This window comes from Protomyctophum parallelum (assembly GCF_964188405.1).
Source record: "Protomyctophum parallelum genome assembly, chromosome: 13".
Taxonomy (NCBI): Eukaryota; Metazoa; Chordata; class Actinopteri; order Myctophiformes; family Myctophidae; genus Protomyctophum; species Protomyctophum parallelum.
The window spans coordinates 35,982,292-36,126,470 of NC_139708.1; the positions used below are offsets into that span (position 1 = coordinate 35,982,292).

Genomic DNA, 144,179 nt, shown 5'->3' on the forward strand with positions numbered 1-144,179 from the left:
CATTCCTTTCCGACACATTGCCTGGCTATAATAGCAGTAGTAAGGTCACAATTTCTCCATGCAATTAGCAATAGCCTGTATAACAATAACCCTGAATGTTTATCAGACAAATAAACAAACATAACTTGTTCAATGTTCAGGTTCTGTATGATAGATACGGTATCAAACAGCAACACATTGAAGGAATTAAGAATACGCTGTGTACAGTACTTTGAGTTGTTGCTTTAATGATAAGCCAAGCCATATTCTTTTAGAATTACATCAGCTGTTGTTTTCACTCTACTGAAGTAATTATTCACGCTGCCTTCATTTAATGTAATAATGGCTTCATTATTCAGAATTATTTGCTGCAAAAGCACATTTATTTCATGTCACTGAATGCCACACCAGATATGAACGGTTTTCACTAAACATAATTTTGTTGTGCTGTAACTGCATACTGTACACTGTGTATACACCCATTCCAGACTAGCATTCATTTCTTGTTGCATAATGACCTAACCAGCAAATGCTCAAAATATACAGTACTGTGACTGTCAATGGCTAACTGCATGTGTAACTGTTAAATTGATCAGTTAGGCGACTGTAGGCCTACAGTAAATTATGTGACGGACATCTTTAAGAATCGTTTTCAATTCATTATTTTGATTATTTTGTTTATTTTTCTAGTTTTTTGTTTAGTTTTTTACATTATCAGCAGGACTGATAAAGTGCCTTGATTTTAACAAATGAATTAGTGCTCTGTCTGCAGACTGAGGACTGCGGACCAATGAACAAAACTTGTTCTCATCAAAATAAAAGTGATACTTACTGATGTGAGTTAGAGAGCTTTTGAAATGTATCACATTTGGTTTATTTTCATTTATAGTTTTTTTTAATATATAAGTCTGCAAATAAAGTATAGGCAAGATATTATTTTTTAATTTTTTAACACAGGCTATAGGTGCACTGTATAAGGATTCTAATGATTGGTAAAACGTTCCATTCACTCCATATTCAGGCTGCACCAGATTAGGTCCCTGTTGACAAAATCTAAGGCTAAGGCTAAGGCAAAATGGTTTCCTCTTATCTAACCTGGTTCTTATTATTGTACATATACGTATAGTGAATAAAGTTGGTCAATGTAGGATCTATCTTTGAGGAAACCATTTTGTTAATATATGAGTATATGTGTATTTTCTCTAGATGGAACGTAAGCCTGCCGTTGAGTATAGAGGAATATGTTGTAGACTGTACAAACAAGACTGATCCATCTATAATTAAGAGGCACCCTTGGGTCATCATGTTTAAAAATAGGGATTATAATGGATCTGAACCACACCGTGAGTGACAAATAAAGCCCTTTTGATTCTTGGTTGCTGACTGACTGCCTGCCTGACTGACTGACTGATTAATTGATTCTTCATCCATGAAGTAAAGGATTCTAAGCATAAGGTAGCCTAATCATTGGAAGTTATCCCCCTTCTTTTAAGTGCTTCCCTGGAGAGCCTGTGCGCCAGCTGATGCACAAATACCAATGATGCATAAAAAGGACAATGGCAGGATGTCCTTGCTAGGATTACAGTCCTTGCCTTGGAATATGCATGCAAACACCTGAGATTATAATTTTTTTAAATCCACCTTCCAAGTCACCTGATTTGCCCCACTTGCCATGTGAAGGCACACAGTAAAATCCTCAGTTAATTTAACTCTGAAGAGGGTACAAATTAAACCAAATGGACCATTTGATTCCATTTGTTGAGTTAAATGAACACTAAGGATTTTACTGTGCACTGTTTCTGGTTCATGCAAATCAAGAGAAATCATTCTGCACCTCACTGCTGAACCAGGCTGACTGATCTGAGTCTACATCACTGAATTATTAAGGCTTACTTCCTTGTCATTAACTTGGGAAAAGTGCATAGTGCTTTACAACACTATGCCCTAATGACATGTCACATTACCGTCTAATGTGCGGCAGAGAGACATTATGAGAGACTGAAGACAGTGGCATATTTGCCCTAATACCAAGTAGTTTAGCCTTCAATTGAAATGAGCCGTCAAATAACTGACACATAATCAATGCACACAACTGTGTGTGGCAGATTGTAAAATACTCTCTCACTACAAATAGTCAATACAAATATGCATTTTATGTGAGCAATAAATGGCTATTGATTCTGTAAACGTTATCGGCATAATATTCATGATATAATACCAGTTAGTCACTTTTTGACCCAGGATTTGATCACACTCAAGATCTATTCTGTGACTACTTAGCCACTGGTTCCAAAACACTGGGTCTTCATTTGTGGGTCGTGGACACATTTTTATGGGTCCCTCTATTTTTAGTTTACACATTGATTCTATGATTTCCTCAGTCATTTCGAGAAGAAATCAAAGAAATGTCATACATTTCAAAACAAATGTTAGAGAAGTAGTGAAAATAGTGTCTGCTATTTTCATTTGGGTCCTGGGGAGAGATTTCTCTTCTGGGTCAGGCTAAAAGGTTTGGGAACCACTGCAATATAGGGTGCGCAATATGATGCAGTTTCACAATAAAGCCATATGGGGCCTATTCTTCAGAGGCTCGCAATTTGTGTATTTCAGGTTTCTCATATAAAAAAATCTTATGAAATTGTGCAAGCAACCATGGAGAGCATGAGTTGAAATTTTCGTGATGGGACATCTCTCCTATCTTCTCTTTCTGTTTCTCTCTCTCTCTCTCTTTCTTTCTCTCTCAAACACGCAGAAGCATGAGCAAGGACTACTGTATATGCAGAATTGAACACGCCTCTGTCAGACAAGCTAATCTGATTTGACACATGGCTCGCAAAACAGGTGTGTGTGTGTGTGTGTGTGTGTGTGCGCGCGCGCGTGTGTGCGTGCAAACAAGTGACACCTGCAGCCACCAAAATGGTACCAAGATGCCCACTTTCACTATGTGATGAAGTAGCGAGGGTCATGTTCTTACTCTTGGTCCTGACTTCCTATACTTCCTAGCCGGATCTCTTTCTTTCTTTTGCCTTCCATATCTGCCTGTGCATCTTCTTCGTTCCACCTCTCCATCTCTTCTGTCTTTCCCTGTCTCAGTATCTTTTTAATCCTGTCCCTGAAATCAATTATTCAGTCCTCCTGCTGAGTAGGCAGACACACTGATTATATAGGAGAGAGAGAGAGAGAGAGAGAGAGAGAGAAGTAAAAAAGGAGAAAGAAACAATGAGGCAATTTTAAACGGAAAGGATGGAAGGAAACTTTCACTAGACAATGGGCTGAGATGTGAGGTCTCTCAATTTTTTTCTGTTTCTGTGTGTGCGCATGCGTGCGTGTGTGTGACATGATGCAAAAGTGAACCAATAACTGATCTAATAACTGCATGTGATACCAGCCAACACCTCCTGCTATGTAAATTGTGTTAATTATTATTATAGTATTATTTATAAGACCATCCACTAAGCATGTGTTTTATCACTCACTCACTCTGGGCTCAGTAAGACATTATTAAATGTAGCCTTTTTTGTGCTTGCTTTTCTTTATAGGCTTACCCATTAGGGCCTCGCCTCGTATCTATCTTTACAGACAGAATTTATGATTAAAGGACTGTGTGGGCACTGTTCACCCATTATTGTTAATAAGTTAGCAAAGCATAAAATATAAAAAGCAAGATGCTCCATTTTTCCTTTAGCCAGTACAGCTGGCAGTGCACATTGTATAGTGTCTCCAACTCTTTTCACAGACATATAGTTTCAGAACAGAATTCCAGTAGGGATTCAAATAAACGTAAGATTTCAAAGTCCCATGCAGTCCATACCCGACTGCCGCCAAACCCTGCACATCACATGCCTACAGGCCTGCATCATTTGATACAGCACATTACTGTAAACCTTCTTACCCACATAAACAATACAATATCAGTTGTACCAGCTCAGGTCGGTAGTGCCTCAGTAGGTAGAGCAGCCTTGTGGTGCCTTGCATGGTTTCCTCTGCTATATCTGAGTAAGAAGTACAGTAAGTGCGCATGCACGTTCTCCAAAGGCCAAAAGCAGTATGGACCCCTTTTGTGTCACAGCGTTAGCTGGAGGCTTCTGCTGACAGCTGCCTTTCATCAGCGGTGGTGCCGGTAGCCTCCGGACAGAATTTCTGCACTGTTAATATTGCAATATAGTGTTCTTGGACAGTCGTTTGCCTCTACCTAGTCTCTTGAGACAGACTAAAAGAGGGCAATGTTTTTCTTTTATTTCTTGCTGATGGGTTCTCAGATTGACCTCTATAGGCTACCTACGCAGTGCCCACAGAAAAACGCCATAATATTTTACAAACATAAAATGGGTCTATAGGAAAGCACCGTTTACTATTTAGTATACTGTCAGCATACTGTTACGGCGATGCCAGCGTTAGTGGTTAAGTGGTTAAGGAGTTCTGTTAGAGAAACAGGGAAGATAAACTTCTGAAGATGTGTGTTGTATATTGTGTTGAGGTTATTATGCTGCTGCACTGCTGCAGTGTTTGTCTGGGGAGTATTGCACGGGAATTTGATTTGAGTCTCTGTCAGGATGTTATGATATTGCCTGTGTAAAACACAGTGTTCTGTACTGCTGCAGTTATTGCACGTATACCTGTTGGTTTGGATGGCTAAACGTCCGTGGTCGGGGGACCCAGGGACCCTTGGCATTCGGGGAAATTGCGCCGTACTAGGTTTGATGCCCTGAAAAGGGCTCCTGGGACCCTCCATTGGCTGTTGATTTTGTTAAATTTAGGTTGAAAATATGAAGAAAAACACGAATATGTCACGCACACGCGCTATGGGGGCCCTGCAAATATTACCGACCCAGGGGCCCTCGTGGGGATTAATCCGTCCCTGGTGGGAGGTAATGGCAGGGCACAATGGGGCAATGATTTCTGCTTGCCTCTGCTCCACTGGAGTAAAACAAATTTTGTACTGAATGCGATCCTTCTAGTTGCTCAAAACCTTATTGTATAGTCAGTTATTAGTCAATATTTATGGGTATAAATTCAATAGATTCAAAATGACAGTTGCAATTCGAGAAAACCTCATTTAACACAGGCTAAATTAATCCCCAAATGCATTTATTGTATTGAATAGATATTCTAATCTAGACAGTTGGATTGACTGCTTGCTGGCCACCACTTGAGAACATGAAGGCGCTTATTGAAATGTTTAATCTGATTGACGGAGAAGAACATTTCCTGGCTGGAGTGGAGACTTGCACTTGGAATAATAAAACCTTGCTTGTTAAAAATGTCACTCTTTTACACCTACAGTATGAACCTTTGGTTTGACAAATGGAGTGACGTTGCTGTACACACTACAGTACTTCAATAATATAATGAACAAGCAAACAAGTAAATTTGAAATATTCACATTAACTGAACTTTATTTTATTGAAATACTTCAGATTAATTTTCTTTTTCTTTTATCTTTTCTTAGTCACACATTGTGACAGGTTGTGAGCTTCGCCTATAATGACATGCCCAAAATAGGGATGCCAAGTTTTTAAAGACTGGGGGTCTGGGACACATCAACTGCATAACTGCCAATACCAATGTTGTAAAAATAAAAGTAAAATAATGTCCGATACATCGCCCAGATCTAAATATCTGTCAGGCTCTATTGAAGAATGCTCCGGAACTCTGTCATTCCTCCATTTTATTAGTGCACATCAAAGTAATACACGTTTCCATAATTATTTTTTGTTTGAGTACAACATATAATGAAGCCTGTTTATGAGGCACTCTACTTCTTGGCATGCAGGAACTTCCAGCGAGTCAGAGGGCCCGTCTTGGCGATATACTTGACGCCACAGCCATCGGGAACCACACGCTTCTGGGCCATCATCTCGTCGAAGTCGGACGCGTTGAACTTGGTGAAGCCGTACTTCTTGGAGATGTGGATCTTCTGGCGTCCGGGGAACTTGAACTTGGCCCTGCGCAGGGCCTCGATCACGTGCTCCCGGTTCTGCGTCTTGGTGCGCACGGACATGATCACTTGACCGATGCGCACGCGGGCCACTGTGCCCAGGGGCTTCCCGAAGGCGCCGCGCATGCCCGTCTGGAGCCTGTCAGCACCGGCGCACGACAACATCTTGTTGATGCGGACGACGTGGAAGGGGTGTACGCGAATGCGGATGTGGAATCCGTCCTTGCCGCAGGTCTTCACCATGTACTTGTTGGCACAGATGCGCGCCGCCTCCAGCGCCTCCGACGACAGCTGCTCGTACTCGTCGGAGACCATGTGGCCGCATAGCGGGAACTCCTCCACATGGGCCTTCTTCCGGCCCAGGTCGAAGATCCGGATCTTGGGGTCGGGGACCCCCCGGCAGAAGCGGGACTTGGGGTAAGGCTTGTTCTTGCAGTACCTGTAGCATCGGGCTGGTCGGCGACCCATGACTAAGATTTATGGTACTCACTCAAGAGGAGCAAGACAGATTGTTTGATGTAAATTCAGTTCTTATTTAGTTTATATAATGGTGTTTGGGTAATGCTGATGCTGAAGTCCTTTGCCCATATATGGAGATCGCTGATGTCATCAGTATCTGTGAAAAACGAGGAACAGGACACGTTCTTTAGTGTTGCTTGGCTCGGTCAGCAGCGGTTTATTAGACTCAATATATCAACATTCATTTGCATATATCAAAATAACAACAGACATCTTACTTCACAATAGCTTAAAAAATACAAAATACAATAAACCAAATAAATCAAAAATAAACTGTATCTTTCATAAAACCAAAAATAAAGTTTGACATAATATCCAATCTTTAGTGTTGTAGTCGAGACCACCTAAAGCGAGACCAAGACAAGACCAAGACCTAGGAGGGTCGAGACCAGGACGAGACCACCGCGAGTCTAGGGGGGCCGAGACCAAGACAGAGACCGCTGCAAGGCGAGACCGAGTTAAGACCAAGACCTGGTTTATTTTTTTCTTATTTGATATAGGCACAGAAAACAATCTTGATCTGAAACACTACAAATAGATTTTACTGACTTTGGAAAAGCTCAAAATTAGGTATAGGCCTACTACAGGATGATTTATTCAAATATTTATTTTAAATATCAATGAATGAACAACAATGAGGCATGCACATCAGAGCCCATTGGGAGAAACTTTTTTTGTGTTAATTAACTATACAAAATCTATAAGGCCAAACCTTATTAGAAAATTTTGAATAGTATGAAAGCAGGTGCTGCCAAATAAGTAATTACCCTCATGCCAGTCAGTTGCGCAAATATAAAGGTCGTATCAATTAGCGGAGCAGCTTCTCACTGACTGCAGCACAATGAACAGCTCTTCTTAAAGTTTACTTACTTTAATAATATGACATAGTGTTGGATCTCCAGACAAACAAACCTTGGATTATAATTATTGGATGATAATTCTTCAAACAACCACCACGAGCCACAAGGTAAGAAACTAGTTATTCATTGTTCAAACAGTCGCACCCAGCAGCGGGTGTTCTTCATCGCGTCGCATTAACACTGCATTAAGACATGGTAGTATAATATTGGTGCAACATGGAAATATGTAATTAAATAGTTAATCTCAATTAAAAGGGGAGAGAGAGAGAGAGCTTAAAGCCCCGTTCCCATTTCAAATAATAAAAAAGGCTGTCTAGCGCGAGGCCTCGCAAGCCGCACTATACCTAAAAAGTCAGGCTGTGTAACTCTCCGCCATCCGGCCGACACTTTATTTATGCCAGCCTGATATCATTTCATACAAAACGTTACTAAACATGTCACTGACAGTTCACAGTAGTTTCAACATCATTAGGAATGTTTAGATATGGTTTTTATACCTGTGAAAAACGAGGAACAGGACACGTTCTTTACTGTTGCTCCATAGAGTATTAAAAGGAGCTTAGCTCGGTCAGCAGCGGTTTATTACTGACTGCGCATGCGTGGGACCGAGACTACAGGCAGTTCCTCTATGATTCGCAGCAGCGCCATCTATTGACTAGGAAGTCTAATAAGATGTGGCATCTCATAAAAAAAAAGGTTTAGAGAGAGAGAGAGAGACAGACAGACAGACAGACAGACAGACAAGGAGAGGGAGGACAGCCCTCTGTGATTGACCAGTATAGTGTAAGACAGTGGTTCCTAAACTTTTTCATGTCAAGGACCCCCAAATTGACAGTAATTAGTCTGCGGACCCCCATTTGGATATATACTGCGGTGCCCCTGGGGCCTCTACAGTGGTGCCCAGTGCCCACTGGCCTACTTGGAACGATGCAAGTTGGAAATGCATGCCCCACCCAGATATTTTGTCTGTGTCCCTTATATGCTCATATATGGAGTTATATGGAGTTATCTGTCAGGCATGCCCAAATATGGAGTCTATACGTTAGAATGATGTCAGAACAGGCCAGCTCACCGTGACACACGGTCTATGACTGAACCCATGGGTACAGACAAATTTACATATAGCGCCCAAGCCCAAGTCCTGATGTCACTCATGGTTCACGGAAGTAATTTCTCTATGAAGAATAACATTGGGTCATGTTACAAAAATAAACAAACTGTCCTAGAGATATTGTCGGGGAGGTGGCTCTGTATCGTTTACGACAGTCATATTATATTATATTTGATACAGTCTGTTTCTAGTGAAAATGAGTCTGAGTGCAACCACACTAATAATGTGTAAAAAGAAAAACATTTATTTACACTCATAGTTCTGTCAAACTGAAACAAGTCAATGAAACTATTTATGAAAACTATGAAAAAGTTTCATCTGCAACACTATCTATTATTACAATTGAGAGAATTTCACACCCACATAAGGTGCGGAAGTCTGAGGGCGTGAAGTCCACGGGTTCATCTACTTTTTATTTGCATTATAATCCCCATAGAGGGATTTTAGATCGCCTCATAAGAACTGTGTTTGAAAAATACACAAATCATCCTGGCCGTTTCACATATGGATATGGATATTAAGAATCACTGATTCGCTAATGTTAGGCTACTACTTACTGCTGCTGAATTGGTTACATTTTCACTAGAAACAGACTGTATCAAATATAATATAATATGACTGTCTTAAACGATACAGAGCCACCTCCCCGACAATATCGCCAGGACAGTTTGTTTATTTTTGGACCAAAATTCCTATATGAGAGTGAGACTATAACATGACCCAATGTTATTCTCCATAGAGAAATTACTTCTGTGAACCATGAGTGACATCAGGACTTGGGCGCTCTATGTAAATTCGTCTGTACCCATGGGTTCAGTCATAGAGACATAGACGGTATACCGTGTGTCACGGAGAGCTGGCCTGTTCTGACATCATTCTGACGTGTGCATATAGACTCCATATTTGGGCATGCCTGACAAATAACTCCATATACAGTATGAGCATATAAGGGACACGGACAAAATATCTGGGTGGGGCATGCATTTCCAACTTGCATCGTTCCAAGTAGGCCAGTGGGCACCACTGTAGAGGCCCCAGGGGCACCGCAGTATATTTTCAAATGGGGGTCCGCAGACTAATTACTGTCAATTTGGGGGTCCTTGACATGAAAAAGTTTAGGAACCATTGTCTTACACTATACTGGTCAATCACAGAGGGCTGTCCTACAACTGCGGTGATGCTCCCTCTCCTTGTATTTCCCTGCCTCGCTCTGCCATCCTTGCTCTACTTCTCTCTCTCTCTCTCTCTCTCTCTCTCTCTCTCTCTCTCTCTCTCATTCACATAACAATAAAGTGGAACAATTAACATGGATGTCCTGATGTCATCAGTAGGCCTATATGTAAGTGTAGAGGGTTCAGAAATAGCCTCTATTATAGTTTGTCACTAAAACATACACCCCCCATTTTTTAAGATGTATTAGAACTATTCTAACATTATTGACACTTTTTTATGAGATGCCACATCTTATTAGACTTCCTAGTCAATAGATGGCGCTGCTGTGAATCATAGAGGAACTGCCTATAGTCTCGGTCCCACGCATGCGCAGTCAGTAATAAACCGCTGCTCCTCTTCCTTTTCCTGCTGCTGAGCTACACTAAAGAACGTGTCCTGCTCCTCGTTTTTCACAGGTATAAAAACCATATCTAAACATTCCTAATGATGTTGAAACTACTGTGAACTGTCAGTGACATGTTTAGTAACGTTTTGAGTGTACTCGAAGTGAGTTTGGACCAGTAGTTTTATTGTTTTGATCGAGTTGAATAATGGCTGCTGCCAGGTAGTTTTACACTGTTACCACACAGACAGCACACGTGGTGCGCGTGCCTTTCTGAATGAAAACGTGTTATTTTGAATGTGTATTTAAGCTAATGGTGTGAATGAAGAAGAGTATTAGATTTAGGAAATGTATTGTTATGATAAATGGAATCTGAGTGTTCTGACTACAGTATTAATTTTGTATGTTGAGTTAGCTCTGAAACATGACGCAACTGCAGCCTGTTTTACGCAATCGCTACATTTAGTCCAAACGTGTATATAAACATTCCGATTTCAAATATAAAGTCCTCGCCACATGTGCCACGGGTTTTAGAAATTTGCTGGTAGTACTGGTACAGCGATTAGCATTGCTGCATCCCGCGTTGTTATTTTTATCCGAGCTCCCCGGCTACTTTTCTCAAACGGGGTTCGTTTGTGAAATTCACAGTTGCACACCGGGAGCGCACTCGCCTATTAGTCTGTATTGGCAGGGCGGTCAGCGTACCTATATCGAACACACCGAGTGCCACCTCCTCCCGACCGATAGGGGCGCGGAGTTGAAAGCAATGGCAGCTCGGATAAAAATGCTTTTTATTAAACAACGCGGGATGCAGCAATGCTAATCTCTCTACCAGCAAAATTCTTACACCCGTGGCACATGTGGCGAGTACTTTATATTTGGAATCTGAATGTTTATGTACACCTTTACAATGGAAATGTAGCGATCGCAAAACAGGCTGCAGTTGCGCTGTCATGTGAACCATGGCTAGTTGAGAGTAAGAATACAGATTAGATATTATGTCAAACGGGTTATTATTGTGCACTTTATTTTTGGTTTTATGAAGGATACAGTTTATTTTTGATTTATTTGGTTTATTGTATTTTGTATTTTTGAAGCTATTGTGAAGTAGCCTGTGCACCATTTCATTTCGGTATATGATCCGAGATAGACCTAGAATGCCTGTGATCATTTAATTATACTTCGTAAATTTTCATGTATCAGAGGCATAGAACGGTCCCACTTACTTTATGGTCGGGTTCCATATTGTCGGCCTAAATGTGATAAATGCTCCGTTTGTACTCACCCATTAAATAATTCCAAAGACGTGGAGTGAACTATGGTCCTCTAGTTTTATATCCATGTGAAAGTTCTGGCACAAAACGTGTATTTAGTCAATTATCTCCACTTTTTCAAGAGATGCACACGGACATCTTTCTCTCCGGGCGAGGGGGGGGCGGAATGATCGATGAACTGATTTTACAAATACGTCCTGTTTACCACAGACGTCATCACCAATTGACCAGGGAAACACAAAAGTTTGCAGTCACACAATTGGCAGGTGGTGTGATTAATTACCCAGCACCTATCGCAAAGCACCTGCCAATTGTGTGACTGCAAACTTTTGTGTTTCCCATGTCAATTGGTGATGACGTCTGCGGTAAACAGGACTATTTGTAAAATCAGTTCATCGATTGTTCCGGCCCCCCTCACCCGGAGAGAAAGATGTCCGTGTGCATCTCTTGAAAAAGTGGAGATAATTGACTAAATACACGTTTTGTGCCAGAACTTTCACATGGATATAAAACTAGAGGACCATAGTTCACTCCACGTCTTTGGAATTATTTAATGGGTGAGTACAAACGGAGCATTTATCACATTTATGCCGCACATTAAAGTTAAAGTTCTACCACAATTCAAGGAGGGTGTACTATGGCTCTTGCATGTGAAATACTGTACATACTGTATGTAACAACAAGAGCCGTTCTAGGGCTAGATCCGAGAGGGAGCGGATGATATGGTTACGTCATGTTGTAGTATTGTTTTGTAGTCGCCAGACAGGAACAACAGGCGGCGGCAACTTCCTTTTCCCTCTCAAAAGTTACAGGCTACGAGAGCTTTTATTAAGAGGGAAAAATAAGTTGTTGCCGCCTGTTGTTCCTGTCTGGCGACTACAAAACAATACTACAACATGACATAAACATATCATCCGCTCAAGCCCGGATCATACAGACTTTTGAAACAGATACCAGGCTTTCCTCCGAGGTGGTGGAAAGCCTGGTGAGGCGAGGTTAATTGTGAAGTAAGATGTCTGTTATTATTTTGATATATGCAAATGAATGTTGATATATTGAGTCAGTAATAAACCGCTGCTGACCGAGCCAAGCAACACTAAAGAACGTGTCCTGTTCCTCGTTTTTCACAGATCATTAGTCATGGGTCGTCGACCAGCCCGCTGCTACAGGTACTGCAAGAACAAGCCTTACCCCAAGTCCCGCTTCTGCCGGGGGGTCCCCGACCCCAAGATCCGGATCTTCGACCTGGGCCGGAAGAAGGCCCATGTGGAGGAGTTCCCGCTATGCGGCCACATGGTCTCCGACGAGTACGAGCAGCTGTCGTCGGAGGCGCTGGAGGCGGCGCGCATCTGTGCCAACAAGTACATGGTGAAGACCTGCGGCAAGGACGGATTCCACATCCGCATTCGCGTACACCCCTTCCACGTCGTCCGCATCAACAAGATGTTGTCGTGCGCCGGTGCTGACAGGCTCCAGACGGGGATGCGCGGCGCCTTCGGAAAGCCCCTGGGCACGGTGGCCCGCGTGCGCATCGGTCAAGTGATCATGTCCGTGCGCACCAAGACGCAGAACCGGGAGCATGTGATCGAGGCCCTACGTAGGGCCAAGTTCAAGTTCCCCGGACGCCAGAAGATCCACATCTCCAAGAAGTACGGCTTCACCAAGTTCAACGCGTCCGACTTCGACGCGATGATGGCCGAGAAGCGTGTGGTTCCCGACGGCTGCGGTGTCAAGTATATCGCCAAGACGGGCCCTCTGACTCGCTGGAAGTTCCTCCATACCAAGAAGTAGAGTGCCTCATAAACAGGCTTCAGTATATGTTTTACTCAAACAAAAAATAATTATGGAAACATGTATTACTTTGGCTTGATAATTATGCACAAATAAAATGGAGGAATGACAAGATTTCTGGAGCATTCTTCAATAGAGCCTGACAGATATGTAGATCTGGGCGATGTATCGGACATTATTTTACTTTTATTTTTACAACATTGGTATTGGCAGTTATGCAGTTGATGTGTCCCAGACCCCCAGTCTTTAAAAACTTGGCATCCTTATGGGCATGTCATTATAGGCGAAGCCTTTAAAAATAAAAATAAAAAATGTAGATGTATAAAGCTCACAACCTGTCACAATGTGTGACTAGTCTTTGCTATTAATATGTTGGATTTGTATTACTAACTTTAAAATAGAAAGTAGAGGTCCTGATGCCAAAAATACTTTTGTTACCAATGTTTCGACAAACAAGTTGCCTTCTTCAGGGTATCTTCAGGGTTTGTGTTACTAAACACTTAAACACGCAATACTTTAGTAAATGACCTTTTCCTCTGTACTTTGGAATAACTCGTCTCAAAACCTCTGTATTTACAGTATTTGTATGTTTTTCTATGAGGACCCCAGGAAGACTATAACTGGTTGCCATGGCACCATCTAATGGAGATCCTTAAAGAAATCGAATAAAATCAGTGTCCTGTCTAAAAATAAACAAAATATAGTAAAGTCGAAGCTGTCTGAAGCGCATTTTCAACATTTGGTGGCCAAACAAAATCAGAAGTGAAGAACTCTGGAGGAAAGGGAGTCAGGAACCAGTGGAGAAACAGATCCTAAGGAGAAAGTGGGGATGGATTGGCCACCCTGAGGAAACCGGCAGCTACTACAACGTGCCCCGCACTGACTTGGAACCCCCAGGGGAAGCGGAAGAGAGGGCGGCCTAGGAACACCTGGAGGCTGGACACTGAGGCGGAGCTGAAGAGACGGAATCAGCTGGGGAGAGGCGGAAAGGAAAGCCCAAAACCGTGTTGGATGGAGAAGAGTCGTTGATGGCCTATGCTCCACTGGGAGCGACGGGCCTAAGTAAGTAATAGTAAAGTCGAACCAATGAAGTATTAAGAGCTTGTGATGATGAAATAACTCCAGTGGTTCCATTGGAAGGCAGGTTCCTCTCCATTTCATTAAACGTGGGGGACATACATGGTTTCCACCTGCCAGCATCGTGTACTAATAGAAGCACCATTTCTTGGTATTTCATCATTCACGCTGTCCTCGTGTTGGTACTGTACGTTCTCTAGATGTGCCCCCGAGCCTCTCAACATTAATACCCCCTAAAACTTATGAATCACTCGGTGTGGATGCCACTCCCCTCTGTGAAAACGCTTTAACCCTGAGGAATAATTCACACACAGTCACCTAGGTGTCCTCAGAGGAACCTCTGGGGAGATTTTCCCACCCAACGAGGAAGAGTTTGGTCTTACATATCGTTGCTGTACAGTACAGGCAGAAAACCTTGTATGTCCAAAACCAGAGGGAAAGAAAAGGTGTTCCAATGGATCCAGTGTACAGGCTCTATTTATAAAAGGCACTGACAGGCTACTACTTATACTAACTATACTTTTAGCCTGGCTTCCCTGTTTTGTATATATTTCCCCCCCCTATTTAAAAAAGAATGTCGATCAGCCATTTTCACTACTACTGTCATGATGCTGTCAAACAAAAATAAGACTATCTATAAAAATAATTGTGCGCGTGTGTGAGAGAGAGAGACAGGTGAAAGAGCCCCTTCCTTAATAAATAGGGGCCTTGGACCTGTGTCCTGATCTGTGCAGGACATAGTGCACTGTGCAAATGAGAATCTACCTCTGTAATTACTCGCACAGTTGATTGTCTGGTGGCAACAGTGTCACTGAAGCCTCATTCATACTACTGTCGTATGAGGGTGTCGCTCATCAAATATAGCCAATCTACAAGCTCACAACGTGCCCCAACACCATGACATTATGAACTTGTAGATCTGCTGGCGAGCGACACCATCATATGACAGTATAAATTAAGCATTACAGATGACAGATTGAGGAGTGTAATCTGCCGGAAGATGACGGATTATGTCCTGCAATATTTCTGTTACGTTTCTACCTACTGTGAATCAATTTGAAACGCAGTTTAAGCTCACTAAAGCCTGATTTCTACTTAGTTGTGCGTTAGAGTTGTGCACCGAAAATAGCAGATTTACATCGGCTATTTTCGGTGCTCAACACAAAGCATGGTACAAAACAGGCATAAGATGTACGTACACGTGCACGTGTGCAGTCACACAAACATGAGTGTGATGTTAACGCACATCCAGAGTTCCAGACTATAGAGCAAACAGTGGTGGAGTGTTGACAGAGTAACACACACGCAGCCACAAGCTCAAGAGTGGTGGTCTGGAGGTTAAAGGGATTTTATGTAGTGACAGCATCCATCCGTCATCTATCACTAAAACAACAAATAATGGCCTGCCGTCAAACCTATACAGTATGGCTGTGGCAGTAGAGGCGTGGAGAGTTGGTGTACAGTATTTCTCCTTTTTTCTAGCATGGCTGCCTGTATCCATTCCACTTTTGACTGCAACAAATATAGCGTAAAAGCAATATGCATTATGTTCTCCGCTCTATACTATGGTGTCTGCTGGGGAAACTGGATGACAGGGTCACAACGAAAACTATGTTTCAAGATTTGTAAAGTGACAAACACATAATACATTTTTTTTTAGGTTTTCTGAGCTCATAATGGTTCACACTTAAATATGGTGCCAGAGAGTCATGCAACAAATCAGAAGGGGTTAGGGGAACACGGGTTAAATAAGACCAGTCAGTCCCTGTGATATGAGAGGTCGGGATCACGGTCATGTGGTGTCTCAAGTTCAAATACAAGAGGAGTGACTATAAGGCCTCATAAGAGGCTCTGGTCATCTAGACACTTAAATGGATCTGAGAAATACAGCAGTATACAATTGTGAAATATAGAACCATACAACATCGAAATCTATACATAATTCAATACAATCAATATAGAAAAACAATATTCATAGATATATGTGGATTAAATCCATGTCCTGAACGTAGACCTGAATGCCCCTCTAGTTATAATGGAATAAGCCTAGAGTATATACTGTATACAGTAGGTAGTACACCTGCAGGTGAAAAGGGGAAGGTGGCCATCACAATTAGGGTTAAAAAAGGGGTTTACAAAAAAATAATGGAAAAGTTCAGTTATAAGTACAGAAATATTTTAATTGTATTTTATTACAAAAAAGATTTGAGGTCAAAATCTAATTTAAGGCCAAGAGGAGATAGTGTTTTTAAGTACTGAATCCAAAAAGCTTCGCGTTTTAGCAGAAGCTGATGAATCCTCTTCTAGGTACAGACACTTTTTCTATGCCTATGTAGTGTAGTAGAGAGGATACAGGGTGGTTGGCTTCCACAAAATGGGCGGCAACGGGGTATGTAATATTCTTACACTGAATAGTGCTCTGCTATGTGTACTTTTAGTTCACGAGAAGTCTTACCTACATACAGTACGCCTTGCCACACGGGCATGTCAGTAGATAAATAACAGCCCTGGTTGTGCAGGTAATAATGCCTCTGATGGGGATATTTTTTACCAGAATGAGGATGCTTCAATTTTGCGGCAGGAGCCGCATTTATAGTTGCCGTTAGGAATAGGAGCCAATACACGTTGAGTGGGGGTTGGGACAGGGGGTAAATCAGACCAAGTGATTTCTAAGATCCTGACCTGGTGGAGAAGATGGTTGACTGAGTCTTGTTTTGTAATTAAAATATTTTGGCCAATTATTTGGGGGCCCACTCATGTGGTATCTCACATCATGTCAGGCTACACCGTACTCCTACTGACGGCCCTGCAGTTTCCTTTCCACTCTCAACCGTAGCTACGGTATGTGTCCTCATGTACTCTGCATCAGACAGACAGCACCAGACCGTCCTGTATTTAATGGAAATGGCTTGTGGCCATTACCGATCTCACTGATGGGACTGCGGGTCCCTTCCCACACTCGACTGTGGCTGGATGTCCTTAACTGATCTACATCAGACGCCATATTACGGGGTAATTGCTTTCACTGACACTTTGATGTCCCTTGTTGTGTTTTAATTATTATTAATGTAGATGCCAGTTGGGGCTGTATTATCAAAGGTATATTAAAAAAGTAATATAAAGATGGATTTTTGTACCTTTTCTGTTTTGTATGTGTCGATGGAGTTCACATTAATAGACCCCCAGGTGTGGTTAGAATATTCAAATATGTCCCAGTGTATTTTTGGTTTCTTCCTGAAATCTGAAAGCCTTTGAGCCCAATCGAAACTAGAAATGCACTCTGTCGAGGTGCCAACTTGCGCCTTGCCTACTTGTACTGCAAGTACAAGTAGTTAGTAACTAATGTCTTAGTAACTAATACTAATGTCTATTACAATTGCTGTTCTAAATCCTAATTGGTATCTCCTCCCCACTCTGCACTCTTTTCTGTTTCTGTGTCTGTTTCTCTGTCTCTCTCTCTCCCTCTCTCCGTCTCTTTGTGTGTCTGTCTCTCTGTGTCACATTGCAGTAAATCTCCTGTTGTAAATCCACCCCTCTCACTCCCTATACTCCCTTCACTCCATCACTCATTCTCAGTAACTCAACCTTTCAGTTCATCACCTTCACCTCGTGTGTATGTGTGTGTGTGTGTGTGTGTGTGTGTGTGTGTGTGTGAGCAGTGTCCTGCTCCCAGGTGACTTAACCTCCATAAATGATTGAACAAGCTCAAAGTGAAAAATGGAGAGAGAGAGAGTGATGTACGGAATGAGAGGTGTGATTTGAACCTATAGTATTTCTCTCTGTTTCTCCCGCACTCCCTATTTCCCTTCCTAGCTCTCTCATCCCCTCACTCATTCGATAATACAGTATATATCCCACTCGATGTGGGATCTACGTTAAAAGGTTCACGTGGATGTAAAACATACCAACAACAGTCTATGAACCTGTTCACTTGCTCTTGGGGGGAATGTGCTTCAGCTTTGGGGCTTAAGATATCACTACATCAAATGCAGCCGCGTCTCGTGTCCAACACAGATCAGCTACCCCGGGAGAAATCAAGCACCGCTGCATTGCCTCGCCTCAGAGCCCCCTCCCCTGACCCCCCTCCCCCCCCCCCCCCCTATACATCCAACTCTCATCATCCCAGGAGAGGCCCTCTGAAACCGGGGGTGGGGGGGCTAGCAACTGTGTGTGAACCCACCGACCCCCTTCCCGATGCAGCATTTGTAAGATTGGCTGCAGAAATGATGTACAGTATAAACTACTATAGGAAGAGGCCTTGATGTGATATACGCATTACATAAGCACACCATGCTGTTTGTCCCTCTGGGGATGCCCCTGTGCAGTGGTGATTACAGTCTGGCTGCCAACTTGCTAATGGGGGACCATTTAAAACAAAGGCGGCTTGCTGCATTTCGCTACTAACAGAAATTTGCGTGCACAGGGGGCGAAGGGCTGCCAAAGTAGGCTATATATATTTTGTTGTTTTTCTGGTTTTTTCGCCCCCTCTTTTCGAAGTTAGACTGGGTTTGCTTTAAACAGACTGGGCCACGGCCCGGGTGGCCCAATGGATCCTACGGCGGTGACGTATACACACACGTGCACGTACGTACACGTACATACTAAATAAATGGCTCCTGAGTTAATTGCTTACATTACATATACCGGTAGTCACTTATAGTCAAGTGAGAAACGAGCTGTCTGCTGCATGTTAAGCATGCACGGCACATGGACAAGTGTTCATGCAGTGCTCTTTTTAAAGCACATACCCATGCACACACACACACGCAGTTGCGCACACGTACACACACGTGACACACACCCACGCACACACGTACTTACTACTTACACATTCCCACACACTTTCTCATGCACCTGCACGGAAGCAAAGGTAAAAATGTATCGTGGCCGATTTTTCAGGGGAACCATGAAAACCACGCCCACTGCTATTCCCTATAGGCAACTACCATGCATGAATGCACATGTGCACACGCGCATGCACGCACACACACACACACACACACACACACACACAGTCACACAGTCACACACAGAAAGACACTACTGGTGTGAAACAACAATTCAACACAGACACACAGTCATTGTTGGTATCTCATGAAATGCAACAGCGCTATCTTCTGTCCTGCAGGAGGACTGCAGGACTGCAGTAAGTGGATTCTGTGAACAAGTAGTAGGTCTCCTTTTCTCCTTCCCACCTGTATGGGCAACAATCTGCTGATTCATCTGAACCAATGAACACACACACACGCGCACGTGCGTGTGTGCGTGCGTGCATGCATGGTTCCGATTAATCTGTGTCTGTGTGTGTTCCACCATATTATTAAAGATTGAATACAAACGTATACTATCTGTCCGGTGTCCACTACAAGGCGGTGATAGTGAGCCTGCATGGGGTTGCTGCCATGCACATTCCTCCACCCACCCCCATGTCTGTCTCCCATATCTCCCTGCCCAGTGCACTGGTGTTTCAGATCTTCCTCCCCCTCTCTCTCTGCGTTTTTGCCCTAGCTATTCTCACTCCACGGCCTCCTCTCATCTCCACCTCCCTCCATCCTTAATTCTCGTTTACCACCCTTTCTCTCCACGTCACTCCATTCTGCTCCCCATATTCTCTGAGGCTCTCCCTCCTGTTCATCCCCTCCTTCTCTGAGGCTCTCCCTCCTGTTCATCCCCTCCTTCTCTTTCCCCATTCCACCCCTCCCCCTCCCAATATCAGCTGCATTTCTTTCCCTCCTACTCTCCTTTTCCGACCTATACCATTGTTCTCCATCAACCACCACTGACATATACCCCCCAGTCTCTCCCTTGCTCCTCTCTCTCTCTCTCTCTCTCTCTCTCTCTCTCTCTCTCTCTCTCTCTCTCTCTCTCTCTCTCTCTCTCTCACTCACTCTCTCTCTCTCTCCCTATTTCTCTCTGATGTCATAATTAACTGCAGTGTGGGCTCTGGCGCTTGCTCACGCACGCAAGCACACACACACACCGGTGGTGGGTGGGGAAAGACAAACTAAGTAAATGACATGAAGAGGAGTAACATACATATACACATTATTCTATGCTCAAATGACACGCATATAGTGTTGATCTGATTCTGAACTATGGTGGGGATATTTTGGTCTTGGCAAGGCCGTCATCCATGCCTCCGTAAGGAGGGGAATCGGCAAACTGATTCCAGCACCGGCGTTGATAATGATATGACTCATACTGTGTTTCGCAGGCATGGTGCAAAGGTCCCTGCACACACAGGCAACACAACAGGCAGAGATGAGCAGACTGGCGTCACACTGACGAAAGAAAAGACGAGATAAACTGAGCATGATATTGTTCTAAGAAAAGGATGGGCAATTTTCAGTTTGTGTGACAAAGTTGGTGAGAAGGAGAGAAAGAGAAAACTATAGGATGTGTGAACTGAAGGCATTTTGGGGCAGTGAGCAAAATAATCTAGATGGAGAAAGGGACGTACTGTAGACATGCAGACAGCAAGATGTTAAGTGATTAGCATTCTATGGAACTGGCTGCTGAGTCAGGAAGTTGTGCACTCAGTCTTCACGCAGCACGCTATACAGGCACACACACACACACACACACACACACACACACACACACACACACACACACACACACACACACACACACACACATTTCTTGCAAACACCAACTCAGTCTCATCAGGGACTATTGTATGATGAGGACCGATTTCTGATTGAATGAGTGTGCAAAGATGTTTTTCCAGGCAATTTCTATGTCTGCCGACGTCAAATGCTTCAGTTTTGCTTGATATGATTCACTGCATTGTTTTTTGTGTCTTTTGTATGGAATTGTTTCCCTGTATCAATGTGCTTAACATTTGCATTTTGCATGAAACTAATGAGGAATTATTTACTGCCTTCCTATTGTGCTCATTTGGGTCATGGTCATGACTAAGTGGACCACAGTTTAATTCAAAGTGACTTGGCAATCAAGCACACACACACACACACACACACACACACACACACACACACACACACACACACACACACACACACACACACGCACACACACACTGGAACTCAACTCATTTATTTTGAGAACAGGAGATTGAAATCCAATATCCCGTGGGGCAGACTTTCCAGCTGTAGCATCAAAGCAGCCGTTCCGGTTCCAGTCATGCATGAATCCCCTCAAAGATGAGTAGCTCATCATTGACTCTAAAATCTAATTTGGCTGCTTTCATACCTAAACTAACCTAAGCGATCACACGGTATAGTCTAGTTTGTGTGTATGTGTGTGTGTGTGTGTGTGTGTGTGTGTGTGTGTGTGTGTGTGTGTCGTGTGTTAATTAAAGGATGAAAATAAAAATAAAAGATTAATCTGAAGAAGCAAAAATGAGAATATTCACAATAATATCTGAAGAATAAAAAAAGGAGAATATACAAACATTATTTTTCCAGGTGCCCAGTCGTCCAGGTGCCAAGTTGTCACTATAGGTATAGGTTAGGTACCCACTCGTCCAGGTGCCCAGTTGTCCAGGTGCCCAGTTGCCTACTCGTCTAGGTGCCCACTAATCTAGGTGCCCAGTTGTCCAGGTGCCACTGCCTATACCCCCCTACTCGTCCAGGTGCCCACTTGCACCCGGATTAGCGACTGTGCTGGCATCTGGACTCAGTCTGATTGATGGTCGAGTGAATGTGTGCCATCTAGTGGACAAACGCATTATGGTCTGATTTTCAGCCAGCCGCGCAGCCACGCCATACATGTGACATCATGATTAATTTAATTTAGGGTGTCAGAGCTTGCTCAACAAGCACAACCAGTAACACAAAAAATAGCACCAATATAAGAGACCCTGACGTTTGACCTGTCCGGAACCTATTGCTAATTGTTTACCCTATTTCAATCCGACATCGTTTCTATTATAGAGTAGGCCTAGGGCCTCTATCACCTAGGCAACACAACAACCATCAACCATGGAATAATAAATGCCAGATTGCAGGGATAGAGTTCGATTCAATGTGAATCAGCAGATAAATGGGCATGGCTCATGGCTGCATGCTGGCATATGGCACTGCAGGCACAGTAATAGCCATGGTTCACATGACGCTCGTACTTCTCAATGACAGTCATGTTTCAGGCCTAGCACAGTAAAGGATATGAACAGCAGCCAGAACTGGATGGCTAATTTAATAATAATAATTATACATGACTTTGGTGGTGTCTTGGTTTTATAGCCCGCTTGCACTGCTGCTCGTGTTTGCTTGTTGTGAATGAAAGTATGCCCGGAGTTGAATGAATGGAAAATGTAAACGCATCATGCCATCGTAATTCCCACGTCATTGAGCTGCTCCACTGCGGAAGGATATTTGTATGGAAACGTAGTTCCGGGATCTGGAACTACTTCCCGGCTTGGAAAACACTATGGGGGCGCCGCGTAAGGATACCACAGAGCTATGCAGAGCTACACGTCGCTACTAGCAGGTGCATATGACGCAAAACAGTGAGAACCCAGCAGCGAAAATAGGACGGGGAAGATGCGATAGGAAATTGTAATTTACCTTTATTTATCGGTAAAGAAGCCAAACATACCACATCTCGATACAGTACCACGATGATACGGTAAGTGTGCTAGCATGCTATCGCACAATATGCAATTATGCATTCAATATTCAACCATGGTTGCTAGCAAATGTTAGCATAATGTGGCTAACAGCTGATTGTCAATATGGTCTGTGATGTTGATGCTTAAACACGACAACATCGCAAGTATTTGTAGGATATTTGGTATTAAATCAAACCTCGTGATTTTGTAACGGAATGCTTTATACCATTCACTGCTTTTTCTCGCCGAGTCACAATTCTCCCAGAAAATGGCACCATTCGCATACAAAATTAGGTCTTCCCTGACAACACTTACGTGTCATTACAAATGTATACCATAGGCTTTTTGGTAAAAGACTATGGTATGTCAATTTCCTTGTATACACACATGCATATCATAGTCAGACTTTGATTGATTGATTGAAATATTTATTAATAGTTTGTAGAATTTACAGTACATTTTAAGCACAAACTCAATACAAAGACTGTCAACTGTGAGTGGACGACCCAATTAAGCATTACACTTGTTTACAACAGGGTCCACATTGTTCAATTCATCAAAACTGATGATCAAGACTGCTGTGCTTGCTTTTAAAAGTTCGTTGTATTGCTTTTAAAGAGGTTGTCTTATCTCTGTGTGTGTGTGTACCATTACTGTAAAACTGTAGGACGGTGTGTGTGTGTGTGTGTGTGTGTGTGTGTGTGTGTGTGTGTGTGTGTGTGTGTGTGTGTGTGTGTGTGTGTGTGTGTGTGTGTGTGTGTGTGTGTGTGTGTGTGTGTGTGTGTGTGTGTGTGTGTGTGTGTGTGTGTGTGTGTGTGTGTGTGTGTGTGTGTGTACCATTACTGTGGAAGACGGGGAAGATGTGTGTGTGTGTTGGGGGAGGTGTGGGGCATGGATGGATGCATAATGAGGAATACAATTGCCATGGCAATTATAGCCCAAATATTTGCAAGCCTGTACCACACCCTGTCTGTATGCTCCCAAGTGCCAGATAATTAATCACCTGTTGCAGCTTCCAAAGTTGGAACTGTTGCAGCTTACTGATGCCAAACTGTTAGTAGACTATCACTATAGTATGCAGCGTAATGCTGATAGAAAGCCAAATGTAGGTGGTTTGAATTGTGAAAGCTTTGTCATTTTGGGAAGCTGTGTGTGTGTGTGTGTGTGTGTGTGTGTGTGTGTGTGTGTGTGTGTGTGTGTGTGTGTGTGTGTGTGTGTGTGTGTGTGTGTGTGTGTGTGTGTGTGTGTGTGTGTGTGTGTGTGTGTGTGTGTGTGTGTGTGTGTGTGTGTGTGTGTGTGTGTGTGTGTGTGTGTGTGTGTGTGTGTGTGTGTGTGTGTCCGTTAAGGTGTTATATTGGTCATTATTCAGGGAAAGTCCCTCAGTTCTGGATGCAGAGTTTTCTCTGGGGGACGAGAGGGTAAATGGTGCATTTATATAGCGCCTTTATCCAAGGCGCTTTACAGAGATTGTGCATTACATTCACCAATTCACACACACACATGGCAGCGGAAACCATGCAAGGCACCAACCAGCACTTAGGGATTCAGTGTCTTGCTCAAGGACACTTCTTCGACACTAACTCTGGGGGAGCCCGGGTTCGAACTGGTAACCTTGCGGTTACAATCCGGTCACTCTTCTACCCCTAAGCCACTGCTGCTGGTAAACATTGTGCGGGCTATCTGAAGGAACAGCTGGCTTGGGTCTGGTTAGGGAGCAAATTTGTGTTTTGTTTATGCACACGGATAAATACACTCTGGAGAATCTTGACACCATAACCCTGTTCCCATTTTATCATAAATAGTGACTGACTGTGTCAAGGAGGAAATGTCACACAAATTAATGTCCACCTGCCTACACACTGGGATGTCTTGAGCTTTGTTTAATGGCAGCAGGCGGCAGGGTGTTGGCCAGCATGTGCAAACATGGGTCACCCGAGTCTCACCTGAGCTGCGGACCAAACCCTCTTTGTGGTCATGCAACAAGGAGGTGGGCAGTTTTCCTTATCGTAAAAACACACGGCCTGCCACAAAGTCAACACGCGGTGCTTGATTCGTAAGTGTCCTGTCGTGGGTTTTTGACACAGTGGCCCCATTTAGAGTGGTTCCTTCTTACACTGTATCTCTATTGTTTGTTTGTTTTGTAGATTTATATTTGCTCCTTGCTTTAAATTATGGTATGTCAATTTCCTTGTATACACACACATATCATAGTCAGACTGCTGTGCTTGCTTTTCAAAGATCGTTGTATTGCTTTTAAAGAGGTTGTCTTGTGTGTGTGTGTGTGTGTGTGTGTGTGCGCGTGTACCATTACTGTATAACTGTGTTTGTGGTTTGAGGATAATCCTTGATGTCTTCTTTGTGGCACTTTCTCTTGGGCACAAAGACTTGTCCTCATGTGGGAATTTGTTTTGGAGAACGTCTTCTAGGTGAAGAGCTGTCTTCACCGAGTCTTTTGGACAACAGCGCAGCCATTTGCAGCAGTGTTGTGTCAGAATGTCAAGATAATTTGTGGGATCACGGTTCAGGATGGTTTCTGTCATCTTGACTACCTTGGCAGTTGATTACGCTGTTGGCTTTTTACGCCTCAGAATCTGCGTTCACCCCACTGGCTTCACAGAGGCAGAGCTGTGAGCCCGAGATGGCTGGCAATCCTCCAAGCCTCAAATTGATTTCCCATCTCTCTTCAAAGTCCTAAATTCCTCTTCAGAGATGCCGCAAGCCTGCTGCTGGAATGAATCCCTCCTAGGCGAGTCTGTCCGCCTGCTAGCGAGCTGCATTGGCGTGCTAAGATTATTATAATGCCATTGTGGCTGTGTGTGTGTGTGTGTGTGTGTGTGTGTGTGATTTATCAGTCGGTGCACAGCATGCCTTGCTAACAGTGTCCCCTGTTGCTGTATTGTGAGCTTTTCTTGACAATGCTGCACTCCTGCTGTTGTATTCTGTTGATGGGAAGGGGGAGGCAGGTGCATGGTCTGAGAATGTTTTGCTGTGACATTGTTGCCATGGAGATGGAAATACATGAATGGATGGAGTTTATTTGATGATTAAACCTAACCTATATAACACTGCACTGCAGTCAATACATGTATGAATCACAGTGAGGAAGAAAGGATGGAAATACAATAAAGCCCAAGCCAAGGGCTTGGTTATTTCGATTGTCTAGTCCAGTGGTTCCCAAACATTTTAGCTTGAGACCCAAAAGAGAAATTAGACGTTTGCCCTGGACCCAAACTAGCAAAATAGCCGTTCTACAAGCACACAATGGCCCCTTTTCCAACCGGTTGGTTCCCAATGGGAACTGGTTGAGTTATTTTTGGTTCTTAGTCCATGAGCCAGAGCTCCACAATTGGATTATTTATTGTATTACAAATTTTACATGTTTAAATATTCAAATGAGGCATGTAGGAAAATATGCGAAATAATAGAAAATTTGAAAAAGCTACTACTGTGGAAGGGTTATGTTTTAATTTACTTTTATTGATCCTATAAACAATTTAATATAGGTATAGTTCTTCCCACCAATTTTGGAGCTCTGGCTCATGGACTAAGAACCAAAAAGAAACTAGACCATGAATTGTCACCCCTTGTATCATGCATGTTGACCCTCTAGTCCATAGTATGTTCCATGCATCTGCATATCCATTACTGTATATTCATTATTCACACTGTGACGCATGTTTGTGTGTCCCTTTTCCCACTGCCATTCTCTCTTCATTACTAGCATGCATGCGTCATGTTGCCCTGCCAGAGACCTTGTAAATGTATTGCTGGCAACTAAAGTACGTAGGATGATAGGATCACTTCTGAGATTTCCGCCTTGTACAACATTTAACCCATTCTGGGCGGGAACCCCTTTTGGTGTTTTAAACATTATGTTGTAATTTAGCTATTGAAAAATAGCATCTACAAGCTCATAGCTACAAGCTAAGAGCTTGTAGGTCTGCTATTTTTGAAAAAGAAAAAGAAAATATTTATTTCAGAAAACTGGAGGATTTTTGAGGTCAGGCCTATTTATGGGTTAAAGAGGAGGACACACTTTGATGAATGTAATTTATGTGCACTCGTGGCCATGTTGTACCATCCAGCTAATAGAGCCTGTTTGCTTGCTCAGGGGATAATATGAAAATTCATGTCACATCCTGTGTCTAGGTCAGGGGTTCTCAACCCGTGGGTTCGCCAAATTATTCCGGGGGGTCCCCAATTTCCTTCTTTCTTTGGCAACTGAACACATGTTTACATACTGTAGTAGTACACATGCATGCACACACTTTCCTTAATGATTATATCTGGTTTCAGTATTTATTTGTGATGTAATTTCGCTATTCAGGTTATTGTAGCGGTCAATTTGTATTGGGGGTGGGGAGGGGGGCGGGGCGGAGGTCGCGAGACACGGCATTTCCGGGGGTCCCCAGCCAAAAAATGTTGAGAACCCCTGGTCTAGGTGACCGTGAGACATGATGACCTTGACACGATGTCTCAATAGAAGAGCAGGGGCACAAAATACAACCACCACAGTTGTAAAGTTATAAGTAAGCCCAGTAAATTATTTAAAATGTCCATGGCAGAAGACAAACCAACTCATGTTGAAGCTGTGTGTTCACTGTGTTGGGAAGTGGCTTAGATCAGATGTTTTGATTAGCTAACCATCCATGAGAAACACTTGTCTGTTTGTCCAACCTCTAAGTCTAAGACAACCCAATGATTGTTGCCTCGAGTTCTTTCCACAACAAGGAACCTGTTATTCACTTGACTTCCACTCGTCCGGCAAGACACCAAATGCACATTGAATACTGGTGAGCAGTCCTACCAGCTTTAACCCATGAAGACATGGGAACGCATCTGTGTCACCTTATAGCTTTTAACCACTGTCTATAACCATTATTTTAAACTTTAGCTGTTGAAAAATAGCAGATATACAAGCTCATAGTTAATAACGCAGTCTGAAGTGAGACTTTTCAAAATGATTCAAGGGATCTTTGCACTGCAGGTGTTCTGCAATTGGAAACCTACACGGATAAGGATCAAGTTTGGGGTTTTAAGCTTCTGTCAGTCACTTGTATTTGGACTTTACCCCACAAATGTCCCTGGGCTACTTCCGTGAGCCGTGTCATGAGTTGAGTCTGGAAGAGCTGAGACAAAGAATTGTTTGTGTTCATGCGTTACATGAGACAATCTAAAAATAGGCCTAAAGGCATACTAAATCCTTTATTAGTTTAACCTAGATCTAATCAGGTAAACAGAACAAACAAGAAAATGGAGCATTCGGTAGAAATAAAAATGCAGCCTAATGAAACTGAAAAATGTGTTAACCAGAATAATATTTTCCTCCTAATTCCATCTGTTTACTGGTCTAATAACATTTTTTCTTTCTAGTGATGTTTAGTTTCTATTTTATAAGCCACATTTCATCTGATATACGTAGATATGCACGCACGCGCACACACACACACACAAACGCACACTCACACACGCACACACAAGCACAGGCAAAGTTAAGTGAAACAGTTGGCCTACTGCTCCTGTGCAGACTCTTCCCTCATTATCTTTCGAGGCATTCTCTCCGTCTTGTCCTGACTGAGTTCATACAGTAGCTACACCATGTCTTATCTGCAGAAACGCAATTCTTGCGGAGCGTTCTTTTTGTGTTTTTAATTCATTTTCCGGGTATTCCGGCATTAAGTGAGGGATAATTAATATCTGCAGAACGGATGACATGCAATCAGCGACGTGTTGAGCAGGACTCAACAAAGTTTTCCAATGTTTCCGAGTTTCCCCCTCATCCACTCTTTTCTGTCTCTACAGAGAGGCTGCTATCTGTTGACCTCCTTACTCCAGAGCGGCCACTCTCTCTCTGCACAGCCGCTGTTCACTCTGCCTCCCACCAGCATGTCAGGTAAAGACTCTGAGGCTACAGTCTGTGTCTTTTTATACAATACCATTCCTGCTAATGATCAGTTGTGTTTGCTTCCAAAATCCACATCAAAGTTGTATTGCATAAAATGGGATATATATTTTTACGGCATGGTCCTGCTGGAGTCTAGCCGTCTATAACAATGGGAGTGTCAGTCTGTGTCCTATGAGCTCAGCTGTGCACACTGCCTAACTAGAAAGATTATAAGCACAGCTCGGGTCACAGATCCACAGATAATATACTACGTCTCTGAAGAGTTCAATATCGGTGAAAGAATGCCAGCATTTACGGAAGTGTCCTTCAGGTACTTTTATTTAGATAAGGCGAAATAACCAACGTGTTTCAACCGAAGCCTTCCTCGGAGTGATTAACATGATGATTATCATGCTGAGGAAGGCGGAAAATGGTTTACCCGTATTATATGAAGAAAAGTACCTGAATGCACACAAACGCGAGTGTTTGCTGCTGGCATTCTGTTGCTGACTGGTTTGCTTTACGTTTTCTAATTATTGAAATATTTAACTTAACGTAATAATGTATAATGGATGTCAATTGACCGCTGAATTTTGAGTCATGCGTCCGATGACTGATGTCACAAGCTGGAGAGGCAAATTGGAGCCACACCATAACGATGTGGATCCCCAGATCCACATGATTAAGTTTTTATGTAATTGTTTCTAATAAACCTGAAGTAAAAACGGTTGTATGCACAGTTGAGTAAAGTCCTCTCTTTTTCCACCTCTTCTGAATTTACACGGCTTTGCTCTTTAAGTGAAAATCCACCTTACAAAAGAGAATTTTGACCTCTGTGTTCCTCCTACTTTGTGTGTGTATACTGTGTATCACTTCTGTGTATACCGTACTACCTCTCAATTCTCATTGGCCGTTGCTGTTCCAGGTAGCTACACTCCGGCCCCTGGGGGCCCCTTCTCAGCCCTCACACCCAGCATGTGGCCCCAGGACATCTTGGCCAAGTACCACCAGGTGAGGCTGGGTTTTCTTTTGACGTTTAACACATTTGATCCCGTTGACCGGTATACTCGTCCTGACGAGTAGGCTCGTCTTGAGACATGCAGCAAAGGTCGTCATGAATGGGACTCGGAACACGAGACGTGCTGTCAGGCCATCGACCTTTTTCAGCAGGGCTTTTATCATGCAACACCGCTTTATGTGGCCCGATCATAGGACTATTTGAAAGTGGGATCTCTTTTGTGCGTCTTCTCTCTTGTCCTACAGAAGGATCCCGAGGAGGAACCAGAATTCCATTATGACGAATTTGGCTTCAAAGTGGGCAGTGACGGTAAAACACGCACACAATGTTTTCAGTTTCTCAGGAACTTTTTTACATTACAACATTACTACTACTTTGTACTACTAGGACTAAGACTAAAAATATGTTAAAAAAAAATAAAAAAATAAAGTTTGATGAAAAATGTATAATAATTTATTATAATAATTATATAATAATATAATAAATTAATAATTTACATTTGGGGGATATCTTTCACAATAATGAATAAAACATGTTCTAGACATTCTAATCACAAAAAAACATATATTACAATTATTGTACCTACTTTTATTAGGGTAAAGGTCAAAAGTCTTAGGTTAAATTTTTTTTTTAAATCGCACACAGTCCAGACATTTTTAATTTGTGTGAATTTCAGCCTCTGTGGGGGGTATTTTTATGAAAATATCATGACCAATAAAATTGAAATGGCATTGCAATGAACATCACTGATGACGTTTAGGTGAAAAAAGAACAGAAAAAAAAAAAAAAACTTAGTAATTAATTAAAATAAAATTGTTGCTAAAAAGCAACGCTGGGTCTTAGAGGGCTAAGAGGATAGAGCACCACAGAAGTATGTTGTTGGTTACACGAAAAGTGATTAAATAAATTTCCCACCATGGTTAATATTATCTTTCAAGTTAAGGGTTTAATAAACCCGGTACGATTTGGCATGTGTGTGTGAATAATGTGTTGCATGTGACCCGGACGAGTCCCTTGGCTGAAATTCAACTGAGCCATTTCTCAAGATGGCTCTTGCTGATAGACATCATGTGTGTTCAACAAGGACAGCGATACACTACCTACCTACTGCCTGCTCGCGGTGTGACAGTGCTTTAAAGCAGTGGTTTTCAACCCTTTTCATATCAAGGTCCATTATTTATTCAGCATTTGAGCCACGGACCATCATTTGATGACATTTAGCCTCAGACCCAAGAAGACTAAAGAATATTTTGTTGGCTAAGATTTTGTCCACAATTCCATGCTGTGTATGTTGGTATCATTAGGAGAGATACCAGGCAAAGGTTGATCAAAATAGAAATTATATTACATTCTCTAATTGTGTAGCCTTCTTGTAAATTAAGTAATGCAGATGTTTAACAATAATTTAACTTTTTCTTTTTTTGTGTGGATTTCACCATTGTTTATTATGGAGGGATAGACGGTAAGCTGACAGGGAATGGGGGGGTGACATGCAGTAAGGGCCGTCAGGATCAGGAGTCGAACCCGCGGCACCTGCTGAGCCATGGACCAGGCCACAATAATTTAACTCTTGAGGACGTACACATTTTATGCTCTCAAGAGTTAAATATCGAATAAAGGTCCATTTGAAAACCACTGATTTAGAACACTTTCCCAAACAGTGGGTCAGGAACCATTTGTGGGTCGCAGACACATTTTTATGGGTCCTTAATTTCTTGTTTGCTACGTTTTCGTTTTTATGAATTAATACGAAATTAAATTATTTTTTCTAAATAATTTCTTGAATAAGGACAGGAAAATAGAAGAAATTGCATGAATTAGAAAACTTTAGAAAAAATTAAGAAGTAGTGAAGATATACAAGCTCACAACGTGTCACTTCACGCCGCATTGTAAGCTTGTAGATTTATTTTGGGTCATGGGCTAAAAAGTTTGGGAACCACTGTTTTAGAACAGTGATTCTCAACTTGTGAGGATATTGCAAGTGGGCCCCAAAATAATTGGCCAAACATTAAGATTTCAATGATAATATAATATTCATATAAAAACAAACATGTAAAACAATGTCATAGTATTTTTGATAAATGTATTTCCTACTATTTTCATTGTGATGCCGATAAATAGTCACAAAAGTATAGTACTGTTTCCATTGATCCAAGCTGGAATGAAATCTATCATTTGTCATTAAATAAACATGCTCTGAAAATGCACCCAAATCAAAATCTTAGAGTTAATTTTATTATCTTGGGTATTATTGTCTGACAGCTGATCACTGGCTTCGATATGTTCTATTTTAGATTTATGACTGCAGCTGTTGGTGTGTATACTCAACTGTTATTAAATCAATCAATTAAATAAATGTTATTCACTTGGGAAAAGATTATCCTTCTTGCAAACTCAAAATCCTTTATTTTGATATTGCTTTAAAACTGACTTTCATCAGTTTCAACTCGGCTCAGGTGGGTACATTTTATAGGGTCCAAAAATATATTTATCTCCCCCCATACATACTATACAGTACATTATCTTTCTTATGTTTAGGTTATGTCAATATGAGCTTGAACTCTTTCCCATGTGTGCGTCCATCAGGTTGTGAATCAAAGGCAAACGGCTCGCCGCAGCGCGAGGACCCCCAGCAGCGTCTGCGCTGGCAGGCCCACCTGGAGTTCACCCACAACCACGCCGTGGGCGACCTCACCTGGGAGCTCATCTCGCCCCTCCTGCCGCGCTCGGACCGCCTGCACTCGCTGGTGCTCGGTGGCATACCGCACAGCATGAGGCCGCAGGTGCGTTCTTTCAGACTATTGTTGATTTTGTCGACTAAGTCTATGACGACCTTTTTTCACTGACAAACTGAATAAGAACTAAGCTATGACTAAAACTAAGACTACATATAGGCCTACTGATAATTCTGTCAACAAATAGAAACTAGACTAACATTTTAGGGAGGTACTAGTGGAAAAGAGATCCAGTAGAACTAAAGGACAAGTCATTTTATGCTTTGTTGCATGCTGAAAATAGCAGATGTACAAGCTCACAATGCGTCGCAGCACGACCGGCTATTTTCAATATGCAACCAAGTCTAAAATCAGCCATTACGAAGCCATCATGGGCCGCCAAACATTTTAATTTTATTCCAAAGACTATGACTAAACAAAAATCAAAATTTGCTGCCAAAATCAACACCGATTCAGACACAGCAGGATGGAGCTGATTGGTAGGGCAAGGCCCTTTTTGTATTTTGCCACAAAGAACACGGACTCATTTCTTCTTTTACATTTGGTTGGACCACTTATTGTTGTCCTGACTCCCTGCTAGTTATTGATCCATCTGTCTTATTGTTGTCCCTGCTAGTTATTGATCCATCTGTCTTATTGTTGTCCCTGCTAGTTATTGATCCATCTGTCTTATTGTTGTCCCTGCTAGCTATGGATGCGCCTGTCTGGGGCTCTGCAGAAGAAAAGAACCTCTGAGATCTCTTACAGAGAGATCATCAAGAACAGCTCCAACGATGACACCACGACAGCCAAACAGGTCTCGCACACACACGCACGTGTGCACACGCACGCACACACACACACACACACACACACACACAGTCACACACAGCTTATATAAAGAGCAGTAGCAGAAACTCACAAGCTGACTTTGACATTCGTGGTTCCAGTAAACATTTCCGTGTTAACAGCAAGCTTCTTCACCATTCTGAGAAGTCGCTGTTGCACTTGGGATTGTAGGTAATGCAGTACGTCTTTATGACATTGTGATAAACCATGTTTTCCTTCAAACTTGGTTGATCTCATACAGACTTGTGACTTTTATGGTGTATATACCGGTACCATGATTTCCCAATAGCATAGCTCTTGGTAAATGTACCATGGATGGTTAGAACATTATGTCTAAATATCCAAATCCTCTTAAACAGAATATGAGGTCTATTGCAAATTAGCTACATAATTAACTTATGAGTCAGATGGAATTTGCATGAGGCCTACCATTAATTAGTGGTATTTATTATGCTGATAGGAGCTGATTTGCCAGACTTCCGACTTTGCCAGGTCTCCCTAGACGTGTGCGAGGCTCTACATAAGCCACATGGATTCCACAATCCTCCACAAACACAATCCTGTAGTTTAACCACTTAAACCCTCTATTCTTAGTAAAACACTCTACTTGGACAGCTTTTTTCTCTCTACACCAAATTTCTGCACCAAAGATAGCCGATCTACAAGCTTTGTTTTGTACATCGGCTATGTTTGGCTAATGTTCCCCCAGAATATGGATGTTGGGGTTCAAGCGATTAAATGTGGGCTGCAGCCCAGTAAATAATATCTAGTCAATCTCATTCTCCTCAATGAGAGATGGATGGTAGTAATGAAACTAAAATGTCTGCTGGAAAGAGGTACGAGATAAAGAGCTAGCCTGCACATATTTCTATTAGTAATACAAGCCCAGATCTCTTTAAGCCACAGTTAATTAAAATGCCATTGGAAACACTCTGGAAATTAGATCTGCAATATGAAGGAGCTGAGATTAATGCATAGGCACGCAATAATACTAGAGTGGTAAAATAGTAATAAAAATGTAAAAAAAAAGAAAACGCAATTTTATTGTGTTGATTAAAATGACAATTCTTTATTGACAAAAGCAGTGTGTGCTTCTTTGATACATTTCTGTGACACAAAACTGCGGCTCTCACATTCCATATGAGAGCCTAACAAATCAACGCTGGCCAAACAATACACCAGATTTTCCACAAGAGGACAACTCTTGCAGAATTAAGTGCCTTCTGGACAGGTGGTGAACCTGGGTTACACCATGTTTCTCATAGGCTGCCCACTTGAATGTGGTCAGACTAAAATATCAGTTCACGTTGCCTTTATGTTGTATACTCGTTCATGAAAATCAGCGGGTAGCACCCTATTATGGATATAACTGTATTGACCTCATTTGACATTACATTGTCATGTGTCATTTTCGTAGTTTTAGTAGATGGCCCCAGTGATTATTAGGAGTTCTCCTTTTCTCTTCTTCCTCTGTGTATATTTCTGTGTATATATATATATGAAACACTTATCTCCCTTTCCTAGCTGGTGCCTGCAGTTGTCAAAATCCTGATGTTTTTGTTTGTTCTGTCGCTGTATCCCTCCTCAGATAGAGAAGGACCTGCTGCGGACGATGCCGTCCAATGCGTGTTTCTGCAGCATGACCAGTGTGGGCGTGCCCAGGTTGAGGCGTGTCCTCAGAGGCCTGGCGTGGCTCTATCCAGACATAGGCTACTGCCAGGGGACTGGCATGGTGAGGACTGACCCCACACACACACACACACACACACACACACACACACACACACACACACACATCTTAATGGCTACTGGCATGGTGAGGACTGACCACAAGGCATGTAACGGTATATCCATATTAATCCTGACGATATGAATCGATTTTATTGAAATTTTAAAAATCGATTTTCCAAAGAAAAATAAATGTATGAGTGATGTGAAATGTGAGTTTTAGTCATATTCCATCATATTCAAGTGCTTTTGGAGAGAAATGAGAATCACTTTCAGTAGTAGAGCACTGTAGAGGGGAGCTGTGTGTGACTGTGCCCAGGTGATGTCGTTGATGCTCATCAAGGAAGGCAATTATGTTTTTATACTGTCAAAAGTAATGCTGCTTCTTTTGCACTGTAGTTAAATAAAAAATGTGAAAAAAGCTCTAGGGGGAAGATAAATTAAAAAAATAGATTATTTTTGTTTAACATATTGTGAAAAATCGTGTCGTGATACGAATCGTATCGTGAGTTGAGTGAATCGTTACATGCCTACTGACCACCACACAAAATCCTAACGGGCCTTGTCACAGCCTTCTCAAACGGCATCCTGTCATTCTGTGCAGAGAACACAACATGGGACATGACGCTTCCCAGTGCATCCTATGTATCTAGGCGATCCAAAAATATATATCTTTAAATGCATATATTTGTTTTATGTAGGCTGGAGACACGGAACTGGAACACATTGGACAGTGTTATCACAATAGAATGATAGGGTTTCGGGTATAAAAACATATATTTTTTTAAATAATTGCCAATTTTACACATTTACTGTACACCGGGAACCACTATACATAACTATACTTTTTAAACTGGGAACCCCTTTTGGGGTTGTTTCTATGTGCAGTATATATCAACAATGTTTTTGTAATTTTTTTTATTAATATTTGAAGTTTACATTGCCAAAGCAAAAAGTGGAACAATACAATCGAAACAAAATGTATGTACACTGTACAATTGAAAGTGAGAATCTCCAATCGAATCAATTTCTATGTACCAAGGTCACTCGATGCAGGTGCAGGTATACACACAATGATTAGTAGTCTTTTTAAAGGTAGTTGTGTTCCATTTCATGTCCTCCTATCACAGCAGCTCACGAATCTTGCAAGGTTTTTTTGTCATGTTTTCTCTCTCTCTCTCTCTCACTCTCTCACTCTCTCTCTCTCACTCTCACTCTCTCACTCTCACACACAGGTGGTGTCATGCCTGCTTCTCTTCTTGGAGGAGGAGGATGTGATGTGGATGATGTGCGCGCTGATTGAAGACCTCCTGCCCCCCTCGTACTTCTCGTCCACCCTGCTGGGCGTGCAGACGGACCAGAGGGTCCTGCGCCAGCTCATCGTGCAGTACCTGCCCGCCCTGGACGGTCTCCTGCAGGAGCACGACATCGGTAAGGGGCCAGGGTTTTATTTTTATGCGTTTATACATTCAGGACACTTTTATGATTAAACTGGGAGAAAAATATATTCTATTTTATTATTATACATTATCAAAGTGTAATAAAGAATCAAATGGATCGACAACACAATCAATCTGGATTATTATACATTAGCAAAGTGTAATAAAGGATGCAATTAATATACAAATAAAATGCAACTAATCTTTAATCAAAAGCTGTTCTTAAAACATAAACTGTGAAACTTGGAAAATTGAAAGACCGTTTGCAAGCACGATCTCCTTTGGCAGCTGGTCAGCCTAGACTGCAAAAACTCTGTTAACCTTGGTGTTGGTGACAGCTATATGGGTCACGTGGTGTTGTGTGCTACTAGCCTACGTCACTCATAGAAAGTCAGCTGTTCGCAAAGCGGCATTTTCATGAATGGAAGGAGAGAGGGGGTGAATGGGGAAGGTCCGACTTTGTTGACCGCAAATCGCTTTTACTATGCTGTCATTGCTGTGATTCACTGTGGTAAACTTTCTAAACTTTAATAAACCTAACTAAAGCAGTACCCTGGCCTGGAGCAGTGATTCTCATATGACAACGACTGAAGCAGCGAGTCTGACAGTGGAAACATTTCCCCGCTTTAGCCTCTCGGCGTCATACGCTATAGACGCCTTACACTTGGTCTTGATTTCGGATCGGCCATTGGATTTCTTCTTGAAGTGAAGAACCTTAGGCTGCGGGAGATGTCGTATATGACGTCTCATAATACCATATTATGGTATCACCTTCATAACCTGCCTATATAATACCATATTATGGTATTATGTATTTGGGAGAAAGACCATCTTAGTTATAGGCAGGTTATGAAGGTGATACGTTTAGGATTGAGTTTAAATAAGGGGCCAGCCTAAAGGAAGTAGACATTTGCTGACATTGGCTTCATTTTGGCATGCAGGGCACTCAACCACAAGCTCTGTAGCACACAGTGGGGCTCCTAATGTGTATATTAGATGATCATTGTCTTGGTTGAGGCCATTATTATCCAATCAAATTACACTGATGGGGGATTGGTGTAATAATCACCTGTGTTTGCCTGCAGTTAAAAGCCTGCATATCCCCGTTACATGATTGGATACCACTGGTAAGAACCTTTAGATGTGTAGGCAGGGGTGAATGATTACTGGCATACAGACCGACCGCAGACGGAGAGATGAGCTTGAGGTGAAATTAGGGTACAGGATATTTACTCAGCCTGGCTTTTTCAGGAGATCACAGCTTGCTATAATATTCCGCTCACGTCTCTCTCTCTCTCTCTCTCCTACAGTATATGCTTCCACAGAACTGTCCCTGATCACGTCTCTCTCTCTCCTATATGCTTCCACAGAACTGTCCCTGATCACGTCTCTCTCTCTCCTATATGCTTCCACAGAACTGTCCCTGATCACGCTGCACTGGTTCCTGACGTCGTTTGCCAGCGTGGTGGACATCCGCCTGCTGCTGAGGATCTGGGACCTGCTGTTCTACCAGGGCTCCCTGGTACTCTTCCAGGTCACTCTGGGCATGCTCAAGATCAAGGTGTGCTTGCAATAACGCCGCCCGCCACGCACTTAGGGCTGTCACCACTATACATTTATGTTGACCATTAATTGTCACACAAATAATTGCGATAAACCGTTTCCGTCCATCCGACGTGTCCACACGTCCTAGGGAATCAAACCGACGGATGCATTGGACGTGTGTACACGTCTTAGCGCATCCTCAATGATATCAGGCGAGGGGAGAATATTCTGGAAATAAAATTCAGTCGGACTCTCGGCCACCGTGCTAAATCACTGACACATTTAATGTTTAATATTGTTTTCTTTCCATTTTTCAAAATGGTGGAAACGCGCCACAAAGTCAAATGTTGTAGATCTGCTATTTCTATTAAATAGTGTTTTAATAAAACGGCAACCCTTGAAGTGCACTACAGCTGACCTGATGGAGACCTGTGCTCTGAGGAGAACTTTATCTATTTGAGTTTGTAACAGCACTGTCCCTCTGTTTTTCCTCTGCCTCTTTGTGCACCTCTTTTTTGCTCATTATTTCACGTTGGGACCTTACTACTCAGCATTTCATTGTTGTTTTCGCAAGAATACAGTAACACAGTTTGGAACCGCTCACGACACGAGTAGATAAAGGAGCCGAAAGTAATTTCCCTAGAGAGGCTAGGCTGCAAAGCTTTCTAAAAATACTCTATAACATGTATATGTTATTCAATGTAACCATCCCAAGTAACCCCCTTCCCTGCCTCCACTCAGGAAGACGAGCTGGTATCTTCTGAGAACTCTGCGTCCATCTTCAACACGCTGTCGGACCTGCCCGGCCAGCTGAGAGACGGGCCTGCAGTGCTGGGTGAAGCCATGAGGCTGGCAGGCTCGCTGTCCCAGGACACACTGGAGGCTCACCGCCACAAGCACCTGGCCTACATCCTCAACGAGCAGGCGCAGCTCAGCAACGGCAACAACGGGACCATCAACGCCAACCTCAACAAGGTACAGTCGCTGTTGTCGACAGGACGCCGGAGGTCTTGGAACTCCAACTATTCTCGTTTGTGAGCTTAAAGATTTCCCATTTCTGAAAAGATTTGGGGCCCTATTTTCACCATGCTATACCCCTTATCCCTAAACTTGAAAAGTCAAGCCATCATTTGTGCAATTTCCTCAGTTTAGAAGATTATACAAAATTCTTCTTTGTGTTCTTGTTCAAGGACTGTATTTAGGGCATATATGTTCTATATTCCAGGTTGCCATTGTGCATAATGTTTTGCATTTGCCCTGGCTGGTAGAAAAAACAAGCCTAAAAACCATAAATGAAGACGTATTTCTGAAACATGTTCAATGAATACATGTGTCACGTGCGCAGGTGGTCAGGAGACAGTCCCTGCGAAGGAAGTCCACCCTCAGCTCCCTGCTGTGGGGCGAGGATGAGGCCGAGGCCCTCAAGTCCAAGAACATCAAACAGACGGAGCTGGTGGCCGCCCTCCGGGAGGCCATCAGCAGCACCGCTGAGCACTTCCACTGTCTGGACCCGCGCCATTGCAACACCGTGAGTCCAATCATGCCGCACACACACCTTTCTTAGGTATATAGGGCTTAAATGGAGCCCTATGTACTTGAACAAAAAGCATAGAACGCATCACATCACAATGTGTCTAGTCTTTTTTTTTTACACATTTTTGAGTGGTGCAACCACTCCAAAGAACGGCAATGTCTGTGTTCACCTGCCATGAGCACCAGTATATGACTATTGGTACCAGTAGGGGCACTGTTCGGAGAGAGAGAGCTAGTATTAGAGGGGGGGGGGGGGGGGGGGAGAGGGGAGTTGCACCACTCAGTTCACACGGGTGTGATTTCATTTTATTTCCCCCAAAAAGGGAACATTGGTGTTCATGCATTCTTTTTTATTTTCAGTTTTTTATTGTGGTATTATCAAACATATCAGAAAGTCTACATTTGACAAAATTGAGAATGCATGTATTTTACAAAAGCAGTGATAAAGCATACGGATTGTCAATTGGCAAGGTCTTCACATCGGTATCGGCCGATGTTGGGCTTAAAATGCAATATCGGTATCGAATCGATTATCGGTTTCAGCAGATATTTTATTTTATAATAATTATGTTAAAAATAATAAAATAGCCTGAAAGGGCTTTTTGTGATGATGATGAAGATGAAGGCTGCGAATTCTATCAGTGTTTTTTTGGGGGAAGCTTTCAAAAGAGTCATCATTATCAAATGCAGAGGAATGTATTGCCACCGGCCTCTACACACACACACCATCACTCAGCTGCCCAGCAGATAGCTTGTTGCATAGTTGCATCTAACAGCCTAACAGGCTTTTTATTATTTTTTACGGTTGGAGTTTATGCTCCGTCTCCTAGGAGTTGGAAGCAATCAGTGAGTCATTCTAATGCAGCAGAGAGTGCAAGGCGGAATGGAGTCGGCCGTATATAATGGCCCAGTTGAGCCCCACAGCCTCCCTCAGCTGTTTGTTACTGTATATGTATGAATTCATTAGAGTGTGTCCATCCTGCAGTTTAGCCACTCTGACGTACGTGTAGTTAACCCCCATGTCATCATGGGTTTATGACTAGAACTCCGTTTGAATCCCTGGACCAGTTGGGAATGGCCTTACTGTATGTAAGCCATTAAACTCTACAAATTAGCCCCAGTGGAGGTGCTCACTGGCTCTAAATAAATCTATTTAATCTAAATAAATCTATGCTATGAATTATAAATCATACTTTCCTTATGCCTAACCCCACTGTCACTTGGGTTATGATTTACCAAATAGTTTTCTTAAATATGCTGTTCAGCTACAGTCTGCTGCATTTATTAGTTTTTCCAAATAAAGCCGTTTTTATTTGCCCTTTTCTAAAGTGAATTTGAGTACCGGTACTCAGAAAAGCGCTGTATAGACTGAGGCCTGCCTAGCAGTCCGGGCACCTACTGTAGGCTCCTAATGCAGAGTGACAGTGCATCGTAGGGTCCAGGCACCTACTGTAGGCTCCTAATACAGCCTGACAGTGCATCGTAGGGTCCGGGCACCTACTGTAGGCTCCTAATGCAGCGTGACAGTGCATCGTAGGGTCCAGGCACCTACTGTAGGCTCCTAATGCAGCCTGACAGTGCATCGTAGGGTCCAGGCACCTACTGTAGGCTCCTAATGCAGCGTGACAGTGCATCGTAGGGTCCAGGCACCTACTGTAGGCTCCTAATGCAGCGTGACAGTGCATCGTAGGGTCCAGGCACCTACTGTAGGCTCCTAATGCAGCGTGACAGTGCATCGTAGGGTCCGGACACCTACTGTAGGCTCCTAATGCAGAGTGACAGTGCATCGTAGGGTCCAGGCACCTACTGTAGGCTCCTAATACAGCCTGACAGTGCATTGTGGGGTCCGGACACCTACTGTAGGCTCCTAATGCAGCGTGACAGTGCATCGTAGGGTCCGGACACCTACTGTAGGCTCCTAATGCAGCGTGACAGTGCATCGTAGGGTCCGGGCACCTACTGTAGGCTCCTAATGCAGCCTGACCCGTTCCTGATAACCTTTGCTGTATGTCACTCCCCTGGCTCTCCCTGCTCATTTGCTCTCCGTCTCCTCCTACTCTTTAAGGCTAAAAACCCCCCAGAAAAGCGCTATATAAATTGTATACATGTATTATAATACTATTATTATTATTCCACTAATAATTAAGTCTTTATTGATGATCAATGTGTCTCAGGAGCAGCTGACTCCTGACTACTCCATGGAGAGCCACCAGCGGGACCACGAGAACTTCCTGGTGGTGTCGCGTAACCGACGGCGACGGGCCAAGGCCCTGCTGGACTTCGAACGCCATGACGACGATGAGCTGGGCTTCAGGAAGAATGACATCATCACAGTGAGTCACAGCTCATTCAACAGGGACTAGCCAAATTCCAATACCCAAATTCTCAGCCACTCGCTGGTGTTACGGTGACCTGCTGAAATATGTGAGACAATCGTGTAGACATCACATAATGTCAGTGCCCGAATGTAAATCGTTACAGTTGCAGCTGAGTTACAGGTACGTGAAGCAGGGTGGGAATTTCACGGCGGCCATGGCCGTCGTTGCACCTCTCTTTGGCCGTGTGCCCCTCGAAAAATGATATGCCCAGACCAGGGCTTGACACTTAGCATTTTTCCAAGTAGCACGTGTGCGACAAAAAATCTAGTAGCACACAAATTATTTTAGGAGCACGATGAAAAGTTATCAAATGTGTTTTTGAGGGGCGCTAGCCCCTCCTATGTATACCGGTATACATAGCTTTAGTCCCCACACATCTCATGATTTGCCATTGACAATGAAAGGGGAATTCAGGTCAAATGTCCACTAAATCTTGTCCCCACACGTCTCAATATTTGCCATTGGCAATGAACGGAGAAATTTGGTCAAAATTCCACTAAATATGACGTAAATTAAACATCAAAACATTAAATGCCATTGACATTGAAAGGAAAATGTCATATGTACGTCATATGCAAACGAGCAAATCAGCTATTAAACCAATCACAGCTAGGTATTCTGATGTACGAGATGATTCATGATGATGTATGATGATAAGAGTGTCCCTCACTTCACCCAGGTGTGATTTTTCTTTAATAAAGTGATATGAGGTAGGGACGGGCAATATGGCAAAATATTATATCACTATCTTTTCAGCAATTATCAAAATATTGATATTCATCAGGATATCATTTTTATGTTTGTTTTATATAATCTATATAACCAATTTGTTTTATGCTGATAGACAATTTGGTTTTTTATGCAGATAGATAGATAGATAGATATATTAATTAAATTAAATTATTATCTATATATCTATGTTAATTTCTCATGGATTCATGGATGGATAGACAGACTATCCGTTTTATCCTGCTGTTCTATCATGTGATATTCGATGCAGGGCAAGATGCTCGATTGTGAATTAAATTGTAACATTCTCCTTGGCTTTGACTGCTTCAGACAGAACATCTGACACACAGCTACAGTAGACTGTTAATTTACTAAACTGGTAATTTACTCGGCTGCCTACCGTTGCTCGTTAAGCAGGTCACACAATGGATGGACCACTGATATTTATCCAGCCAGGTCGGTGATTACTTATATCATTCATGCTGTACAACACATGCTTTTGTAAGCGACGCTAAGGATTGTTTTGATCGATAATCTGTCATGTGTGTGCGAGCGTGCACTCTTTATTTGTGCGTGCAGCCGTGCACAGTGTTTCTCCCGCGTTTGGTTAAAAGTTGGCGTTCGAACTTTACAAATAAGTTTAGTATTCAACGTGTCGGGGACGCTATCATGCTGCGTTCACTCTGACGCTCTGTGCTGCCTGCGAGGAAACAACAGACACAGCACATGAGCACAGAGTGCTAAAAGGGGGAGGGCCGAGGGCGGTGCGGTGGAAGCAAGGGGAACAGATCTTCAAGCTAAAATGCATCGAGCCTCGACACGTTGTTAGCTTGTAGATCTGCTCTTTTTGGCGAACGACACCGCCATACTACAAATATAAATGTAGGTATAGAACTGAAACTAATAGAATGTTTATTGCGGGATCAGAGCCTTAATTGTCTTTATCACGATTGAACGGTCAAATTCTACAACTCGCACTGTGCTATTTTTAGTAGCATATGCGACTACCTAGTCGCACTGTCGAGACGGCCATGGTGCCCATGTGCCCCGACCGGCGCCCACAGCAGTTCATTTTACCAGTGTTTCTCTGCGCAATTGTCCAGTCATTACGGTAACCTTCCCCAAACGTCTCGCGCAGACTTGTATTGTATGTATTGTAGTTGTGCCGGATGGCGCAGTGCTTCAAGATTATCACACAGAGCCCGTGTGTTAAGAGTAAGACCAACGTGACTCGTCTACATGGATATAAACTCACAAAACAACACCATGCAACAGCATAGACTGCAGGAGTCCTCCACCATTTACCACGCTATCGTCTGCTACGTTAGTTGACAGAGTAAATTGTTTAAACAGCCAACGCTGGCCACGGCTAATATCGCTAGCCAAACGCTAGCCAAGCACCAGAGCGCTCTCACTGTACACCACGCGTCGGCGGCGTCGCTCGATTAATAATCATTCATTTCTGTATCAATGCGAACATAACATGGTAAATGTTCATAAGCACACAATTGTACAAATGCTTTTTACACTTTGTGTTGAGTTGAGTCCTCAGTCCTGCAGCCCCACAATGGAGAGATCTCATCTGTCACTAACCTCTGCAATGCCATATGCCAGTCTAGCCTTAAAATCTACATTTATATGTTATTCAATATATTACGTTTAGGACAAAATATAGGCTTTTCTAAAGCAATGTAAGTACATTTTATTTATAAAGCACCTTTCGAAACAAAGTTACACAGTATAAACAATAGAAGCAAATTTAAAAATAAACAAGGCAGAACAGAAACATAGGGCTATAAAAATGAATGTAGGCTGTATGTCATTGTATTTTCTGTGAATTAACTCACAGTTTAACCCAGTGATCCTCAGCCATTTTAATTTGAAGGACCCCCAAATTAAATGTATATGAATTAGCCTAGGGCATATATGTCAAACTCAAGGCCCGGGTGCCAAATCAGGCCCGTGAATGAATTATCTTTGGCCCGCGGGATGATATTTAATTAGTATTAAAACTGGTATATTGCACGGACCACCATAATACTACAAGTCCCACAATGCACTGCGAGTGCATTGTCACGTATCGAGGGCCCACAATCGCAAGCATGCATCTTCTCTTCACTATTGATCAGCAGTGAAAGTTGTGGTCAACTTTCAGCTACCCCTCTCCCCAAAAATGGCACGTGGCTTGAAACACAGTCTGGCCCTCGACTTGTATCAATTTATTTATTTTGGCCCACTGTGTATTTGAGTTTGACATCCCTAGCCTAGGGTGACAGGGTCCTAGGCCATTTCATTATGATTTTCATCTCTGGACTGGGACCCCATGTTACAGACATGTTTACAATATTTTACAACAGTAGCTACTTATATTTTGTTATTTATTTAAGAAGCACTGTTCTGAAGTCCACAAGATGGTCACATATTTCGGCAGATCACCAATTTCATCATAACATCGCTGTAGCTGTACAGGTTCAATGGAATGTCCACGCATCATACAGATGTCTCATTTGGTTTTTATTTTGCCTTGAAACTCCTCCAGACAGTCACCAAGACACCGTGAAAACTATAATAAAGAAATAAAGACATTTTGTTCAGGTTTTTGAGTCCATACACAAGGAAGCAGAGTCCTTAGTTAGAGAGAGTCCACACATGTGAGTCCAACTTGTCAATAAGTCTGCAGTTCCACATTTACAGAATTATACAACACACCACAATAAAGAAGAACACATAATAAAGAATATATGTACCGTGTGCGCCTTTGAACCATGTGCAGATGAACTATAATTGTCTGTCTCTCTGACGTTCCCAAAAACATTGACTTCTCTCCAGGAACTCAGTTCAACCTCTGACCCTTACTGATAGGTGACGTCATGTGAATGATGTGACACTTTGATCATGTGACTCCCTTGCTTAGGGTGCATTTTTTACCTTTTGATATAACCTTTTTAACATTCTTATGTTTAATAGTATTTATCCATAATGAAATAAACGCAAAATATGCATGAACATACACAAGCAAAACCATACAATATAATTTATATTTATAACTGAAAAACCCTGTCTCTTGTTCTGAGACAGTTACACTCCCACCAATTACGGCAATTTAGGGTTTACATAATAAATTCAGTAATTACTTGAACACTCCTTGCTTCGTGAAAAATGGACCAAAACAATCCATTCCACAGTATGTGAACGGTGGCGAGGGATCCACTCGTTCTGCAGGCAGATCTGACATCCTTTGCCCTTCAGTTGGCCGGCGAGCTTTCCTGCATGTGACACATTGTTTAATGTGGTTTGCCACAACTTTGCTGCCATTAACAATCCAGTAGCCATTTGCCCTCATTTCATTCATGGTTTGTCCTCTGCCTTGGTGCTGAGTTTTGTTATGATAGTAAGCCATTATCAAACGTGTGACCACACCATCCTTTGGCAAGATTACTGGGTGCTTTGTGTCCAGTGGTGAGGAAGCATTTCTCAAACGCCCTCCCACCCTGAGAACACCATCTATCAACACAGGATCCAATTGATACAATGAGTGGTTGTGCGGTAGTTTACCTTGACTCAGTGCTTGCATTTCTTCTTTAAATGCTTGCCTTTGTGCCAACTTCACAAGCACAATACTGGCTCGTCTTCTATCTTCCACATTTATGGGTCCTATTACCTTGTCTTTTTCCGCTAGGCGCTGGATACGAGCAACAACATTCAGCGTTGTGTGCCAGTTTGAAAACCGTCCAATCCGTCCCAACAGATCGTTGTCTTCTACCACGTCAGTTAGAAGTACATGTGTCAATTTGACCTCAGGGTCACCCATCAGAAGCTCTGGAGTTATCTTGGGTGTTGAAAGCTCTCTTTCCCACAGGAAACGGGGTCCTGTGAGCCAGTTTGAATGAGTTAACTCTGACACCTTGAGGCCTCTGGAGGCATGATCTGCAGGATTTTGATTGGTGTCTATATAGTACCACTGTGTTGGGTCGGTTGTTTCTCTGATTCTTTGAACTCGATTGGCCACAAAGACATGGAACCTCCGGGCATCATTGTTGATGTAGCCTAAGACTACTTGAGAGTCGGTCCAGAAATACTCTTGGTCAATTTTGAGCTCAAGCTCCTCCTTCAGCATGCTACCGACTGTTGACGAGACCACTGCAGCCGTCAACTCCAACCTTGGTATCGTGGCAACCTTTGTGGGTGCAACTCTGGCCTTGCCTATTACAAAGGAACAATGCACCTTTTCTTCACCCACCACTCGAAGATAAGAGCACTGCCCATATCCTTGGGTACTTGCATCAGAAAAGTGATGTAATTCAGTTTTTTGAATCTTTCCCAGGTTTCCAGGTACAAAACATCTAGCAATCTTAAGGTTTTGTAGATTTTCTAGATCATTAAGCCAGCTTTCCCATCGTGGCTGCAATTCTTCTGGCAGTGGTTCGTCCCATCCAATGCCCCTTTGACACATTTCCTGTAATATTTTCTTTCCCTGTAATAGGAAGGGGGATAAGAATCCTAGTGGGTCAAATACAGAGGCCACAGTAGAGAGTATTCCGCGTCGTGTTGATGGTTTCTCGTCCAGGGATACCTTGAAGGAGAATGTGTCACTGTTCACACTCCATTTTACTCCCAACACTGTCTGTATTAGGAGCTCATCATGACTGAGATCCACATCTCGAACTCCACTGGCTCTTTCACTGTCAGGTATTGTCTCCAAAACCTCTCTGTTATTGGATATGAATTTGTGGAGATGTAATCTCCCCCTTTCACACACAGAGTGTGCTCCCTTCACCAGCTCAATGGCTGTATTCACATGTTCCACACTGATGAGCCCATCATCAACATAGAAATTATTTTTGATGAAGTTGGCCGCAGCGGGATAGTCATTCTCACTTTGACTTGCGAGGTATTTTAGTCCATAATTGGCGCAGCCAGGGGACGATGCCGCTCCGAAAAGATGGACTTTCATACGATACTCCTTTGGCTCTGACTCCGTATCTCCGTTCTCCCACCACATAAACCGCAAGTAATCTCTGTCTTCTTGATTTACATGGAATCTGTGGAACATTTTTTCCACATCACACATAACTGCAATTGGGTGCTTACGGAAACGGCAGAGCACACCTGTCAGTCCATTAGTGAGATCAGGTCCACTCAGTAGGTGATCATTCAGAGCTGTGCCCTTATATTTGGCTGAACAGTCAAACACAACTCTAATTTTCTCAGGTTTTTTCGGGTGATATACCCCTTGGTGTGGAATATACCACACATGACCTTCTTCAGGTGAGTCTTCAGCTCTCTCTGCATCACCATCTTTGAAGACTCCCTCCATGAATTTGTTATAGTCATCCTTGAATTTGGGATTTTTCTCAAATTTTCTTTTAAGGTGTTTCAGTCGCACCAAAGCCAGTGGCTTGTTGTTTGGCAGTTGTGGGCGTGTCTTAAAGGGAAGGGGCATTTCTAAATGCCCGTCACAGTTTTGGTGAATTCCTCCTTTCATGGTCTGTAGGAATTGTATGTCATCTTGTGATATGCTCTTTTCCCTCGGATTTGTGTCTTTGAAATCCATTTCCAGGGCTCTGATGACAGCAGCTGGTGTCAATGGTGGAAGTTCTTTGACGGATATCCGATGACACAGACCAGTCACATCTGTTGACTTTACTTTCTGTGGTATGCTACCAACGACGCTCCAGCCCAAATCAGTCTTGATAGCGTATGGCTCGTAGTCACCTCCTGTGATGACTCGTCGTGGCGCTAATGCTTTAGAGCAGTCATAGCCTATTAGGAGGCCCACTTCGCACTCCATTTTCTGTGGTATTTCACTTGCTATGGCACTCAAATGCTCCCACCTTCTGGCTGTGTCTGGAGTGGGAATGTGTGAACGTTCGAGTGGGATAAAATCCCTGGCGTAGGCAGGTGGCAAGTCAATATAGCTCTGCATAGAAAATCCTCTAACTCTCAGCCCACTAACTCTGTCACTATTCACGATGGAGTCTTTTCCCATCATAGTAGTAAGTTTTAACTTGACTGGTTCCATAGCTGCCCCCATCTTCTCACACACTTCCTGGTCCACAAATGTGTGGCTGCTCTGGGTGTCCAATAGGGCATACACTAGGGTCTCCCTCTCAGGGTTGATGATCGAGGAAAGCCATACAGGCACTATCATGGATGTGCTCCCACCATCGCTTCCGTTTACACAGCAAGAAAGGGAAGATGTGCTTTCTTCTACTTGCACAACATGTGAAGATGATTTGTCAGGACGGTCTTCATGGAGGGGTGTTGGATGATATTTCTTACATATGTTGCAAGTAGCCTTTTTCTTGCATTCTCTCGATTTGTGCCCTCTCCTTAGACAGCCGAAACATAGGTTATTGTCAAAGACAAACTTTTTCTTGTCTTCAACAGACTTGTCACAGAACATCTTGCATTTGTAAATGAAGTGGTTCTCTCCACAACATGTACATTTGACTGTGTTTGAGGATGCTGAGGGACGTTTTACTTCCTCATCTCCGGAAGCTTCCTCTGAACTGCTCCCTTCTGCACTGCATGTTTTTGGCTTGTCTCTGGGACTTAAATTTGTGACGAACACATTTGCCTTTTGGCGCGTAGTGTCTCTAGATTGCCTCTCTTCAGTATGCTTCAGTGCATGTAAAGAGGACACTGGATTGCACGCTATGTATGCTTCTTGTGCAATAAACTCTGCAAATTCTTTAAGATTCGGGTACTCTTCGTTCTCTTTCAGGCGTTTTGAGACTATACGATTCCAACGAGATGTCACCCAGTCAGGAAGTTTATGAAGCATCTCTTGATTCTTTCCACAGTCATTCAACACCTGAAGCCCTTTCACGTGTGGCATGGCATTGCTGCAAGCTTTAAGAAAATCACCAAACTGTCTTAGTTTAATTGGCTCTCGTGAACCAATCCTTGGCCAGTTCTTCAGTTTATCTGTGAAGGCACGCTGGATTATGAAGGGGTGACCATAACGTTCATTCAATGCCTCCCATGCTTGGTCGTAGGCTTCATCATCCTTTCTGAAAAAGCTTCCTTCCAACACAGAACGTGCCTCTCCACTGACATATTTTTGCAAGTAAAAGAGCCTGTCTGCTGTGTTTGTGCAGCGGCGTTCAATTAGTGCCTTGAAGCTCATGCTCCACTCTAAGAAGTTCAGTGGGTCGCCTGTGAAGATGGAGGGCTCAGGTGCAGGCAGTCTGGTAAGCACCATTGTGTCATGAAGGGCTTGAACCAGTGATGCTTCATTGTTCGTACTGTTCGACTGTACGTCCTTGCATGTTCTTTCACTTTTTATTTCTTTCTTGCTTGCAATTTGTATTTCTTTCTTATTTTCACTTTTTATTTCCCTCTTTCCAGCTACTGGCTGAGGAACGACCACGTTACTGCGAACTGATCTCTCATCACAGCTCTCACTTGAGTCCGCTTCGGAATATGCCTTAAGCTTTGCTGTTAGTACTTGAACATCCCTCTGATTTTCTAGCCTTTTAAGCTCTGCTGCCATAGTTTGTTGCTGTGCTTCCATATCTGCTGCCATAGCTCGTTGCTGTGCTGCCATCTCTCGCTGTTGTGCTGCCATAGCTTGTTTTTGTGCACCAATAACATCCTCCATCTTCATTTCTGCTTGTTTTGCAGCCAATTCTGCTGCACAATCTGCAATTTTTGCTGAGGCACTTGGGTGTTCTGATCCATGTTTTGAGTGTTGCCTCCCAACAGTAGATTTATTTGATGTAGTCTCTATTAAGGACTGGGCATATTCTTTGTCAAACACAGCATTGAGTCTTTCCATTTCTGCCTCTGCATTAAATTCCAATGCCACTTCTTTCTGACGTAATTTCAATATCTCCATCAGGTCACTTGTTAGGTACACACAGCCATCTATTTTTCTCCTAATCTCAGTAGAAGGTGCTGACTGCGCTCGTATATTATTATACGCATCTTTCAATTGTTTTTCTGACACTTCAACATGGTCAATCATTTCAGTCAAGTCACTGTCAGAGCACTCGTATTTCAGACCTGCACGTGCAGTTCTCACATATCCTTTCCAACGTTCATACAGAAAGTTGAATTTATCCTCCATTTTGGAAATCTCTTGTTGTTTCAGCTCCTGCATTTTTGGAGTTAAAGTTTTCACTCTAGATGATTTCCTTATTTCGGCTTGTTTTGATGTAAGGGTCTCTTCTGAGACTTGGAGTATTTGTAGTTTAGCATGAATTTCACCAATTAGTGTTTCCAGGCTTTCTCTTTCTTCGTCGTCAGATTCTGTTTCAAGTTGTTCTTTTAGTTTGTCATATTCTTTCTGAAGAGACTCAATTTCTTTCTCATCTTCTTGAGGTTTTCCACCAGGGGCAGACATAATTATGTTGTATAACCTGCTGTATAGTATACCATGAACTTATAGTAAGGGTACACAGAAACTCTCAAGTGCAATTAATACAAATCAAACGCAAAACTGTATACATTACTGATATTAAACCTTGTAAGCCTATATGCGCTCTGGATACAACTTTGAATTGTCAATGTTAATGAACTGTCAAAAACACATACAAAATAGAAGGTATATGCATAGCAATACAACACAAATAACTTGCTATTATTATTATATATTGACCCTTTTGTTTGTTATTTTTCTTTGTCAATTGTTCTATTCTTGATCTATTTTCCACTGCCAAACCTTGACGTCTGGGATGATGACGCAATCTTGCACTCTCTCCGCTTTGGTAGTGTAGCGATGACGCGCACACAAGTCTCTTGTAGAACTGTAGTGTACACTGATCCACACTACCCTCTACTGGTGACACCGCGCCACTGCAGCTTCCGTGGTTCAAAGCAGACTGTCAGTTCTTTCGTCAGTTCTTTCGTTCTTCTCTCTGCGTCCGCGAGACAGCGACCCTTGGGAATAATGTTCCAGATCTGTCGGTCTCTTTTACCGCAATGTTGGCGTGCCGTTTTACATTCTGTCAATGTCTCTGGGACCACGCTGTCGCTGACATGCCGTTCTCTCTGGGGACCACGCTGACATGCCGTTCTCTCTGGGGACCACGCTGGGCGTTGCGTTTTCACTGTAGCTGTACAGGTTCAATGGAATGTCCACGCATCATACAGATGTCTCATTTGGTTTTTATTTTGCCTTGAAACTCCTCCAGACAGTCACCAAGACACCGTGAAAACTATAATAAAGAAATAAAGACATTTTGTTCAGGTTTTTGAGTCCATACACAAGGAAGCAGAGTCCTTAGTTAGAGAGAGTCCACACATGTGAGTCCAACTTGTCAATAAGTCTGCAGTTCCACATTTACAGAATTATACAACACACCACAATAAAGAAGAACACATAATAAAGAATATATGTACCGTGTGCGCCTTTGAACCATGTGCAGATGAACTATAATTGTCTGTCTCTCTGACGTTCCCAAAAACATTGACTTCTCTCCAGGAACTCAGTTCAACCTCTGACCCTTACTGATAGGTGACGTCATGTGAATGATGTGACACTTTGATCATGTGACTCCCTTGCTTAGGGTGCATTTTTTACCTTTTGATATAACCTTTTTAACATTCTTATGTTTAATAGTATTTATCCATAATGAAATAAACGCAAAATATGCATGAACATACACAAGCAAAACCATACAATATAATTTATATTTATAACTGAAAAACCCTGTCTCTTGTTCTGAGACAGTTACAATCGCCATGCTGGAGTGATTGAGTGTGAGTGAGCGAGCGAGTGGCCGAGATTTTGGGTATTTTCACACACACACACACACACACACACACACACACACACACACACACACACACACCCTTCTTTAACTCAAAATCTTAAATGTCTTTCTTGTGTTGTTCTATTTCAGCTCATCTCACAGAAGGATGAACACTGCTGGGTGGGAGAGCTCAATGGCCTTAGAGGTGACAATCGTCCCAATGACCAAACACACATGCCACTGGTTCTCCAACATTAGTTTTATTATTATTTCAGGGACGTCACCCCATTACTCTGAGAGTGTACAAACGGACCAGTTTGTACACTCTCAGAGTTACTGATCTGTTCCCTCAAGGAACCCGGAGGGTCCCTGAACCAACTTGGACCACTGATCATTTAACACGGCTCATTATAAATGTGTGTAATCTTCTTGTGTGACCACAGGTTGGTTTCCAGCCAAGTTTGTGGAGATCCTCGATGAAAGGAGCAAAGAGGTATGTGAAGGGGGGGGGGGGGGGGGGGGGGGGGGAGGGGAAAGTATTGGAACGTTCGATCTAGGCAGTTTGGCCCATGTGTAGATGAAGCCCTGGGTATTGAATTTGATGATTGATTGGAACCAAATGGAAGCTTACACGTCTGTATCTACAGCGTCCATTTAGTTCCATTTACGGTATACACTTTGAGTTTTAACTGTGTAGATTGGGGTCCTAGTCGTGTGTAAAAAAGGGGGGTAAATCAGTGAGGAGTGCTCTTGGTTTGGTTTGTTTAAAGTGCTTTAAACAAACATTAAAAGTCCATAGACTTGGATGCCACTCTATTCATTAAAAGTGCTCTAAACAGACATTTAGCTAGCGCCCCTCAAAAAAGTATCAAATGAGGGTTTGTGGCCTAATGGTTCGCTCCACCATGGGTAATTACTGATTGGTCCACTTTGTATCCAGTACTCGCTGGCAGGTGATGACTCTGTGACAGAGGCAGTTAATGACCTGGCCAGAGGAACCTTGTGTCCTGCCCTCAAGGCCATCTTCCTGCACGGCCTCAAGAAGCCCTCCATCCTGGGGGGGCCCTGCCACCCCTGGCTCTTCATCGAGGAGGTAAGATTAATGGAGCCCCCCATTCCACAAGGGCAGGTTCTAGCTGCAAAGAACCTGGTCAATACAATGACAGAAAACCTTTAAGATGGCACACTAATGAAAGTTTAATATACTTAAAGGCAGTATGAACTGAAACGGTTAAGATGGCACACTAATGAAAGTTTAATATACCGTAATTTCCGGACTATAAGCCGCACCTGAATATAAGCCGCACCAGCCAAATTTAGGGAAAATCCCATATACAAGCCGCACCGGACTATAAGCCGCAGCTACGTTAGCTCAGAGCCTGAGATGGCTCTGCGTTAGCTGTAAAAATCCATAGATTAGCCGCACCGTTGTATAAGCCGCAGGGTTCAAATCATGGGTAAAAAGCCGCGGCTTATAGTCCGGAAATTACGGTACTTAAAGGCAGGGTAAGTGCTATTGTTTTGCTTTATAGAGGTTTGAAAATCCTCCTTTCAACTGGTTTGCACTGAGATTATATTTGCAATTCCATAGTTGGAACGGTGGGGCGTTGCTATAGGAACCGGACCAATGTTAAAAGCTTCCGTAGGCCTCAACCATTATATAGACAGAGTATACGTTAGGGTACGTATATACGGACCCCCTAGCGTTAAAAAAAGAGTTAAAGCTCTATATTCCTATAGTAATCATTGTTGTGTTTGTTCAGTAACGGGTCTCTCCACCTCTTTAATTTCACTTGTTTATCCTGTATGAGTTCTCTATATTGATTCAATTGGTATCCTGACCCGAAAATGTCAAGGTTCTGTTTATTACAGCTGCAGAGACAGGGAGACCCCTGTTAATGAACACACACCGAGGGAGTCAATGATTACTACTTTAACAAAAAGAAAATCTACCCAATGTTTTGTTAGTGTTATACTATACCATTTCATACATGCATAATATTATACTCAAACTTCAATCAGCTAGAAATAACCCTGCACAAGGTTACCATATGGAACATACAGAAAATGCCATCGTTAACACATGTCTAGTAACATTTTTCTGCTCTTCCAATAAAGAAGAATCATTTGGATCAACGTGTATTGTTGTACTTTCTGCTCTTCTCTCAGGCGGCCAGCAGGGAAGTGGAGAGAGACTTCAACTCTGTGTACTCCAGACTGGTGCTGTGTAAAACCTACAGGTAACCTGACACCCGCTCTGACTGCATACACTCCAGATGGATTTACACCGCATAACAGAAATCAACGAGGTGCTCAGTGGAGGTGCAAAAAGCAGATATAAAATCAGGGTACTTTATTAAAGTTGAAAACTTGTTTAGACTTTAACAAGTCTTCACCAGGAAGCCTCGTTTGAGTCGAAACAACACAAGATTTTGTATGCGCCCTCTCCTCTTTTTTTTCTTTTTTTTAACCTTTGAGTGCTTGGATCGCCTCTCTTTCTTGTGGATTTACACTTGGTTGCACACCTTGTCGCACACCGAAAATAGCAAATCTGCAAGCTGAACGCATCACACTGAGCTTGTAGATCATTTCTCTGCTCTCCGCCTGTCATAATGAATGAATCCATCTGTGCTCTTTCTGCAGGTTAGATGAAGATGGGAAGGTGCTGACACCAGAGGAGTTACTCTACAGAGTGAGTATTGGTTAAAAGCTTACATTACTTAATCTGTCAACTCTGTACGCGTTGTATTATAAAATAATCAGGTTTAATGGACATGCCGACTGAGCTTTTATTCAAGTCTGGGACACAAGGACCATGCAAGTAATTGTGTATTCACTGTTAGCCTGTGATTGAGCGCCCTCTGTCTGCCCTGGTTAGGCAGTGCAGTCTGTGAATATGAGTCACGACTCGGCACACGCCCAGATGGACGTCAAGTTCCGCTCACTCATCTGCGTGGGCCTCAAGTGAGTACACACACACACACACACACACACACACACACACACACACACACACACACACACACACTTGAATGCTGTCCTTTGAATCTACCAAGTAAATTATTCAGCATATCATTCAAATGCAAAGGTCCAACATGCATTACAAATTGGTACAGAGTGTTTCTCCACACAGCCTGGCTACATACTGTATTGACCCGTTTCACTGGCAGGCTGTATTTAAACACAGCTTACGGTAATAAACATTAATTGTGTGCTGCGCTTCAGTTAGGTGTTTTCTGAATGCCAGCTGCACAGTTAAAATGACATCTGGCACCCACAACGCACTATATGAAACAGACTCACGGCTAATCATAATGTTATTACCTTCAGCTGTGTTTGCCCATCTAAATGTCAGCCATGAAAAGAGTTTGTTAGGGTCAGAATTGAACAGAAAGTAGAAGTTTGCAGAAACAATCTAGAACCAAAACACTGTCTGTTCTTAACCTCATAGCTGGAGTTGAACCAACAAGTGATCAATATGCCGTTTGTCAATGTGTAAATGATGCACTGAAGAGACCCCACCACACCACCACCACCCATGGAGGAACTAATTTGCTTAGAAAATAAGGCACACTGTTCTCTCCCCAGTGTTGATTTTGTCGACTAGAACTATGCCAAACAAATGTTTGTCAACTACCTTTTTTCACCGACAAACTGAATAAAAACTAAGCTATGATGACTAAAACTAAGACACAACTAAAGCACAACTTAGCTGTGTTGGACGTGGAGTGGATGGCAGAGTCAGATTGTCGGATACTGGACACAAAACAACCCTCTGTATCTAAAATAAATGTATTCCAGGCAGCACGTGTTTCTCTTCCATAAGGCAAGATCTAGGGCATAATGGATTATGGATAATAGATCTCTTAAAGGGAATGGCACCTGGCAGACTGATTGGTTTAACCACACCTACGTATGCATAATGTAATTGGTAGCGGAGGTGTTTTAAGGATTTAGGTGGTGGCACAAGACAATTCTAAATCCCAAAATGAAAGAGATAGGGCTCGTGGCGCGAGATGGAGCCCTATGTCTAAAAACTAACAAACTGTGCTGTCAAACTCATCACTGTTCTCTCCCTCTGCTGCCTCGTGCACCTCAATCCCACCCCACAGTGAGCAGGTGCTCCACCTGTGGCTGGAGGTGCTCTGCTCCAGCATGGTGTCCGTGGAGAAGTGGTATCACCCCTGGTCCTTCCTGCGCAGTCCAGGCTGGGTGCAGATCAAGTGTGAGCTCAGGTAATATAGTATGCACATACTGTAAATAAGCTATAAAATGAAGAAGAAGCTGCTGCGGGTCACTGAAGAAGAAGGGAATTTAAATTACCAACCTTTCACCTTTGGTAATGTTTACCATAGATAAGCCAAAATGACAGTGAAAGTAATAAGTCCATCAATATGTAAATTTTGAGTTTATCAAGTGTAGTGTAGTGTAGTCGTATACTGAGGTGTGCCCAATGTTACAGGTTTGAATCGGGCTCAATGACATTTGTTTGCATATCATTGTCCAACGTCTAGGTTACTCACATTCCGTCAGTTACAACATAAGAGGTTAAAACAATCTATGTCCGCTGTGTCCTCAGGGTCCTGTCCAAGTTCGCCTTCAGTCTATCCCAAGACTGTGAGCTGCCTGACAAGAAGGAGGTGAGCCCAGATGATCTATTCTAAACTAAAACGCACGCACACACACACACACACACACACACACACACACATGCGCACACACGCGCACTCACACACACACTATACAAAGCATGAATGAACGTGTGGCTCTACTGTTTCAGAGGTGTGCTGCACTGAAAGCAGAGGTTGTGGACGTGCTGGTTGAACATCACCTGTTTAGTTGGGATCTCTAGGTGAACTGGTCACAGGTCAGACTGTACATGTAGATGGCATCTAATGCTGCCTCATTACATTAGTCACTACCTTTTATTAGTCGCCCTATTTTATACCAGTGTTTCCCAAACATGTCCTTTATCCCATTTTAAATTTAAATCTTTACTAATAAATTTATGTTTTCACTGAGAAAAATATTTTGAAATTGTCCATTTTTGTTTTTCAAAAGCAGTGAAAATCGTATTGTACTGTAGATTTGAGCTCTTTTTGAAATGGTGCTTAAGTGATGAATTCATAGTGCATTTTTGTACGTTTTGGTCCCGGAGAGACACCACATTTCTCTTTTGGGTCTCGAGCTGAAGATGTTTGGGAACCCCTGAACCTATACAGTAGCTGCCCTCCCATCTACAGCAAATCACTTCGCTGAAAATAGCTGTTCTACACCGTCAATAGGCAGACATCTGATCGTCTGACAATGCAAAGACTAGTTTAGCTCCCAGAGTGGGTGTGACAGTATTTTTCCCTCTGTTTGTTGTCCCTTTCCTTACCAAGTAGTTGGTTGTCATGACAACCCACCCCTCCCTTCTATTTTGGATAACCAGGTACCTCATGTTCTCTTAACACCTCTTTACTCTTTTGTTTCCCTTCTAGGAGAAGGAGCAGAGGCCGTTGAAGGAGGGGGTGCAGGACATGCTGGTGAAGCATCACCTCTTCAGCTGGGACATTGACGGCTAGGCACACACACACACGCACGCACGCACACACACACACACACACACACACACACACACACACACACACACACACATGCACACACAGTACATGCAGACAAATATACCTCCATCCCTAATCCCTAATGCTCATATCCGTAAAACCCTTGCCACTTCGTTGCCTACAGTGACTTCACTGCATCACTGTAGGTCTACATGCCATTCTACAGATGTGTGGTCAGCCTGAGAAAGTAGCGCCACCTGCAGCATAGATTTAAGCACTGTATTGCAGCTACTGTCAAAAGGTATTTATTTTTTACCATGATCATTTATTCATTCTAAGCTGGCAGGGATTTCTTTTTGGGTTGCTACTTTTAACATTAGCCAGTGACTTGGACCACATTGGAAATTACAATACCTCTGAGTTTTTCTTTGCAATGTTCCTCTAGTTTGCATGCACTGCTGTATGCACTTTGGAGTTTGGTTTCACTTGGAGCCAGTGTGCAAGTCTTCACTATACACTACAGTAACAACGATACAACGTCGTTTGTTCCATGGGAATGCAGCATTCTGCAGTCAATCAGGAAGCATTTCTTTTCAGTAGGAACTAACTACTAAGGGCTGTCGGCCTTCCATGCACAATCATGTGTGCATGACATGTGCAATGAAGGATCGAGCAGTATAGGTCATTTTCTTGAACTGCCTTTGTCTACATGTAGCTGAAAGTAGGGCACAGAGTCTGCGTCCGGAGACACTTTGGCCTTTGACATAGTCCTAAATTCCACGTTGACCCATGAATTTCCAAATGTAGTAGAACAGAACATTCCAAACCATGGAGCAAGTGTATACACCTCCAAGATGTTCTCAATGTTAAAGAGGGAACGACACACTGTCCCACTGGAGTGTTGCTATGTTTTATTGTCAACACACATGCCAAGTAAAAGCCTTTCCCTAGTTGTATTGGTATGTGTGTGTTCAATGACAATTGAGCAATGGTAGTAAACACTACTGTACAGTATGTATGACATTTATGTACTGAAAATGCCACAGCCACCACTTGAGTGTTCTGAGAAGATCTCCTTTTTGTCATTAAGTCTCAAAGAAATGTTACATTAATGTATGTTTTTAGTACATATGGAGAGTACATATCCTGAGTGTACTCTCTTATGCAAACAAGAACACTATTTGTATTTTCCCCCCAGAAGTTGTCTTAGCAGAGGTCCTAGGAAAAATGAAGGCAGATTAATGTGTGGTATAACAACATATCAACATTTGTAGTACTGCACTCTGAGCTACAGCAAATCCAAATGAGCCTTTATGTATTTTGCTTTATAATTTATGAGCAAATACGGCATTATGCAAATTTGGAAATTCGGATTTCGAGTAATTCTACATTCCTCTGCGTTCTTGGACGTCCCTGTTTTGACATGGATTTTCAGACAGACAGGATTGTTCCCTCTCACATCTAGCTACCTACAGTAAAACTGAGTTTCTGGGTGTTTCACGAACTACCTTTTTTCCACACTAATTTTGCGACTATTCTATGCCGCAATAACCTTGATTAATATCTAGCGGTATTGAAATGTTTTAATTTGCTGAAAAGACATTTCTAAAGATCAGAGGTCTTTTTTTTGGCTCATTGCGTTAGCTACCAATCTGAGATCATGCAGTTGGAAAATGCGTTTATTACTCCACCAGCGGCCAAGCTTGACACAAGATACTTTGGGTGTGCCATCGAAAGGTTAGCAACAAATTACCATGACATTTCCAAAGGTTTCTTTTCGTGTATATATTTTATATAACTTTTCAACGGTAGGAAAATGCATTTGTTAATTTAGTTTTGTTTTTTACTATGTAAGTATAAATCAGATTATATCAATTGTCAGAAAATGTCAGTTGAAAGATTATATTGATCTCTATTCACAAGGTGAAAAAAGGTGTTTATCCAACCAACAAATGTCACTTGTCACTCCTGTTCATGTACTATTATGGAAAGATTGAGGAAAGTGCTATATTTCTGGACCTAAAGAATCACATTGTATGTACAGTATACTGTATTGAACTACTATAAAGATTATGAATTTATTGACAGAGAAATGTTCCCTTTGTCCATTATTATTTTACGAACGTCTGCTTTCACACTGGCAAAGAAATGCATGCGCTACTTGAATTATTCAGATCTGGCAATTAGAATCTCCATTCAACATTTCTAAAGCAACATTTCAAGAGAAGTAGCGCCCATTGAGATGAAAGACAAAGCAATAGGTAAAGTCAATAAAGCCTGTTTATTCATGGAGAACATTTCAGAGGCATAGTGTATTGAACATGTAAACAACAACGGCCCATAACAGATGCTGGGGAACTAGATATTCAAACGGCACTGCAAAATACTGCATGTATTAACAATCATGAGTAACTGCTGGAGGAACATCGTCATGTGCTGTATTCTGTATTCTGTGTTAGAATGTCAAATACCGTCACAATGATGTTCTGTAACCGGAGAGGAAGTGATGCTTTAAGCTAGAGGAGATGCATGTTGGGAATATAAGAGCACAAGTGAGTCAAGTCGGAAGATGGATCACTTGGAAGGCCATCCTGGAGATGTATTATGGTGAATAAATAATTATAAAATCTAATAGCTTATATTTTCACATCTACACTTGTTTAAACCACTATATGTGCCTTCTGCTACATTCGCTGTGATTGTTTCTTTACACACTTTACACTTTACACACGGGTCTATATTTTCCTTCTCCCGTTCAGAACACAACTATTTTACATAATGCAGTATATAAATATTACGTGGACCTGTTTTGCATTGCCGAGGCCAAGGGAATGTATGGTTGGGGAACTGGGTCCACTTATAGCTGCTCAGATGGGTCCACGACCCTCAATGGATATCATCCTCCTTCACTGCCAATTGGCTTAGAGACACGTGGGATCATGCTGTGGCCTCCATTCCAAACCAAAGACTAATACCCTCTTCCCTTTGTTCTTGTTAAATGGGTGGAGTACTATAGTAAAATCAAATGATGTAAATTATTGTCAGTAAGTGGTAACCTCAAAAACCACATTACTGTACAACCAAGTAATATGTTTTTGTTTGGAACATATCCCTTATTGTTCCCTTAAAATAAATAAATAAAAGGCAAATCAAAGAAACTAATGAGACTGAGACGTCATCTAAAGAGGATTGGTCCAAAGACGGATGGGAGTGCTCAGGAGGAGGCGTGGACTGGGGGGGAGGGGAGTGGGGTGTTCTAGAAGCACCCCGTCCCTGATGAGGAGGATGGAGCTGTGGTGGAGTTGGTACTGCTGCTGTTCTGGCCTTTTCCTTTATGCCTCTGACCTCCTCTTCTCCTGCCACCTCCTCCGGACTTTGGCTGCATGTGAAAGAGGGAGAGAGGACCAAAAAGTCATCATTGGAAAGGTGGCTGAGCCGCTGAACTGACTACAGATTTTGTAGGCTGGCATTAGGTTGGCATTCCTGTCCAGAAAAGTGTCTTATGAATTTGACAGAAAACCTCTTGCTCTACAAATGCAAAACAAAAACTGTAATGTAGAAAATGGTGTTGACCTAGTCTCGTGTAGCCAGACAACTATTCCACAATCTCCGAATGCTATATAGAGTCTGGAACTACACCTCCCCAAATCAGAGTAAGGAAGCTGCCATTTCTGTTCACGGAAATATATATTTTTAAATATCTATCACAATCTATTACATTTTATTGTTTTATTTCCATTTCTGCTAAGCAGCAAGCTACCGGTATATATTATGCTCAGTTGATTTATATTTATATTAGGATAAATTTGCGCGACTGTAAACAAGTGGAGAGGAGGCTTCACTTCCGCTTTATCCCTTACTCATGATCAGAGCTTCCGTGCTTCAGACTGTATAACATAACAGAAGTGTTTGAAAATTGCGAGAGGCAACAGTCTGGCAACGCGAGACTAGTGTTGACCCAACTGAATCCTCAGTTCAGCTTTAATGTGAATCTAACCCAGCGATTCTCAACATATTTTCAAGGACCCCCAGTTTGATATGCATTAAGCCACAGACCCCCAATTTGATACAATTACATTTTGATCTCTGGGACCCCAATCTTCATTGTTAAATCCATAATTTAACTCTGAGAATGTTCAAATGGAACCAAACGGACCTGTTTGGTCCATTTGGTTGGTCCATTGTTTGAAAAACCTCTGACCTGACCCACTTTACCTTGTTCTCCTTGTTGCCCTCCTTTATCTGAGGGTCCTCATCCCCCTCTCCCTGAGGCAGCCAGCCACGCAGCAGAGGTGAGGGGAAGGGAGAGAGACGCAGCTCAATAACAGTCATGTGATCAAAGAGGGAACGAGTGCCACGCCACCATAAAGACAAGCAGTGTGAAAGGATGGATACAGGTCACAGGAAACAGAAACGTTTGATTATGGACAAAAGAAGAAAGATCGAAAGTTGCGTTAGGCTTGAAGACAAGGAAACGGCAGGGAAAACAAAACTGCAAGGAAACCAGAAAACAAGGTAAACGGGGAAAACAAGGACACTGAACAGAGGATACCTGTGGGGATCTCACCTAGAGATCCCCACAGGAAACAAGGAAACAAACAGAACAGAAGAAAGAAACAAAGAGTAATCAAGGAAACGGAACGGGAACAAGAGCTGGAATGGAAGAGCTTTCAGAATTCTCGGAACACTATCTCACACACAAATGATTTTCACAGTCTTACCGGTTGTTGCGTAGCGTTTGGAGTTGTCTGTGCTATCGTTGCGGCAGCCTCGTTGGCAGCAGTCATGCCATCCTCTTTTCGGGGCGGCGCCTTTTTCGTGGACTGCATTTTGATTTGTGGAGGTTTGGAGTTGGACGGCAAATTGTTGGTCGACTGCAACAGCTATAGAGAGTGGCAGTGAGAGTTATTACATTATTATACACTAGCCCTTACCCGTTGTGAGATATTTGCCCCCCCCTTGTGGCTGTGGGGGGTACTGCGCCCGGGTGCGTTTGTAATTTACTAATAAATTCATTAATAATCATTAATGTGTGATTGGTGCAGGCATTGAGGAGTTACGACAGTCACAGTGACACACACACACACACTCAGACATTGTTAGAATTATAGTATGATGATAATATATATATATTATTTCAAAACTCCTTAAAACTGAGCTCCCTGCCATCCTTCGGTCAGTTCAAAGGAATGCTCCAGAACATTTTTCACCGTGATTGCTCCTTCAATTGATTTATTTGACTGGATGTTGTTTATTTTACTCCATTTAAGTTCCTTTGTAATTTATCCTGATTTATAATGTTGTGTTGATGTATTGTTTTGACTGTATTTGTGAATTGTAACCTCGGCTACATTGAAAATGAGGGCTTGCCCTCAACTGTATTTCCGAGTATAAATAAAGATGATGATGATACAACAGGTCGTTTTGAGGAAGCAATCTGATTGTTTGAACCGCTTTCTAGCCGTGCTTCAAACCACATTATTTCAACGTTTAATCAAAACAAACAATTCAGCCGTGCTTTTCTCTCAGAGCGCAGCAGACTCGGTGGCTAGGCTAGCTTGTTTCTTGGGACATTTGTGGTCCTAGTGACTACATCAGTCATTGACATTTTTAAAATTTTCAGCGATTCTCTTCTCTCCAACTGTTGTATAATTGCAATATTCCACTTGAGGGCGTGGTTTAACGTCATTAATGCACTTCTGTGTTGCCTTCGGAAAGTATAACATAGTCCTTCTGCACTTCTGCGTTGCTTTCGGAACATTCAAGTTCCTGCAGCATCGAGGCGTGCATTAATGACGTTAAGCCACCCCCTCTCGTGTAATATTGCTTAATTAGTTGTCAGATGGAACTACCATTAATCACACTTTGAAATGTTTATGAGTAGCCACTGTTTGTGAGTGAAATAGACAAAGCTTGCACTGTTTATTAGTTGTCAGATGGAACTACCATTAATCACACTTTGAAATGTTTATTAGTAGCCACTGTTTGTGAGTGAAATAGACAAAGCTTGCACTGTCTGAGAGACCCACTCATCAGCAGTTACTATTGTCTCCACCAGGCCGAAGGCATGGGGAGAGAGTATGTTTTGCACTCTGTTCATGATCTCGGGTCATGATCGTACATAACCCTCACGTGGAGTGGTCCAGACATTGGTACCTTGGTCCAGCATTGGTACCTTGGTGATGGTGCCCACAGCCTTGGTACGGCCCTCCCTGAACACCAGCCTCTGGTCGCAGTGCAGGTACTCGGGCGTCTTGATGAAGCGGAAGTGGACGGAGGCCTTGTCGCCCGTCCGTAAGCAGTCCCTGTTCATGGTCAAGATGGTGGCCGTCTGTCTGATGCTGCCACAGTGCACTGGAGTGGCGGAGGATGCGTGCGGTTGGACAGAGAGTAAGGTAAAAAAAAGTTACACACTTGGTGATCGTTTTGTCGATTTGTGTCATGAGAAGACACCTAAAAAAAGGTACGCATGTCTGATCCATTTTTTTAAACCCTATATCATAGTTATTTTCAGTTATTTTGGCTAAATGTTTGCCTGTTTTGGCAGATTTGGGGATACGGTTTATGTGCCAGTGTGTGATACCCACCCATGGCCTGGTATCGGGGGGATATGGTGGTGGGATGGTGCAACACCAGTATCTCTGCCTCAAATTCCCAGGTGGCCTGTGGGCTTAACCTGGGAGACACCATCACCATGCCTTTCCTTATGGACGAGCGCTTGATCTGCAGAGGGAGGAGGCGGAAGAAACAAGTCAGTTTCACCATTATAATTGTTTTATTATTATTATATATTATAGAGAATCTCTCTCTCTATATATATTTTTTTTTAGTGGTGCAACCACTCCTATAGACAGCTATGTGTGTGGCTGGGTCTGTCCCTGTGTCCCTGTGTCCGAGCACGAAAATAGCGTTATAGATATAGATGAAGATCTGCTATGTTCGCTATATTAAAATATTTAAACCGGTCTGTCCGTTTTATAAAATAAATATTTAACCAATGAAAAATATTAACGAGCTTGTGACCAAGTAATATTGTTTTGGACATACGATACAAGGTTTCCACCAGACCGCGATGATATGCCACTGTGAATAACCTACAATTCAATGTGGTTCATATAAATAATGTTATGTTAAAGTCTAGCAATGCGAGATTGCATGAGTTATTGTAACATTCCATTTAATCATAATGTAAACAACTTAAAGTTATTAATTTATACTTAATATAATAAGAGGGCAAGGACATTGGACATTATTGTTTCCCCATCCATCATTAATAGTCCATTGTTTTTCACAGTTAATTATGTCTCGTCCCATTACACTTTATGAGCCCCATTAAATCCACATTATTGATGACAATTCAACGCAATCACATTTTTATTGTATTACACTTTACTGCAAAAAATTATTTAATATTGTATGTGGATTGTCACTACTTTACCCCTGACTGAGAATATAGCCCCTCACAATGAGTAGCACTGTGTACAATGTACATTGTGCAACACCTAAATTATAAATGTGAATGGGTAACTTAAAACTATTCTTTTGTGTAGCTCTGACTTATGTGAGTGCAGATTTCCAAATGGTATAGAATCGTTCATTGACAGGCACATACATTTGGGTGCTGTAAAGGCTGACCTGCACATCACTCTTTTTTTAGTTAGTTAGTTTATTTATCTCAGTCATTTACAGTACAGTACAGTACATTTCAGAATGAGGGTTACACAATTACAGTTTGACTGAAAAGGTTTGGGCTGAAGCCGAAGCTTATAATATGCCCACCTTATTAATGATTCAAATAATAAAAGGGAAAAAAGAACAGAAAAAAACAGGAACAATAGCAATGGGAAAACTTATTCTCTATAGTGCTGTGCTTCTTATATATCAAAATACATATTTAGCTTATATGCCTTATACTAGTTACGCCCACATACATTTAGATTTTTAAAGCGTGCTTTTATATTTGAAGTGGTTGCTTCAAATATAGTGTATATTGTTATTGTTTACTTTTACTGCATATGTGTTTGTATATTTGTGTTTAAAGTGGTTACTTCAAATAATTTATATTTTTATTTATATAATTTTGTAATATCTACTGCCTATGCATACTGTATATATTAAAGTGATTTTATATATTTGTCAATTATCATAGCTTTATATGATCTTTTAAATGTTCTTATGGAGTTGCTCTCTTTTAGTTCTGTATTGAGTTCGTTCCACAGATTCTTAGACTCTGACTAAGCTCAAAGACCCCTGGGGAACCAACCACTGATCCCATGCAGTCCTAAACCGTGCCAGCAGATGGTGCTGGGAGGAGGAGACGCCCACCTACCTTTTTGAGAGCGAAGGAGGCGGTCTGTCCGCCCCTCACCTCCTTGACAGGCATCCTCTTGCGGTGGATGGATTTGACGGCGATGGGCATGAAGCTGCCCAGGGGGTCGGGCCCCAGCAGCATGGTGTCGTTCAGACGTATCAGTCCACGTAAAGTAGTCCCCGAGACCACTGTGCCCACCCCCTGGCGTGTGAATGAGAGAGAGCCTTGAGGCATCAAACAATGTTGTAGTGCGATTCATACTTTACATCTCTCTCTGTCAATCTATACATCTTTCTGTGGGTTTTGCAATTATTTAACGCTTTATTTTATACTTGCAAAGATGTTTAAAAATGGCGTAATGACGTGCGCTAAATAAATAGGGATGCTAGCTAGGCTGAAAGCGGTTAACCAGTGAAAAGTATTAGAGCTTGGGCAAAATGCCCATTGTAACCGTTTTTTTAGTTTCGGACATGGTTTGTGTTGTAATTTCTTTGTATATGCTATGCCACTGCACATGCAGTAATTGGCTTTCACTACGAAAGTGTACGAGAGAACACTATACATTTAACACAAATGCTGCTTTTTGCCCCAGTTTACATCTCTGTTACTCTACAACTTTTTTTGCCAGGTGCTTTAAAAGCGCCTTGACTACATTTGCTTGTACCTCTAGTAGTGACCGCAGTGGACACTTTTTCATGATTGGCTGCCTCTGAGCCAATGGGAGACTTACCCATAAAACCCATAGTCTGAACGGCATAAAACCCATACTCTGAACGCTGCAACGTGAAGCTGATAGCTAAGGCAGAGGCTGCGGCACACAAACTGATTATACTGTAGAATGTTCATAACTGCCAGGTGCAGAAAGCTCTAGTTTATGAGTCATTCTTGTAAATGTTATGCTTAGATGTGTGTGTGAGAGAGTGTATATATATATATATATATATATCCATGTGTAACTCTGAGAGTGTACAAATGTTCTACTCTCAGGATTTGACAGTGTACCGGTACAGAGTAGGTGTCGTCTATCTGGAACTCTGCAGGCTGGTCATCTCTGTATGAGGTTCTGGATGACAGCAGGTTGAGAAACATTTTCAACAGCTCCATGTTCTCCCCCGTCACGTTGGAGATCTGGAAGATTGGACACATCCTGGGAGAGAGACACACACGTACACGCACACAACATATTTTGAGTTCTCAATCTGTATGAACCTTTGAGTGAAAACAAAATGTATTGTATAGCATGTTTCATACACAAAGGCAAATTCAAAGCCCCAAATGTTGACAGTTACTCTTGATGTACGAATAGGAACGCTCTGAATTATCGAGCAACGATTAAGCACTCTGAGTGCACTCTGACACCCTCGTTCATTTACAAGGCAGATTGTACATTTAGAATAAGACGAGGAGGTAAAGTAAAGGCATTGAGTTAAAGAGTGAGATTGAATGAATAGAGTGATGGATTGACTCCGAATTTGGTCCCAATTTATTGAAAGCACAGCCCCTTGAGCTGCAGCATCTCATTTTAGAGGTGGTCCTCTAAAACTCACTGACTGACTCTGAGCAGGTGACTGAGTGATTGAGGGAGTGGCCGACTGTGTGCATGTCACCAAAATGTGGAACGCCCTACCAACAGTCATTAAGACATGTGAATCCCTTGACTCCTTCAAAAGTGCACCTACGGAGGGCTGCAATTCGAAACTGGCCCCCGTAAAAATGTCTGAGTCCCCTCCACCCCCTTTTCCCCTCACTGTATATTATCCTTTCCCTTTTTACCTCCTTTTATGATCATTTCCTGTTTTTTGTTATATAGAAGTGTATATTTGTACGTCTCTAAATGTTCTGATGAATTGAAAATGGTGGACCCTATTGTAAACAAGTGTAATGCTTTATGGTGTCGTCCACAGTTAACAGATTTGTAATTAGTTGTGCTTGAAATGTACCTATTCTGCATGCTGTTAATACATCTTTCAATCAATCAATCATGTGTGTACCTCTCGGAGCTGAAGTTGGAGGCCGTGACGATGACATCGTCTTTGTTTTGGACGAGGACAGGGATCTTCCTACAGCCGGGGGACTTAAGTAACCTCTGCAAGAGCTTCAATGTCTCTGTTACCACCAAATCAATACAATACATGTGACTGACAGGTAGCATCACCCTTAAGTGTCTTGTTTTCATTACACAAACATATTTTGTTTATTTGTACTGTACCCTTGTATTTTTCCCAGTCATTATACAATGAACATGTAGATTTATGGAACAGCTATTATTGCAACATTCTTTATACTGTCTATCAGAGTTAAATTAACACTCTGGATTTTGCAGTACAGTCGACTGACCTTGCAGGATGTTGGCTGGACACATGTCGATCTTGGTGACAACAACAAACACAGGAACATTGAGAGCCAAGGCGAGGCCCAGGTGCTCTTTGGTCATCCCTACAATACCTGCGTTACTACCCACCTACAGAGAAGGAAGATGAAATGCACTGTAAATGTTGCCGTGAAATTTCTATCATGCCAATTCAAATTCCCCACGTGTAGAGCGGACGCTTGGTTAGGGGGCCCGTCACACCACTCCCAGCTCTCTAACCATGAGCATGCAGAAGTCGGGCAGGTGTCCGGTCATGCCAAACACGGTGGTCTTGAGGTACTTCTCGTGTCCAGCCAGGTCGATGAAGGTGATGACCTTCGAGGACTTCTCACAGATCTTGGTCCAGTCCAGACTTCCTCCATGACTGTCTGGTTTATTCACCACCTAGAGAGACATGGGTCACACAGAGACAAATCCTCATTTAATTCAGAGAGGTATAGTATATTAATATTTTTTTTCAGTAAATCGAAGAAACTCCATAAATTAGAAAACAAATGTTTAAGTAGTAGTGAAAATTGCCGTAGCTTCAGATCTGCTACTTTAGTTTGTGTCCCGGGGAGACATTACATTTCTCTTTTGGGTCGCAGGCTCAAACGTTTGGGGACCACTGCTCTAATCCATATCCTGTCTCCCCAGCTCGCACCTGTCCCTCCTGGTCAAAGCCCAGAATGTCGTTTCCCACGCTGCTGGTTCTCCCGCTCTCCATCTCGTGTTTGTGTCTGAAGAGCTTCTGCCGGGCGAAGCCCCTGCCGTTGTCCAGCTCTCCGTGGGTCAGGACCCCCAGGAGGGTGCTCTTACCGGCGTCCACGTTGCCCACCACCGCCACCCTGGAGGAGGAGAAGACACAGACTGTAAGTCTGCATCTCTAACCTTGACAATGTTTACTCCACACATCATGATCTGATTTAAAGCCGCAATCTCATGTCCCTACCCGGGTTTTGAACCCGGGTATCCCGTGTGAGAGACCAAACTTCTGCCGTTCTTCCTAGACAAAATCCTTGCTTGGCCAGGACATACAGTATATTACGCTTATGAGGTTCAGACTGACACCAGGATCTATATTTCTCAGTGAAAGAGTAGGGAGACCACTTCCAACCACTGCAATGTACTAGTTATATTGTATTAACATATTCTACCGTGCAGTTCATTTAAAATAATGTTTTATTCGTTCTGTTGTTTTATAAGTTCTGGCTTCCAGCTTAAACTCTGAGAGTGTACAAAGTGGTTAATTTGTACACGTTCAGTTACAAATGAGGATTTCGCTGTGATGGATGGAAGTGAACATGTCTCCAACCTTCCACCCTGCGGCAGTGCCTCACCTGACCTCCAGGAAGTCCAACTCGCCCACGCGTCGGCGGATGAGGTAGTCACGGACCACGCCAGCGGACTCGTTGCGCTCGCGCAGGGGGATGAGGTCGGTGTCCAGCTGCTCACACAGGGAGTGCACTGTGGCCACCGATGCCTCCATGTCCTTCTCATCCAGACCCCAGTCTCCTCCGTCTGGAGAGCAGAAATTATATTAATACTGTACATTGTATTTGTAATGTTTAGACATTCGAAGAGAGGATAAAACATCCTCACTAAGCTAAAAGAAATCCTTTATTACTCGCCCAATGTTTCTACCTCTTTAGGTCTTGGTCAGGCAAATATGCATATAGTAGGATGAATACCTAAGGCTAAAATGTTGAAACGTTGCACCAGTAATAAAGTAAGTAAGCTGTTTACACAGCTGAACTTTCCAAACATCCCATGTTAGTAGTCTAGAATAAAGCATTCAAATATATACATGGGACATACAGCAAGCTTTGGTCCCATGTAAGTCTGCATCCAAGCAAAATTACAGACACAAAAAGATTACTGAAACAGACTACTAATGTGGGAAATTCCTTTCCACCTGGATCGTTAACAGGTCCCGTCCCTAGGACGTGTCCACACGTCCTAGGGAATCCAATCGACGGATGCATAACACGTGTGTACACATCCTGAGTAAAAGCGGCCATGTTTTCCCGGCACACCAGAGCTCCTATTTTGAAGGAATCAATGTCAGGAATGATTGTGTTAAGGAACCGGAATCCTTAAAATCCTAAAGGACCATGTAGGATTATCACTTGACATTTTGTTCCTTTAAAACGTTGTAGTGTATATTACGACTGGAAAACATGATATGAATTAAACCAGATATCCTCTGGGATTTTGGATATTGTAATGGTGTGATATGGCGTGCTGTCTGTTCCTGGTTTTAAAACTCCTCTTATAGTGAAACGATGTCATTTTATGAACTTACATGATTAGTATTTGCCTTTACCTATTTAGTTTAAAGGTATATTCAGTGATTTCACTCAAAAAACCTTAGGTTTCGTTTTTGGCTGTGGGACCCAGCCTTTCGTCCAATCAGGATAGAGAGTCAAAAACGAAACCTAAGGTTTTTTGACCCCCAGGGGTTAACTGGGGACAGGGAGGAACTCCTTATATGGTCAGCACACTCTATAGTAGGGAGGATTATCACAACAAAACAAAAAAATAAGTGATATTTGAATTAAGTGAAATCACTGAATATACCTTTAACTTGTTGTGTTAAATATTTAGCGAAATCACCAAATCACCCCCACAAATTTATATCATCTGAATATTGATATGAAAGGTATAATTCAGTCAAATATATGGTTTGACTGACTATATGTTTGTATATGACATTTGCCCAGTCCTACTACTGTATATACACTGTGTGATTCTCACCTGAACCCATTCCCACCACATAAATTGTCTCTCCACAGCCTTCGTCCATCCTGTCACGTAGCTGTCGTAGTAACGAGTCATACTGCTCTCCGTTTGGACTCACCAGGGCCAGCTGGGGAGTGACAGGGTGACAGAGACAGTGAGAGACACTCAAAACAAACATCTACTGTTGGTCATCCCTCATTACAACATTATGACTACCTACACAGTGAAATATGGCTGCAACTATTGAGTATTAATGTGATTATTCTATCTATTTTCTTTCGATGAATCGAGTGAAAATAGCCAATCCACAAGCTCATAACATATTGTGAGCTTGTAGATTGCCTATTTTCCCTTAAAAACAAATAATTGCTTAATAACATGCCCAAAATATAAATTAATTTCTTAATTTATATATTATTTTTTTTATTAATTGATTCAATTGATTCTTTGATTAACTGTTGCACCCCTACAGTGAAATCCTCAGTGTTAAGTGTTAACTGACAAATGGCTAAATTAACAGAATGTTACTGTGCAGAAAGGTTGTTGGACTGGACTGGTGACCTGTCATTACATAGCATTGCATCAGGCGTTACCGCTTTGTTCCCTTCCCTAAGTGGACGTCATGTAACAGAAGCTATAACTGAGATATTTCATTCATTTCAGACAATTCATGTCTAAATAAAAGTACTGGATAAATAAAACATGTCGACTTCACAGAGACGCAGAGTAAAAATAAAAATAAATTCAGTATCCATTTCTAACTCTGAGAATGTACTGTGTAATTGTAAATGGTACATTTGTACACTCAGTTGTTCTCATGACAGATGACAGTAAAGTGACAATTTAAGGCCTTTTAAGACCTTTTTAATACCTAAAAAAGAAAGAAAGAAAAGACCAATAGACCATTACTGAATTATTATTATTATGAAAACTGGTCAAACATTGTCCAAATTGTCAAGTAATATAAGAAAGAGGCGACAATTGAAAATAGCAGATCTACAAGCTCACAGCGCCTCGCAACTGTGTAACTGATAATTCATAGGCGCTTGACTTGTCATGGCGGGGGGTCCCCAGTTAAAATAATGATTATTTTGGGGGGTCATGTCCTGAAAAGGTTGAGAACCTCTGCGCTAGTTAAATGATCACTGATAGTTTACAGTGCAGCTGTCTCTCTTCCCACACTCACTGCCTGGAGGACACATGGAGACAGACACTGGCACTGCACTGCATTAACACAAGCCTCCATGCTGGTGGATGACAAGGATCAATAGGCTACATTCGAGCATACACAGTAAAATCCTCCTGAGTGTTGGTGTACAAATGGAACCACATTTGTAAACTCACAGAGTTACAAATGGAGAAACTAACGCTGAGGATTTTACTGTATGTTGCCTCAGGCTGTCGCCTCGGTTGCAATTATCATAAACACAACTGCTCTGACTTAAGCTGCATTGAAAACCACATCATTTCCAATACAATTAGACTGGACAAGACATCCAAGACAAACTTCTGATATGTTATCTCCACGTTTCCATCACGACGGCTGTGACAATGTTGTGATTCAAGACATGCGTAATTGCGTATTATTAGTAAAAATGTTATGAACTGTTCACTTGTGCATCAAATTCTGAATAGTGTGATAACTATTGATAATATTTTAAAATGTGTTCTAAGGCTATATACAGTCAGTGTGAATCGGTGTGAATACACCATTGCACTAAATATGCCATAGCAGATCAAATACTGTTTATTATAATATCTCAGAGGATTGTACAGTGTACTGTTACTGTATTATAACATTATCTCAGAGGAGTGTTGAAATTGAACCAAATGGACCTGTAAGCATCCATTTGTTTCCATTTAGATTTCTAGTTAAATGACCTGGAATTGTGTAGTAATAGGCCTAATATAAAGTATAGACTAGAGAATCATATAAGTCTCAACCCACAGATAAAACTTTGGGTGTTAAGGTGTGCCTGAGGCCTGCCTCCCAGCTGTTGCAACCCTCTGCAATTTGTGTGTGTGAAGATACTATTCATCTATTACTCAATGACATGCAATCTGAGCCTACAGCCATGACACATGGATACACTCGCACCAATCACTTGCTGCTGTGTTTCATCAGCCTGTCCTGTCCGAGTAAATCATCAGGGCAACTCTGTTTTAGTGGCTTGTTTGACAACACAGTGACTGGTGGGTGATTTCACCCAACACCGTTGCGCAGTGCCTGCCCTGCACAACTCTTCAGCAGCAGCAAGTTCTTGAGCTTAGTCCAGTTACCCTGGGTAAACTTACCCTGGTAACTTTGCTTTGCAGCAGCAGTAGTTAATAATATATAATCATAAGTACCTGTGTAAGTGTATTATTAAATTTTTTTGAGGGCCGCTAGCCCTTTCCTATGCCCAATTGAAGACAAAAGTGTTTAAACACAAACATTGGAGACAAAAGTGAGGTCGCAAATTGTGATTGGCCAGAATGAGATGCTGTATGATGATAAGAGGAGAGCGCCCCTCACTTCACACGGGTGTGATTTTTTTTATTTACAAAAACTAAACTAAACAAAAAATGTGTATGCCCTAAATCAAGAGATACAGTGCTATAGCCTACTGTTATACAGTATACACATATAGCATCAAGTAGCTAAGCTAACGTTTTAAATGTCTTTGAAAGTCCAAACTGCAATTATATTGAACATGCATTGCAAACTAGGTTTAGGCTGCAACTTGCGTCAATATTTAAAAAGCGCTCGCCGGTTCCATGCATGCAATGAGAAGTGGAGGAGACTATGCCAATGATGCCATATGCTTCATTCATTTACAGCAGCAGCCATGAAGGCCTGTACTGTACGTACAGGCTGCACGTCGTCGTACGGCGGTGTCGCGAGCCGATCTACAAGCTCAGAACGCGTCGCGGCCGGCGACGCGTTCTGAGCTTGTAGATCCGTGCTATTTTCTGCGGGGCGGTACAAGCTATATCTCTCTATAATATCCATCTATATTTCATATAAATATACCTTGCTGGTGAAGTCCACCCTCCCTCGGTCCCCGAGCTCGCCGTTGAGCATGTCCCCGTCTTCGAAGCACTCGTCCCCGGCGTCGTCTCCTCCGCAACATCCTCCTCGGTCCGGAGCGAAGATACTAGCGGGGACGAGAGCGTCCGCGAGCGCTATCGAACCCGCCGTGTTGTTTATACTCAGCTCGTGCGCTGCCATTGATGCCATGTTTTTTTTTGTTTTTTTACGCCAACAACCCTGCAAGTCTCCTCTCTCCTCTCAGCCCCCCCCCCCCCTCCTCCTCCAGTGTTGATGCTGCTATGCTGAAGACGAACAGTAGAGTAGATACACACACTGACCCTCCTCCCACCCACCACACACTACTACAATACAATGGCTAATATAACACGTATACACACTGATTTATTTGACAGACTGAGTATATGATACGATACACAATTTCTAACAAGCCACTGACTCTCCTGTCGTGATATTTTATCTCGCTGTATTGTTGTTTGTGACATTTTTATTTAGCCGGCTATCATTAAATAACCATGAGGCAGGTGTGGCCTTTGTTTGTTGGTAGGATCCTGGCCAATGACGTCTCTCGCCGTTGTAAATATTTTACCTGTGGGCCAATGACACGAAGGGGGTCGTTCATATCATTTAAGGATGAGGCAATGTTATGCTGCGCCGTGCAACTCGGGTGCAACTGCACTGAACTGAAATTAAGTGAAGGCCCTTATCAGTCATCACAGACAAACGTACAGTAGGAAGTAACAGTGGCCAGGGCCGAAGGTACAGTATAACTGTCTATGCCCATAGGCCCTACGCCTATAACTTCGTAGCTGAAGTCAAGTGCAGTGACAGTTTAATCTACTTGAGTGAGTACCCCCTCCTCCATCCTTTGAGGGCCAAATAGCCTCTATTATTTGAAAGCTTTATTAATGCAAAATATATGATTGATAGATCAATTCAAGCGAATACCAAACGACTCGCCCCTTTACCAACTCGCCCCAGGCGTAAGTAAATTATGCTTAAACGTTTAAACCTTAAACGGCTTAACTTCCGCCTGTTTTACGCGATCGCTACATTTGCATTGTAAACGTGCATATAAACATTCAGATTTCAAATATAAAGTACTCGCCACATGTGACATATGCTTATATGAAACGATTTTAAGATGACCCCATGTTATTCTCCATAGAGAAATTACTTCAGTGAACCAGGCAGAACCAGGGGATGAGTGAGTGACGTCAGGACTTCGGCGCTCTATATCAAAATTAATGTGGACCCAAAAAAATATATATATTTTTTTTTGTGTGGTCTGTAGCTTCTTTTTAAGGATCTTAAAAATAATCTAAAGATCTATAGCATTCCTAAAGGCCTATTCATACTCCAGTTTTAGGTGATAAGGTGACCACTGAAACGGTAGTAAACACAGAGAGATGTGTTCGAGTGAGCGGTGAGTCGCTTATCGTGGCGTCATGTTGTAGTTTTCGGTGGTCACCTTATCACCTAAAACTGGATGTAAGGGCCAAATTAGTACAATTATCGAGTGAATTTGTGACCATGGGGTGGCGCTGTTATCTTTATAAGCGTCAGGTTCACTGGCATCTGTAGGCAGGATTGACCCGGAAGGGCAATGGTTTTTGACCGCAGGTACGTCACTGTGTTGTTCAAACACTGGAGCGAAATGTTTGTTGGTCTGAAATGTTTATGTTTGTCTGTCTATGCTGATTATTGTTTATTCTGATCACGCAGATATTGATGCCATACTTGGAAATAAACGTGTCAAAGGCAAGAGCTGCCTGCCAGTGTGTTTATTATTAGTATTAGTATGACATTGAAACAGCGCGTCAACCAGGTCCATCTACGGGATCAACTCCTCGAGAGCTAAGACGGGGCTCTTATATTAGTCAAAAACCTATGCACCAGTTGGACCTTCGTATCGTTTGTGCTGCGGGAGCCTGGCTGCGTTCGTGACGGGCAGAGGCGACGCGAGAGGACGAGGGGATCGAGGGGACCGAGCTGCAGTTGCTGTCAAAGTTTGGAAGTTTCTATTGTTCGCTGCTACGCCGGCCGCCTGGGGGAACACGACCCGTATGCAGCCGTCCATGGTGGTAAAGAGGGGCTGCGGGAATGGGATGATCCGACATTTGGCTGTGAGGCTGGAGCACTGAGCAGTATCGGACCGCAAAGACGGGAGGTATGTGTAGCTACACGGTATATGGCCATTTAGTTTGTGCGCGCACATTATTATAACTTGGGGGAGGATAGCATAAATCCATGGTTGCTGAACATAAGTGACATTGACTTGTATCGTTGCGTATTAACTTTTGCACTGACTTTGTGTGCGAGCTGCGAACTTTCTCTCGACTGAATTGACTCTCACTGACTTTATTATCATGAAGAAGGGCAGTGTGGCGGTGGGCGTTGCCGTGGATACGGCTGCACGCTCCACTGTTAGTGGTGACGTCACGAGCAGGGTTGAGCCACGGGCACAAAGTGAGATTCGGAAACGGGTGGTGAAACTAACTGCAAAAGCGCTTGCAGAAAAATGTGAAAGGTATCAAATGGGCAGAAAGGATAAGCTGAATATAGCAGCCAAATTAAGAATTGATATTCAAGATTTCATGGTAAAAAACGAAGTCACAAATGTACAAAATGCTCTCACAGAACTGATGCAAGTGTGTAATGAGGCAAAGTTCATGCATATCAATCTGTTGGGGTTTATGCCACCTGAGGAAAAGGATAAGCATGAAATATGGTTTAAAGCCAAAATGTTATCCAACAATGAGTGCATTTCAGAAGCAGGTATGTGGGTTTCAAACAATGAGGTTGATGATGATGATGATGATGATGGTAATGGTATGCACAATGAAAATGGTACAAATGAAATTTATGCAAATGAAATTAATGGTGTTGGTGATTTGAGTGATGATGGTATTGGGCCTAATGATAGTGTGTCCAATGTTGCCAGTAGACAATCAAAACGGAGTGCTAAAAGTGGATGTTCGTGTTCAAGTACAGCCTCTGCAAAGCTACTTGCAGAGGCTGATAGAGCTGCACTTGTTGCCCGTTCGGCTGCACTTAAGGAACAACATGCCTTGGAGGAGGAGGAACAAAAGTTGAGGAGAAAAAGAGAGCAGCTGGCTGTGGACGCAGAATTAGCTGCAAACCGTGCAAAGTTGAATGTTTTGAACTCGGGAAGTAAATGTTCCTCTCATGCACCCTCAAATGGTTCAAATGCAATGAATTCCTATTTGGAGAGAGAAATAAGGAAAAGGGAAAAGGTCAATGTATTGAATCCACAAGCAAAACAATTTCAACCTGGAACAGCAATGCCACCAAATAAACCAACACAATTGTCAATGCCACCAAATAAACAATCGGGGGTAAGGCCAAAGGAATGTGGCCAATGGAACACCGCTGCTGCTAACCATATTATACCTCATCACAACCACAAGGAACAACAGTTAAGCAAAATGGGAACATCACCGCATGTGAAAAGTCAATCGGCAAATCAAATCAATCATGTTCAAACCAATCAACCTGCAACCCTACTAACCATTATGGAGAAACAAAATGAAATAACCTCTGCCTTGGTACAACAGCAACAGTCAAGATCTCTACCACCAAGAGAGATTCCAACATTTCAAGGTGACCCTCTCCAATACAGGGCATTCATTAGAGCTTTTGAGCAGGGAGTGGAAGAAAAGGTGACAGAGGCAGATGCTTTGTATTACTTGGAGCAGTTCACAAGAGGACAACCACAGGAATTGGTGCGTAGCTGCCAACACATGGCTCCTGAGCATGGCTACACCGTGGCAAAGGCTCTTCTAAGTGAACATTTTGGAAACCAGTATAAAGTAGCAAATGCTTATATGCAAAAGGCTTTGGAGTGGCCAACAATTAAATCTGAGGATGCTAATGCACTCCAGGCCTACTCTTTATTTCTGCGTGGCTGCTGTAACGTTATGGAGGAGCTTCAGCACATGCAGGAAATGGACATGCCCGTCCATATGCGAGCCATGATAGCAAAGCTGCCATTCAAGATGAGGGAGCAATGGAGGACAGTGGCTCATGACATCATGGGGAACACCCATGAAAGAGCCCACTTTTGGGACCTTGTTGCATTTATGGAGCGGTGCGTCAGTATTCTTTCTGACCCCCTGTTTGGTAACATTCAGGATCCCATATCTGGTGTGGTTGGCACAAAGGCTCCCATGTTTACATCTTATCCATCAAACAGAGGGAAGGGAAACATTGTTGCCGCTACAATAACGTCTACAGATTGGCCTGACGGAGGTGAGGAGCTGACATCAGTAACATCAAACTATACGAATGTCAAGGAAATAGTATGCCTCTGCTGTACTCGTGGCCACTCACTGGAAGAGTGCCAACAGTTTAAGGAAAAGACGCACATGGAGAAAATAGAGGTGCTGCGAGAAAAGGGAGTTTGCTTTGCATGCCTATGTGTTGGGCATATAAGCCGTTTTTGTGGAAAACGCTTGACCTGCAAAGGGTGTGGACAAACTCACCCCACTGTGCTTCACATCAAAAGACAATCACCTCCAGCACAGTTAAAGGAGCCATCTGATGATCAACTGATTTCACAGGAAACATGTGAACATACAGGGGCCGGTAAGGACCGGTGTGTACAGGAACACGCACAGCATACAGGAACAAGCTCATAAGGAATAACGTGCAGCAGGAACGCTGTAGAGGTCTAGAGGAGGACGTGGGTCGGATGACAACTTGCCACAGGACATCCCGACACAGTGGAAAGGGTGGTTGGAGGAGTTGGACTCGGTGAATTGCAGCAGGTGCCTTGAAGGTCCTGCATTTCCTTGGAAGCCAGAGGACGGTTGGCTCAAAACTTTGGAAGTCTCAGGAGACTCTAATGGCTAGGAGATCGGAAAACGTGCTGAAAGTCAAAGACCCACAGCAGCATTGAGGAGGCCATACTTGGACGCTGGATAACTAGGCAGGGTGCTGGAGGGCTTTCCAGACAAACTGGTCTGGTCTGGTGTGTCCATTGAAAATAAAGGCATCACCATATACAAGCCAGTGACAAAATGGCGCTTGGTTCATGAAACAATGCATTCAATTCTGTGACATGCTTTGGCCCTTGTTTTGTTTTTGTTTGTTTGTTTTGAATTGTTATGCCCACCATAACAATTAGGGGCCGGTGTGTAAGGGCCAAATTAGTACAATTATCGAGTGAATTTGTGACCATGGGGTGGCGCTGTTATCTTTATAAGCGTCAGGTTCACTGGCATCTGTAGGCAGGATTGACCCGGAAGGGCAATGGTTTTTGACCGCAGGTACGTCACTGTGTTGTTCAAACACTGGAGCGAAATGTTTGTTGGTCTGAAATGTTTATGTTTGTCTGTCTATGCTGATTATTGTTTATTCTGATCACGCAGATATTGATGCCATACTTGGAAATAAACGTGTCAAAGGCAAGAGCTGCCTGCCAGTGTGTTTATTATTAGTATTAGTATGACATTGAAACAGCGCGTCAACCAGGTCCATCTACGGGATCAACTCCTCGAGAGCTAAGACGGGGCTCTTATACTGGAGTTTGAATAGGCCTTATAAGAATAACACTATAGTAGCAGCTAGTGTACTTGGTCCTGCCAATATTTCAAGAGCACTTCTATCTATAAAAGTGGATATTATAAACATTTCACTTTTTCATTGACATTTGAGATCACTTTTAGGCAGCGTCATACTCTCGTTTATTCATTGTCTAATATGCAGTCTATAAGTAACTTCTTCCTCAGCTTCTAGAAAGAATGCGAGCACAACTCAGTCACAACTATTACAAAGTGCAAGGCTCTGAATAGTTCAATAAAATGGGAAAAGAATGCGAGCACTCATTGAAGTGTCCTTCAGGTATTAATCAGATAATCCACAGGCAAACCATGAATGGCTCAGTTTAAAAAGGTAGTAATTTATGTTGTATTCATGTGTTGATATAGGCCTGCCCTAGTGTCAGCTGTGTTTTATTTCATTATCATGCTGAGGAAGGCTTTGGTCAAAACATGTTCGTTCATGGTTTGCCTGTGCCTTATCTCAATAAAAGTAGCTACCTGAAGGACACCTCTGTGAGTGTTGGCTTTCTTTTGCTGATATGTCACTTCAAAGTCACCACTTTCAACACAGGGTGGGTAGCTACTTATTTTGTTCTGCATTAGACCCAAAGAGTATTGATTATGTTGTCTGTCTTGTCAGGTTTCAGTGTCCAACGCTGATTTTAGTTCTGTACCAAGTAATGTTCGACCTCTAATTTAAATTTATCATAATGAGAGACTATAGATGTGATCGGCAACGGGTTACAATCACAGGTTGACTTAATGGCATTAACATAATATGGGGGAAATAGTCCTTAAATGCTCCCTTGAGGGACCCCACATATTTGTGGATGAGGTGAGGACATGCAGGTGCCATTCACATCCACCACTTGTTCTCTATCAGATAAGACCTTAAACATTGTAATGATTCATTGCTAAAACCCAAAGGCCTAAGTTTGCTCCAAAAGGATATAATTGTTTTGTTATCAAATGTTTTTTAATTAAGACAAAAATCACAATAAGACACGTTAACATCATGAATGACTTAAAGAAAACAAAACACATATAAAACAACACATAACAGCAAAAGCAAAGAACACAAAACCAAAAACAAACAATCCCACCCACCCCTCCCCCCCGAGACCAAAGATGCCACAAAATGTCATTACTCCTACTACTGTGCAATGGAAACAAAAAAATAAAAATAAATGATAATGATAATGATAATAATGATTAAACCATGCCCTTAACCAAATCTGCAATACCAGACCAAATCTCAATGTTTTCCTCTTTTGCACCATGCAATCTTGCTGTAGACATTTCTAGATAAATGATATCTAGAAAGGTCAAAGCCCATTGGCGAAATGACAATGTATGAGGCGGTTTCCAGTGCGAAGCAACCATCTTCTTTGCGGCCGTTACGCCAGCAAAGAAGACACGAATACGGGTGTTATTTAATGGCAACTGGGATACATCATTTAATAAGACTAGAGATGGGGAGGGTGTGATGTTAATTTGTAGAATAGTCGAAAGGTTAGTAGCAACCAAATTCCAAAATGTGAGGACACTCGGACACTCCCACACCATATATTAAAATCCGCATAGCACACAATCTATGGGGGGTTAAGTATGTCCTATGAACAAAATTTAGATGAATTTGTTGATGATCAGGATTCCTAGAAGACAGGACAACATTAGACCACACTGTACCCCAGCTCCAATCTGGATCTAGATTTGGTATGTCATTCCTCCATACAGTATCGACAGGCAAGGTCCCATAACTAGATTCTAATAAATAATCATACAATACCTCTTGACCTAACATCACAGATAAGTCTATGCAAAGGGTGCATTGCAAGGGGGGTCTGCCATGGAACCCCATATGTCCTCATGGCAGTTCTCAATTGTAAATAGAAAAAAAAATAGTTACCAGGCAAGTTAAAAATATCACATAAATTCTGGAAAGAACGCAAACCATTAACATAAAATAAATCACCCAAAGTATGAATCCCCTTGGAACTCCATCTGGTAAAACGAATAGGACGATTGTCAAAAAGCAAACCATCATTGTTGAACACTGGGGAAAGCAAATTCCATTTCAAATCAATCTTGCGCAATTTTTCAGCCGCTCTCCACACTGTTACTAACTGAGAAATTATTGGCCCAAAGCGAACTTTGCATTGACTATTCGTTATGTTTGAATAGATCAGATCTCTCAATTCAACAGGATGAACCAAACTCTCCTCAAGCTCTCGCCAACAAACCTTTATAGTTGAGTCGAAATATCTTAAAAGGGGGCGAAGAGTGAAAGCCCAATAGTATAATTTGAAGTTAGGCAACGAGAGACCGCCATCAGCTCTGGCCCGCTGTAACAAGGAAAGTTTGAGACGTGGGCGTTTCCTATTCCACACAAATTTAGATATAGCAGAATGAATCTTAGTCCAATACTGTGCTGGCGGCAGTGGGAGCATAGAACTCACAAAATTAACCCTAGGGAGGACATTCATCTTTATGATTGATACTCGAGCTCGAAGAGAGTTGGGCAATGACGACCATCTGTCTAAATCAAGACAAATTTTGTTCAAAGTGTCATTATAATTGTTTTTAACAGTAGCTTGAAGAGACGGGAACACATCTATGCCAAGATATTTAAATTTGTTCACTACTGGGATTATGGGAGGCAGAACAACAGATCTCATCTCCTCATTTAGCGGCAAAAGGGCTGACTTTGTCCAATTGATTTTGTAGCCTGAGATGGCACTGAACTGATCAAAAATCTTAAGAATGTGTGTAATTGACTGTGGAGCATTCTCAATAAACAGCAGTATGACGTCCGCGTATAAAGAAATACGACGTTGTGTGTTGTTAACTGAGATAGGTGTGATCGCTGTGGACTGACGTACTGTCTGCGCTAACGGTTCGAGCGAGAGGGCAAAAAGGAGAGGACTAAGGGGGCAACCTTGCCTCGACGACCTGCCTATCGTGAACAGTGGAGAACAAATCTCGCCTGTTAATACCATCGCTGTTGGATTTGAGTACAATACCTTAATCAATGTGATGAATGTGCGACCAAATCCCATCTTATCTAGCACCGCCCACAGAAAAGGCCACTCCAAACAATCAAAGGCCTTCATAGCATCGAGCGACAGCACCGCAGCAGGAGATCGGAGGTCACCAGCTCGGTCAATAATATGCAACAATCGTCTAACATTATCAGTGGCCAATCTGGTGCCTATAAAACCTGTCTGATCACAACGTACCAACCTAGTCATGTAACCCTGTAAACGACGTGCGAGCACCTTAGCACCTTTAGGTCAGCATTCAACAGTGAGAGCGGCCTGTAGCTCCCACATTCCGTGGGGTCTTTGTTCTTCTTCAACAACAAAGAAATAATGGCTACATTAACGTCTCTGGAGAAGGAGCCCCTTTCAATTGCAAACTGAAACATATCATGCATGTGCGGACCCAGATCTTCCCAAAACAGAGTGTATAGTTCAGGTGGTATCCCATCCAAACCCGGTGACTTGGCTTTGCGCATCCCACTGACTGCTTCCTTTAATTCCGCTCTAGAAATTGGTCTGTCTAAAGCCTCTGCGTCTGCCTCGCTGAGGGTTGGTAAATGAATTGTAGATAGAAAGTCATTACATTTACCTACATTATGAACGACCTCAGAGGTGTAGAGCTCATTATAAAAATCACGAAACACAGCATTGACCCCTTTAGGTTCTGTAATCATGGCTCCAGTTGTTGACTTGACACTTACAATATCTGCAAAATGCTCATTAGACTTAAGACGTAGTGCTAGTAGATGGCTAGGCCTTGCACTATTGAAATAATCATTTTGTCGTGTACGTTTCATTTGAAACTAAGTATTAAACCGCCACCTAGGTGCCCTATCCATCACCTGCCGTAGAGATGCGACACACAACACCGCTTTGTGATCCGAGAGAGACATTGGAAGCAATTCAACCTTGTTGATTTTGTGAAACAAATCCCTGGGGGCAAAGATGTAATCGATCCGGGAAAACGAACCATGCCTTCCAGATAGAAAAGAATAATCTCTAACTGTGGGATTAATTAATCGCCACATGTCAACCATGCCGGTCGAGCCAGCCCAAGCACGAAGTTCCGCAGACGTTAGTGACTGTTCTCTGCTCTCTGTTGCAGTGGATCTGTCCAAGCCATAGTTCCACAAGGATATCATTTACGTGTCGAGTGCTTTAGATGATACAGCATAACCAATGCCACAATACTTTCCCATACTGCATCTGCTTATTTCCTAGTGATCTGTTACATATAGCAGACAGGTACCGGTATCTATCTGTATTTTTGAAATAGATTATACTGAACAAAGAATGCATGGAGACAAGATAGTAGTTACAGGTTCTAATTTTATTGGGCTTTTTGTATAGAGGGATTGTTCTAGCCAATTTGAATTCACGTGCAACACTTGCATACACGCTCATGCTTGTCCATGTTCTCTGTGTGTGTGTGTGTGTGTGTGTGTGTGTGTGGGTGTGTGTGTGTGTGTGTGTGTGTGTGTGTGTGTGTGTGTGTGTGTGCGTGCGTGTGCATGTGTGCGCTCGCCATGCGTGCATAAGACAAAGAGGTTGTTGAGTTCTTGTTGATAAGGAATTGACAAACAGAACCATTGCTGTGATACAGGCTATCAATTGTCAATGTGTGTGATGTCCAATCCCACACATACTGCACACTTAATAACTTATAGTCCCACCTCTCTCCCACACCCCTCTCACAGATGTGTCAACAAGCCTGCACGGCCAACAGCCATAAACAAACACTGTTGCCGTCTAGAGATTTAGATAATAGGTGTCAAGTTAGTAACACCTATTATTATTTCATATATTTGTGATATGAAATGTAATTTATGTTTGCACGTACAGTATGAAGGTTACATACGAGATGTATTCAAAGTAATCATGTTACGTGTGGTTTGTGTAGTATTAATATAATAATAAACTTTACAGCACCTGTATATGTTTATGCATACTGTATCTTGGGCCCATGCCCCTAAACAAGCCTTATAAACAAGTAGAATGACACAGTGAAGTCTAGTTAAGACTGCAGTGATTTGTTTATGTTGGCAGCAGTCCAGCAGCTGGGCTCTGAAGCTATATATACCTTCAAATTACTTTTAGGACGACTCGCAAAATGGCATACTACTTGAGATAAAAGCATGAATTAGATTTTAAGCATCTTTTGATTTAGGAATGGTACATTTTAGGTAAATATTTCTTTGAGTTGACAAAATACTGTTTAGGTCACTTTGTTTATATGGGACTTAACCACTTGAACTCTAAATAACACCTAGTCTAAACCTTCTGGGTTCATGCAGGAATTCAGGTCGATAAGTCTTTTAAAGAACAAATCCTTTTTTGCTTTGGGGCCAACTAATGAGATCTTATCCTCATTTAATTTGACAAACTCATTACAGATGAGCATTTTGAGAGCTTATGTAACAGTTGACCAAGCAGACAAAAACCCAGGAATGCAATTTTAGATCAATTTACTCACTAACAGTCCGTGCACAAATACAGTGCTGCCAGCACTTTATATGTGACAAATTAGCAAAGATTAAGACTTGAGAAAATGTTGGATAAAAAATAAACACTTAAACCCCAAACTGTTAAGAAATCTTGCACAAAGCTTTCACAAAGGGCCTTTTAGCTCTCTCTCAAGGATGTTACCTGTGTTCCAGTCTATCTGACTATGTGACAAGTAACCAGGTATAGTCTGGTGAGTGGTGACCACCGGAGAGACGGGTGACAGCCTGAATGTAGACTGCACCCAGGTCCAGGAGCAGTATGGGTTGGCGCCCAAGCCTGTGTCTTCCGTGAGGAGGAAGCCCAAAAACCCTCGGTGAGGCCTTCAAGCCGCAAGCGGAGCCTGCAGCACCACTGTTGCCCAGGTGGAGAAGAATCCACCACTACTACTGAATAAAGTGTCTGATGCTGGAAACCTGGTGAGAGCAGGAGTGGACCTGGTGAGATGTAGGAGGGGCCCGGACAGGAGTCAACCCACAGAGCCTATAGTCCTTCCATGCGCCAGATTGGTCTACCTCCCAGTCCCGGCAGTCGGCAGAGTAGTTCCCGTAGCTACTGGGTCATACCTGGGACTTGATCACCCGGCTGGGTCAACTGAGTAAGGGGTATGATGTTCGCGAGACCTGAAACCCCGATGACCTTGGGATACAACACTGAGGATACGTCCCAGGTGCATCCATGCAATGTATTTTTGTTGTTGTTATCTCACTGTACTGTCCCTGCAGCCTCCCAATAGAGGGTATGCGCATGCATATAGTGAATGGCAGATCGAGTGGCAAAATAAGTGACAAAGTGAATTTAATGTTGTTTAAAGTCATTTCATGCAATGAAATAGGACTTTTCTGTTTGGATGTATGGGCTGTCAAGGCCAGAAAGTAGTTTTTTGCCACTCAGTAGGCATTCCCGCATAACTTCCTGGTATGATGATGATGTCACGCGCATACCCTCTAGGGAGTGGATCCTACCACATAGGACAGAGAAACAATTATATTAGCAACAATTAGCTGTTTCATAGGCTACATTCTCCATAGATTACTTTGGTCACCTGTGTGTGTGTGTGTGTGTGTGTGTGTGTGTGTGTGTGTGTGTGTGTGTGTGTGTGTGTGTGTGTGTGTGTGTGTGTGTGTGTGTGTGTGTGTGTGTGCGCGCGTGTGTGTGTGCGTGCGCATAGGGCATGGGCTGCCCCTTCAGGCATAATTTTACAATGGTGCATTTATATACATAGTGAGAACACATTTGTGACACATTTTCTCCAAGACGAATGGAAAATTGTGCTTCCCTGTTCCTTCCTGTAAGCCTATTGTAATGTATGTTCGGAACCAATTTAGAACACAAGCTGAGAGGTCAATAACACAGCTCTCAAGGCAATTTATCAGGATTTCATGTTTAATTTTTACAGAGCTATCATCAGCTATGAGGCCTAAACCAAGAAGAACCAAAACAGATACATTATTAGCAGTTAGTTTCTGTGATTACAATTATTTTTTTTGTTTATTTGATTGAAACCTCCCTTTCAAGTATCTTGTTTAGAAAGGGAAAGTTTGCGTCTGTAATTGTTGAGAACTTCAATAATCAAAATGTGGTTTAGTAGATCCCTGAATTGGCTATTTGGCAGATCTACTGTACAAACTCAAAACACTTTGTAAGCTTGTAGATCTTCCTTTTTTCTTATTTGTAAAAATACATTCATTTTTTCATTCCTTAATTCATGTAATTAATGAATTTGTGCCTTGACACACTGTTGATAACTAATGCACTATATATTAGTTATTATACACTATACAGTAACTGCTGACTCGCTGAGGCCGGGTCCATAGTTTCTGGACCTGAAAGAACTCTCATTTTAAGGGATGTATTAATAATGTATGTCCCTGTTTTAAATAGTCAGGGTGGTGAGCATGGTTAAGTTGAAAACCCCTGATCTAGAAGGATTCAAGGAACAGAGTTAAGCAATTAAGTGGAAGAATTAACACTTGGTGAAAGGTTATCCCATGTGTCAGTATGAGTCATTCTAAGTGAAACTTGTTCTTTTTTTCTTTTCACTTTTCCCCCTTTCCTGTAGCAGATAAAGCTGCCATAATGCTCTTACATTACCAGCTATACTCTTCAGCAGTTCCAAATATTTAGCTGTCTCCCAGGCAACATTGTGATGCCTATTTTTATCTGGCTGGTGGCCCTCTGTGGTCCTCTCTCCTTGCTGTCTGACTAATTAAACTGCAATGTTGTAGTAATGGCCTAAAGTAATAAATTATCTATAATTATGTTCATATTAATACAATTCACTGTCTTCTCCCCTATGTGCGGCTGGATAGTGTATTAAAATCCACGTCTAATTTCACCAAGTCACCATGCAGTCTTCCCAAGTATTGCAAGATTCTATTGGCTACTTAAAACGTCACTCAAGTGGCTGGCGCATGCTTGCTATAAATGAGACTGTGAGATTGCAGTTCTGCCGCGACGCACCAGCACTCTCTTTCTCTCTCTGCTTTGTACCAGACGTGATATCATCTGCAGGCAAAATGAGTGTAAGTACCATTCCCACACAATATTTTCCTCCTGTCTTACTTTTGTTTTTAAAACTTTCATTTTAGTTTCGGGCTGGGCCAACTTGCATTAGCCATGCTTTGAACACAAGTGACAGCTGCTTGTCTGTTCAGCACTTTTCTAGATACTTAAATTGTAGAGGTTTGCAGTTCCGATGTTGCATATATTACTAAGTAGGCCTACTATTCAGTAACTTAAATATTGTATCCAAGATATCTGCTTTTGCCTGTTCTTTCAATGACCATTTATGGTCAAAATATTTAGCCTACTGACAGTGACAAACCCGGCTGACCACAACTGTCGTTCAACAGTATAACTGCATGATAGGCCTAGTAGGTGTGGAAGTTATAGACCAATACATTTAATTGGCTACAATAAACAACTTGTATTTTAGTGCAAAAACATATATTTCTGTATAGCATTTAATTTCTCAATAGCCTATCCCAAATTCACTCAAACTCACTCATTCTATTGCGATTAAATTCTAATTTTTGAGGGGTGCTGTAGCCCCTCCAAATCTCCAATTCATGGCTTTCGAAAATTAGTCTTTGTATAGTATAGGCCTAACAGTTGGACGTATACATTTCACATGAAAGCACAACTCAATACAAAGACTGTTACTGTGGACGACACTGATAAATTACACTTGTTTACAACAGGGTCCACCTTTTTCAATTCATCAGAACAAAAAAAGGTCATATGGCATCCAAATCTATGGGCTTTTTAATGCTTGTTTAGAGCACTTATGGCTAAATCAAATGGCAGGCAAGTGACAGGTCTATGGACTTTTAATGTTTGTTTAGGGCAGGCCACACAACATTGACGATGTGAGTGACCAGACCAGACCGTCACACATACTGTATCTCACAGACGTCATGGCCAATAAATACAGTGGGCGCCCTTCACACGAGTGTGATTTGTCTTTTCTATAATGGGCCCTTTCTCCCAGTAGTATTAATATCTGTGTAATGAATAGCCTAATAATGCTTCCTTCACTAGTGTTATAATGATATACTAAATTATGTTATGTTCTTTTAGGTCAAACAATTAATCAATTGAAAAGAGGCTGCTACAAATGAAGCAGCGCTTTAATTAGTATAGGCAACACCTAATTCACATTACACAATATGCTCAATATGGCTGAAAAAAGTAATTTGTCGTGGTGTATAAGTATAATAGAACAATGCAGGCAGTATCACTTCAGCTATTTGTTGGTTACAGCGGTAAACATGTTGGAGAAATGCAGGCTTAAATCATATTAAGGGTTGTAATGAAATAGAGGTTTCAGTGCAAAGTGGTCAATTGCTATGTTAAGATTTGATGTGACCTCTTGGGGTTAAAGAAAGGCATTTTGGAATAGCATGTGATTCGAGTTTGTGCTACTGTAGGGGAATCCTAGTTGCACTACAGAAGGTTTATTGTACATTTCTAACACACCAGTCAGAGGCCATCAGATGAGATGAGTCAATCTCACAGCAGCTGTAGTAGGCCTACAATTACATTTAGTTAGTGAATTTATTAACACTAAAGGGACACAAATTGAATCTATTGATCTCAATTTAAGTTGTAAGCATTAAATTTTTTGTGTAGACCAAACCGATTTGGCAATGTACATTAAGGCTATTGATTCTCAATGTGGGGTCGGGGGACCAAATGGAGTCTAAAGGTCTGTAGCTCTGAGCGATAAATGCAATTCAATGAGAACATATGTTTACATTGCCAAAAGCCAAGTGTCAGAACATAAAACAATCAAAGGGGAAAAAAGGGTACAAGTACAATTGGAGGGGGTACAGCATTGTGTTAAACACATTGTCACATTGCAACGTTATGTTATATATTGTAACAGGGTATAAATGCACTATAAAACTGAAATGAGGATTTCACCGGGGTCCCAGAGATACCAATCATGTTAAATGGGGTGCTGTGGCCTAATGCATATCAAACTGGCGGTCCTTGGAATTTAAAAGGTTGAAAATCACTGCATTACTGTATATACTATTGTGTATTTAATGGGTGTGTTTCTGTACAGTGGAGAGCCCCAGCTGTCTCCTGTCTCTGACAGGGGAGAGGCAGGGAGGTGGGTCGGCATGTCACACACACATAGGGATTCCTTCTCCTTGCAGTGTCTGTTATCACCGTTGTTGCCAAGTCCAGCCCCATAGTTTACAGTTACACTGTAGGACTAGCATGGAAAGAATGTGTTCTCTCTATGTTCATCCATCCTCTTCATTCATGCTTTCGTTGTGCAGCAGTTAGTTTGTTCCTGTTTTTGCTGTGCTTCATTTTATGTGCTATATGATTTCTAGATTTGTAGAACCCACATTTATAGGAGTCTTACCCCAAACTAAAACTCTATTTGAAAGTATCAGAGTATTTAAAATCCAATACAGGCAGTAGGCCTCCTCTCTCTTTCTATTTTTATTATTAGTTTTTCCCCCCGTTTTTATTTAGCCAAGTTAGTGTCAGTCATAAAGAAACACAACATTTTGGTGGAAAACAAAGTGGAAGTAGGCTACTGTCACCTGACACATACTCTCACAGCCTATGTGACTAAGTAACGTTCTCATACACTTTCACTTTCGCAATCATCTTGCAATACTTTTGCTTTTAGTCTGCTTAATTTAGATAGGACAAGTATCTGAGATACAGGAAACGGGACAGAGAGGGCAAACATAATACTCGATTCCAGCTGGAATCAAACTCTGGAACGTGGCAATGACATGCTCGAAGAACTATCCAGTCATACACTGCCACTGGCGTACCTCACGTTGCAGCTTAGTAAAAGTAACAATGTTCTTACAATTACAAACATTATCCACCATTGCTGACATTTCCTAAACCTTCTCGGCAGCTACAATAATGCCTTGAGAATCTTTGGCTGTCCCAAAGACCATTGGGATCAATAGGATTGATTTTCTTTTAGGATAGGGACGGGAGTGAATAAATAAATAAAATCACTCTTTAAAAAGATACTGCTCTCACAGAAAAAGTACTTTCAGGTAGTGAAAGTTATTACGTTTTATTTTATGTTTAACTTTTGCCAGTGTCTTTTCTTTAAGAGCTTCCCTTCTTAAACCCTCCATTCAAAAACCATGCAAACTTAGGAAAAAGCAAACGGACACACTACTACAGTCATGCAACAGTACCTGGCGGTAGCTAAATGTAAATCACTCCACTGTAGACTGCAATGATAGTGAGACACAAAAGCCTCACTGGCTGCTGTGCTTATATACAGTCATTATGTTATAGTTTAACCGTGTTGGAAGAGATGTCACTGTCCGAGGGCTGCTATTAAGGCTGTAATTGGACTTGGAAAGAATTGTGAGCAGTGGTGATCTGTGATAATATAGTGTTCAACCACAACTTCCTAATCACTGTACAACTTCCATGTTCCCATCATGCCTAATGCACAGTCCTGGATTGGAAGAGTGGGTTCTGCTGTACTCAGCCTTTTTTCTTCTGTGCGCTAGCCATCCACTTTGGGGCCGTTGAGGAAAATGTGAGTCATTTAACAACAGCCTTTCCCCATCATTTGTCAGAGGCTTTTAGCGTCTCCTACGCCAAAAAGTCAGTGCAGGGAAATCTGGGAACGGCAACCGGTATAGGAATCTGTGAGCAGTCCTACGATGAGAGGGTAATTAGAAACACGTGTTGTATTATTTGAATGTATGGGGCTAGCCCGGCCACAGTAAATGAGATGGTTTAGCAAATTAAGGCTTGAAGCTACCTCTGGTTCCATGACTGTGGATCCGATTCTGCCATGTGTCCAAAGCTTCCAATGTAGGTCCAGGATCCCCCAGAAGAGAAGAATTGTGCAAAAAAAACTTTAAACGATATTAAAAAAATAGCAATAATATCAGTATATTTTCTATTTTTGAACAGACATATTTTGCTGGACCCCCCCCCCCCCCTCCTGACCTGACCCCACTTTGAGAAACACTGATTTAAAGGGATCTTTCACTTTCAACAAACTTTTGTTCATTTTATCATCTACTCAGGCTTATGTGAACACCCCAGACAGTTTTAAAGTTGCTTGATTTAAAATATTTAGATATATTCATCTTAGCTGCCCCGTTCCTATACAAACCCATTGTAACTTATAGTACATATGTATAGCATAGTAGTAAATATGTATAGTTTATATGTATAGTGTATGTATTGTTTCATTATATAGATATTCCACTGTTACTTTCTTAGCTTACGCATGTTTCATGATAAATACTTTTATGTGATGTATTCCCATGCTTTTGTTCTTGCTTAAATGTAAGTCGCTCTGGATTAAGAGCGTCTGCTAAATGCCTAAATTGTAAATTGTAAATTGTAACTTCAAACTTAATTTTAACCATGATAGATTCATCGAAAACACCCAATCCTTTTCTGTTGACTGGTGTCCCTCTAATACGTGAGGGGGCCTCTCGTCGGCATACATCGGCATTATGTATGTCGGTGGGAACCCTTGGCCAATAAGGGACCACCATTCTTGATGATGATGTACGATGATTAGAGTACCCCTCACAGAAGCGAGATTATAACAGAAGCGAGATTATGGTTTTAACAAGATGTACTGAACAGCACATTTCGCTGTTTAGTTGGCCCAGTCTGAACACAGAGGGTAGGTACCATATATCATTGCATCAGAGTACTGTATAACAGACAGTGCTCTCTCTCTCTCTCTCTCTCTCTCTCTCTCTCTCTCTCTCTATCTCTCTCTCTCTCTCTCTCTCTCTCTCTCTCTCTGCATACAGGGAATGACTATTAAGAACATGTCCTTCAAGGTCGGACAGACCTTGACCCTCACAGGTGTACCTAAACCTGATGCCACCAAGTAAGTGCCCGAATCAAACAGAACTCAGACATCTCTACTATACAGTCCTTCTATAACTTATCTTACTTCTATGGTACGTTTTTCGGTAGGCCTAATGGCCTATACAGCAAGTTATCTTAACATACTGTGTAATCATAAGATATTATGGAGTGTATAGTTAGGGGTATTTTCTTCTTGGTATAAATTATCTGCTCTTTCCTAATCTATCTTCCTTATTGTAACTACTTTTCTAGTGTATTACTTGAATGTTTTTGTATTATATATCTATTTATTTGATATACATTTGACATATTGCATCCATTTCATTCATGAAGTGGATTTACTGTAGTAGACATGAAGGATAATAGGAAGGTTTGTGCGTTACAAACCTCTGAAGAACGTGCCTATATAATGTACCTGTCTGTGTCTGTGTCACTAACAGTTTTGCACTGAACATCGGCCCCAATGACAAGGACATCGCGCTGCACATGAACCCTCGATTCGACGCCCATGGAGACGAGAACGCTGTGGTGTGCAACTCCTACCAGGAGGGCAACTGGTGCGAGGAGCACCGCGAGGGAGGCTTTCCCTTCAAGCTGGGAGAGGAGTTTAAGGTGTGTGTGTGTGTGTGTGTGTGTGTGTGTGTGCGTGCGTGTGCGTGCGTGTGCGTGCGTGTCTCAGTGCTCCTCGATGCTTACATTCCATGCACGGTGGTGGGAAATATTCAGTGGTGGAAAAAGTACTCACAATCTTTACTTAAGTAAAAGTATTGCAATGTAGAACTACTCCGCTACAAGTGGAAGTCCGAAATTCAAAATGTACTTGAGTAAAAGTAGAAAAGTATTCACCTTAAAATGTACCTAAAGGACCAAAAGAAGAAAGTACTCACTATGCAGAGTTTTCAAATGTATAAACGATATTTTGAAAATAGCAGCTCACAATGTGTCGCATCACGACACATTGTGAGCTTGTTTACATCCGAGATGTAGTGGAGTAGAAGTAAAAGTAGGCCTAATGAAAAGTGGAAATACTCCAGTAAATTCAAAGTACCTCAAAATGTTACTTAAGTAAGTACACCTCCTGAGGAGTTTTGGTGCCTTGCATGGTTTCCTATGCTGTTGTGTCAATGAGTGAATGTAACACACAGAACATTATAAAAATATTCATTCACACACGCACGCACACACGCACACACACACACTCACTCACTCTCTCTCTTTCTCTCTTTCTCCTATTAGATGTCTATTATGTTCACTCCAGAGCAGTTCCTGGTGTCTTTGAGCGACGGTTCTGAGATCCACTTCCCCAACCGCATTGGTGCTGACAAGTACCAGTATATCTTCTTTGAAGGGGACGTCCGTATCACGAGCATTGAAATAAAGTAGAATGTATCTTAATGATCCTGATGCAGCCAGTCCAAAAGACATACCACCCCACCGCCACCACTGTTAGGCTACATCAGGGGTATTCAATTAGATTAGGCCGGGGGCCACAACTGTAGAATTATTGTGTGTGGGGGGCCGCACAGTGTGCGCGCGAAGCGCGGAAATTTGTGGGTTCTCAAAATGCTTTTTGTGCTCAAACACGAAGATTTATGTATATTTCCGCACAGTAATGAGCAGGATAATATGTCTATACAGGTATATGCCACCTTAGAATAGATGTAGGCCTAGACCTATTTGACAGTGCATAAACAGCATTGCTTTGACATTAACGACTGGACGGACACACACACACACACACACACACACACACACACACACACACACACACACACACACACTCACTCTGCTGTGGGCAGTTCAGAAACCCGTCCACGACCACCAGTGACATCATCGTTAGGCAGATTGTTTTTTAAACAAGATTTATTTACGTGAGAATAGTTTATCAGACTATAAAGATCAGATTACATAGAGCAGTGATTCCCAAAGTGGGGTTCGGGGTCCGGGGACCCCCAGGGTCCTGGAGGCAGTTCCAGGGGGTCCCCAGGGAAATGATGGTTTGGAACCAAATGGACCCTTATGGGTCTGTAACTGTAACTGTGTACAAATGGAACCAAATGGACCCTAACAGGGTTTATTATTGTGAGAATGATGGCTTCCATTTTCGCATTGCAACTTTTCAGGACTAGAAAGCCTGCAGTTTCTATTAGCTTGGATTCTCCATTGATGTCACTGTTGGGTGGGTTTCTGAACTGCCCACAGCCCTCCTATGTGACACAGACCGAGTAGAAAAAAACGTGTCATTTTATCATGATTATTAGTGAGGACCTATTATATGAAGATAGGTTGAAAAGTGGTCCTTTAATGATTACCGTCATTATGGTAATCAAACAATTAATATCGCACACACCATACCTGTAACTTTTATTATCCCTCTTATTATTCTAAAAAAAAAAAAAAAAAACTTTTTTTTTTTTTTCAAAATTCTTCCAGGGGCCACAAGGGATGCGGCCCGCGGGCCGCCAATTGAATATCCCTGGGCTACATGTTTGTTTTGTTTTCTTATTTCTCATGCACTTGCATCAGGGTTATGAGTTGTCCTATCATCCTAGCTACTGAAAACAATCACCAAAGGTAATCTCACCCATCGCCTAGCTCATGTGAATCCGTAAAAATGTGCAATATGATGTTGGAATAAAATGCAAATAAAAAAATATTCCACTGGCGCCTCAAACCAGGGATTGTGGTTATGTGGCCAAATCCCAGACTAAATAACCAAAGTCAGGCGATTGATGGGGAAACTAAATGGATGGGGTAACTACAAATGTTCTAACTGCAGTGCCTTACATGCATGTTGCATAAGAAATACACATTATTATTACACTTAAACAGAGGCACATGTTAATTATCTTAAGGCTCATTTACACTTTCTTACGACGTATAAATTAGCCTTCGCAGTGACAGGGCCATGAGTTGCAGATGCAACCCTGCCATGGCTATTAAAAAAAACGGACACGCATGGACATATAATGCAAACACTGCACACAGTGTTATTTCATTGCATGCATGCCTGTCACAACTCATGGAGAGAGCTATACAATAACAATTTAACAAACGCTTGCACTAGCAAGAGTTTCATTTGACAGTATTATTTGCTTTATAGTTGCAGGTAAAGATTTAAGTGGATAACCACTGCACAAGATGTATTCAAGTGTTCTGTATGGTCCATTGACGTTCTGTGTCAATTCTACGTTTCACTCCCTCCTATGCGACAGACATTCCAGAATTGTAATGCCTTTAACCTATATGGTCATCAAAACCAAATGCATTAAAACATGTTTAATGAACAAATCGTGCCTTTAGTGAATCACTTTAGTAGATTTGATTTCCATTTTCCTTAATTTATTTATTGTGTTGTTATAAGTTGTTACAGAACTGACACCTGAATCACTGACAACACTCAGTCTGTCTGTAGTGCAAGAGCTAATTAATGAAATTATCATGACAACTGCCTTTGTTTGACACTAATTTTATTTCTTCATTTAGGTCTAATGTTCCCATTGATTTGACGTGATGTTGTGAAACATTTTCTGCACACATATCCTAATCTATTCCTCTCTTCGCTCTCAATCAGCGAACTATTATTATATGATCATTATGTTAATTGCAGGATAATCTGAGTAATAGTTTAATCAGTGCTGCATTTCCTCTCATTTTACGCTTGTTAGGTCGCACGATATATGGAATAGCCTCCTCTCACAATTAGCAATGAACTTGGTGAGACAGGAGGGAATTCCATTAAGAGATTTGACTGCTGAGGATTTCCTTAAACAGAATTTCATGCTTAATTTCCAGTTCTGATTTTATCTGCATGGCATTGTGGTCATAGATTAGACTGCTGGTAGGATTTCATCTACTCACCACTTTACATATTTACAAATGATGCAAAACTAAGTTGGAAAACATGATGTGGAAATTATGTTTGTTATACTTTTGTGAATTGTTTTATTAAGTAATAATTAACATGTCATTGTAATAACAGAAGACATACCAGTAAAACAAAATAATAATAAAATCAAATCAAAGACAGACTATTATAATAATACTTCAAATGTAGATTTCGAAATTGTGCTTGTGTATGAAGTATTCATCACAATGAAAACGTTAATCACATAACCACGGCTTCCCAAGCTGTGGATATCCACGGCTTCCCTAGCCGTGCATGCCTATTCCCACTATAGGCTGAGGACGAAATGCCATGCACTTGACAGTTTTCAAATCAGCCTCATGGTGGCGCTACAACAGGCTAAGTTGCGTCTCACACACACACACACACACACACACACACACACACACACACACACACACACACACACACACACACACACACACACACACACACACACACACACACACACAAACAAACAAACAAACACGTTTAAATTACTCCTAAACATTTTGCCAAACATCACACACTCTCCTATCCTCCTGGTGGAGACCTGTGCCCAGAAGGGCACTTTTTCTAGTTAATTTCTGCATCTCTTAGGGCCCATTTAACCATATAATGCATTTGGATGGCAAAAATGGCAGATCTGCAAGTTCAGTGTCTTGAATGAGATGTGCTGTGAGTTTGCATATCTGCTATTTTCCAGCATAGGACCGTTGCACAGTGAAGTATAAACGGCTTATAGGATTTACAAGTCGTTAGAATCCTCCTCCTCAGGAGCATATCCACGGATATCCCAAGCCGTGCATATCCACGGCTTCCCAAGCCGTGCATGCCTATTTCCACTATAGGCTGAAGAAGAAATGCCACTTGACAGTTTTCAAATCAGCCTCATGGTGGCGCTACAACAGGCCAAGTTGCGTCTCACACACACACACACACACACACACACACACACACACACACACACACACACACACACACACACACACACACACACACACACACACACACACACACACCAAGGTTATAATAGTTTTGGTTTTTTCATTATAGTTTAGTTTTAGTTAGTTTTGACTTGTTTTTTTCTAATTCAGTTAGTTTTAGTTCGTTTTTAGAGCGGGTTTGCTAGTTTTTATTTAGTTTTTATTTAGTTGAAATGCTTAGTTTTAGTTTAGTTATAGTTTAGTTTTAGTTTTTTTTCGTACTTTGGTTTATTTGTCAGGTATAGGTTTCAAAAAGATCAATAAGTATTGTGTAATAAAACCTAAAAGATATACCATTTAAAAATATAAACTCTAAAAGTTCAGAAACGTAACTTTGGTCCTTTATTTCTCCACTTTGATGATACCATTTGGTATTGTGTTTTATATAATTTTAATCGTTGATTGTTGTCACCTGTACAACGAGGTATAGTCTGTATAGATTGTAAGAATCGGGCATTCGTGGAATGAGCAACACAGCTAAACGTGTGGGTAGCGCCCCCAAAAAATGTGCCAAAATTGCAAATGGTTGGTATACCAACCCTTGCTTTGAGTTGCTTAGCGGATTGGATGATTGCACTCTCCCACAATAAGGAAAAAACAACACTTGGTTCTGTTGGTTGCATGTACAGCACATGCACTCGTACAGCACGCCCAAGCTGATCCCACAAGGGTTCAATTGGGTTGAGGTCTAGACTCACAGCATTTCCACTCCTACATTTTGGAGGTACTCTGTGATCCTGGCTCTACGGGGCGAGTGTTGGCATCCTGGAGGATGGCGTTAGGTCCAAGATTCTGAAGATATGGGATCGCCACTGACTTCAGAATCTCACTGCATTGAGATTGCCTTTAATGATGACAAGTTCTGTCTTGCCCGTGAGAGAGATACTGTTCCATACCAAACCAAGCTGTTGTGGCAAGGGTGAATAAATACCAACCACTTGCCATTTTGGCAAATGTTTTGGCAAATGTGTGCTACCCACACATTTAGCTGTGTTGCTCATTCCACAAATGCCTGATCCTTATATAATAGGCCTATACCCTTCCGAAGTGCTCCGATATATTTTACTATCATCCTTTTCCTCAAGGCACTTCCTTGCGTCTCTCTCCCATATTGGACTGTCTCTTTCTTCCAACTTTTCCTGGCAGTGTCCGAGCACGAAAATAGCGTTTGTTCACCACCAAGTGTCACTGTTGCACTGCCTAACACACAGACACTCACAGGCCAGGGAGGAGGGCTTACAGTACAGTACAGTACAGTACAGTACAGTACAGTACAGTACAGTACAGTACAGTACAGTACAGTACAGTACAGTACAGTACAGTACAGTACAGTACAGTACAGTACAGTACAGTACCACTCACTTAAGACGGGTTTGATTTTAAGTAACATGCAGTCAGTTTCAGGCAGTGCAGAATGTAAACAAGCAATGTAAAGTGTGGCTACATGCTGCCGTACGGTGCTGAAAACAGCCGTAAAACTTGTTGGAGAAATGAGGAAATTAATCGAATTAATTTAAAAGGTTTATATTATGTATTTCCGAAATGCATTTAAATATTGATAAAAACTATAGCTAACTAAGGGTATTTTTTCTATAATTTCAGTTAGTTTTAGTTAGTTTTGTGAACACACAATACAGTTTCAGTTTAGTTATCGTTTTTATAACACACACACACACACACACACACACACACACACACACACACACACACACACACACACACACACACACACACACACACACACACACACACACACACACACACACACACACACACACACACACACACACACACAAACCCAAACATGTTTAAATTACTCCTAAACATTTTGCCAAACAACACACACTCTCCTATCCTCCTGGTGGAGACCTGTGCCCAGAAGGGCACTTTTTCTAGTTAATTTCTGCATCTCTTAGGGCCCATGATATTCATGAGCGTTATTTGAATTGACAAGTTAACTAAATCAATCTTTCATAGAAAATGTAACATTAGCCTACTTAATCAAACAATATACACTGATCAGTTACTGTACATCAGCAAAGGTACAACAAAGGTAGACACCATTGAATTCCGGGGATAGTCTACACTCTACAAACCTTATTTACTATAATAAAATGAACCTCTTCTTGAGAATACAATATTTGGAAGTAATATTCCTTTTCCCCCCCTAATAGGCTGACTTTATAGATTTTGTCAAACTAAATTTCAAGCTAATATCATGTAGCCTACATGCTCTCATCAAGGGACATGTGTTTTTATTAATTACATCATCCCGACATGTAAATTCTTGCATGTATAAATGGGGAAAACTATAAGAGGGTATAGCTTGTTGTTCATACAGCCTGAGCCTATGTGGTCAGGAATCAAGATAATAATCTCTAAACCATTTCGCATACTTTCATTAAACAAAATTGCGGATGTGAGGATACATCTTATCGCTCGGCTACTTTTTTGTTGAATTCACAAGTTAACAAACTAGGAATTTAAAGAAATATATCACTTTTACAGCAATCCCAAGACTAACCACTAGATGTCCCCCCCTGCCTTTGTAATACCACTACCGTTCTTTCCAGACACAGAAGAGACGAAGGAAAACCAAACCCACAATGCAGTGTGCAAACTTGCACGGTTTGGTTTGGGCTCTTTTAACATTCTACATAGACATTAGACATTGTATGTTATTCGCTCTGAAAGACCCGAATGAGCCTCCGCTCGTTTATCATTCTCTTAACCGTCTAATTTAAAATGTCACTGTCTGGAAGTCTGGAACTGAGTCAGGGACTCGACAGGTGAACACAAATTCAAGGTGAATGTAGCTTCCAAATCAACAAACAGCTGCGCTACATTCAAAGCATCTTCATGCAAAAGGGTATGTTTTCGACCCCCAAAGGTAGCCTGGTTTTACAAAGAATACATTTGTGGTCTATATATACCGCTTAATTGCTACATTCATTGCATTGTTTTTTTTTTTTCAAATAATAATTGTATTTTCAGGTTTAGCGTCTTGACATGCAGGTCTACTCTACACCATGCTCTACACCCCTCTTGAAGACACCCAAATTGACCAAAACAGCTACTGCAGGTGCCGATGTTGTGCTACCGTTGGTGATATATGAGTCCATTGTACACAGTACAGTACACGCTTCCTTCCTAGTGGCCAAAAGAGCCATTGTTCAGGAAACTAGCACCCTGGGGTTTAGTAGCTGAGAGCCAATGCCATTACAATCAGCAAGGCTCTGTGGACTCATAAGTAGAAACCCAGTATTGATTTTACTAACTAAGTCCATTTAAGTGATGAATTGGAAGAGGCAGATTAAAAGAGGCATTAAGCCATGAGAGAGTATAGTAGTGTTGGGTGCAAATAATTGGGAAGGCAAGACCTAACATTTTGTACACTAGTCTAGGGTTCATTTCTACAGTACACACACACAGTCACACAGTCTCACACACGCACACACACACACACACACACACACACACACACACACACACACACACACACACACACACACACACACACACACACACACACAGGGACAAAATTGGTATTCCCAATAGTTTCATGGTGTTAGGGACAAGGTACAATAAAGGCTTGGCTGTTTTCCCCAAGGGTGCAACACATTGTTTACTGAAATTTAAAATTAAAGGCCCTTTCTACTGGAAAAAGGGCAGCCTTAAATTATTAAAGCAAACAGATGTGTGTGTGTGTGTGTGTGTGTGTGTGTGTGTGTGTGTGTGTGTGTGTGTGTAATAAAAAAACGTGTGTGTGTGTGTGTGTGTGTGTGTGTGTGAAGTGACGGGCACCTAGTATTGTTTGTTTAAAGTGCTCTAAAAAAACATTAAAAGTCCATAGACCATAGACTTTCAAAACCAGGAGTTGCCTGTGCCCCTCAAAAAATATTTTGATCATGTAAAATCAACATCAAGTGTGAATATTTGATCTCGCAATTCAGACTCTGCTACCAAGTGCAAGGATATATATATATATATATATATATATATATATATATATATATATATATATATATATATATATATATATATCTATCCCCCTCTATCCCCCAGAGAAAAGACAGGAAGTAAGAGCCAGCTGGTGGAGTGGGGCAGAGAAGCACAGTGACCACAGTGACTCTGGCAGCAAGAAGAACGACTGAGAGGTGAGCTTAAATAGACCGCCAAATTGGTCAGCTGCTTGACGAGCCACAGTACAGCACAGTTCATAACCCACTTAGTGGTGCACGTAAACCTTGCGAGTGTATTGGCCCGAACTACAGTAGCTTGCAAGCTACAGATTTTTCCCCGATTCAAAACTATTCTCTATTCAAAATGATTCTCGATTCAATACATAGGATTTCAGCGGGATCTACTCCAGTATTCTCGTCTGGCATGAAAGCAGAGTACATTTAGTAAAAAGCTTTCATAATTGTAAAGGTTTTACCAAGACACATGTTGTCTAATTTATTTATGCTTGCACAAATGTATTGGTACAAAACGTTTGAACTTCTGACTGAGTCTCACACTCAGTTACTTCTTCTCACTCAGTTACCAGAGCAATACATTAAAGTAAAAACTGCTGTAAAATAAATACAATTGGTAAGCTTAGGCTAGCTGGTAGTAAAAATGCACACATGCACGGTATGCAGAAATCCAGAATGTATTGCACAGGTACTTTTGAACTAACTCATTGTGTTGGTGTACAGAGACTACAGACATGCTCACACTAAAGAGTTGCCTTTATGCAAGTAATATTAATGAGTGTCTGTCAGCAAGGGTCAGCTGGACATTGGACAATGACACACACCTCAGCTGTGCTGAAGTGACTGGAGTCACTTGAATATGATTGAAAATATGATAATGTTTACGATTATGGTTAAGCTTTCATTTCATATTACAAACATTTTCATATCACATAGATTTTTGGACATTTTGAATCATTTATAATGAGAATCACAATTTTAATTCGAATCGATTTTTTTGACACCCTAGCTACTAATAATGATTTTGCGGTTTGACATGGGTTTGGCCAATTTGGGCTGGTTTTTATGCTTGGACTAGCTGGAAACCGTCATTCTGATCTGGCAACATTGATGGAAACCAGGAAGTAGTGTTGATGATGGTCGCTCTGGGGAGTGAAATGTCCACACTCACGTTTTCACTTTGTAAAACAATTCTCTCTTTTTGGCATCCAAAGTGTTTCAATAAATTGTGTCACTGTGCAGGCTTTTGTTTAACTTCCTTATTGCACTGAAGTAAAATATATTAGCAGGGTTTTAATTTGAACAAGGGACATTAGTACTCAGGTGCTCACTGCTCTCCATAGCAGAGCCTTTGTCCTAGTCATTATGAGAGACCACATATCAAAACCAGAACTCAGGCGAAGTCATCCATCAAACAGTGCTGAGACATGTACCGACTTATAAAAAGGTACGCGCGCACGCACACAGCCGCACACACACACACACACACACACACACACACACACACACACACACACACACACACACACACACACACACACACACACACACACACACACACAATGACTGCTCAACACAGGTTAAGGTGTTAAAACAACTCAAGATGACTAGACATAAGTGCCATAGACAATTCTGTGACAAAATACATGTGTACAAATTCAATTCAAAAACACAAAACCTTAGAGAACCCACAAAACACAGACAAGGATGGCAATCGAGCATGTGTTTAGGAGATGGCAATACGTACACCAAGCGTGCCCTGTGAGGTGCACCTTGTTTGAAATTTGCATTTATAATTGACGGTATGAGGCTGTGTAAATGAGACTATGCAAATTTAATGAGATGTACATGCTCACAGTACACTACAGTAACGTATTATTCAGACCATGTTTGAAGCAACTGGATCCACCTTCTCTGTACACTTTATATGAACTCTTTGTGTAGAAAATGTTCCTGCAGGAGTTTTTCAGCTTTTTTTCTTTTTGGCCTGATTGAGATGTTGAGACATTCTGGTAGCTTAGTTTCCTGAGTGGTTTGAAGTCACCACATCAGGGATGACATAAACCACAATGACGTAGTGCTGTTATTGACGTGGTCAGTGTATTTTTCTCCGCTACCCGTGGATGTGAAAAAGGCTACTGTGCAGGGGTGGGAAAAGTACTCACACATTTTGTACTTAATTAAAAGTATCAATACTGCAATGTAGAAGTACTCTGTTACAAGTCTGGAATTCAAAACTTACTTTGAGTAAAAGTACAAAAGTATTGATATAGAAATGTACTTAAAGTATAGGCCTACCATGAGTAAATTAAATTAAAACTCATTAAAGTACCTAATCTACTCGTTATATAGAATGTCCCCTCACAAAAACATGCAGTAATCCTGGTCTCTAAACTGCCTCCCCCTGGCCAGCCAGGGCGCCTGATGGAGGGGAAAGGAACGGGTTGGAATAACGTGTTCCTTCCATGCGCTACGTCCAAACAGGGAAACTTCCCCCCTGTCAGGTGTAAAGGAGCAACTTGGACACTCATGCATGAAGGAAGCATGAGTCCGTTGCTCTCCCCAGGTTGGCAGAGGGTGTGCAGAGCCCAGGTTCACATTAGATAATTGACACAGGGGTGAAAAAATGGGTTACAAAATCGTGGGATAAAAAAAAAGAATGTCCCACTAAAGTTTTCGAATGTATAAAAAATCATATTAAAATAGCAGATATGCTATTTTCAAATGGTCCGAATAGAAGTAAAAGTATTCAATTCTCAAGTTCAAGTAAAGTACAAATACCTCAAAATTGTACTTAAGTACAGTACTTGAGTCAATGTACTTATTTTTATTTTTTTATGTTTTTTTGTGGCGTTCGCCTTTATTTTATATTTTTTATAGAGGGACAGACAGTAGGCTGACAGGAAATGGGGGAGAGAGATGGGGGGGGGGGTGACATGCAGTAACGGCCGTCGGCATCGGGAGTCGAGCCCGCGGCACACTGCCAGACTTGGGCTACCGGGCAGGGTGCCTGGACTGCTGAGCCACGGCCCAGGCTGTCAATGTACTTAATTAGTTTCCACTACTGCTACTATGTGTTTTAAGAATTCGACCTGTACGGGGTGAAGGCTCTGCTTGAGTTGAGAGTTTAATTCTAGGGGTAGTAGGAGTTGAGGATCTCGATGAACCCATTTAAGTCTCTGCCTCCAAGATACGGAGTGGACATTTTGAATACATTTAAAAAGTCTGTTCCCACACTGCAAGGCAGATTTTGGCATAATCTGGTGAATACTTTCTTCTTGTTCCTTAGTAAGGTTTAGGGGACATAGAATATAGAATGTCCCAAAAGTTTGCAAAACCACACGTGTGGGGATGTGGGGCTGTGTGACTCCCCTGTCTGTATTATTCTAATGTAATCTGATGTAACGGAATGCAAGGCAGAGTGATGCCCATGTCTAAAGGCTATAAAGGCACAAGAGAGAGACAGAATGGCTCAGGGCAGACAGGTTCTCATGCTTTGATCCTGGAACACTGGGTTTGATGGGTGCATTTAAGTTGACCTTTCCGTGTGTGTGTGTGTGTGTGTGTGTGTGTGTGTGTGTGTGTGTGTGTGTGTGTGTGTGTGTGTGTGTGTGTGTGTGTGTGTGTGTGTGTGTGTGTGTGTGTGTGTGTGTGTGTGTGTGTGTGTGTGTGTGTGTGTGTGTGTGTGTGTGTGTGTGTGTGTGTGTGTGTGTGTGTGTGTGTGTGTGTGTGTGTGTGTGTGCACATGCACAAAAAATCCTGAGTATTTTATCCATTTGCAAGTCAGAGTTTACAAATGTAACCAATTGAACCTGTAACTGAACCATCTGAAGGTTAAATGAACACTCCGGATTTCACAGCATGCATGACATGGCTGTCTGTGTGTTTTGTGTGTGTGTGTGTGCTAGCCTAATCATCACTCGGACATCACCAGCTGATGTCAAAGGTGTTCTAGAGGAAGGAAAGGAGATTTGGCTACCATGGTGACCAGGTTGCTGTCTGTTTCCTGCTCTGTCTGTCTGTCTGTCTGTCTGTCTCTCTCTGTTTTTCTTTCTATCCAATTCCCTTAATTCTCCTTTTCCCCTCTGTTCTTTGCTTTATTACCGCCTTCTCTTTCTTCCATTCTCTCTCTCTCTCTCTCTCTCTCTCTCTCTCTCCCCAGCTGTAATCCCTTCATCTTGCCATGCACCTGTTTTCAAATAACTCATTTTAACACCTCCCCTTCTTCATTATGGCGTGGGAGTGGAGATCAATACGGAGGCTCTATTTTTGGCGCGTGTGCATGCGAGCGTGTGCATTGTGTGCACCTGCATGCGTGACTGTTTATGTCTCTCTCTAGCTGCCTATACTGTAGGTGCGTGTCATGTGTATGTGAATCACATCCACCTAGATATTCTTGGTATGGGTATGGCTGGATACTCTGGTGCCAAAGTTGCGGTTAATTCATACTTTGACGTTTGACAGTGTCACTCTCTGAAAATAGCTGATCTACAAGCTGACATTTGAGTATCTCTGGCAAGCCATTGCATGATGAAGTATGACTCAAAGGAGAGATTGGAGAGAGGAGACCGGTATATTTCAAAAGGGGACACAGGGAGAGGGAGGGACAGACGTGTGAATGTCTGTCTTAGAGAAATGTAGGATATGGGCCGTTCATGTGCATGTGTGCACATGTGTGCTTGAGAGAGATTTGCTGGAAAGAGACATACACGTCCCCCCCCCCCCCACACACACATTAACGCCATTAATCAATCTTGTCAGAGCTTTGATTAACGCGCTGTAATTACCATCATCATGGTAGACCCGGGGGAGGGGGTGAACACAACCACATACAAGCATTGATCTTAGTAAGGCAGACCGCTGTTCCCCAAATCCATACCGTCGTGATTAATATTGCATACGTTTTCACCACATGCCTTTTTCTTTGTTTATTGTCACCCATGACGTGTCACCTCAGTGTGTGTGTGTCCGGGATTGGGTATGTGTGAGTGAGTGTGGGGAAATATATGTGGAATAATGATTCACCTCGGCTTACATAAAACCATTGTCTATATATAGCACCAGCATGACTCCAGATTTCTGCACCAGAGCTATCAGCCACACTGCGATGATGTGCGTGGGCCCATGCACCCTGGATGACTGCGTTCCTGGATTCACATTCCTGGGCTACTGCCTATATACCTCAGGCTGTTTGCTAAATATCATGGCGGTATGATGGCTCAGAGGGATCTATTAGCCTAGCAACATTGTAGAATATTAGCTTGGTGACCCTGAGCTTACCTTACCAGCATGGTAGGTTACCTTAAACCCATTCCAATTCGGCAGGCGAACACAAATTACCAATCTGTAGCCAATGTTTAGTGTCTTCATATATGGAGATGGCCATGGAGACGTGATGTCACGAGGCGTGACCATATATGGCGGCGTGATGTCATGAGGCGTGACCAAAATGGCGTCGGTGACTAACGGACGGGAGATGCAGGTTTTCATAGTAAATGAGACCTACCGTCGCAATAAAACTTTTTTTATATAGTACCTTTCTTAACATGAATGCAGCACAAAGTGCTTATGGTTTAAGTGGTAACAGTGTTTCCCCTAGCCAGAAGCTGATAGTGGGGGGCGTGTGAAATCTTATTATTTTTTTAATTCAATCTTTTGCTGAGAGGCTATTCTGATCAAACCTCCTAAAATGTATTGTAAACATGTTAGATTAGCAGCATGGCCGGAACCTAGGCCTGCTATTGTATCTCAGAGGATTCTGCTCACTCAGCAATGTTTGAATTTAGTAGCGCTGTTTGCTATGTTTGTTCTCAAACATTCCACTTTTAGCATGGTGTTTGATGTCACAATGTTTGTACAAGTGTGCTGTATCTGTTACAGCATATTTTATATTCCATTGTGTCCATAGAACATTGGTGGGAAATATTTGCTAGAAATTTCCATTAGGATTAGGTCCATATCTTTAGTATATTAAAAGATTAAAAATAGTGTATTTTTCCTACAGATAATAGGACTAGAGGAATACTAGAATAGAGGAAGAATTTCAGTAAAAATCGGGATTGGACACAACAATCTAGAAGTGTGATCACATTGCACACCATGCGTATAGAGAAAATGATACCCTTTCAACATCATTGTGGATGTTCCACTCGTTGATTCAATCTAGTAGCATTTCTCAGGTATCTGAAATATGTGTGAATGCAACACAAGAAAGTGTGGCAGCTGGATTGGAACATAGATACTGGCAAGTAATAGTCTGAGTGTGTCTGTTGTGTACTAAATAGTTGGGTAACGCTTTGGTTGTGATATTGCTTTTATAGGAATTTTGTAGAGATGTGGCACTACAGTATGTTGTTTAGGCTGACTCACTGATTATTATTTTATTAACAAATAACTCATCAAAACATTGATATTTGGTCTGATATTGCAGATTTGGTTAAGAACATGATTTAGTCATTATTTATTTATTTTCCCCTATTGCACAGTGGTAGGAGTCCTGACAATTTGTGGCATCTTTGGTCCCGGGGGGAGGGGTGGGTGTTTGTTTGTTTTTGTGTTCCTTTCTTTTGCTGTTATGTGTTATTTTCATGTGTTTTGTTTTCTTTATTTCATTCATGATGTTAACATGTTTTATTGTGATTTTTTGTCTAAAATAAAAAACATTTGATAACAAAAAATAAAACAAATAACTCATGGACTAGAAACATACCACTAAAAAGTGGTATGTTTCTAGTCGTACACACAGCATGTTGTAAATAAGGTTAGGCAGGTTTCTATATAGTGCCTTTTTTATCGTCCAATCTGTCATCCATCGCTCAGAAGCCAGGGTCTACTTGTTCGCCTCCATCGACACCAAATCACCAAAAGTAGCCAATCTACGAGTACGTGTTGATGTTTGCCTATTCTCACCAATGTTCACCTATTATGCCATACCCAGAAAAGGGATGCTAGCAGCTAGTGTTCATGCGGTTAATGTAGCCGTTAATAAATGGTATATTGATATTTAACATACTTCTGCTTGATGCATGAGACAGAAGGTGTGGTGCAGCTATTTCTAGGTCTGGGGCGCTTCATTTGCTAAGGTTTTTACGCTAAAGGTCAATCAGACTCGGCTGGACACCACTAAAGTGTTCCAGTGAGACGTTGCCTCAGGTTGCCTCAGGGTGTGTGTGTGTGTGTGTATGTGTGTGTGTTATATTTTGTAGCTGATAATGTTAAGTGTCACCGCTTGGAGGAAATCAGCTTGATTCAGCAGTTATCTCTACCTAAGCATCCAGTGAGAGGGATCTATTGCACACTCAAGCCCATTTAGTGACACTCTTAAGAGGGGGTGGGGTGGTGGAGGATGGTTACTGGACCTGAACGGTGGAGCTGCTGCCAAATTGACATTAATTAACAATGGCGTGGTAATATTGTTGCGTAATCATATTAAGGGACATCTAAAATGAATGATTATTATAATGGTGAGTGTGTGAGTGTGTGTGTGAGTGAGAGGGAGAGAGAGAATAGCGCGCACATGTGCACTATTCCTTTATGTGTGTGAGATATAGCATGTTCCAGACCAGCAGTCGGTTCAGAAAGCCCCAAGAGAGCTTTCTGTTACAGGCAGACCACAGAAAAGAAAACCTGACAGCTTGGAGAGCCCAATGTGCGTGTGTGTGACTGTGTGTGCATCACATACACATTTTTGCCATACAATTACATGTCCTTTCAAACAAGATACAGTACCAAACAAATTATTTAAACTTAACGTGAGGCACAGTTTATAGCCTGAGTGCTAAGAACATATGCCAAGCTCTCTGAGCTGTCAGCCTACCGGTGTGTACAGGGTGTAGTGAGAGCTTGCATACACAACGTCCTGCAGAATAGAATATGAAAAAGAAAATCTAAATTAACCCCAGTGCTATGGTAAAGGGTGTAGTAAGTGTTGATATACACAATCCACGGCAGAATGGAGGGCGTAGTATAATAACTTGCATACTGTAAATAATGCACTGCAGGATTAACAGGGAGGACGGCAGGCATTGGTCCAGTAAGCATCTTCACATGGTCTGTTCTAAGTCATTGGTCCTCTCTGCCTACTCTATTCAGAATCATCTTTATGGTCTGTTCTAAGTCATTGGTCCTCTCTGCCTACTCTATTCAGAATCATTTCACTCCTTTTGGACACAACAACGATTAATGACTGCTTCTGCACGATCTATAGAAAAACACTTGGTCTTGGTCTAAAGGGTAGAGGGGATCAATGGATGGATGGATTGATGGATACGAGGCAGTATAACTGTGCCCTGGGCTTCCGAAGCCTATAGAATCGGTACGTGTATGAGATGAGAAACATAACTGGATTAGATTGGCTCGACTATAGTTTCTCCACCCCAAGTAGACATCGAATGTGACTTTGAGTTTTGGGTTTTATAGCTACCCGGCTATGATATAGGCTGCTTTATGGCCTCTATAATTGTGCTATTTTTAAGTATTCAATGAGTGATTGAAGTAATTCACTCATTCACACACATATTCACTCAACGATGGTGGAGGCAACTACACAAGACACCAACCTATTCATTTTGAGTAGTTAGGGGTTCAATATGTCTTGCTCAAGGACACTTTGACACGCAGCCATATTGGCCAAGATTCGGCCAATATGCCGAATTCCTACTCATGAACATGGCAGATTTACTTGTAGATTTGCCTATTTTCATCTCCTTTTTTCCGTCATCTACTCTGTCTCTAAATATCTTTAACAAAAATTGCTGATCTACAAATTCACAGATTGTATACAGTATCTGCTATTTCACCCCAGATATTCACCCTAGAATAGCTAGGCTTTCATGCTTAACCAATTACTTCATGCTTAAACCAATCTTCTGTCATATCGTCAGATGGCCGTACCATCATCTCTGGTCCTACAAGGAAGCTTCTGAAGGTGGTCTGTTTAGGGGACAGGTGGTAATTGTATGTTTGGCAGTCTGCTCAGGCTCGCCACACACTCGCATTCACTTCATAGATGATTTGAAGCAGATTTCAAGCATATTTGAGATAATCTCAATTATTTCTGCATGATCATCAGAAATGGCAGAACTACAAGCTTAAAACACGGCACGATTTACGTTATTTTAGCAATTTTTGGAAAGAAAAAATGAGGACACATTATTTATTTATTTGTCATATCTGCACTGTGCAATTTGTGATTCAGATTTTTTTAATTTTTTATTAATCGCAAATATTTGGGTGACAATTAATCGTTAAATGTGTAATCGTCACAGCCATAGTGAAGCCATCTCCTGGGTCCCAGGTGTAGCGATGTACAAGTACAGTATACGTGTGGGCCCAGCTGTCTCCCACTCCTGCTTCTATAAGACACCACCAGCCATGCGTTCATAGACGGGTCCTCAGAGATGGAATGTAGCATCTCTTGTGCCGTCTTATTGTAGGGGTGGAAGGACTTGAGTCTGCTTGGAGGCTAGCATCTATCGTGGTGTCATGCAGGATGTGCCAGTCATGTTTCTGGCCTTTCCTTGCCAGGGCGAGGGTAGCAGCCTCCCGTCGGAGGCCAGCCACGTCGCTGATTGAATATTTCACAACTGACACACACACAGGGGCCACATTCTGCCCAAATCCAAATGATTAACACCGTTCTCTCCATTATCCAAAATGGAAAGAAATAAAACAATGCAATCACGGGTCATTCCAAACTATTCAGCAATCAAACGACAGGATTTGTAAAGCTTTGTAGACTAAATCTATAGTGCCACCGAATGAGAGGGCAATGCCACAATAGCGAAACGGCACAGAGGCAGCTGGCAAGAACTTGGGAGCACCATACGGCTCCATAAGCTCCACTGATACATTTATCCAGATGGAACCTTGTTATTTGACTCAATGTTATCTGTAAACAAATAACAAGAACTCCGCCAGATTGCGTCAGTATCGTGTTCACAAGTGGCGGAACTCACTGCTGTGGGCATACAATGCCAAATTCAGGAAACTCATGGGCAAACTGCAGTGGCTGAAAGTCCATACCACTATGCTGTGTCAATGTATTCATGCATTTCTTTTTTATAGACATTTTTATGACTAAATCGAGTCTGATTAATTTACACATAGCATATCCATCCAAACAGTAAGTACATGACTTGTACATAGCTGGTATACTGTACATGACATCAGTGAAATTATGGTGCAGAAGAGTATCTGCAAGTGTTAAGTTGGTAAATGGCAAATGGTGCATTTATATAGCGCTTTAAAAAACAAATCCAAGGCGCTGATGGCAGAGGAAACCATGCAAGGCACCAACCTGTACATCAGGAGCAAGTTCAGGAGTTCAGAGTCTTGCTCAAAGACACTTCGACACTAACTCTGCATGGGGGAGCCCGGGATCGAATCCAGCCACTCTACCCCTGAACCACTGCCACCCCGTAGTAGTCCAATATAGGTTACTTTACTGGTTTACTGGTCCAGCCCTCCTCTCCTCTCCTTCTGTCTCCCCCTGCTCTTCTCCTCTCTTCCCTCTGCAGCCCTTCCCTCTTCTACTCTGCCCGCCTCTTCTCTTTCCTCTGCACACTATCACCCTCATTTCTTTGCACCACTTTACTCTCCTCTGATCTGCTCACTTTGTGTGTGTGTGTGTGTGTGTGTGTGTGTGTGTGTGTGTGTGTGTGTGTGTGTGTGTGTGTGTGTGTGTGTGTGTGTGTGTGTGTGTGTGTGTGTGTGTGTGTGTGTGTGTGTGTGTGTGTGTGTGTGTGTGTGTGTGTGTGTGCGCGCGCGCCCCACTAATCTGTTCTTCATATTGGTGTTCACTTCACTGTATCCTCGTAGATTTGTCCTTGTATCAATGCAGCCCTCACTCACAATCCTTTAATGCTGAGTCCAATATACCACCTATCTGCATCACCATCTATTCTGTATGAGAGAGAGAGGGTTCAGAGTGTACTGTGCAAATGACAGGGTGTCAATTTGTATCAGTGATGTCTGGACCTCCACTCCATACACCCACACAGTCAGGGATGTGTATTCGTAATGTCATAAGCGTGTGGGTGCAAACACATGCACAAATTTGTGTGATGTGTCCGTGCGTGCAATTAGTTTATAAGGGAGAATGTGGCCATGTATACCTTTTTTAAATAATTCAACAGTAATATAATGCAGAACAGTACAGCATATATGCGACTGAACTCAAAGACAAGGGCATCATGTTTTTGTTAGTTTGGCTTATTAATGTGTTACACTTTATAAGTTGATAGGATTTGTTTCAAAGCAATGGACGTAGGTTTGTTAGCAGCCATTCTCATCACTATTCCACCAACTATCTTGGAATGTGATGTCTGCAGTAGATCACATCAGTAGGCGTAGATCTCCCATCATCTGGCAACGAGAGGCTGCGGTGGCTCGTGCTGGGATTCTGTGCAAAAAGTAGTCGTGTAAAGTACATTTACTTATAATTACTGTATTTCAGTACAATCTTGAGGTATTTGTACTTTACTTGATTATTTCCAATTTCCAGTACTTTTACTTCTACATTTCTCCACTACATCTCAACATCTCAGTTATTTTAAAACGTTAGTTAGCCTACTAGTTACTTTGTAGATTTAGAATATTACAAAACATACATTAAGTACTTCAGCCCTATATACATTTCGACCATTTGAAAATAGCCGATCTACAAGCTCACAATGCGCCCCAATACGACGCATTGTGAGCTTGCAGATCTGCTATTTTCACATTTGAAAATTTGAAATGAGACATTCTGCACAATGAGTACTTTTACTTTTGGTAGGCTACTTTGTGCATTTTTATGCCAATTATTTTAATTCATGCCAACTTTTGTACTTTTACTCAAGTACATTTTGAATTCCGTCTTGTAACGGAGTATTTCTATATAGCAGTATTGTTCTATATAGCAGAATTGATACTTTTACTAAATATTTGGGTACGTTTTCCACCACTGGCAAAATGTAAAAGGAAAGTGGAGCATGTGCCACTCACTCTAGGGATCTGCTCGCTGCATTTCCTTCCTCTCCCCGGACCTCTGGATCAATAAGAGCAGTCAGAGTAATAGAATTAGGCTTTAATGGAAAGTACAAACTTGCTTTCTATTTACTAAATCCCTCCAGGGGATTCTCGGAAGGTAAAAAGCAGACTGGTATGAGACTGTAGCACAGAACGACGTGTGTGTGTGTGTGTGTGTGTGTGTGTGTGTGTGTGTGTGTGTGTGTGTGTGTGTGTGTGTGTGTGTGTGTGTGTGTGTGTGTGTGTGTGTGTGTGTGTGTGTGTGTGTGTGTGTGTGTGTGTGTGTGTGTGTGTGTGTCAAGGAAAGGAATCAAGTCAAATGGGTTTAGATTCCTTGGCTGATGTCGAAAACGGCAAACAGATGGGATTCTTTCACCGGGTGGGAAGTGTGAACAGGGACAACAGGGGGTTTGTGGGCATGCAGAACTGTGTGTGTGTGCGTGCGTGGCAAGCTAACAGCTGGAGGAGTTCAGTGAATCTCAAAGCCAAAGGGTGTCTCTGGTTTGGATAGATTCCTGTTGTTTGTCATTGCCAAGGATTTTTCGTATTATCTGCAAGGACTGCTGGGGCTGAGCTCTGCCTCTGTTTACTATTAGGATACCGAAAAAAGCTGGAGTAAGAGCACTGTTGTTAATGCGGCATGGAAATCCACTTTACTGGGTCACAATAAAAAATGGAAGTATCCAACGTAAGCAGTACCTGGTCCTACAGTACACCACCACACACCTAATGGACACATACACACTTGTAGACTATTTAGACATTGTTTATTCATTGTGCACAGCCCTTGTCAAAGGTTAAGAACATTGCCCAGTGCCCACAGGTCAGCTGAGACCTTGAGGTGTGTGAGCAATCAGATTCTGTAATTGGGAATATTTCATGTGTTTCATGCACATTGTTTCATGCACATTGTTTCTCCTTGAGTTATTAAACTCACAAGCTGGCAAAGTAAATACGTCACAGCTGGACAAAGAGTCCATGATGCAAGCAGGCAATGTTTAAATGTCTGTCCACTTCCCATGCTACATTACATTATACTGTCATATACTTACATCATAGTCTAATAAGATATTATCTGTATTTTCGGTATAAATATTAATTATGCATATATTTGTGAACAGTATATTGTGTGTTCTCTGAAAAGCATGTTCGTCCAGCCAATGTTGCGTTTTTGAGTGGCGCTATAGCTCAGGATTCGATCCCGGGCTCCCCCAGAGTTAGTGTCGAAGTGTCCTTGAGCAAGACACTGAACCCCTAATTGCTCCCCATGAGCAGGTTGGTGTCTTGCATGCCGTGCTGTCGGTGTGTGAATGGGTGAATGTAATGGGTGAATGGATGAAATGTAATGCACACTGTAAAGCTCCTTGGATAAATGCACCATTTACTATTTACTATTTATGTGTCTTTTACATACTTGAGCCGCCAGGCTCGAGTCTCTTTGTTAGGATCTTGTTAAAAACAAGGTTCAACAGGGCATTATGTCGATGTAACTTTGTAACTGATTTCGTAACAATTTACAATTTAGGCATTCAGTAGACACTCATATCCATGCAGAGTGATGAACTTTGATCTTGACAAAGTTCAAGATCAAAGTAAATGGCATGAACCCTAGACAGGGTAAATGGTCAAGTAAATAGAGTGCAGAGATTATTGCTAGAGATTAACTAGGATACCCAGATAAAGATTTGTATCTTTATTTGTTGTTGGCAACAAACATCTAAATGGTATGCCATCAAAATAACATACACAACATATATTAATGTGACCAACTACACCATGTAGCCAACATATCTGCATAATATAAGTAGCATCTATGAAAGAAATGCGCTACAAGAGTGCTGGGGGCTGAGGTAGTCTAAAGAGTTTGATGAACATTTTCATGACACAGTTAAAGATGGAGTGCCGTGATTTTTTTCTACCCTAAAACATGATCATCAGGTCTTATTGTTATATAATGAGTACAGTATTTCAAAAAGGTGTATACAGTATTTGTTAAAATGTTGTTTTTATGTGGGCACGCCCACCAGTTCATTAAGTATGCCTGGTTTGCCTGGTGGGTGGTGATGGGTGGTGATATACCTGAACTGAAGTCGCACCCACAGCTGTAGTTGTATGATAAAGGGGGAGGAGTTAGGGCAGGGGCTGATAATGTGATGTCACTATATTACTGTTTATTTCATTGGCACGTTTGACTGTCAAGGGTTCAGCCTCCAGGAAGAAACCCTAAATACAAAGTTAATACACCATTTCACATAAAAACGACATGAAAAACTGGAAACTCTTTAAGCATTATTTGGGTACTTTCATTTCCGGTTTTCCGGCACATTCAAAGGAGCGGCTAAGTTGTGCTTGTTAGCAGTATAGCTCACAAAACAATGTGTTTCATGACGTGTTGACATTCTGTTAACAACCACGTCCTTTAAAATGAGTTATCAACCTTTAGCAAAACGTATCAAGTATCAACCTTTATCAAAATATATCAACTTTTAGCAAAATTAGGGACGCATGCATGCGTCTTGTAATAAATCGCTAATGGGGTAATAGCTGACAGGACGTAATATTTCAAATATCAATATTCATAATGTATGAATTTTGAATTATTAAAATATTACAATATAATAATTATATTGCTCACGTCACTGTATAATGTAACATGAGTTATTGGACAGACTTGCAATAAATATTCCAATCGGTACTTGTACTGTAAATATTGAGATAGAATACACAACGACTTCTTAATGAAAATCATATACATTTATTAAAAATCAAAATGAGTACAAACAATCCCAAAATTGACAAAATGAACCCTTTTGATCATAGTAAGGTCAGGTAAAAGTAAATAGTGATAGCTCATGAAACAAATAAAGACAGAGAAACATAAAATAATAAAGACGTTTCAAAATTAGCAGATCCACATTCAAAATAACAATCTACCCTGCCCTGAACGCTACACTCAGTTGCCATTTTTCATGTGAGATATGCTCGCCTGTGTTGTGGAGGAGACGTCAGCAGTGGATGTCAGGCCCAGGATGATGTAGCTGCATGTTGCTAGCCAGGGAGGTTGGCGCCAGCCATTGTCTGTAGCTGTACATCATGTGGTAGCTGGGGCCGTGTGCTGCTGAGCTCGCCCGGGCGGCTAGGGGCAGCGGATGGCAGGCCCAGAAGGATGTAGCTGGGCGGTGGTTTTGTAGTCGTCAGAGGCAGCTTGCTTCCCCGGTTTCCCTCATCGGGATCAGCTGTGCGTTCTTGGTGACGCTTGGCTTAAGCTGACCCTCTTGAAGATTTGAGCGGTAGAGAAGACTTGAGGTGTCTTATCCTCGCTGTGGTGTTGAGAGGCGTGTAGAGAGGAGCTGTAGTCAGTTCAGTTCTGGGTTGCCTCACGGTCTCTGGGAACCGGCCGCTGTGGCACTGAGTCTATACCCAGAATGGCTCCTCTGGTGTGGGGACAGAAGTCGACCCAGGGCCTGGTCAGTGAAGGAGAGCTGTGGGGGGGGGGGGAAGGGACATGTCACATGTGTCTACCTTCCCTACTCTTTCGCCAGTAGTTGAGAGGTAGAGAGAGCCTGAAGAGAGAGAGATGGCTGCTTGGACAGCCATCTTATATCGAAGAGGCGGAGACTAGTGGTCCTCGTCATGCAAGGAGCTGCAGGATGTGTGTGAGCTGTCATGGGTGGCACTGCCCCTCTGCTTAAAGCCCAAAGTACTACTTCTGCATTAAACAGTCTTAGGGAACTCCTGTTAACACATCTGACTGAATATTTGGAATCAGCATGAATTTATACATGTGGAGATATCAAACAGTACAGCCGTATGTAATGTGTTCATTGGTTACATATCTGTCCCGGCCACGCTACAGTCTCTACATTTTTTAAATGGTGGGAACGCCTGGCTTTGGCTTTCACTCGTGACATCATATATATATATATATATATATATATATATATATATACACGGTTGTGCCCATATATGAAGAGCTCTATACCTATCTGTAAGCTCTTGTCATGTATGGGCCATGCCCCTATTGTGCCCATATAGAGAGCTGAGTGATTTGTTTGTGCCTAATAGTACAAGTCAAGAATAGTATACAATTTGAATTATAACCCATTTATTCTCACAAATGTATTTACACAAAGCATACTTGGTCTCTGGATTTGCCACATTCAGCACTGGGCTTCACTGCTGAGGTAGGGTCACATGAATCACATGAGCATTCACACAGATTAGAGATTTGATGTATTTATTTCCCACATGAATGTCATCACATGAATGACAATCACATTTCAATGAAATGTGATTGGACTTTCACAATAATGACTGACGTGCTCAAACAATGTCAAACTGTCAAATTATAGCTGCTGAAATGCATTTTGGTCACATTTATTCATGTGGTGTCATAATTATATTTGGCACTGACTATCATGAAAATTAAGACATGTCATGTGGAAAAAGGTTGCAGACCCCTGCCTACAGTCTAATTCCAGTCTGTTTCATTTAACTGCCCTGGTTGTTACATTAAACAGCATCTCTCTCTCTCTCTCTCTCTCTCTCTCTCTCTCTCTCTCTCTCTATCGAAAGTGTTACTTGGCTTCTGCAGCATTTTAATCTGGAATATAATATAGGCTCTAATCAAAACTACCACTGGTTATAGGTCTATACGTGCAGAGTTTCACTTGATGTTGTTGTCCATTAGGAATTTAGAATCAACAACTGGTGGTGTCTACCGTACTACTGACCGTATAACACTGAGGAGAAACGGTGAAATCAGCTGCGGCAGGGCAGGCACCAAGGTCACTGTGTGGCAAAGTAATTTTCCGAGGGGCACACGGCCATGACCGCTGTGAAATTGATGCCTTGTGAACAAGGCTGCTGTTAGTAAACGGAAAAAGAAAGAAAATGCTCTGCCACAGCAAGAGGATATTTATTTTCATGCAAATAAGTCTTAATGGAAAACAAATTAGTCAAAGTATATGCTTTGCAGGAATTGATACTGAATTTGATACTGCAGGAAGTGGAAATAACAAACGGACGAAAACTTCCTCTTTAAACAATTTGCGAAGCAGAGACAGGTGTCCTATCTTGTGCCGCCCCTTACCCCTTATACGTACCTAAACGTATTTGTAATTTTCTACTACTATGAAAAACACTTAGTTCAACAAAATATTTCAACTAGCCGATCTACATCGACACATTGTGAGCTTGTAGATTGGCTATTCGCACTATTTTAAAAATAGTACAAAAAAGTGGCAAATAAGTTTAGGGATAAGGGGTACGGAGCTGCCGTATAACCCCTATAGGTAAGATACAGCTGCCGTATAATCCCTATAGGTAAAATACCTGCCGTATCTGATCAGTGTTTGCAAGCTTATCGTCCTCATGTTCCTTTACCACTGATGGGGATAAATACTTTAGACACCTGCTGTACTGCATACATACTGTACTAGTGCATACCTCTCCTAACATGCCATCCACATTTTTTGTTCTATCATTCAATACCCCTACCCCCCCAACCCTGTCTGTCTGTCTGTCTGTCTCTCTCTCTCTCTCTCTCTCTCTCTCTCTCGCTCTCTATCTCTATCTCAGTGCCAATCACTTTATCCACTCACGACTGGGTCCCTGTGGGGCCGTGTCTCACACAGCACTGGTCCTTGACACAAGCCTGGGCATGACTAGTGATGTGGCATGCACGCACGCACGCACGCACGCACGCACGCACGCACGCACACACACACACACACACACACACACACACACACACACACACACACACACACACACACACACACACACACACACACACACACACACACACACACACACACACACACACACACACACACACACCCTCTTAAACTGAAACTTAAACCTTGCCCCTTCATGTTCTTATGAAACATTCAGGGTCCCCGTTGACTGGACATCTGTTCATGCAGTGTGTGTGTGTGTGGTTGAGACAGGTGGCATCATGTATCATAGGAGATGTCTATTGTCTACGAGGCAGTCTGTCTGCAGGCTTTAACTCTTGAATCTAATGAGGAGGCCTTTGGGTCTACTATACGTCTCTCTCGGCACCACACACAAGCTTGTCAACAGCACTGATTCACATTTGTGGGTCACAGACCAATTTTTGTGGTTCACGACTCGAGTAAAAATCAGATTGTCTTTTACTACATTTAAAGAAATGTGGCATGTGCCCTTGTCCAGTGGCCCAGGCACCTATATAGGTACATAAGCGGCCTGGCAGTGCATCGCGGGTCCGAGCCCCGATCTCGATGATCTTTGCTGAATGTCTCTCCCTGTCTCTCTCCCCGTTTACTGCCTATCTACACTGTAATCTATAAATAAAGGCAGAAAAGCCCCAGAAGATACAGATACAGTAAGTCGTCGATGTCAACAGTAGAACCTGATATGGATCCAATGGTTATCATTTAGTCACAAGCTCTTGTTAATACTTTTCATTGGTTAGATTAAATATTTATAAACCCCACAGACAGACTGAACCACTTTCAACCGATAGCCTCCCTATTTTGGGCATGTCATTATAGGGGAACATTTAAAGACAAAATCAACAAATAAATAATTTAAAATAGCGGAAATATCTACTAGACGGACGTATAATATATAGGGCATTAAAACACATGAAAAGATGATATATGGAGATACAAGAGCCTTTTCTCGACAGTGGTGATATGATATCTAAGCCATATTTTAACCCCCACCACACATGGATGGGCTCTTTCATCCAGATTGGGGGACAGTAGGCCTACTTTTAGTTGGTTCTTAGCACAGCTAGAGACTCCTCCGTCACTCAGAAAGACAAAGAATGATTGTGATTCAATCTAGCCATTTCCAACAGCTTGCCTCTGATTTGATCCGTGTTCCACAAAACACCTGGTGTTCGACCCTTATCTTACCCATGGGAGCATGAGTGCCTGTGGGCAAGGCTCAACCACCACCCACCATCATCGCTGAATGGAGACTATAACCCCTGGATGTGAGATATCTCTACCAGACAGCCCTGAGGGAGTTGGGCCGCCATCTCTGTCCATGGCCATGCAGCTCTCTCCAGGGAACATTGTCTCTATGGTGGTGGACAGGAACTTTACCTCTGCACCACCCACCGGTAGTAGCCCCTCCTATATACAGGTTTAATGTTTGTCTTTAGTTTAGTTTTTTAAACGCCATTGACATTGAAGGGAAAATTCACGTCATAATGTGCCTCATTACGTCATATTGTCTCTTTATTGTTAATGACGTTTAATGTTTGTGTTGGCACAGTTTGTTTTATATCACCATTACATCACCTAATCAACATGAAGTTAGACTTTAATATATTAGCGCCCCTCACTTCACACGGGTGTGATTTTTATATGAAATAGTCATATATAAGTAAGGTAAGTCTGGGATTTGGCATCCGGCTTTGTCAAGCGTCTATAGTAGACTATACGAACCCAATTGGCCCATGTTCGGAGGAGGGAAGTCGGACGGGGATCTCACACAAATTTTTACCTGTTATTAAGAGGTCAAGATTCAATTTATCCCCTGAGCAAGCAGGCAAGCTCTATTGGCTCAATTTGGTCAAAATGTCAGCAAACCAGGTTCAAATCCGGGCTAGAAGAGGAAAGTTACATAATGCAGCTTTTAACAAACAAATTAAACCCTCCTCTTGTATGTGTTGTTTCATTTTATTTCAGATATTCAAAAGGTATTCAGCCAGCGGGACCCAAGCCAAGGTGATGTTGAGGTGAGTCAGACACACTTCACCAGATCCAAAAACTGACTGATGAGGCGTTGTTCTCTCTCTAATATGATTAGAAGACAAGATGCTTTGAACAGATGTGCTGCGATGCCAAAATATGTTGACTTGAAACTCTACTTGAAAATGAAACAAGCTCGAAATCTCAAAGCATTGTGAGCTTGTTTTGGATTTTTGTAAAAGCCATTTGGCAATAGGGGAATATGTATTGTACAGTCAGGTTGCTCATCCATGTGATAGGTGTGTCTAGGTGCATGAGACATGTACTGTATGCTGATGCTGTGAATGTAAATCACGATACATTGTAAAGAAATGTTTAGGTGATTAGGAATGTGAAGCAATTCATTGAGACGTGTGCGTGCGCGCGCGCGCACACACACACACACACACACACACACACACACACACACACACACACACACACACACACACACACACACCTTGTTTCGCATTGCCTTGCCCTGCGGATTGAAACGATATCGTTAAACTTAACCTTGTGGTATATTCAGTTCGTCTTTAGTCAATCATTCAAAGGGCCTATTTGGAGGTATAATTGCCGTACAATAAGCAGCCATTGTTATTGAGTTCATAAGATAAGTGACGTCCTCATATATTGTTAACGACGTAATTTGAAATGTATACTTCCACTAACGAGATTTTTTCCGACACTGTAAGCTTCATTCAATCTCCGTTTCACTGTCCCGTGGAAATGGAACACTTGAATAGCGTGTTCTATTTCATTATACGACTAATAGTCTACATAGTTTCTGTATAGTGCCTCTTTGTTGTGTCTACTAATTGCCTGGCCTGCCTTATAATCTCTCGGAAGTGCCAAAAAAGACACATAGTGCACCATCAGAAAATATGCCCCTTCAGTCTCAACTGTGCTCACAAACCTCAATTATTCACAACTTATGAATAACGCACTTTACCCCGAGCTGGTATAAGTTGGGATATTTTTGTACACGGCACCTTGAATTAGTCATGGCTTCTTCACAATGGCAAAACATACAATTTTCATACGTCCTGAACACTTATTTACCAGGAAAAGCGCCACAATAAGCATTCTTGACGTCAGTATAAAGTGCACACCCGGCGTGAAGCTGAACTGCCAAGCCTTGTGCTTATATTTTTCAAACTAGGCCGCTCTCCTCTGTGTGACTGGGATGGCATGTAGAAGAATGGCAGTCATATTTAATTGATTGGAAACCTCTGCAGGCCCACTAAAGTGCAGTGTGTGTCAGCATTATTTCTAATGGCAAAATCACAATGTGATTCTTTTCTTTTCTCCTGTCAAGCTGCTGACTCTTATAAAGCTCACAGAGTGTTATCCATAATTAAATATATGGGGGTAATGCTAGACCATTCTGTTATCCTGCAAAGACCACAATGAGTTGTTTGTCTGACATAAGACAAAGCAAAGAATGTATTTGCTCTGCCACGTTATGTCTTGGGGCATGTATTTAAATTCTTCTATCTATTTGTATTTGTTTTTCTTTTACAACTCGTGATTGAGAGCATTCTACAGGGCAGCAGTGTTTCTCAAATGCGGGTACCTGTACCCTAGGGGCACTTGGAAGGTACTGCAGGGTGTGAGAAAGTGGAAAATGGCAGAATACATTTTATTATGTTTAATAATAAAACATTGATAACCTTTGTGTTAAACCAAATGGAAGTAAAATCGGACTGCTGTAGCACAACTGTTATTGAATAGAAAACAATACATATTGAGAGCGGCCTACTCTGGGACGATGCAAGTCAGGAACAATGCAAATTGTACGCCCCCATTTTAGCCCATATATACATGTGTTTCTTGTCCTATGTATTTGTTCGTGTCGTGTTGCAAATTGTGCTACTGTATGGAAGAAATCTTTCACACCAGTCTGGAAAGCCAGTATATAATAGAGATATTTTCAGTACTGAGGCACTTTAGGTACAGTATACGGCCTGGATCCTATACGGTATGTGTTAGTGAGTCCCACCGGGTCTGTCCCAATGGGGGATTGGTGACAACATAATCTCAAGGGTGTTTTGACTGACCATACCCTGCATGGGGACCATATAATTGCATTATAGGCTCAGTGTTTCTGCATGTGCAGTATTAGTCTGTTTTTGAGGGGCACTGTCCCCTCCAATGCCTGGCTTTTTATTGTGACGTCATGTGACAGCCAAGTCTATGGACTTTTTATGTTTCTTATTCATGCCCCCCATGACGTCATGTGGCACCCGAGTCTATGGCCCCAAAAGCAGCCTCACTTCACACAAGTGTGATTTTTTTCCTTCCACTTACTTAAAAGTATGACGGGGAAAGAGAGCCCTGGCTCATTTCCAAAGTGCTGAACTTTTCAATACTGTTGTGGGCTTGATTTACAGCTGTGTGACCCGGTTGAGGATAGTCAGGGTACATAAGTCTTCTGTGTTCAGTTCATTTATCCATTTAGCTCCGAGTGTGTACAATAAATGTGTACACTCTCAGAGTTAAAGTGAGTGTGTGCGTTGGCGCCCTTCTTTCAGGTCAATGTCATTTTGTGCGAGCGTGGCAGGGTGCGAGCATGTGCCTGTATAGCTATTAGCTATAGTATACAGATTGTGTTGCCACCATCATTCTCATTGCTTTGGGTCTAACAAACAAACACCCCCGTTTGGATGACAGTTGGTCATGCATTTCTCTCTCTTGCATCCATGCTGCGCTTGTGACTGCGCACTTGTGTGTGTGTGCGTGCGTGCGCGCGCGCGCGCGCGTCCTTATGCTGCACTGTCCCATGCTGTTTCAGCCCTCTGTGCTGCTGTGTGTGTGTGTGTGTGTGTGTGTGTGTGTGTGTGTGTGTGCGTGTGCAGTGCGCACTCACTGGCATGTTATAAACCGGCATCGTATCGTCCATGAAAGATCGAATCCCCTTCCCTTTTAAATCGGTCTCTGGCTGCAGCCATGCCGTTTTGATTCGATCTGCACGCAGTTTAGGAAATAGGCCTACACAGAGAATCGCTGGCCCTCCACGTGCTCACACCAGCGAACTCCTGTTGGTCTGCGCTCCACGCATCAACACGATTCCGCTGAGTGGCACAGGTGAGCCTCTATAGCCCCCCTCCCTCTCTCTCTCTCTCTCTCTCTCTCTCTCTCTCTCTCCCATCCCCCCCCTCTCTCTCTCCCTGCCCCCTCTCTCTCTCCCCTCTCTCTCTATCCCCCCTCTCTCTCTGCGCGCGCGCTCCTCTCCTGTTCGCCTCGCTTTTCGCTCCCGTGCCACAGAAGTCTATATGAGCTCCGACCGTAAGAAGATACCGGCTTGACGCGCCGCACACTCCAGCCTGGGAAGCTGCTGCATTGCAATAGAAAAGGCTCCAGTGATTTGTGCTCCCCTCAAAAAAGCCTCGTCTTTGAAGTGGAGCAGATTTTTATCTGAATTTATTTTAGCTGGGCGCTCATTTGTCCAACCAGTGCTCGGGTATATCCTCCTCTGTCTGGATTATTTGGCTCTGGAATGGTTGGCTTGACTATACGCGCGCTTCCATTCTGTTTTCCGTTGAGAAGACAACTGGGTGCATTGTGAAGTGAAACCTAAATATGATTTACCTTTCATAGACGTGTTGTTATCGGCATGGATGCGACTAACTCTTTCCGTTGCGTTGGAAGACATGCGCGCCGTTTGGATACAATATTTGGGAATTCTATAAGTTGCGCTCCGCATTTTGCGAGTGAATGTATTCACCCTGGAAATTGATTTAAGTGGGCACAGACGTGTGGCTGAGAACATATACGTACGCCAGGACAGACAACCAATTTGCAGGCTTTCAATGACGGTGACGGAGGTATTTCCAAATCCATTTGCGCATGCAACCTAAAAGTGGAATTCAAACTGGAAAATGCATATATAGCGTTTGACATATTCTGTGTCACTCCTGTGTTGTTTTCGGGGGGCCTGTGCGCTACACTACTTGAAACTTCTAAGTAAAAACACACTGGAAATTGCAGTTTGAGAGCCACCATCAGCGGCACACAAATAGCACTCTGTCGAAATGTGCACAGCAGCGAGACGCAGGATCTCCCAGCAGGGAACCGGCCATCGCGCCGCATAAACGGAGCAAAACCCAAATATTTGTCTGTTTGTTTATTTTTATTTTTTCCCCTTTTTTATCCCCGAAATGCCGTCGGGCGAACTGACTCGATTTGCGAACAGTGGATATTGATTATTCAAGCTTGTAGGTTTTTTTTCCTATGTGAGGCGAACCTCGCCTGTTTTGTTCGGTTAATCCTGGACACACCTTTTTGATGACAGTCAAGGTAAGTTTAATCATTTAAGGCCAGGTAGCCTACTTATATAGGCTGTATCGCATGCTGGGATACACAATTAGAGAGAGAGAGAGAGAGAGAGATCAGGTGTTGCTTGTATGTATGTGGCCTGCAGCCCATTTGAGTTGTGCCCAATGCCCATGTTTGCCTCCTTTACCTGACAAATGGATTGCAAAGGGAATTTAAAGTGCAAGTAATTAAAATAATATAATATAATGCAAATACCTGTCAAATAAGTGAAAGGTAGTATAGAGAACGTAACCTTTAAAGAAAATAATTGCTGATGTTGAGCTTATACAGCATCATTTGTGGCTTCAATTGTTATTCATAAAGTGTGCATTATGATAGGCCTATAGGCTATTTTTCATATTTTTAAGTCGTGTCTTTTATCTTTAGAAGTTGCATGAGGCATTGTTGCATATATTCATCATGATTTGCATCAATACCGTATCTAGGCCTATGTGATATTTCTTCAAGGAATCATTCAATAATTGATTTGTTTAAAGTCCCCTTCCCTGTTTCACTTTGGAACTGGGGAATACACAGTGTTATCCAGGGCTTAACACTGTCCATGGTCCTGAACTGTCCCTGTTATGGACGCAAGAACACTTGACTTATAGGTCTATCCTGTATAGTGACACACACACACACACACACACACACACACACACACACACACACACACACACACACACACACACACACACACACACACACACACACACACACACACACACACACACACACACAGAGAGAGAGAGGGAGAGAGATCTATTCTCAGCTGTGACGTGCACGAACCATGAAGTGAACCAACACCTCCAAATTGTTTTATTTAGAGAAAATGTTCCTCATTCACTGCTGGTCGTCTCCTCTCCATTAGTCTCCTTACAGACTAATGGCGCCCTACAACTGACACACCACATCCAACTAAATGTCTGATCCAACTCCAACCATTCTCAGTCTGTCTCTTGATGTGCTGTAGATTTAGCTCACGTTACCTCTGAGGCAAAAGGAAAGGCTTTGCTTTTGACCTTTTGAGGGGCTCTAACCGTTGGATTATACTTGTAATGTTGTTGACCTTAGATCTTGAGCACTATAGGACCCAAGTTACTGTAGCGCATCAGAAAAATTATCTGTCTATTTTAATGTAAATGTGATGGCTGGCAGCATATTAGCTTACTTGGAGCTGTCCAGGGTGTTCAAATGTGCTGATGTGTGTGGTTTTTTCTTTCCCTTTCTATTACTTAATATGTCACAACTTGAAGTGTGCATGCATTCACGCGTGCACGCGCACACATAATACATAGTAAAATCCCCAGTGTTCATTGAGTGGCGCTAGCCAATGCATGGCTTTTGAAGATTACGTCATATGGCAAGCCACGTCTATGGATCATTTGTTTGTTTAGTGCACTTATGACGTACATCGTTTGCCAGCAAAGTCTATTCATGTTTCTTTAGGGCACTAAATTATGACATAAGATGTCATAGGCCGATATAAATACAGTGGGCGCCCCTCACTTCATACAAGTGTGATTTGTTTTAAATGCTAAGAGTGTAAAATGGACAATGGAACCATTATATTTGTTATACCCGCTGTGTTTGTACACTCAGACTTACATACACTCTAAGGATTTTACTATACAGCTGGGTTGCAGACGTACACAGCCGCTGCCACCTCCTCCAACCCACACATGCTTATCTTGCACCCCTGTCCAATAAGTGAAATGTCAAGTAAGAGTTGTCCCCCCCCCAGCCTGCAGCCTCCTATCCAAATTCATCTTGTCAGTGCTGATATTGGCAGATCTCTGGCCAGTGCCGCGAGCAAGATAGCCGCGGCTCCGCTCCAAGAATAATGAAGTACATGGCCGCACGGGGAGAGGCAACTCGTAATTGTGTTTCGGTGAACCCTGACCCCTTTATAGCAAGCATTCAATACCTGTGATCACTCATATCTGCCCTATACTCCTCCCCTTTTCAGTGTGATGGCCTCAGGCTGTTGTTCAGGAGAGTGAGGTGTGTGAGTGCGTGCGTGCGTGTATGTGTGTGTGTGTGTGTGTGTGTGCGTGCGTGTGCGTGTGTGTGTGCATGCATGCATGCATGCGTGCGTGCGCCCCCAATTGAGTTTAGCCAATTCCCACTTGCCCATGCATCGTTGTCCCTTGTTGCTATATGCTGACCCGTACAGGTTGGTTTGTCAGGGAGGATGTGGACGAGTGTCCCCTTCGTACAGGTTGGTTTGTCAGGGAGGATGTGGACGAGTGTCCCCTCCAAGACATGTGAAGTTAGCAAGTGCTTCTGAAGGAGTTCCACAGGGAGGAGGACATCGATGCAGTGGTGGGGGAACACTCTCAGTTCAGCTCTCCACTGCTCAGTGGCCTTGTGGTTAGAGTGAGGAGGTCGGTCATATCAAAGACTCTGAAAGATGTGACCCAGTGCCGCCCTGCTTGGCACTCAGCATCAAGGTTTGGAGTGGGACATACTAGCGTCATGTCCAGGGGGTGTACTTGTACAGTGTATCAAGCTGCCTCACGCTACAGAAACAGGAGGTAGGCTCCTGCCCTATATGTATAATGTATGTATATATCGCAATGAGCAGATCCCCCAACCACCCTATAGGAGTCGCTATAGTGCAGTGCCAGAGATCACTCCTTCAAAAACGTCCAGTTGTGTTCATTGAAGCGTCCGGGCCAAGTCAGAGGCACCACCATGGAGGATTAAATCTCCTCGCCTCTGCAGTGGTGTGGGCAGGACCTTTACCCCTGCTGCGCCAACCCAGCACCCTGGACAGCACTTTTCTGGTGGATGATTTCTCAGCCAGTTTTTCCTTCATTGAGATGGGATGGGAGATACATATAGGCAACTGAGGAGGGACAGGGGGAAGCGTGCACACACACACACACACACACACACACACACACACACACACACACACACACACACACACACACACACACACACACACACACACACACACACACACACACACACACATGTGCACACACGCACACTTACAGTCTGGCCTGTGTGAGGGCCAGCATTGTGCCTCACCACAGGGAAGGTGAGAGGGCATTTAGAGCTTCTTTTTGTGCTGGCAGCTCACAATGACCTGAAAGACGCAGGGTGGGTAGTGGGGGGAGAGGGGGGTGGGGGGAGAGAGAGAGACTATAGCATGGTTGCAGTGAGTCTAACACTATAGATTTACTCAGTTATGCGAAACGATCGGTTTGTGTATGGGGAGGGGTTAAAGTCATTCAACAACAGGGGCAGGCAGGCAGGCAGGCAGGCAGGCAGGCAGGCAGGCAGGCAGGCAGTATAGAGAGAGAAGAGAAATGCAAGAGCAAAGGGGTGAGATGAAACTACTGTATTCAGGTAAATGATGAAGAGCTACTGTTTGTCACAAGAGAATGAGAATATAGGTGATCGTGGACAGAGACACCTAGAGAGGTGAATCTGGGACCCATTATGTTTGTCACATTTAAATGTCTGCTATTAAAAATCAAGCACAGCAGCATTTCAGGTGTGTCCCTAACAGAAGTGCATGCATGCACAAGCGCTCTCTCTCTCTCTGTCTCTCTCTCTCCTCTTGCTGGAAGCACCAGCAGTACACCTGTGCCACCAGCAGGAGGCCACTGTCTCACACATAATACCCTAAATACTGTATCTCAGTGGTTCTCAACCAGTGGTCCTTGAGGGGGGTCCAGGTGGTTCCCAGGTAGATGATGTAACCAAATGGACCCTTATAGATCTTTAACTCTTGAGGGTGTAAAATTATTGTTGTACACCTGCATTACTTAATTTACAAAAAGTCTACACAATTAGAATGTAGAAGAATTGTTATTTTGATCAACGTTATCTCATCAATACAGCGGGAGCGAGAGGCTATAAATCTCATCAAATCGTGGTCAGTGGCTCTGGCTCAAATGCTGTGTAAATAATGGACCGTGAGTTTCACCGGGAAGGTGATTTGAAGGAACCCTGGACCCTGCTGAACAGGGCCAATTGTGTCCCAGCGCTAATCTCCACTCAAACCCCAGTGGTGGGCTGTGCCACCTGGATACCCCTTAAATACAACCCCAGTGGTGGGCTGTGCCACCTGGATACCCCTTAAATACAACCCCAGTGGTGGGCTGTGCCACCTGGATACCCCTTAAATACAACCCCAGTGGTGGGCTGTGCCACCTGGATACCCCTTAAATACAACTCCAGTGTACAAGTAAAATGGTGTAATAGTGACTAGAGTCTCTCTCTCTCTCTCTCTCTCTCTCTCTCTCTCTGGCTCTGTCTCTCAATGCATCATTCATTTCACCACCCCTGGTGATAATTATATGAGCTTCTGTTGCCGTAATTCTTTGCCCATTAGTAACGCTTGTGTTTGCATGTATATACAGAGTGTTTGTTTGTTCGTCCCTATATGCACACGCTGTTTATACAGCAGCTATCCAACGTACCGCATTCACCATATCGCTCCGCCCGTGTGTGTGTGTGTGTGTGTGTGTGCGTGAGTGTGTGTGTGTGTGCGTGCGTGCGTGTGTGCGTACGTGCGTGTGAGCGATAATCTATGTTGCGCCTTCACTCGTGGGTGCATGTATTGTTTCTCGCAGCATCACATTTTATCCGGGTGCTTTGACACAATGAGCTCAGGTGTTACAACGAAAGCGCATGCATGCACAAGCGCTCTCTCTCTCTCTCTCTCTCTCTCTCTCTCTCTCTCTCTCTCTCTCTCTCTCATGCACCTGGGTCTAACATCTCCAATGTCAGCACCAGTCATCTCTGTCATCCCATCACATAACCACCTAATTATAGGTGATTGTGTACAGCAGGGTGAAGTGTGGACTGGGTGTGTACTTTATGTGTTTGAAGAGTGATATGTTTGTCTGCCTTAAGGATTACTGTATTTAATTCACATCCGCTGGTTAAGCCACAGCTTGCCCTGACTGTGATTGATGGAGCAGGAGTTTATGTGGAAATGGATGCAAAAATCGGTTCAGATTTAGTTGTGTGTGCGTGCGTGCACCTCTTTATGCACAAATGATTAATTATTGCTATACCAATCTCTATAACCCTACTTGTTATATACATCCATAACATTGCTTTTGTTGTGAGATCCGTTACTGCAATATATGAAGAAAGATGGAGGACATTATTAGGGGTGATTTGAATGCCTTGCAATTTAATATTTTAACAAATAATGGAAAATGTAATAAAACAATTGATTAATAATCAATAACCAATCCCTATTTTGGGAACGTCATTGTGGGCAAGATGTTTTAAAACATTTCATAAGTCAGGAAGACAATTAAGGAAAGAGGATACAAACACTGAATCCGACAGGCTTACTAGCATCGACTGTGTACTCAACAGATGAAACACAAAGAGAGGTATAGAGTGGCTGTCTTGGAATTGAAACGTCCACGGTTCAATCCCCCGTTTCTCCTGCTTTCATGTTGAAGTGTCCTTGATCAAGACACTTGACCTCTTACTACTCCCATGCAGTGAGAATGTTGTTGGTGACTTGCACAGTGTAAATAGGGTTGGGATAGCCTCGGTCCCAGCCTTACTCATCTGAATGCACAGTGTAAATAGGGTTGGGATAGCCTCGGTCCCAGCCTTACTCATCTGAATGCACAGTGTAAATAGGGTTGGGATAGCCTCGGTCCCAGCCTTACTCATCTGAATGCACAGTGTAAATAGGGTTGGGATAGCCTCAGTCCCAGCCTTACTCATCTGAATGCACAGTGTAAATAGGGTTGGGATAGCCTCGGTCCCAGCCTTACTCATCTGAATGCACAGTGTAAATAGGGTTGGGATAGCCTCAGTCCCAGCCGGAACATCCATCAGACGTATTTCCCCTGGATACAATATTTTCCGACCAATCACAACACTTGTTTGATACACCGAGAATGTAAACAGATTTGGAAACGGTTACAAATGGACCTTTACAGGATGCTATTCATCAAGGGAGGTGTTTTCTATGCACATTCTCCCACAACAATGTCTGTGGCTGGCTGTGATCACATATTTGCATTGGCAGCCGCCCAGGACGACCACAGTGGTACTGCTGCTGTGGGCGAGCTCCACTGGAGCAGGTAGAGGTCAGATGGCTGTGGCTCAAGGCCACGGTGGTTGTGTAGACGGTGTTGAAGGTGGACCATTATGCAATTCCCACTCCAGGGATTATAAAACCAGTAATCCTTCCGCCTGAAGCTAGCTTTACCAACCCTTTTACCGTATAGTTAATCTTTAAGGCGATGGAACTGCTTTAATGTCAGTTGGGAAAAATATAGGAGATTTTGAGTACCCGACTTTTTAATCACTTATTGTGAAAGTGTATATAGACAGTGTAGAGTAAATTGTAATTGTAATTCAGGCATCTGTTTGTGCAATCGTATTGATTCTTGCTAGAAAATAAATGATTTTTATTAAAAATGTTAAAGTAATCCTTTCTGCAATGCATTGAAAGCCATGGCACTTGAACAATTTGTATTTATTTATTCCTTTTCTGTTGAGCTGTGTTGAGATATGTAGCCCACCGTCGTTTGGGAGATCATCTATGTGGCCTATATTTGACTGGAATCAGGGATACCAAGTGCAGTACAGTATGTCATTGGTGTTATCAAGAGCCGTAGGCATCATCAGAAATGTTTTTCTCAGTATATAGGCATGCGATGAGGCTTAACAGTAGCAGCGAATAACTAGTGTGCAACGAATATCACCCTCAATCATTCTCAAGCTCAGGTTAAGTGGATAGCTGACCTCAAACAACCCGCTCAGTAAACATTATCGCCTAGGTTTTAGCGGCATGTAGTTCCAGCCTGCCCTGCAACGCGTGTGGTCCAAGGGACTGCCACGTCTTAACGTGAGCTGCACTTTGACATCTGTTTCATGGACGTCTGTTTGTCTGTCCTGCACACACACACTCCACGTCCATTTGCACTGTCCTTTGTAAAATGTCCACATGCACAAAACCACTGCACTCTCTCACACACACACACACACACACACACACACACACACACACACACACACACACACACACACACACACACACACACACACACACACACACACACACACACACACACACGCGCGCGCTCGCGCACGTGCATGCCAGCCCTCTCTTGCGCCACCACAGCTGTCTTGTCACTTGTCAGGGCTGACAGTGGCGGCGGCGGAGAGGGAGTGAGGGAGGCCAGTCTCTGAACCGCCGTGGCGGCACTAAGTCCTTCTGACAGACACCGCCGTGTGTCGTTCAGTCCCCTGCTGCTGCCTGCTCACCGATGTGATCAACGCGCACACACACACACACACACACACACACACACACACACACACACACACACACACACACACACACACACACACACACACAATCTCTTCCATAACAATGTGTGACCTTTCGGAGTCAGAGAGGCATTTAATGATCATGGTCCATGATGTTTGCCGACGTCACGTCATAACATTTGCATGACTGATTGACGGAAGTATCAGCTGTATAGGGTCCGCTCTATCTATTCTAGTACAAAAGCCAGATGTCTGTAAATGGATGGAAGGGCTGATGTTCCAAACATTGACCCACAGCTCCAACAAACAATGACCCACAGGTTGGAGATCGATATGAGCAGTGGTGGAAAGTAATAGGAACATTTACTGAAGTACTGTACTTCAGTACACTTATATGAGGTATCTTTGCTTTACTGCAGTGTTTCTAGTTTTCAAATATTCTGCTCCGCTATACGTCTCAGAGGCAAATATTGTATTTTTACTGCCACTACATAATAGTAACTAAAAATAATTGATTATTATTATAAAACGTATATACTAACCCTGGCCCTGTTTAAATGTAGCTATTTTCAAAAGATTTGTAATTGTATACATTTGAAAACTTTTACTCATCAACTTTTGAAATACTGGACACATTACTGGACAAATACAGTGGCCTACTTCTTTATTGCAGTACTTACTTTTACTTAAAGATATATTCAGTGATTTCACTTAATTTAAATATCACTTATTTTTTTGTTTTGTTGTGATAATCCTCCCTACTATAGAGTGTGCTGGCCATATAAGGAGTTCCTCCCTGTCCCCAGTTAACCCCTGGGGGTCAAAAAACCTTAGGTTTCGTTTTTGACTCTCTATCCTGATTGGACGAAAGGCTGAGTCCCACAGCCAAAAACGAACTGTTCAACTGTTCAACTATGAACCAAATGCACCCGCAAGCATATATATACTGTATACATGAGATTCCTGGCCACGCCCCCTACTTCCGCTCTGGCGTCTTTTCTCAGAGCGTGATTGTCAGAGTGTTCCTGTTGCCTTCATAGTGATTCTCCTTCTATGGATTCTCGTACTTTGTAACTGATTACTAATGCAACAACCCGTTTGAGCACAGGTAGAGAGCATATTATGTGTTTGGGGATGTTGAAAGTAATGTTATTTCATCAGCTTGACAACCACGCCAGCCCAGCTGCCATACATTGTTTTATATCTTTGAGGTGTGTGTGTGTGTGCCTGTGTGTGCATGCATATAGACTCATGGAGGTTAGCCAGCAGAGTGGTGCACCACCCGTGTAGCATCTGGCTGGAATCCAGGTACAAGCTTTCACATCCTCAGAGAACCCACCCCTTAATTATCTCTCCTTCCCTCTGCACCCCCACTCTGCTCTGCCCTGCCCTGCCCCACCCACTGCCAGCCAACTGCTACCAAGTCCTCGTCACCTGTCAAAAATCACCTTACTTTCATGCATACAAGTAATTAAGCCTTGCTGAGCCCCAAAAGTGATTGGCCTGAATGACATATGTGATGATTTGATTGGCTGAGCACGAATGTGATGTATGATGATAAGATCGCCCCTCACTTCACACGGGTGTGATTTTCTTCATGCATACGCATGCATCGCACCACCTGTACCCATAAGCAAACCAATGGTCTTGGGGTTCCCGGCTGCATGTGTAACCATGTTCCTTCTTATACATGACAATGTAATGAAGATGGCTTTCTTGTCTTGACTCTGTCCTGATTGCCTTCTCTGGTTTCACTGTAACGTTGTGTCCCAGCCGCTGTGATATCACTAATAGTGTAGTCCCTCTCATGGCAGATTTGGACATTTGTCTTTAACCTCAATTCTCTCCTCCTCCCAAGCCCTGTCTCTCATCTTAGACAAGGCTCTCCCTTGTGGCCACTTTCTGCAACACAGTGACAGTTACAGTGGGCACGCACAAGCACACACGCACCACGCGCACGCACGCACGCACACACAGCTGTGCAGGACTGCAGTGGTTTTCAAACTGTTTTTCCCCCCAAGGCACGCCATGAAACTGCTTATAGTGGTAGTGACTGGTATATTTGACTGATTTATACTCTAAACACTGCTGACTGTAATTGGATTTGCACATATGCACGCACACACACACGCACGCACACACACACACACACACACACACACACACACACACACACACACACACACACACACACACACACACACACACACACACACACACACACACACACACACACACACACACACACACACACACACTTTAGCTAAAGTATATGAAGTCTTCAACAGCTTATTTCATTAAAATACATGTTGGCATTTATTTATTTATTTGACAGGGACAAAGCTCATTAATCAACATGTCAGTTTTCACATCAATGTAAATGGGCCAGAGTTAGCCGAAGCTAAATTTCATCTGTAGTCCCTGGGCAGGCTCTTAAAAAATGAATGATAAAAAGGACAAAGTGTAGTGTGCCTGCACACAACACCATGCGTTGATGCCATGTGTGCATATGTGCAAGCACCCAACACTACGTCCATACAAAAACACAATACAATACAGATAAAAGAAAGACAAAGTGTAGTGTGCCTGCACACAACACCATGCGTTGATGCCATGTGTGCATATGTGCAAGCACCCAACACTACGTCCATACAAAAACACAATACAGTACAGGAACAGATCGACATGGTACAGGGGACAGAACAACGGCAAGTGAAGTGACAATTCTCAAAAACTCAGATTAAGCCATGAAACAGCGGTTCATTGAAGCGATATACTGCAGCAATATCAATCACCAAAGACCTCAATTAGTCATTACATTCTGTCTGGCTCCCTACTGGCGCAGCTCTAGTGATGTTTGGAGATAAAGTACCACAGTTACTTATTATTCCCATGTCTACTGTAATTTGATAGAAGAGATAGCCAAATTACATAATATAGTAGCCCAATGCTTTAAATGCTTCGACAACTAAAATAGGCTACTAAATGCTTCTTAGGCTTATATCCTTTATGTTAATACTGCAATTCTCAACCTTGTCCAGGACACCAATCTACGCTGCTTTTATTTGTTTGTTAGTTTGCTTTTTAACTCTAAGCGTGCACAAATGGAACCAATTGTACCTGTGAGGGTCCATTTGGTTACAATTTTGTACATGCTCTAACCAGTAAAGGATCCCCAGACCTGACGTTGACAACTAGTGTGTTAATTTAATATTTTTTATTTTCTATGGGCAAAGGATGGGTATATCCCGCTATCATCAGTGGCCTATAGGATTCACAAGGCCTGTTTGTTGTCGTCACAGGCGCAGTCCCGCTTGTGGAGGGATTGGGACACTAGGTATTCCCATGTCGCTGGCCTGGCATGCTGCTTCAGATTAGCTGGGAGTATACAGTTGACATGAAATAGGCCGCCGTCATATAGTATCAGTCATAAAGGATACAGGTGAGGCGGTTGGTATGACAGGACAGGAGCATATATATATATAGGGGTTTGTGTGGACTCTATGTGACTGAATCCGTACTGTATATGTGCTTGTGTAAAATGACATTTTGATGGCAGAGTAACGTAATGGTGGTGGTGTAATGGTGACTCCTGTTCATTTCCAGAACCTCGGTTGGATTATGCAGTATAGCCACGGACCTTAATGTTGTATCTATGGGAGCCCAAACCTACACTGAAAAATCCTCAGTGTTATCCCTTTGAGAATGCATGTACAAATGGAACAAAAAATGCCCCCAAAATAAGGGTCCATCACAGGTCCACATAGTTTAATTTGTGCACTCTCTTTGAGTTACAGTCCCGTAAGGTTCCTCAGCTATGGATCATTTAGCCGGGGCCCTCCTGAGACCACCTCATGGACCCCTGGGGTTCCCTCGACACTGTATTGAGAACCTGACACCTGTGTATGGAACGGTAGTTTTAGTTATTATTTAACGTTTGACCGGTGCAGCAGCAGACACTACTCAATTCATATGAATGCATACACTATGCACTACGTAATCCTCAGTGTGCATTTTAACCCTGAGTAGTGGTGTTGGGGATGTGTGTTGGGGAGAGCGTTCCAGAGGGTAGGGGCGGCCACGGAGAAGGCCCTGTCGCCCCAGGTTTTCCGTTTGATCCTTTTAGGGATCTCAAGGAGGCCGGCGTCGCTAGACCTGAGGGAGCGGGATGGGGCGTGTGGTTTGAGGAGATCGGAGAGGTAGGGGGGGGGAGCCAGGTTGTGCAGTGATTTGTAGGTGGTGAGGAGTACTTTGAAGTGGATTCGTTGTTTGATGGGGAGCCAGTGGAGATCATGAAGGACTGGTGTGATGTGGTCTCTGGTTCGGGTGGAGGTGAGCAGGCGGGCGGCTGAGCTTTGAACATATTGGAGTTTATTGAGGGTTTTTGTGGTGGTACCATAGAGGATGCTGTTGCATTAGTCCAGTCGGGATGAAATGAAGGCGTGGATGAGGGTTTCAGCTGCTGAGGGTGTCAGAGAGGGGCGGAGACGGGCAATGTGTAGGAGTACGGTGATCGATAGTCACTGTGGAATGGGTCCCTTTTGGTTGGGAGAGTTGCAGTGTCACACTTTTGAAATTTGTCTCAAATTCGCAGTCACTGAAAAGACACATTTCTGGGTTTCTATAGTTTTGGCTGCCTCGTATGGTTCGATATCCACTTGAAGTAGTTAACCTTGGTCAAATTATGACGTGTTTCAAATTCAGTGGCTGGCCTATACAGTATATGAAAATGGCACCAAATCCTTCTCCCGCAGCAAATGGCTTCTCATTTTCCGCAATGTTTGGTATATAAACATAATTCAACACCACACACAGCATGACTGACCCCACTCCCCCCCTTTCCAATCCCAGCGGTGCATCATGGGGACAGGTGCGGGGGCCGACAGACATACGAGCCTGCTGTGGTTGTTGATGGTGATGACGACGACGCTATATGCGGATGTTTTCCGCGCTGCCGCCACCTTCGTGATAGATTACGACCCGTCGCTCGTAAAGCTATACCGCCCCATAGACACGCCCACACACACACACACACACACACACACACACACACACACACACACACACACACACACACACATGCACGGTCCAACACAGCCTTTGCATTGGTGTGAAGACGACTGATTATGGATACGAATGCATGCTGTATACACCTGGGTGTGAGCACCACGTACAGTATTGCAGAGACCCTAAAATGTATTGCTAAGGTAGCACATCCGTAACCTGACTTTGCCAGATGGGGGCGGTATTGGGTAACCATGTTCCCCAACACCACAACCATCTGGGACCTCTCAGGGAGTTCAGCTAACACCGAACCGCTCCCGGTTCGAGCCAATCAGCGTGAGCTAAGGGTGGGATATGTGCGAAACCGGATGTGAAGCTATATAGACACGTCAATATGATTGGTTGTGTTTGCACGCCCACACGGTGATAGACATCCAATCATCTACCAAGTATCTTGAAAAAAAGGAACAGCCCCGTCATCGAATTTGCTTCCGCGATCCCAGATCCCAATAAGCTGTGAAACAAATTTGTGTAGCAAGCTTCTTGGATCTGGCAGCGTCAGGTTAGCACATCCGGAGATATACAGTAGAGGTATGTGCTGTGCCCAGGCACACACTCTTATGCTGTGTTCACATGGTCAGATGCAAAGACACAAAGATTCACAGCGTATTGTATCTTTGTATCTGATGTTGAAGCCAGTTCAACTTATTTGTATGTTTTTATTTTTATTTTTTTAAGATATATTTTTGCGGCTTACGCCTTTTTTATTGGTTTTTTGAAGGGACAGACAGTAGGCTGACAGGAAACGGGAGAGAGATGGGGGAAGACATGCAGTAAAGGCCGTGTCGGGCTTGGGAGTCGAACCCGCAGCGCACTGCGACTGGATTACCAGTATCGGCTCCAAAATGCACTTACATTATCAAAGGTAGAAGCAGTCATTGTGCAGCATGTCCCATTTAAAATTGGATCCAGGATGTAGTGGAGTAGAAGTAATGGATATTGGAGATATTCAAGAAAGTACCGGGATACCTCAACATTGTCCATACGTGCAGCACTTAAGTAAATGTACTAAGTTACTTTGCACCACTACCCCGAGTTCCCACGGCTAGGGGTGGAGCTGTCGTCTCAAGAGCTGCATGGTGGCTGTCATGGCTCTGCTCTGGGAGGTCACCACCGTGGCTCCTTTCAGTCCCCACTGGGTTCCTAGAGAGAGGAATTCAGAGCAAGAGGAGAGCTGTAGAGCAAGAGGGACTGAGGAGAGAGAGCATTTCTTTTGCTTTGCTTTGACTTCATGTTTCAGTTAGTTTCAGTTGGTATTTAAAGCAGGGTTGCTATAGTTTAGTTGAGTTTTTAATTTTGTGAAAAGGCTTAATTCATTTTAGTTTTAATATTTTATTGTAATATGGAGTAGTCAGGGCAGAGATTCAAAAAGCTGTTTTTGTATACTGACAATGACAAAGGATATGTTGTTTGTTTTAGTGAGTATGTAGACACTGTCAGTTAACTAAAATGTTGTTTTTTCGGTCGTTATGTGGTTAGTTTTAGTTAACTAGGCTATAATCACCCTGGCTTTTGGAGGTTGTGAAGCAGAACAAACAGATGAGTCATGCAATGGCAGGTGTATTTAATTGGTTCTGATTGCATAGAATGGAAGCATCAGCGGCATATAAGTAGAATGTGGTCTTAAATCCTGTACTTGCGTCATCACCTTCATGTATGGAAAGTTTGCAGTGCAGGCTTGAGACTCCCAATTGCAAACACGCAGTCACAGGTGCACAAATATCTTCATGAATAATGTATAAGTGCATACCGATACCACGCGCGCACAGCCACACATACGTACACATACGCTACTACACTTGCACGCACACACATGCAGTATTTGCTGACACACTGAAGGCATGCTGTCCTTTTCCCTCCAGGGATTGTGGTAATTAGATTCCTGTGGGCCAAGTCTCTCAATTTTGGACCTTTTTTAATAGGACGCACGCACGCCCGCACGCACGCACGCACACACAGGATGCTCCACAGGTCCATGCTTGTTGATGAGTGGCTGGGCCTGGGGTGATGCCACTTTAGAAACACACACACACACAGCTTGTTGATGAGTGGCTGGGGTGATGCCGCTTTAGAAATGAATGTGCGCTGGCCCACACCTCTCGTACACCTCATTTACCAATCGTGGTTCTATGAATTCTACGTCAGCCCTCTTGTTCTGTGTAGGGTCAGAGGGATGGGAGCTGAGAGCAGCAGTGTGGTTGTACCTTTTACTCCACAATTTTTTTTTTTTTTTTAATTCAGTTGCTTTGTTGTAGATTTGAATTATTATTACAAAAACAATTACATTAACCACTTCAGTCATTTAAACTGTGGCTATTTGAAATGATCAGGTCCGATCTCAACACGATGCTTTTAAATCTGCTGTTTTCATAACATTTTAATTAATTTTATACGTATGACACCTCGTGAAACTGGACATTCTACTGTACATAATGAGTACTTTTACTTTTGGTACTTTTAAGTATATTTTGATTACCGTAACTTTTACTTTTAGCAGTGTTAAGAATGTCAAGAAATGTAGTACTTTTTCACAGCACTCTATGTGTCCATGTGTGGTCGTAAATGTGGGGGTATGAGTCTATACTGTAGTAGTACGTGGTCCTATGCGTCTTCATGTGGGGGTATGAGTCTATACTGTAGTATTATGTGGTCCTTGTCTTCATGTGGGGGTATGAGTCTATACTGTAGTATTATGTGGTCCTTGTCTTCATGTGGGGGTATGAGTCTATACTGTAGTATTATGTGGTCCTTGTCTTCATGTGGGGGTATGAGTCTATACTGTAGTATTATGTGGTCCTATGCGTCTATGTGGGGGTATGAGTCTATACTGTAGTATTATGTGGTCCTATGAGTCTTCATGTGGGGGTATGAGTCTATACTGTAGTATTATGTGGTCCTATGCGTCTATGTGGGGGTATGAGTCTATACTGTAGTATTATGTGGTCCTATGCGTCTTCATGTGGGGGTATGAGTCTATACTGTAGTATTACGTGGTCCTATGAGTCTATGTGGGGGTATGAGTCTATACTGTAGTATTATGTGGTCCTATGCGTCTTCATGTGGGGGTATGAGTCTATACTGTAGTATTACGTGGTCCTATGAGTCTATGTGGGGGTATGAGTCTATACTGTAGTATTATGTGGTCCTTGTCTTCATGTGGGGGTATGAGTCTATACTGTAGTATTATGTGGTCCTTGTCTTCATGTGGGGGTATGAGTCTATACTGTAGTATTACGTGGTCTTCATGTGGGGGTATGAGTCTATACTGTAGTATTACGTGGTCCTATGCGTCTTCATGTGGGGGTATGAGTCTATACTGTAGTATTACGTGGTCCTATGCGTCTTCATGTGGGGGTATGAGTCTATACTGTAGTATTACGTGGTCCTATGCGTCTTCATGTGGGGGTATATCAGGAGGATGGGGAATATCATCCACCTGCTCCTCCTTCAGTACCGTGACATTGATTTGACCTCTGACATTTCACATCCTGCCGTTCTTCGTCAGGAAGCAAAGGGTCCAGTTGATGATATTGTCTCTTCACAGCTGCAGCAACATTATCTTACATTAACAATTTGTCTGTTAAAGTTAACTTTTTCTCTAAAGTCATTAAAACATTGCCAAACTCACTTACCTGAATTATTGAGTCAGCCTTGGCTGCATGATTAAGAGGTCATAGAATTGTGTTCGTAATTCCAACTTTTCTCCAGGCACTATTTTTGGCTAGACTTTTTAGATCAATCGAGGCTTTAATGCATTAAAATTTAATGATAACGAGTTGTTGGCCCGGGTTTGAATCTGTTCTTTGCTCCCTCCATCCTTCCTCTGTCTCCTGCCTTTCCTGTCTCTCTCTCACTGTCACTGTCAGAAATAGAAATAAATGTATTATCTCAGGATTTATAGACTTCTGTGTTATTCCCAGCAGAATGTACACAAACAAGACACTAAATTCCATTTCAATGACAAAATAAAACCATCCATCCAGAAGCCTGCGGGGGGGGGCACAGCAGTACAAGGATCTCTACAAGGCCAAATATCAGTACAAGGCCAAAAACAGTGAAGTTGAACTGAGGGCAACGCTGGCTGAACGGGCTGGCACAAAGACCATGGCAAATGCCCACTTTAACACCACAAGAGCAAAAATAGTCCAGAGAGGGGGAGGGAGCCAACTTTTTAGCTCGAGACCCAAAAGAGAAATCTGGTGTGTGTCTCGGGACCCAAACGTACCAAAATAAATGATGAATTTACCACTTCAGCCCAATTTAATAGTTTAAAAAGTTTTCCTTTAATGTATGGGTTTTAGTTTTTTGTCCATTCTTTTTTAAATAATAATCAAAATGTCAGAAAATGATATTTACTCGCAACCGATGATAATTGGCCTGCGACCCAAACATTGGTCCCAAGCCAGAATCCCCACCACACCAAAGAGCCTAGCAGTAGCGTGGCCCAGCCAGCGTGCTTTCTGGTCTAGAGGGGCAGGTAGTGTGCTTTCTGGTCTAGAGGGGCGGGTAGTGTGCTTTCTGGTCTAGAGGGGCGGGTAGCGCATTGTGCGCATTAGCGCAAGTGCAGGATAATATTGGTTCACCGATCTTTAAAGCTATGGTGCTGCTGCTGAGAGATTTCCCTAAAGGGATTGCATTATGGACTGTAAAGATTTACTTTGTTTTGCTACTTGGTTTGTGTTTGACTTTGTTCTCAAATTGAAGCTGTAAACATGATGTATTTGTATTTGTTTCTACACTTATGGTAAATAATAATATTTGAAAAAGGAACAAATACCCGCACACTGTCTTCAAATGCAGTGACCAACTTTTATTCAGGGTAACAGCAACGGGCTTTTGTTCCTTTTTAATTGTTGGGCATCGTACCCTCTCCTACGCACCTGTCGCCTGTAGGTGTGCAAAAGCCTTGCTTTTTATTATTTAAATAATAATATTTACCGTGTCCAACATGTGAACCATGTCTCTGGAGCGATGATAGATATAGTTGGAAATCCATTTAATGATTGGCTCTCTATCCAGGAAGTGTAAAAACGGTGCACAAATGACCTTTTCTGTTAAGAATTCTTCATATAGCATCCTCAAATACCTTGACCCAAATACAGTATAGCGCACATTTACAGGTTCAACTTGAAAAGTACAACCACAAATCAGTTACAAGCACAAGACTCTTGTTCATTATTTTAAGCCCATAGAACCCTGCCCAGACGGTCCTGTTCATTATTTTAAGCCCGTAGAACCCTGCCCAGACGGTCCTGTTCATTATTTTAAGCCCGTAGAACCCTGCCCAGGCGGTCCTGTTCATTATTTTAAGCCCGTAGAACCCTGCCCAGACGGTCCTGTTCATTATTTTAAGCCCGTAGAACCCTGCCCAGGCGGTCCTGTTCATTATTTTAAGCCCATAGAACCCTGCCCAGACGGTCCTGTTCATTATTTTAAGCCCGTAGAACCCTGCCCAGGCGGTCCTGTTCATTATTTTAAGCCCATAGAACCCTGCCCAGACGGTCCTGTTCATTATTTTAAGCCCGTAGAACCCTGCCCAGACGGTCCTGTTCATTATTTTAAGCCCGTAGAACCCTGCCCAGACGGTCCTGTTCATTATTTTAAGCCCGTAGAACCCTGCCCAGGCGGTCCTGTTCATTATTTTAAGCCCGTAGAACCCTGCCCAGACGGTCCTGTTCATTATTTTAAGCCCGTAGAACCCAGCCCAGACGGTCCTGTTCATTATTTTAAGCCCGTAGAACCCTGCCCAGACGGTCCTGTTCATTATTTTAAGCCTGTAGAACCCTGCCCAGACGGTCCTGTTCATTATTTTAAGCCCGTAGAACCCTGCCCAGACGGTCCTGTTCATTATTTTAAGCCCGTAGAACCCTGCCCAGACGGTCCTGTTCATTATTTTAAGCCCGTAGAACCCTGCCCAGGCGGTCCTGTCACAGTGGAAAACATCAATTGTGGTCCCTCTTCCCAAAGTCGCTCATCCATCCTCTCCTAATGACCACAGGCCCATTTCCCTCACCTCATTGGTAGTTAAATCACTGAGAGGATTATCAGACTGGCATTGTCTCAAACCCACATAACACTCACGTAAGCAGTTCCTGGACTGGACCCGCTACAATTATGCTTATCGCTCTGCAAGAGACATTGCAATGCTTTTAAACTTTATGTATTATGCCTCTGGAGGCCTGTGAAACACATGCATGAGTCCTGGTTGCAGATTTCTCTTCTACATTTAACACAGTCCACCCACTAATCCTTGCTGACAGACTGAAAGAGCATTTTGGCTCGGACTCAAAACTAATAATGGAT

The 144,179-nt window shown here is 42.5% G+C and overlaps 5 protein-coding genes across 9 annotated transcripts; 3 read left to right on the forward strand and 2 right to left on the reverse strand.

The window, feature by feature from the left end:
* Positions 1–5,630: 5,630 nt before the first annotated feature.
* On the reverse strand, positions 5,631–7,883 carry LOC310868924 (large ribosomal subunit protein uL16-like). Its single transcript, XM_083779420.1, has 2 exons — positions 7,794–7,883; positions 5,631–6,533 (listed from the first exon to the last, which is right to left on the reverse strand). Exon 2 carries the CDS (start codon positions 6,383–6,385, stop codon positions 5,735–5,737), a length of 651 nt encoding a protein of 216 aa, XP_083635546.1. The 5' UTR covers positions 6,386–6,533; positions 7,794–7,883; the 3' UTR covers positions 5,631–5,734.
* A 2,055-nt stretch (positions 7,884–9,938) lies between these two features.
* On the forward strand, positions 9,939–13,141 carry LOC310869273 (large ribosomal subunit protein uL16-like). The gene is made up of 2 exons (XM_083779922.1): positions 9,939–10,035; positions 12,367–13,141. The coding sequence occupies exon 2, from the start codon at positions 12,377–12,379 to the stop codon at positions 13,025–13,027; it is 651 nt and encodes a 216-aa protein (XP_083636048.1). The 5' UTR covers positions 9,939–10,035; positions 12,367–12,376; the 3' UTR covers positions 13,028–13,141.
* Positions 13,142–22,537: 9,396 nt separating this feature from the next.
* On the forward strand, positions 22,538–59,887 carry sgsm3 (small G protein signaling modulator 3). 3 transcript variants are annotated; one of them, XM_083780692.1, is made up of 21 exons: positions 22,538–22,696; positions 28,482–28,572; positions 29,489–29,574; positions 29,827–29,890; positions 32,169–32,365; positions 33,006–33,113; positions 34,734–34,877; positions 36,109–36,304; positions 37,728–37,873; positions 38,599–38,832; positions 39,203–39,385; positions 41,565–41,723; positions 52,349–52,403; positions 52,642–52,691; positions 53,139–53,291; positions 54,368–54,438; positions 54,842–54,890; positions 55,077–55,162; positions 56,311–56,433; positions 56,778–56,838; positions 57,682–59,887. In XM_083780692.1, the coding sequence occupies exons 2-21, from the start codon at positions 28,566–28,568 to the stop codon at positions 57,763–57,765; spliced, it is 2,256 nt and encodes a 751-aa protein (XP_083636818.1). In that variant the 5' UTR covers positions 22,538–22,696; positions 28,482–28,565; the 3' UTR covers positions 57,766–59,887. The 3 variants fall into 3 exon arrangements, with proteins under 3 accessions (XP_083636818.1, XP_083636820.1, XP_083636819.1); XM_083780694.1 differs by having other exon boundaries at positions 41,571–41,723; XM_083780693.1 differs by lacking the exon at positions 22,538–22,696 and adding an exon at positions 27,359–27,472.
* Positions 59,888–60,006: 119 nt separating this feature from the next.
* gtpbp1 (GTP binding protein 1) lies at positions 60,007–74,428 on the reverse strand. Of its 3 annotated transcripts, none has more exons than XM_083780695.1 (14): positions 74,161–74,428; positions 71,163–71,274; positions 69,746–69,926; positions 69,070–69,253; positions 68,646–68,810; positions 68,393–68,516; positions 68,047–68,161; positions 67,058–67,202; positions 66,074–66,256; positions 64,332–64,467; positions 63,920–64,098; positions 62,466–62,627; positions 61,960–62,010; positions 60,007–61,123 (listed from the first exon to the last, which is right to left on the reverse strand). In XM_083780695.1, exons 1-14 carry the CDS (start codon positions 74,365–74,367, stop codon positions 61,001–61,003), a joined length of 2,067 nt encoding a protein of 688 aa, XP_083636821.1. In that variant the 5' UTR covers positions 74,368–74,428; the 3' UTR covers positions 60,007–61,000. The 3 variants fall into 3 exon arrangements, with proteins under 3 accessions (XP_083636821.1, XP_083636823.1, XP_083636822.1); XM_083780697.1 differs by having other exon boundaries at positions 69,751–69,926; positions 74,161–74,298; XM_083780696.1 differs by lacking the exon at positions 61,960–62,010.
* Positions 74,429–87,704: 13,276 nt separating this feature from the next.
* On the forward strand, positions 87,705–95,926 carry lgals2a (lectin, galactoside-binding, soluble, 2a). The gene is made up of 5 exons (XM_083779948.1): positions 87,705–87,810; positions 92,575–92,654; positions 93,076–93,247; positions 93,872–94,084; positions 95,115–95,926. The coding sequence occupies exons 1-4, from the start codon at positions 87,805–87,807 to the stop codon at positions 94,016–94,018; spliced, it is 405 nt and encodes a 134-aa protein (XP_083636074.1). The 5' UTR covers positions 87,705–87,804; the 3' UTR covers positions 94,019–94,084; positions 95,115–95,926.
* Positions 95,927–144,179: the final 48,253 nt, after the last annotated feature.

Bases quoted from the DNA above. Each gene is read 5' to 3' on its own strand.
- LOC310868924 (XM_083779420.1), bottom strand. From the start codon at position 6,385: ATGGGTCGCCGACCAGCCCGATGCTACAGGTACTGCAAGAACAAGCCT.
- LOC310869273 (XM_083779922.1), top strand. From the start codon at position 12,377: ATGGGTCGTCGACCAGCCCGCTGCTACAGGTACTGCAAGAACAAGCCT.
- sgsm3 (XM_083780692.1), top strand. The intron at 32,366-33,005 runs GTGCGTTCTTTC...TGTCCCTGCTAG, and splicing joins CGCACAGCATGAGGCCGCAG to CTATGGATGCGCCTGTCTGG. The intron at 54,439-54,841 runs GTAACCTGACAC...CTCTTTCTGCAG, and splicing joins GTGCTGTGTAAAACCTACAG to GTTAGATGAAGATGGGAAGG.
- gtpbp1 (XM_083780695.1), bottom strand. From the start codon at position 74,367: ATGGCATCAATGGCAGCGCACGAGCTGAGTATAAACAACACGGCGGGT. The intron at 68,517-68,645 runs GTTAGAGAGCTG...CCTTCTCTGTAG, and splicing joins CCGACTTCTGCATGCTCATG to GTGGGTAGTAACGCAGGTAT. The intron at 66,257-67,057 runs GTACACTGTCAA...TTCACACGCCAG, and splicing joins ACGACACCTACTCTGTACCG to GGGGTGGGCACAGTGGTCTC.
- lgals2a (XM_083779948.1), top strand. The intron at 92,655-93,075 runs GTAAGTGCCCGA...TGTCACTAACAG, and splicing joins CCTAAACCTGATGCCACCAA to TTTTGCACTGAACATCGGCC. The intron at 93,248-93,871 runs GTGTGTGTGTGT...TTCTCCTATTAG, and splicing joins AGCTGGGAGAGGAGTTTAAG to ATGTCTATTATGTTCACTCC.